The sequence below is a fragment of the Panthera pardus genome, unplaced genomic scaffold (genome assembly GCF_024362965.1).
Source record: "Panthera pardus isolate Hobbes unplaced genomic scaffold, ASM2436296v1 HiC_scaffold_22, whole genome shotgun sequence".
Taxonomy (NCBI): Eukaryota; Metazoa; Chordata; class Mammalia; order Carnivora; family Felidae; genus Panthera; species Panthera pardus.
The window spans coordinates 86,013,183-86,133,057 of NW_026526788.1; the positions used below are offsets into that span (position 1 = coordinate 86,013,183).

The 119,875-nt window shown below is 61.4% G+C and overlaps 2 protein-coding genes and 1 long non-coding RNA gene across 11 annotated transcripts; 2 read left to right on the top strand and 1 right to left on the bottom strand.

Annotated features, from left to right (window-relative positions):
- Positions 1 to 1,545: 1,545 nt before the first annotated feature.
- LRRC27 (leucine rich repeat containing 27) lies at positions 1,546 to 38,470 on the top strand. Of its 9 annotated transcripts, none has more exons than XM_053910085.1 (12): positions 1,549 to 1,673; positions 3,289 to 3,431; positions 3,537 to 3,786; positions 6,264 to 6,394; positions 10,529 to 10,587; positions 16,037 to 16,189; positions 18,130 to 18,436; positions 19,326 to 19,493; positions 22,538 to 22,736; positions 30,339 to 30,457; positions 32,155 to 32,284; positions 37,896 to 38,470. In XM_053910085.1, exons 3-12 carry the CDS (start codon positions 3,586 to 3,588, stop codon positions 38,040 to 38,042), a joined length of 1,614 nt encoding a protein of 537 aa, XP_053766060.1. In that variant the 5' UTR covers positions 1,549 to 1,673; positions 3,289 to 3,431; positions 3,537 to 3,585; the 3' UTR covers positions 38,043 to 38,470. The 9 variants fall into 9 exon arrangements, with proteins under 9 accessions (XP_053766059.1, XP_053766063.1, XP_053766060.1 ...); XM_053910086.1 differs by having other exon boundaries at positions 3,289 to 3,423; XM_053910087.1 differs by having other exon boundaries at positions 3,289 to 3,325.
- A 7,319-nt stretch (positions 38,471 to 45,789) lies between these two features.
- On the top strand, positions 45,790 to 71,012 carry PWWP2B (PWWP domain containing 2B). The gene is given in 6 exon segments (XM_053910092.1): positions 45,790 to 46,345; positions 55,342 to 55,739; positions 55,742 to 55,848; positions 55,851 to 56,032; positions 56,034 to 57,124; positions 70,341 to 71,012. Coding segments are annotated over 5 exon segments (1,704 nt in total). The 5' UTR covers positions 45,790 to 46,220; the 3' UTR covers positions 56,926 to 57,124; positions 70,341 to 71,012.
- A 37,849-nt stretch (positions 71,013 to 108,861) lies between these two features.
- On the bottom strand, positions 108,862 to 114,003 carry LOC128779077 (uncharacterized). Its single transcript, XR_008425009.1, has 3 exons — positions 113,911 to 114,003; positions 110,870 to 111,043; positions 108,862 to 109,367 (listed from the first exon to the last, which is right to left on the bottom strand). It is a non-coding gene; the product is annotated as an uncharacterized LOC128779077 (long non-coding RNA).
- Positions 114,004 to 119,875: the final 5,872 nt, after the last annotated feature.

Consider the following 119,875-nt stretch of genomic DNA (forward strand, 5'->3'; position numbering starts at 1 on the left):
CTGGAAAGGACTGACCTCCACTTCTGGCAGGGAGCCAAAAACACAGCACCCCGGTCACACAGCTGCGGTCTGAGGCTGAGCTTCAGGCCCCATGAGGTTTGGCATTCCTCCAGGTCACTCTTGTCCTAGAGTAAGGCATTACGGAGCCCCAACCCAAAACCCGGGGGTTTACTAGACCCTCTGTCTCTGCAGGGACGTCAGAATAATAACTTAATCCCTTGGGTCTTTGGTCTCTTGGGAGCTTTGCTCAGAAGCTGAGGTTTTTGTTTTTTATAATTTTTGTAATGTTTTATTTTTGACAGGGTGCGAGCGGGGGAGGGGCAGAGGGAGGGACAGAGAATCTGAAGCAGGCTCTGCTGATGCCCCAGTAGCTGAGCTTTCTAATACCTCTTCCAAATAGAAAGATGCTCACTGGGGGAAAAGTTAACCTTTCTGGAATGCTTCACTCCCTTGTTGCGGAAGGGTTGGTCATAACGAGCTAGCCTGCCCTTTCTGTAGCGGAAACCGAGAGTGACCTTTCACAGCAAGGTGGATCTTATCTTAGCATCCGTGTAAAGCTCTTCAGGGGCCTTTGTAGATGATACTTTGGGCAGCCCTTCTAACACTGTCCCCAATTTAGTTTCAGGTACTGTGGTGGCTTTGTGACGACGTGTCAGCCAAGTTAGCCTTAACTACCATCCCTCCTCCCCCTCCCAACCCCTTTCCCACGGGGTTTGCTAACTGGATCACAAGAGGCATCTCGCTGAGGTTTGGCGGACGGAGGGTGAAGCCGCAGCGGTCCGGTTTTCACACGTGGGCGGTCCGGGCGGGGCCCCAGGTGTGGCTGCGGCCCATCCGCTATTGCACACCTGCTAGCTCACCTCGCTGGCGGGAGGCAGGTGTGCGGTCCTGCGACGGACGGTGCCAACTTCTTCTGCAGGACGTCCCCAGGGCCGGTCCGTCCTCCCGGCTTCCTGCTTGCGCCCACGCCCCCTGTCCCCGGCAGCTTCCCCTCGGCGCCGCCTGCTCCAGCACAGCCGTGGACTAACAGCCTTCGGGGGCCGTCCAGCCAGCTACGCGGCGCGGAAGGTCCGCCCCCTCGATCCCCGCAACGGCGCCCCCGGGGGTCCTGCGTCTGCCTGGGCGTCCGCCTGCCGCCGCCCGAGCGCCCGGCCGCAGAGGGAGTCCTGCTTGGCCCCGGCCCACGCGGGGCTCCTTGCTCCCCCGGTGGTCGTGTCCGCGTGACGGCGGCGATCCCGGGACCCTCGGAGGAGCCAGGCGGACGCGGGGCAGAAGCGAGGTCAGGACCCCGGGAGGGTTCGCGGGTCCTGGAGGCCGCTGGGCGGAGTGGAGCGCCCCCCGCCCAGGGTCTGCTCGCTCTCGCGGCCGCAAGGGTCCTCCTCGCGCATCCGACTCTCCGGACTAAGGCACACGTGCCCCCCGGGGACGCCACCGCCTGCCGCGCGGAAGAGACCGCGGGCCGCAGCCCACGCGCGCTGGGACGCGCCTCCGCGGCCGGCGCAGGCGCACCGCCCTCCCCGCGGCTGCGCGTGCTCCGCGGCTTGGCCCCTCCGGGACCCCGTAGGGCGTCTCCATGGCGACCGCGTGGGCCTGGCGGCCTGCGTCGTTGGGCTGCACCGCTCTCGGTTCCCCGCGTGCCAGCGAGCTCCTCCTCGCGGAGAGGGGCGCCGCAGGTGAGGCGGGGTGGGGTGGGGTGGGGGTGGGGGGTCGCTGCAGGTGAGGCAGGGGGCGAGGTGGGGGAGGGCGCCGCAGGTGAGGTGGGGGGAGGCAGGGGAGGTGCCACAGGTGAGAGCGGGGTGGGAGGGAGCCGCGGGTGAGATGGGGGGACAAGGGGAAGTGTCGCAGGTGAGGCGGGGGTGCCTGGTGGGAGGGCGCCATAGGTGAGGCGTGGGGGGGGAGGGGGGGAGGGCACCGCAGGTGAGGTGGGGGTGCGGGGTCGCCGCAGGTGAGGGGGGGGGGAGGAGGGCGCTGCAGGTAAGGTGGGGGGGTGGGGGAGGACTCCGCAGGTGAGATAGGGGGACAGGGGAACTGTCGCAGGTGAGGAGAGGGTGCAGGGGAAGGGCACTGCAGGTGAGGGGGGTGGGGTGGGGGTGGGGGTTCGCTGCAGGTGAGGGGGGGAGGTGCCTGGTGGGAGGGCGCCATAGGTGAGGCTGGGGTGGGAGGGTGCCAGGGGTGAGATGGGGGGCAGGCAGCAGAAGGAAGGTGGTGCCCCCTCGGCCCACTGTGCCCCGTCCGGCTGCCCCGGGAAAGGCTGTGCACCCCAGGCCTGGAACTTGAGGACTAACGGGTCCGCCCAACCAGGTCTGGTGCAGATGGAGAAACTGAGGCAGGCATGGTGGGGACGTGGCGCAGCCTCCGCCCCTCCAGGAGTCCGCTCTACCCATTTTCAGGTCCTGTTGTTTTGCTCTCGTTTTGAGATTTTTTTTCCCCTCAGGAGGATTGTAGGAGGTTGAAGCAGCCTTCCCGGTGCTGATTCCCAGGAGAGGATCCATGAGGGAAGGCCCGGGGTGTCCGCGGGTCGCCCTCTCTCATTCATTGCTCAGCCTTTGGGCAGCTCCTTAACTACCCCAAGCCTCGCACTCCTCAGCACAAGCGCGGGAAGGAAGTATGTGCGTGTGCTCGTGTAGCAGCCAAGTGGAGCGTTAACAGGGATCGCGTGTGAGCCCATTAGCATTCCGATGTGTGTTATTACCGCTGGATCCGTTGTTTAGAAATTACACGTGGAGGGGCACCTGGGTGGCTCAGTCGGTTTAGCGTCTGACTTGCGCTCGCGTCATGATCTCCCGGTTCGTGGGTTTGAACGCCATGTCGGGCTCTGTGCTGACAGCTCAGAGCCTGGAGCCCTCTTCGGAGTCTGTGTGTGTCTCTCTCTCTGCCCCTCCCCTGCTCACGCTCTGTCTCTGTCTCAAAAATAAATAAACATTAAAAAAAAAGTTAGAAATTGCATGTGGAAGTGTGCTTCCCCAGAAGAGCTGCTGGTGAGCAGCAGTTCTTAAACTACTTTGGGAATATTGTGGAACAACTAAAAGTGAAGATTCTTTTTTGACAGATTTTCCCAGCACCTAACTTTGTGTTCCCCAGACCCAGCGCTGCTCCCTGAGCCGAATGGGCAGGATTCCTGGGCTGGGGGAGATTGGTACCCGGTGGAGGGGATGGGGGGCGGGGGAGAGCTCAGAACCTCAGCAGGAGCACGTTTACGGGAGGAACGTATCGGCTTACAGGCCGAAACCTTCTGACGTTTTCATCCCTAATATAGCCATTCTTGTTTTGGGTCATTGTGTTTTCCAGGAGCTTAAAGTGGAATCTTGGAACTCTGTGCGGCGAAGTGAGGCTCATACGTTTAATCAGAACCTTCTTGACTTCCTGCTTTCTTCTTTCCTTAGAACTTGAATGTCAAATTTATGATACCGTTTATGAAAAATGGTGGTTTTGTAAGCAAGTGACACTGTCGCAGATCTGCCCCATAGCCACCCCGTGCCACCTGGGTGAGTGTGGCAGTGACCTAGCTGTGGCCGTGTCTCCCTCTCTGTCTCCAGGTGACTCCAGAGCGCGCAGGATGAGCAGTGGTCCCCCGGCGGCTGGCAGATGGACGGAAGCGGCCCCTCCGAGCTGCCCCCTGGGGCGGCTGATCCAGAGCGCGGTGCCGGCCAAGTTAGCAGCGTGCCTGCCTCCCCCTCCGGAGAGGTTCACCAGGAGGTCAAGGGGGTCGTCCTTTCATCGGTCTTAGACTTGAGTCAACGTGGCCTTCACCATTTAGAAGAGATCTTTAAAATCCCCAACATTAAAGTAAGTGGGGCATTTCTCATTTGTGCCTCTGCCTGGTAGACATGAATGGCTTTTACTTGGAGGCCTCACCTGAGGAGAGAGATTCCAGAATGAGACAGAAGAGGGTTGACTCAGGGGCTCATGTGCGGCTCAGCACAGAGTGAGGAATTGAGGTACGGGGACGAGCCAATGCAAATACCTCGTGGAGTTGGACCGTGATATCCATCCTGTCTCCTCAGAGGGTCTTAAGCACCAAAGAGCTGGTGGTAGAAACCACTGCCCATAACACCCTTGACCTCACGTAAAACACCGCGCCCACAGACCCCCACACATCGAGGCAGTTGACCACCGTTTCTCAGCCCTGCTCTGCTGACATTACCCGTGGACTTTGCCCTGTGCCCAGTGTCTTCGCCAGGCCCGTGCCAGCTGGTAATCCAGGGAGCGCTGTCTCACCCCCCGTGATTTCTAGACTAAGCTTCGGTCAGAGCACAGTTTTGACGTGAGCGGGGTCCTGCTGCCTGATACTCCTGTAATTTCCTTAAATCTCATTCGTCTCCATCTGGAATGCGAGAGTGAGCATATTGCTGTGGGTCATTGCAAGAACTGGACCGCAGTGTCCACAGCATGATACACGCCAGACACGCACCGTTGTGGTGTGGACTGACCTTTGGGAGTGCTTTTGCAAAGCCGCAGGCCCTAATCGTAAGTGGCTGCTCGAGGACTAAATCCTCTGCTGCATGTGACACGCCCTGGTTTTGCTGCCCAGGCCGCCACCGGCCTTGCCGTCCCTCCCTGAGCACCCACCTCTTGGAGTGAATTCCTGGGTCGTCAGGGCTGCTGTGTGCCCTCTGTGCGGGCACACGCTCCCAGCTGGCAGTCCGGACCCTGATGGTGCCATGAGACTGTGTTACCTCTGTGCATAAAGGAAGAAGGAACCTGTTTTTCAAGCTTCATAAAGAAGCATCATAACTGTTTATGCCCTTCGGAAAACAGAGACGCGAATAGAGATGTCATCGCCATGGCAACCAATCACTGAGGGAGGCGGCCGCTCACGCGGCGCCGTGGCCTTCGAGGGGTTATGGGTACACGTGCCGGCGAAGCAGCCATCGCCGGAGTCGCCGGGAGCACGCCCACCGCTTCCACTGCCACATGTGGTCCTGGAGCGCGGGGGGACCCAGCTTCCCCGGGTCTCACCAGCCCGGGAGGGAGGGTGGGCTCCTGGGGCGCAGTCACCTGGCTGTTCCCTCAAGCCACCGCGGTTTTGGAGTCGGGCACTTAGAAGCAGCTCGCCCCGAGACGGCGGGCCTGGGGGGCTTGGAGCCCACGCTGCGGCCTCTCGTCGAGGTGCGCACACCCCTGCCAGAGTGACCGCCAGCCCGTGTCCCCGAGACCGTCCGCGGCCAGCACGGTAGCTGCCCACGCCTTGCCTGGTGGGACAGTTTGCTTTCTGTGTGCTTGTAAAGCTCCTGTCGTGACCCGTGAAGGGGCTCGGAGGACGGCCTCGGAGGCAGAGTTGGGAGTGGGGACAGCGTGGCCCGAGGGGGTGGCTGGTGCTTCCCTAGCACTCCCATGCACCCCGCACCGCTCACTTAGCGTGGTCTGGCAGGTGGGTCCCCCGAGCCACTTCATAGGGGAGGATGCTGGAGCCCAGAGAGGTTTGGGAACTTGCTCAAAGTCCCTCAGCTAATAAGGTTTTGAAATCTAGATTTGAACCCGGGAAGCGTGGCTTCCAGGCCATTCTCGTGACTTTGCGCTCTGCTACCTGGGTAGGGAGGTGTGACCTACGACCTGTAACGGCCGCATCGAGGGGGTTCTTCTCCACCCATGATCGTGCTGTGCCCGACTGTGGGATTATATGTGCCCACGTGACCCGGCCAGAGTCCCCGCGGCACATGCCGTCTTCAGCCTTCCCTTCCTGCTCCTTCTGACGCCTCATGGAGACTTGATGGCGCTGGGCTGGCGCTTGGAGCCCTTGCCGAGGTGGTGGCGGCTGGGGTCGTGTTTGGGCGCCTCAGAGAGCAGCGTGGCGCACCTGTCTTTTAGGTTCCTTTAATTATCTGCTTGGGATGGGTCCCCGACCAGACTCCGCTCCTGCTGCCTGTGCACGGAGCAGAGGCCCGCGGGCTGCTGAGTGCTAGGGCGCGAGGGCGGGGGCAGTGACCGTGGAGCCTGAGAAGCGCTGAGCGTGGGGGCCCACGAAGGGGAAAAGGGGTTTAAAGCTCGGGAAGTACGTTTGGTCTGAGGGGTGTTTGTAGCAAAAGCCCCGTGTGCGCGGTGGTGGTGGAGTCCCTGTCCGGCCCGCGAGGCGTGCAAGGCGTCCTGGTGCTTCTCTTTCCCTCGTCTGCTGTTTAAACTACGTAAGGATCGGTTAGTGTGAGTTTTCTTTCAATTTGGTGTGTGTGGTTGCAAAAGCTAGTGTTTGTTCTGGAACCGCCTTGGCTACGTCACGGCTCAAAACATGCTTAGTTGACAGAACATTCTCTTCTCTTCCCTGGAAGCAACTGCACCTTCAAAGAAATGCCCTCTGCGAGATTCCCGCAGACTTCTTCCAGTCGCTGCCAAACCTCGCGTGGCTGGACTTCCGCTACAACAGCATCAGAGCTCTTCCTTCTGGGATCGGGTCTCACAAGTGAGTTGCGCGTTTCCAGACTTCAAGAAGCAGCACGTTTTCAGATGCCTGAGTGCCTGCCCTTTTGCCGCGTAGCTCCTACTCCTGGTTGAATTTTGGTTTCAGCTAGAAGCTTTTAACGCTATTTTTAAAGCCAGCTAGGAGATGCAACAAAGCACTTGACTGTAGTTATAATTTAGGGTAGGGGATGCTGGCAGCCACAGTGCCTTTGCCGGGCCACCCGTGAGGTTTTGGCAACACCTGGTTCCATCTCTGACTCTCCTCATGGGAAGCTGCCTGAAGGTCAGAAATATGGCTGAGGAGCTACAGCCGGCCTCTGTGCTCCTGAGGCCTCGTGTATATCTTTTAGTTTCCGGTAAATAACAAGAAATGCTTTCCGTTTGGAGAGTTGGAAACCCCACATTCCCGTGGCTATGATTCCAGGGATTTCCTAGCACCCCCGCTTCTAGAACAAATGCCTCGCCTCCCTCCCTCCTCCTCACGTGGACTCTCCCCAGCAGCTAAGGGTCAGCTGGCACCGGCACTCCCCCGGGAGCCACGCTCTCTGGGAGCTCGGCCTACCGTCCTGACCCCGTCGCCTTTAGCACCCACGTCTTTCCAGATCAGTGTTTCTTACCCTTTTGAAAGCCCGGTAACCCTTGTAGGCTGTCCTTTAATGCCAGCGCTTCCTGGGCAGAGGAGAGCACATGCGTAGGCCCTGGGAGCGTGTGCCTGGTGGACGTGAGGGACGGCAGGGAGGCCAGAGAGGAACACAGGAGGCAGAGGGACAAGAAATGCCTTGAAAGAGGGTCAGCCCAGCTAGCAGGCCAGGGATGCAGTGTTGGATTTCATTTTGAAAGAGCTTGGGAATCCCAGTGGGTTGGAATGGAGAGGGCTGCAGTTTGACTTGGCTTTGAGGTCACTCTGTAAGGGGGGGCGAGGGTGGTCGTGGAAGGCCAGTTAGGAGGCCACGCGGCCGTCCCCACCAGAGGCGGCGGCCTGGGCCAGGCTGACAAGGCAGAGTGCCAGGTGGACTTGAGGGCCGGTGGGGTTCAGGTTGGTTCAGGGCATGGGAGGAAGAGAGGTGTCCCAGGGCGACCCCCGGTTCTTACGTGAGTAATCATGTCCGCACACGGCCGTGGTGGCCCCTCCAGGCAGCAGAACGGGAGGCTGTAAAGGCCCTTCACTTGCCTGGAGGGTGGCTCACTGCTTGCTGAAGTGTTTTGTAAGAAGTGAGCGTTTTGTCCGTGTAACAGTAAGAGAACATGTGTGAATCTTTTGTGCCTTTTCAGGCCCCACAAGGAAGCAGCTGACTTCTGATGACAAGCTGGGGTCTCCAGCAGGGGGCAGTCAGAGCCAGGAGCCATCTTCCTGGAGCTCTGGGGTCGTCGGGGTCTGCGGGTGGTGCCGCTGGACGCACAGAACCCTGTCCCTGGCTCCAGCCAGGACGGTGTGACGGTGACTGAGGGCCGCGCCCACCGCCCACCTTGTCCCTTCCAGCTGACGACCTCGTGAGTCTTCTGAGCTGGTGGTTAGGGCAGGTTGGGAAGGAAGGCTTTGTTCCTCCCAGGGTGACTCATCTTTTGTGTTGAGGATAATTTAGTGCTTTCTGTCCCTAGACTGTGGCATTAGCATAGTTGAGGAGAGGGTTTGCTCCTCAGAGTGTAGACAAACGAAAGCCTCTTCCCAAAGCGCTGCTCTTTCTTCTAAAATAAGCACACGGTTCTCCAATTTTGGAATTTGTTGATTTGCCAGTCAAAGCCAGCTGCTTAATATCGTTTAAGATATAATTTTGCATGTGATTTATAGCCCATTATATCATTAAAATTAGATCAGCTTGCCGAAGAGCTGAAACATATTAATCAGAAGTGTTAAGTAATTACGGGCTTATTAAAAACCTTAAACTTTCCAAAAGGCCTAATGAAAGCAATGCCAGTACTAATGTTCTCCCCCCTCGTTGTCCTGGATGTGTAAGCTTTGCTAGCAGAGAGAGAGAGAAATTTGTACGTCAGCATACACGCCTCCCCAGGCAAGCCACTGCGGTGTATGCGTTCCGTGGAGAATCTGTGAAACAGCCCGTGGACTGACAGTGCCTAGGGGTCAACATTTACAAATTTATTATTTAACGTGTGCATGAGAATATTCAAACCTGTCATTGCATAAGGCGGGAAGACGCTTCCTTGGTGAGTGGTTGGTTCCCGCGGTCTGCGCCCCTGTGAGCAGGCAGGTGGCGGGGACGTCCAGGGCACCGGCCGCCTGCTCACGGGGGCGCAGACCGCGGGGTCTGTCCGTCGTGTGGGGGAGCAGGCACTGCCCCGTCCTCGGGCCGTTTCTGTACCCCACGATTGGGGCTAAACCAGCCCCCGGTGGTTGAAGTGATGGCGTTGACATGACTCACTCTGCATACACTGAGAAAAGTTTGATCGATAACGTCTGTTCCTTTCAGACCTCACGTAAGTAAGGAAAACCAAGGGAGTAAATGGAAAGAAAGTCGTCTCACCCCTTGGCGATCTGATTTTCCTTTGGGGTTGCTGGTCCGGAACTTAAACTTCATTGGCCCAGAACGAGAGAACTCTCACTTGTGTGTCTGTGACGTTGCCTTTCCGCTTTCAAATCTTGGGGACCCTGGCCAGTCGTGATGCTGGGTTTTAATGTTTTCACCGTCCAAGGGGAGATAAGGCTTGAGATGGCCTCCCTCCACCCGCCGCACGGATTCACACGCGGGGTCTGTAAGTGCGTTCGGCTGCTGGCCTCCTCTCTGGCGGGAGGGCCGAAGGCGCGGACGCAGGGTGGACGGCTCTCCAGCCCCACGGTCACCCGGCTTCTTTCCTGGGGCCGCTGAGGGCTCGGCGACTCCTGGGCCCGCAATAGAGGAGGAGGCGGGTGGGGGCTTTTCTCCAGGCGGTTGTGAGGGCGACCCCGTCGTGGCCGGCGGCCATCCCCACACGGTCAGCAGCCCCGTGTGCCTGGGACTCCGGACGGCCGGCCGTGTGCTGCAGCGAAGGTGTGGAGATTGAATACTACGGCCGACTTGACAGTTCTCCAGACGTCTCTCGGCGAAGCCCGGGGTGACACAGATACAGGGGGGAGGGGTCCCGCCCTCTTCCCCGGTGCCCGTCCCCCAGCCTGGAAACATGAGCCGGGGTGTTTGTGGTCTTTTTATGCCAGATTTCAGCTGTTGGTCCCTAAAAAGTGAAGGAGAGAAAGAAATTGATCCCTAGTGTATGATGAGTCTTCAGAATTCCACAGGAGGGGCACCGAGGTCAGTCAGCAGAGCACCTGACTCGTGATTTCAGCTCAGGTCATGGTCTCACAGTTCGTGGTTTGGGCCCCACATTGGGCTCTGCGCTGACACATTCTCTCTCTCCCTCTCTTAAAATAAATAAACCTTTAAAAAAAAAAAAAGAATGATGTGTGAAAAACAAAAGAAGCACAGTATGGTAAAAGGGGAAAGATAGAATTTAAGGTGAAATACTCCTTTTTCCCTATCATTCAATCAGTAACTTTTTAGTGTTGCTAAAAAGTGTTACTTTCTCGTGCTCCTTCTGTCCTCTCTCTCCATGGCTGGTTGGTGAGAGATTTTGCAGGGGTGTTAGGTGTTCCACGAAGGAAGGGGTCTGGAGCCCGGTGCAGGGAGAAATGCCCCGATGCCACGCTTCCTCGTCTGAGACTACGGATTCTCCCTCCCCAGCCGGACAGCGTGCCGCGCCGCAGCGGGCCCCTGGCACTTTGAGCGGGGAGGACTTGGTGGCGGAGCGCCTTAGGGTGCGAGGCCTCCTCACAGCAGGCCGCAGGAGACGCGGGCAGGAGTCCCGTCCCCCTGCAGGGCGGCGGTGCCCCTGGGTTCCGCGGCTGTCACAGCTCGGGGAGGGTCCCGCTGGCACTCGTGGGTAGAGACAAGGAGGCAGCTGGACGCCCCGCAGGACGGGCCGCCTGACGGAGAGTCGCCCGTCCCCAAGTGTCAGTTCGCCGACCGGGGGAGCCTGGCCCATGCCGAGACGGGGGCCACACGCGGGGCACGCCGTAAACGAGTGTGCCCACGCTGAAGCCGACTCCAGGGAGAGGAGGTAGAGGAGGAAATTTGACGGTGTCTTTTAGGGACGGTCATTTGATTTTCTGCTTCTTAAACTATGTATTTTTTGTTTTATTTTAAAGGCATTTGAAAACTTTGCTTTTAGAAAGAAATCCTATCAAAATGTTACCTGTGGAGCTGGGTAAGTATTCAAGCATTACCGTAAAAGCTGGCTGTGAAATGCTGCCTTTTTGAGTTAGTGCAACCCGTAGTGGGCGTATCAGGCGAGTCGCGGGGGCCAGCTGGCTACTATTTACAGTTGCTTCCACTGTGTCCCTCGGGGCCCCAGACCCTGCGGCTCCCACGAGCTGTTATGCGGGGACCTGCATTCTTCGCAGAAAGTGTGATGATGTGTCAACAGGGGTGGGGGGTGGGGGGAGAAAGAAGAAGGATGTGGCGCTTTGTAGCCAGCGCACAGCTCAGGAAAGCTGGCGTCACAGCTGCAACTCCCGGGCCCGGTCCGGTCCAGTCCCCGCTGCACCCTGTGCCTCCCGGGGGGCCCGCGGGTCCGGACTCGCCCTCCCCTCGCTTTCCTGGAGGGCTCTGCCACTGACGGCTCTCGGACGATGTCTGTTTCAAGGACCCTCCTTTTGTGTTTTTTGGTTTTAATAGGAACTTTATCGTCACATCGGTTTCCAGGCAACACCCGGTGCCCATCCCGGCAGGTGCCCTCCTCGCTGCCCATCCCCCACCCAGGACCCTCCTTTTGAACTGTCTCTAAGTTGAATCCTCCCGATGGGCTGTCCCGGCGACTTGCAGTTTGGGCTCAGCACTGCGGTCTTGGGGTGGATCTGCAGGGACACGTATGAGGGCGGTGCCGTCACTTTCATTCACTTTCGTTGCTGTGAATGACGAGGAGGAGGAAGCAGAAGACGATGTTCTCCTTTCTGCATCTGTTTCGTTTCGTCTCATACTTCTGCTCTTTACTGTCTCTGTTTCTTTAGGTTTAACTTGCTGTTCTTTCTCTAACCTGTTGAGTTGGAGGCTTAGATCACTGGTTTTCCACCTTGCTTTTCTAACCCATGCCGTGGCAACTGTGATTTCCCCCAAGTGCTGCCGTGGCTGCTCCCACAAGCCCCAAAACGCGGCATCTCCAGGTGTTTTCCGACGTGAACCTTGTCAGGTGCTTACGGGCCCTTCGGGACGGACTAGTGTGGCCGCTGCAACCTTCTTCTGTCTACTCTTTACGTGATGTGTTTTTCCACTCTCTTACTTCGAACCTCTCCGTGGGTACGTTGCATGGCTGGTAGGCAGTATGTCGCGGGGTCTTGCTCTTCCGTCCAGTCAGACTATCTCTGCCTTTTGACGGAAGTGGTTAGACTGGTTAATTTAATATAATCATTGACATGAATGGATTTCGGGCTGTCGTTTCACTCCTTGCTGTTTGTCTCAATGCTTTTTTTCTGTTCCAATGACTGCATGTTGATTGGGTATCACTTAGACTTCTAACTTTTATATTGACTTTTCAGTTATTCTTCTTAACATGCCTCTACCGTCTCACGGTTGCTGTCGGGGTTCCACCACGTATGCCTCGAGCTAGCGCTGTCCTGTGTCACCACCTCACGTCACCACCTGGTAGCCATACCGGCCTGCTCTCTCCGGTCCTCCTTATACTCAGCCTGTCCTACGGATGAGGTCTACCTATGTTATAAACCTGCAACACGGACTTACAGTTTTGGCTTTCAGCAGTCACGTATTTTTAGAGAAACTAAGAGAAAAAAGCATTTTGTGTTTGCTTAACGTGTAGCATTCCACGTAGACATCTCTTCGCTCTTTCCTGAAGATATAGCTGGTGTCCTTTTCCTTGAGCCTGAAGAACTTCCCTTCAGATTTCTTAAAATCAGTCTGTTGGCAGACTTTTAATTGTTACGTTTCCGGAAATGTCTTCATTTTGCCTTAATTCTTTTTTGATGTAAATAATTTTTTTAAGTTTATTTATTTTGAGAGAGAGGGAGCATGGGGGAGGGGCACACAGAGGGAAAGAGAGAGAATCCCAAGCAGGCTCCACGCCGTCAGCACAGAGCCCAACGCGGGGCTCGAACCCACAAACCGTGAGCTCATGAGCCAAAATCGGGAGTCGGACAGTTAACAGACTGAGCCCCCCAGGTACCCCTTGCCTTGATTCTCAAAGGATATTGTTGATTAAAAATAAGGGTTGAATTTGTTTCATCCAGGACTTTAAAGAAGTTCCACTGCCCTCAGGCCTCTGAGGTCACTCACTTTGTCCTCCTTTATGAACTGTGTTCATTGGCCTTGGTTACTTTCAAGATTTCTCTGTATCTTTGCTTTTCAGTGCTTTGACTCTGAGGTCCTTAGCTGTGGTTTTCTTTATATTTTTCCTACTAGGTGTTTGTTGAACTTATCCAGTTTTGAAATTCACATCTTTTTGCCAAATTTGAGAAAGATTTTGGCCATTAACTCTTCAAATATTTTTCTGTTCCTGTCTCTATTTATTTGTCCAACCTTTTGTTATTGTCCTACAGATTACTGACCTTCTGTACGTTTTAAAAAGGTAATTTTTCTGCTCTTCAGAGAAGATAGATAAGTATCTTCAAGTTCATGCATCTTTTTCTGTCATCTCTAATTGGCTGTGAAAACCGTCTAGTAATTTTTTTTCAGATACTGTGTTTTCAGTCCTTGGATTTTCATATTAAAAAAATAGTTTCTATTTTTCTGTGCAGAGTTCTTTTTTTCATTTAGTATAAACAAATTTTTCCTTTAATAATTTTTTGGATTTTATCTTGGACATTGCGGTAGATACACTGTGGAGATTCTGGATTCTGTTATCTTCCTCTTTAGAGTACTGGTTTTTAAAAATAGGTAAGTTGAGGGGCACCTGGGCGGCTCAGTCGGTTAAGTGTCCAACTCTTGGTTTCGGCTCAGGTCGTGATCTCACGGTTTCATGAGTTCGAGCCCCACATCGGGCTCCAAACTGACAGTGCGGAGCCTGCTTGGGATTCTCTGTCTCCCTCTCTCTGCCCCTCCCCCATTTGCACTGTCTCTGCCTCTCTCAAAATAAATAAATAAACTTAAAAAAATTTTTTTTTTTTAAATAGCTAAGTTGAGAGAACCCAGACTCCCAACTGTCTCTCTGGCATCAGGCAGCAGGTGCGGCCGTGCTGTGTGCGGGAAGTTCAGGACCGTGCCAGGGATTTGCACGTGGGCCGTCTGCACGGCGATGTAGGGCCCCCCTTGGCGGTCCTCTTCTGTCCGGAGTGCACCCCTTCGCTTTCTGGCTGGTGCAGTAGCTCTGTGGTCTGTCCTCTGGCACTACAAGGTCACATAGGTTTCTGTCTGTTACAGCTGCCCCGCGTGGGGCCCTCTGGGGCCTTCCGTCAGGCAGAAAGCCATACAGATGGTACACGCGTTTGTGTCTTTCTCTTCTGGAAGCTGTCACTCCCCCTCTAGTTTCTGCCTGCTTTTCACTTCTGGCTTGCCCACGGGTGGTGTATATTCTGCCCAGTTTCTGCAGACTGGTTATCTGCAGGGAGTTGATCAGATTGGAGCTACGCCAACATTGCGGGAAGCAGAGTTGTCCACTGTACTGTTTGTAGCATCATTTAGTGGTTCTCTAGACACTATGCCGTCCATCCTTGACCGATGACCGTCGGCTGAAGTCAGACCTTCACCACTTTTAGTTCCATTGCCTCCTTCCTGCCTTTTGGGCTGTTTTTCATAGATTTTGCTTTTACGTCTTGTTATACATCCCACAAACGCATCTTAAACTGTCAGTATTTATTTATATTTTCTTACATGTTTAACCTTCGTTTCTCAAGTTGCCTGCTTTCACCCGGGATGACCATCGTGGCCTGAAGATCTCCCTTTAGTATTATCGTTTCCTCTTTGGTAATGAATTCTTCAAGTTTGGTTTTCTAAAAAGTCATCTTTATTTTCCATCATATTTGGAGGCTGTCTGGCTGAGTAGAGAACCCAGGTTTCAGAGGTGTGTTCACTACTTTCAAAATGTCTTTATCGTCTTCTGGCTTCTAACTTCTGCTGAAAAGCCAGCTGTCGGTCTTACTGTTTTTCCTTTAAAACCGATGAATCTTTTTTCGTCTGGCTGCTTAAAACCCCTCTCTTTGTGTTTAATTTTCAGCAGTTTACCTGCGGTGTGCCTGGGCGCATCTCTCTTTGCATCTGCTTTACTTGGGGTTCACCGAGCTTCTGGAACCTTTAGCGGGGTCTTTAATCAGAGCTGGACAACCCCTGGCTATTGACATTCTTTCTGCAGACCTTGCTTCCTTCTCATCCTTTCTTCTCTCCCCCTGGGCCACCCTTCGGTGGGTGTCGGCATCTCCACTGTGTCCTGCGGGCCTCGAGTCTGCCCTTCTTTTCCCGTCCCCTCTCGTCTCTGCTCCGGATCCTGCTACTTTGTGTTTGCTGGCCTCGCAGCTCACGGGTTCTGTCCTCTGCTGCTGTACTCTCTCCCTCCGTCCAGGGGCGGTCAGCTGGACTTGAAACTGTGAGAACGGCGGGGGAGACGTGGAGTCCCTGAGCCGGGTCACCGACCGCCGCCGGGCAGCTCGGGCGATCCGACGGCTGCCTCTCGCCCGTGTTCCTGCAGGGCCGTCTGGGTGGGCTCAGGACGCTTGACCCGCAGGTGTCTTCTGTCAGCACGCTAGCGTGCCGTTCACTGGGCTCTGGCCTCCACTGTTTGACCCGGAAGTCACTCCTGTGCCCGTGTGTGTGATGGTTTGTCGCTCCTCTGTGCTTTTCAAGCTCGTTTGTCTGCGTCTTCGGTGACTCTGATGTTTCCAGGCGTGACTGCCTTTGGCGGTCACCTACTTGGGGTGAACTTGTGGACACTGCCCTGGCGTCTGTCAGCGAGCGGGGGACACGTGCGCCGTGGTTTCCCCAGAAGCGTGCCGGGCCCCGCTCGGGTCCTCTGCGGCTCTCGTTCCGGGCGTGTGCACCAGCGTACGTGAGGCTGTCCCGCGGGCCTCCGGAGTTCTCCCCATCTCATGGCGTTTCTCTCCCATCATCAAGCTCACTTGTGTCCTCTGCCGTCGCGTGTCTGCTGCCAGGTCCCTCTAGAGAACTTTCCACCCCGGTCTTTGCAGTTTCAACTCGAGAACTGCTAGCTGGTTCTTTTTTTATAATTTCTGGTTCTGTCGACATTTCATCCCTGTTGAGTCATTTTACCATATTTTTCTGTAATTATTTAAACATGGTTTCCTTCGTGGCTTTGAACATATTTGTGACTGCTTGGAATTTCTTGTTCGCTAAATCCAACATCTGAGCTGCTTGGGGACAGTTTCTAGTGACGCTTGTTTCCTGAGTATGGGTCACGTTGTCCTCCCCGAGGTTTTGTCGCGTTTCAGATGATACAGCAATTTCGTATTCTGGTTTTTGCCTCAGGGCTGTCACCGTCTCTTCTATTCACTCTATTTCATTTATTTCCTTTTGTGACTCGCCTGGTCTTCACCTGTGCGATCTGCCTCCACTGCAGAGTTGTTTGTTTTTTTTTTTTACAGCAAAGCTCAGACATCTGTCGTATCATTTTACCCCAAATTCCCAATAGGATTTTTAATCTTTCCTCCTTGTTTCATTCCGTGGAGGAGTGTGTGAAGGTGTGGTTTCCTCTCTCACAGGGAACGTGACCACACTGAGAGCCTTGAACCTGAGACACTGCCCGCTGGAGTTCCCCGCCCCCCTCATCGTGCAGAAGGGACTGGGTGCCATCCTGGCCTTCCTGCAGGCCTGCGCCATGCAGCGGCCTCCTCCCCGAGGGTCAGCTTCTCCAGGTTGGTGGGACCGTCACTGCACCAAACTGCATTAGAACTGAAGTCACTGCTTGTTAAAACCAGGACCCAGGGAGCCTGTCTCCTCAGTGGCGTCACGGGGAGCACGCTGGGCCTCGCGTGGCCTCTGCTGCACTCACACCGCGGTCGGGGGTCCGTGCTGGCCTGTCAGAGCTGTGTCTTTCCTCGGTTCTGTGTTCATGGGTCTGCGCTCTCCGCGCCCCTTGCAGAGCCCGTCTAGGGTGGGATCTGGTAAAAGTTCACTGGGTAAATCGAATGAAACTCCTCACCAGCAAGCCTCACCAGGCACCTGCTTCAGGAAATTCCCTCGGCCCGTCCGACAACTATTTCACAACAGGAGCAGTGACACGCCCTTACTCGTGGGCAAGGGGCCGTGGTCTTGCCACTTTTTGGGTGCACGCTCACTCAACATTTGATCCTGTGTTTTCAACGTGCGGACCATCCAGCCAGGCATTCTCACGTGCTCACGAGATAATCTAACCGGGAAGGAGCACTGTGGTTCCACTCAGACAAAGTAGACGTAAAAGAGAATTGTAATTGAATGCTCACGAAAAAAGTGAGTGCTCTGAAAATTTACTTCAGAGCATCGAAATCTTTACTGCTTAAACACAGCTCCTAGATTAAGAAAACGCCTGGACTTGAAGCAGCCATGATAGTTACACATGTGATACAGTCAAAGTGTGGGAATTACTAAGTCTGTCTCAGGAAACATAAGGAATGGCCAAAGTAATTAGGAAGTGCTGATCTTTTTCCCAAATCCAAACAAATGACCCCAGAATGTGTCATCGTAAACACCGATTGTATTTGCAAAGTGTCTTAGTTTGTGTCCCCCAACAGCCGTTCCTGAGTCAGGATTCAAGGGCCAGTAACTGATTCGAGAGATGATCCAGGCGGCAGCATGGAGGCTGAAGCGGGGGACGTGGGGAAGGGGAGGAGGCCAACAGAGGTGGGAAGCCCCCACTGGGCCTCAGCAGTCACAGCCCCTCGGGTGCTGCCCCCACGGACCGGGTCAGGACCTGGGTCTCACAAGGCCTCGGCAGTCACAGGGTTCCCGCTTGGACGCAGGCCCAGGGGTTACTGCACAGCAGAGTGGGGGAGGAGGGCACACGGGCTCCAGACCAGCGATGCCTCGCCCAATGGAGGGGCGCACAGTCCCCAGCCCTGCACGCTGGCCCTCGTGGGCTGGAGGAAACACCCAGGCGCAGATGTGCGGGTGCTGGTAGGAGGTGAGTCTGGCAAACCCCGGGATGGCAAGGGCCCAGGGCACGAGGAGGGCGCCCACAGCTCCGTGCCTCTGCCTCGTCTACTGCCTGCCTGCTGCTGCAAACCGCAAACACCCTTGTTTCCCAAAGAATATACTGGCTTCGTCTCTTAAAGACGGATCAGAATCCAGGGTCATTTCTCAGAAAGGATGGCCAGATGCAAAGTGTCTGTATTACGAGTTTGAACCTAAAGCCAAAAAGTAGTCTGTGTCAGCTCGACCTGTGACCTCACTCTGCCTTGGTGGGGGCGGGGGCAGGAGGTGGGGCTGCTCGTCCACGAGGGGACAGTGGAGCGTAATCCTAAAGGCAAGAGTGTTCCTGGCGAGCTTCCTTTCAAGTAACTTACCTGGAGAGGACAGTGTTTAGGGTCGACAGCGATCTTGCCAAGCATACACAGTAGGCACCTGGGCCAAGAATTAATTAGAAATAAAGCTATTAAAAGATCGAGGCTGGGGGAACAGAGAAGTGTGCTTCATCTGTATAAATAGACGTGGAGTGGAAGGGCCGGAGGGTGGAGGGAGCCGGTCACCAGGGTCGTGCGGCTCCGGGGGGCCGTGTAGAGGTGCAGCCGGCCCACAGCACCGTGTCCACCAGTGACTTGACCAGCTGCCGCGACGCACCCAACGGAGCCCCCACCTCCCCCGTTGTGTTTGTCCGCAGAGCGTGTGGCCGACAAAGACGCTGTGAATTCTCAGGATCGAAGGGGGAGGTTAAAAGAAAAAGCAGACTTTCTCCCTCCTGTTGAAAAGCTACACCTGAGTGAGCTGGGCAAGTCCACTGCCTCCCCAGAAGACTGGCCGGGCGAGGAGGAAATCAGGCGCTTTTGGAGGCTGAGGCAGGAGATTGTCGAGAAGGAGCAGGAGGAAGTGCTTGCAAAGCAGCTCTTACCGGCAGAGTTACCTGCAAACCTCAAGGCGGCTCTGAACACGAAGGAGAAAGAACATTCCGGCTCCAGACGCGTTCTCAGGTAAAATTTAAAAGCCAGGCTGTATTGTCTTGATCTGGCCAACATTGTAATACCACTTTTCGTGATCTTTTAAAACGTCAGGTAGATGTCTGTGCCCTGTCGGCATTTGTCATGTGGTGGACGCTTGCCTGGTTTGGGGTTACAGTTACCCAGAAACTCAGACCCTGTGCGTGTGCGTGTGCACGCACGCGTGTGGATGGAGGGACAAAGAAAGAGAACGTTTACTGGTGAATATAGCTCATACACTCACACGAGGGGGCGGTACCATTCCAGGGGGACACGAATCGGCCCCTGGGGAGCACAGAATCCTAGCGGTTACTGTGGTTTGTGGCGCTGCACGGCACAGCCCCCGCGGACGGCAGGGACGCGTGTCCAGTGGTCCGCGGTGTCTGTGGCCCCGCTCCGTGGGGGGGCCGTTAGGAAAAGTAAGTCTGAAAGGCTGGGGTCCGGCCCATGGAAAACTTCCTTCCCCGTGAAAGGTGTTCGGGGGCTCATTGTGCCATTCTTTCTCCCGTCCTGAGGTTTGAAAACTCTCGGGAGAAAACCAAAGTGTTGTCGACGGATTCCAACCTGGGAGGCGCTGGAGGTGGGCAGTGTGGGTGTCCAGCTGCAGCCAGCCCAGCACTGAGTCCCCGGGGCCTGACCCCCACCCCCGCCCTCCCTCAGTTCCCCCGTCTCGTTATGAACAAGGAGGAGGCCTTTCTCTCTGCGACTCCACTTGTCTTTCCGGTTCCCAGCCACCCAGAGCCTTCCGAGGCAGGAGCCCCTGGTTGCCGGGCCCTGGGAGCGGCCAGGCCTCGGGCTTCCGTGGGCGCCCGTGGGCGCCCGTGGGCGTTCACCATCAGCCCCCACGGGCCTCGTTCGGACGTGTCGCGTGTTTGTGTTCTAGCGCATGCCGTCCGCGGGGGAGTGTTCACCGCGGGGTCTGTGACGGTAGAAGGAAGATGTCCTCCCTCAGGAGCGTCCTGCCGGCCCTGGTGCCACGGCAGCGAGCGGGGCTTCCCGCCAGGAGAGCGGAGGACAGCCGGGCCTTGGCCCCCAGGGAGCAGCACGTACGGTGAGTGATCTGGCGCGGGGCCTGCCTCTCTCTGGGGAAGGCTCTGCTCTTGCCTCCTCTGGGGTGCTCTGCTGGCTGGCTCCCTCGGGCGGGCGGCTGTGGGCACAGGCCTCGGGGGGTCGTTGCTCTGCGTCGGCTCCACCCAGCGTCTTCTCAGATGCCTTGTTCTTTCTTGATCCCCTCCTGCCCTCTTCCCGATCACCTGGCTCCCGGGGCTCTTCTAAGGAAGGTTGTGCATTGAAGCCTTGCTCCCCGGAGCCTGGGGGGCTCAGCCAGTTGAGCGTCGACTCTCGGTTTTGGCTCAGGTCATGATACGGGGTCGTGGATCGAGCCCCAGCCCGGTCAGGCTCTGTGCCGAGCCTAGAGCCTGCCTGAGGCCCTCCCCCTCCCCCTGCCCCTCCCCCACTCACACACTGGCCCGCTTTCGCTCGCTCTCTCTAGCTCTAAAGAATAAAGTTGAAAATTAAAAAAAGGATGCAGGCGGGGCGCCCGGGTGGCTCAGTCGGTTGAGCGTCCGACTTCGGCTCAGGTCATGATCTCCCAGTTCATGGGTTCAAGCCCCGCATCAGGCTTTGTGCTACTGCTTGCTCAGAGCCTGGAGCCTGCTTCGGATTCTGTGTCTCCTTCTCTCTCTGCCCCTCCCCCGCTCACGCTTTGTCTCACTCTGTTTCTCAAAAATAAATAAACGTAAAAAAAAAAAAAAGCACCCACCGACACAGTTCCCTCTTGCCCCTGCCTGGGTGGCTGTGCGCTGCCTGCAGCTGCGGTCAGCCTCGCGGGGGGCCGGGCCGGGGCCTGTCCTCACCGGCTCCTCTGTCCTCCAGCTCCACCGGCCGCCCGTCTCTACTGCGCTCTGGGCCCCAGGAGGCCGTCCAGCATGGACTGCGTCCACGGCACCCCAGTGCCCCTCACCTCCTGGCTGGGTTTGGCCAATGGGGGCCCCAGCAGGAGATCAGAGAGGAGGCGGAGAGGGAGGGCAGGGTCCTGCTTCCCCCTGCACCTCCGTGTAAGTGCCGCCTGGGTCCTGGCAGCCTCTCCGTCCCTCCTCCCCGGGGCTTGGGGTCACAGGGCTCTTGCTCTGTCCCCGGGGCCGCCTGCCACACCCCGTGTGAATAGACCCTCCTCAGTCCTGAAATCTCCCCGCACGAGTGCGTTTACTCTGGGGACTCTGATGGGACAGACTGCCCAGGAACAGTGTGGCAGGGGTGCGCCCGTGTCCTCCCCGCGCCGGACGTGCTGACGGGGCCCGACCCTTCCTGTGGAAGGAGGGAGGTGTCCGGCCCTCAGAACTGGTCAGGACTCGCCGCGTTCCACCCCCCGCGCTGTCGTCCTGATGACTGACGTGCGGCTGACGCCTGGAGTCCCGGCTCCAGGGCACGTTCACGCTGGTCGTCAGCCACATGCCAGGCAGGCCCCCGGCTGGAGCTCAGGCCGCCCCCCGGGCCCCCCAGAGAGTCCTTCGGCTGGAGTCCCGGATCTGCTGCTTTACCACCAGCTGCAGGTGTGGGCCAAGCACAGGTGGCTTTGCAGGGCAGTTCTGCCGGCCCTTCTGGAGCAAACGTACTGGCATGACCTTGACCGCTGGGGTGCCTCTCACGGTGCTGCAGGAGGGTCCCCCTCCCCACCTCCCTCCAGGTTCCTTTCTTTATGGTGTTTTGTGAGACCCGCCCAACCCGCCCTTCTGGACCCCCTCATCCCTCGCTCTGCCCTGTGTCAGTGCGAGTCCTACGATCTGGACGGCGTGCAGGGAGGTGGCACTTGGGGTGGCTGTGGTCGCCGTGGCGTGTGGCCGGGAGGACGTGTGCTTCCTGCCACGAGGTTGGGCTCGAGCGGCGCCCAGGATGCTGCACAGCTCTGCGGGAGAAGATTCTTGAATACCAAGGGCAAGCGAGCGCTGTCTTCTTGGTTTCTCTGCCTCGGGCCTGCGCTGGCGTTCTGTGGTCCCTTGGTGACAGCGTGCAGAGTCCCGTCTTGTGGCGTAGACTCAGCACAGCCCCGTGGACTCCCGTCACGCCACCTGGTTATCTGTGCACATGCAAGCCCTCGGAGCGTCCCCCTGTGCCTCTCCAGGAGTGGGTAAGGGGTAGTGGACACTCGGGTGGAGCCCCTGTCCAGGGGCACAGCAGGGGCCAGGTCGTGGAAGGTCACAGCTCCATTTGCGGAGATGAGTGGTGGAGCCTGGCTCAGCTGGGGGAGGGGGCTCAGGAACCTCCTGGGAGCGGGGGAGGCAGGAAGCAGCCTCGCAGGGGCCTGCGTGGGGCTGGGGAGAGAGCTTCCAGACTCCAGAGTGCGAGCTGGGTGGAGCCCAGGGCCAGGTGAGGATTTGCTGGGACCCCACCCCATCCCGGAAGCTGCAACCACAGCCAAACCAGGGGCTGGTCTTTCGGTTTAGTTCAGAAATTCCACACGCATCCGGTGCGGCAGCCCCACCTCCGCGGGGCAGGCAGTGAGTCCAGCGGATACCGTTGGAAGGTCACCGTGCAGGGGCAGCGAGGTCACCGTGCAGGGCCAAGCTGTGCCGGCAGCGTGGAGGCTCCCTGGCGGAGGGGATTGGGGGTGGACCCAAGAAGCTCAGCCATAGAAGTGAAACTTGGGGCGCCTGGGTGGCTCAGGCAGTTGAGCGTCCAACTCTTGGTTTCAGCTCAGGTCATGATCCCAGGGTCATGGGATCCAGCCTCCCCCCCGCCCGTCAGCTTCTGCACCGAGCATGGAGCCTGCTTGCGATTCTCCCTGTCCCCCACCCCCTCTCTAAAAAAAGGAAGAGAGAGAGAGGAAGGAAGGAACTCAGGTGTCATGGGGACCGTGAAGGCCTCTGATTCCTGAGCTCAGCCAGAGCCCACATCTTCCCTGGGGACAGGGTCCTGCTGCTCAGCCCCGGGGGGTCGGGGGGGGGGCCTGTGTTGTCCCCTCGCATGGAGCTGGCGCCGTGGGACAGGAGCAGACGGGCGCCTCCCGTCTGGGTGGAGGGACGGAAAGGGTTTGGGGGGAAACTGTGCCGGGGCTGCTTCTGGTCCCACGGCTAACGTGCCGCGTGTCCTCCCCAGAGACGAAGGAGCACCGCGGGAGTGGCGGGAGCGAGCCCGGACCCGGAGGACAGCGGAGGAGGCCCTGGGCAAGCCCCTGCCTCCCCAGAGGAGTCTGGGACGAGGATGCCAGCGGGAGGGGTCTCATCCGGTCCGGGGGCCACGGTGCCCGCTGCGGAGATGGAGCCTGCGGCCCGCCGACAGACCTATTTCCTCTCATGTGAGGAGCCAGGACTGGGGGTGGGGGACGCGGGGGAGGGGCTGGGGGGGGGGAACCAGACGCTCCACGCCAGGCTGGGCGCCGAGCCGCTCTCCGCCCACGGGAGGCTCGTGTCTGGCCGGCCGGCCGCCAGCGCTGTCCCAATGGGAACGTCTGTGCCCAGTCCTGCTGCCACCTCACGTTCCTTGTGAGGCCTCTGTCCTTTGAAGCAGAGCAACTGTCACCTGAAGAGAAAAGACACACGGAGCCCTTTTATCCAAGTGCGGGGTCTGGTAGGGTGCCCACAGTCCCGATGCCGGTGCCCACGGGGCTGGCCCCTGGGTCCCCGGAGCGCCAGGTGGAGCCGGGACTGTGACCGCGGCCCTTCACACGGGGCGTGTTTGCTCGTGCCTGTACTTCTCACTAAGGAGACCTGGCCGGGGGGACAGGAGAGCGGGTGGCTCTCAGACCTTCTAGGCCCTGAGACGCCTGACTTCCCCGCGGACACTTCCAGTGGTCCTTTACCGTTAGAGCCACATCAGAGCCACAGCAACTTGGGAGGAAGCGGCGCCTCCCGCCTCCTCTCGCCGCGTGGCCTCCCCGGGCGGGCTGCCCTCTGCTCCCTGCCCGGCACGCACGCCTGCCTGCGTCACAGGCGACGTGCTACGTCCTCCCATCCCGTCTTCTCTGTCACCACCCGCATTTTTGCACGGCACGTAAGCATCCAAGATTCGTGTGCCGTCGCTCCAGGAACAGGACGACTTGCACGCTTACACCTTCTCGAGGACGCCGTCCGAGCTCGATTACAGCAGCGCGGTGGAAACAACTGGCATGCCAGGAGATGGGTGGCTGTAAGTCGTATCCCAAGTTCGGGGTCACCCCGTGGCCACGGAAAAGGGTGAGCTAGCAGGATACCCCACTGACACGAGGGTCTCGAAGGCGTTATAGGGCAGCACGAGCTGAGACCCCGTGTGAGACTCACGCCGGCCTGTGAGACCGCGGCCTGACGAGAAATACATTGTGCTTTGCCCCCACAGACCTGCGAAACCCCATGGGGCCGGGGGTGACGGGCGTGTCTTATTACCGTAGGGAGCGCTGGGAGCCTGCCTCAGCTGATGCTGACGGGTGGCTCAGGGTGGGGCCTCGTCACGCGGCTGGTCCCCGGAAAGACCGCCTGAGCGCGGCTTGCAGCTTTCAGCCCCATCCCAACGGCCCCGCAGGTGCGGGAGGGTGGCGCCCAGAGAGGATGTGCGGCTCCTCACGCTTCCCCACACCTGTCCCTTGCGCCCCCACCCTTTCCTGTGAGCCCCCTGCCTGTCCCATGTACCCCCCACCTGTCCTGTGTGCCCCCCCACCTGTCCCGTGCGCCCCCCCTTCCTGTCCTGTGAGGCCCCCCCCACCGCCTGTCCCGGGCGACCCCACCCCCCGCCTGTCCCGGGCACTCCCCCGCCTGTCCCGTGTGCCCCCCCGCCTGTCCCGTGTGCCCCCCCGCCTGTCCCGTGCGCCCCCCCACCGGTCCCATGCAGCCCCCCCTTCCTGTCCCGTGAGGCCCCCCCACCGCCTGTCCCGGGCAATTCCCCCCCCCCCCCCGCCTGTCCCGGGTGCTCCCTCGCCTGTCCCATGTGCCCCCGCCGCTTGTCTCATGCGGCCCCCGCCTGTCCCGTGAACCCCCCCCCCCGCCTGTCCCATGTGGGCCCCTCCCCCCCACCTGTCCCATGTGGCCCCATGAATCTTCCATGCGGCCCCCCCCCCCCGTCTCATCGCGTGTGGCCCCGCGAATCGTCCGTGTGGCAGTTCCCGCAGCTGCTCCCAGGCTGCAGCCTCCGCTGTGCCCTGAGCTCTGTGAGCTGCTCTAGCGCGTGACTGACCCCGAGGGGCTGTGGGAGGCCTGGCTGGGAGCCGGTCAGCTGGCGGTGAGGGGCAGCTTGGACTCAGGCAGGGCGGCCGTGAGGACGTGAGGAGACCCAGTGGTGTCGGCTGCAGGTGGAGGAGAATTGCCACCCTTGTGGGAAACCCCCAGCCATTGACCTTGGGACAGGGTCCTTCCAGGGGCGAACACCCTGCCCAGGGGGCTTGGCGGGAAGCCACGCCGTGCCGGAGGCTGGGAGGGGACGGCAGCCATCCATGCTGCGTCCTGCTTCTTCCTCTCTGTTGCAGAGGACGCCCTCGCCTCTCTGAGGCCTACGAGGTGCGTAAAACATTTCTGGGGCTTTCTGAACATGCAGGAAGGATGTTGTGAGGCTGGGTGTCCCCGCGGGGTCAGGGCTCGGCCTTCTGCAGATGCTTCACCCTCACCACCCCCCCCCGACCCCCCAGCTGAGCGTATGAAAGCAAACCCACACGGCATCCTTGACCTACAGCCAGTTAATGTGCCGTCGAAGGATCAGGACTCTTAGTGGGACCGCGATGCAGGACTGCCGGAAAACAATTAGGAAACCAGTGCTTACAGCCCCATGGCCTCCGTGCCCAGCACTCCTGTGCACGGCCAGACCAGGCTCGGCTTGTCCCCTGCCTCCCGGAGCGCCAGCTCCTGGCCCAGGGCCTGTGCCCCATTGTCACCCAGGCCCCCTGGAAACGCCACCCTGCAAGTGCCCAGCTGTCCCTTCCCGGCCGGCCCCTGGCTTCCCAGCTCTGCTGCGGAGGGGTGCTAGGCTCTGCCGTGGGGTCGGGGCATCCCGGCCCTCCCCTCTCCCGCCCACGCACCCCTTCCCACCCACTCTTGCAAAGCTTGACTACTCCCCTGGCCTCTACCGTTCAGTCAGCAGGTGACCACAGGGAGAAAAGAGAGGCCACCAGGCGGGCGTGCACAGGCTCTGCCGTCTCCTCCCCTGGGCCTCTGCCAGTGCCCCCTCTGTGGCCCCAGTTCTGGGCGCTTTGCTGTGGCGCACGGACCCCTTCCCTTGGCTGGTCCCGGCACCATTGCCCAGGCCTGCCTGTGGTACCACCCCGCTCCTGGACGGCAGGTGCCCTGTTTCCCCTGCAGCTCCTCTCCTCGCGAGTGTCCCCCCTGACCCCGTGAGAAGCTGCTTGTGTCCTGCCACCTTCCTCGGGTCAGGCGTCCCCAAGGCTGGCTCTGTCCCCAGGAGCCGGGCCTCATCATCTCTACCTCCATCCCTGGGTCTCTCCAGCGGATGGTCACGAGCAGTCCTCTGACACTGTGTCCTCACAGCTCACGGGCACCAGCCTCCGTGTCTGTGTCTACTGACCGCCCTCCTCACCCTGTTGTACCTCGCCCCCAGTGCCCTCCAGAACCTCCTTGTCATCCTACCTAGACCCTCTTCTTTGCCACAGGGCCTTTGCACAGGCATCTCCTCCCCTTGCCCGCTGGGCCCCCACTCTTCCGCGGGTCCTCAAAGCGTGTGTGGCCACTCTGGAAGGTTCCCCTTGTTCCTAGACCTGCACAGGCTCCTGGGGTCCCAACCCCCTGCCGGCCAGGAATGTGCCGGTGCCATCCTCCCCCCCCCCAACCAGGCTTCCGACTCGGCCAGGCTCTGGCTTCTCAGGCTGGACGCACAGGATCCGTGGTCGCCTGTGCCAGGTGTCGCCTGTTGCCGTCGGCCAGGCTCCCCCTCAGCCTGCCCTGCAGGATGCCGATCGGGGCGGACCCGGCAGGGGGCTCCCAGTGGCGGGCTCAGGGTTGCTGGGGGGGGGCGGGGGGTGCCCGAGTCAGGCTGGACTCTTCCTGTGTCCGGGCCCTGAGTGCACGTGGCCCCACAGCAGCGCTCCTGTCCCGTTGGTGCCCGGGTCCGGGGTGCACCCGCCCCCTGCCGGCTGCAGGGACCCCCTCCCAGCCTCTCCCCACATCGCAGGGGCGGGTTGTCAAGACCAAGAGACCGCTGAGCCTGCTGGGGCTGCCGGCTCCCGGCCCCGTTGGCGGAGCTGTATCTAAGCGGCACTAACGGTGGAGGCTGGCGACTGGCACTGTGTGGAAGCCTTCCTTCTGTAAGATGGGGGTGAGATCCACACGTCACGTAAAACGTGTGAACTGTTTTCAGGTGTCCAGTTGAGGAGCACCCAGCACGCTCACCCCACGCACAGCCACCCCCCCTCCGTCCCCAGGACTCTCCCGTCCCCCCAAAAGGAAGGTCTGTCCCCATCAGACACCAGGTCCCCGTCCCCTCCCCTGCCCCGTCTGTCTGCCTGCCCTCTGTGAACATGACGGCTCCGGGGACCTCGCGAGAGTGGGGTCACACCGGGCCTGTCCTTTTGCGTCCGGCTTCTGTCACCGGGCATCGTGACCCCGGGGCTCCTCCGCGCGTGGCAGGCGTCTCCCTCCCGCGAGGCTCAGGGACGTCGTGCCGTGTGGACGGACCGCTGCGTTTACCCGCTCGTCCACGGTGGACACTCGGGTCCCTTCCACCTGCGGGCTCCTGTGAATCTGCTGCCGTGGACACGGGGGTGTCTGTCTGAGACCCCGCTTTCAGTTTGGGGGGGCGCCCGCAAGTGGGATCGCTGGAGCTGGCTTCTGTTTGTACACGGTTTACTCTAGTGGGCAATGTGATGTCCACAACCCTCTGCAAGAAGAGGAAGGTTGTCCTGTTCTGCATAATTTGTGAACCACACGGACATACTGTGCATAGTCGCTGTTGTATTTTGTAGCACAGAGACTCAAAAATATTGGTATGATCTGGAGTGGCAAAAAGCCTCACAAATCAAATAGGAAATACAGAATTTTTGGAACTACAAATAGAAAATTTTAACTTCGGGGCGCCTGGATGGCTCAGTCGGTTGAGGTCGTGAGTTTCAGTGACCTCGTGGTTTGTGAGTTCGAGCCCCGTGTCAGGCTCTGCACCAACAGTGCGGATCCCGCTTGGGATCCTCTCTCCCTCTCTCTCTGCCCCTCCCCGCTTGTGCGCCCTCTCAGAAAATGAGTGAACGCAAAAAAAGGAAAAAAAGAAAAATTTAACTTTACGAAACTGAAATTTCTAGACAGCCCAGAGTACCGTAATCAAAGTCAAAAGATACAGGCTAACACTTGTACTTGGGACAAAGGCCGCTGTCTGAGATCTGAAGAACGATCACCAGGCTGTTTTAAGTTAAAGAGCTCAGTAGGAATGTGGGCGGAGGCAGACAGGCTGTCCCCGCAAGGGACCCCCCAGTGGCAGTAGAGACAGGACAGAGGCTCCTTCTGCTCAGTGGCTGCCACACCATCACCCGCTAGGGCCACGCGTTCCCAGCCACCGTGGCCGCTGCTGTTGCTGCAACGTGTTGGAAAATACCTAAGTTAAAAATCCGAGCTTCTCTGAGCTCTTGGTGACCCCGTGCTTTAATACACGCAGTCCGACTCCTGGCATCCGCGTACGGAGACGCGCGTCTGTGGGCGATGTGGCAGAGGGAACGTGGACCCGTGAATGCCGGCACCGCCGGCCTCCCCAGGAAGCGGCTGTGCTGTGTGGGCTCTGTCCCCAGAAGGTGGAGGGCTGGCGGCCTGCAGGGCGTGGGGGCGCCGCTGTGCCTCCTGTCCGTCCCTGCTTGTGGTCCTTGCTTTCAGCAGAGGACTGGGTATGTGGGACGTCTTCCTCCTCGGTGTTTGTACTGATAGCAAACTGTGGCTATATATATATACGTATATATATACATATATATATACGTATATATATATATAAATTCACCTACTGAATTTCTATTTGTCTTCTCTTCCTGTTGGAGAAATGTTTAGGAGTCCTCCTGGGAAAGTGTGGCAGCCCCCTCCCTCCCCCACCCATCCACTGGGATTAAGCCAGCTCTGGCCCCCCCCCCAACCCCCGACTCTGCCCCTCCCTCATCCCTCTCTCACCCCCACCCCCACCCCCTGGGGTTAAGCACCTTCGCAGAGTCAGGCACATGAACCAGGCAGACCAGGTCCTGCCCTGCTAATCCACTTAGAGGTGTTGTGGCACATGAGGTGATTATAGACACAGTCTGGGTAGCAGCACGTGGGCCCCTGCAGACTTCAGCCGGAGGAGCCCCTGGTCAGAGCCCCGCCTCCCCTCCCCTCCCCTCCCCGGGAGTCCCCCTGCCCTCCCTGCCCTCCCTGCCCTCCCTTCCCTCCCTTCCCTCCCTTCCCTCCCTTCCCTCCCTGCCCTTCTCCCCACACCCACACTTGCCATGTCTCTCCCTCTGCCCACCTTGCGATGCCCTAAAGGGCGTGCTCTCCTTTCAGGGGCAGGCACATGTGAACAGAGGCACACACACAGACACAGGCCCAGGTGCACACACACAGGTGCCCTGGGGTACACACACAGAGATGCACAGATGGAGACACACAGGTCCCCTCAGGTACACACACAGGCACATGCACAGGTAGGCACATGAACAGGTACACACACACAGATGCACTCAGCTACACACACAGGCACACACATAGGTGTGTACACACACAGATGCACTCAGGTATACACGGGCACAGGTGCACACACATAGGTGCACACACACACACAAGTCTAAAGCCCCCTGGCATAGGGAGAGATCAGTCTGGTTCTCAGGCTTGCTCCCTGAGAGCTGGGGAGTGTCTGAGGTGCCTCAAGGGCACAGGGCCACACCAAAGGAGACATTTACAAAGCCCACCTGCCATGGGAGCGTATCATAGGTGGGAGTCAGGAAAGTGTGGAGGCAGCAGCTGGTTAGGACACTAGGAGAGCCAGGCAGACACCTGGGTGTGGCCCAAGGAGGGAGGAGGGAAGGAAGGCTCTAGAAAGGCAAACCCAGGTAGGGGTTGGGAAGACAAGGAGGAAGGGGGATCCTGCAGGCGATGAAAGGTGCGACTCCGGAGAGGTGGATGAGGAAATCCAAGAGCCCGGGTGACCAGAAATCCTGGCATCAGGTCCTCAGACCCTTAGACGTAAGGAGTATTCCAGCATTTACGGTGCTGCTTGGACATATTTTATGCAGTGCCATAACTTAGAAAGGAAATTTTTTCCAAAATGAATTCACATGGCCTGCGATTCTCAGAGAGCTTCCAGAAACATGTGAACCTTTGTCGCATCTTGCTCTGCCCTAGCTGTGCCCTCTCTCCGCCATCCATGAACTTGGGGCTGCCGGGGAGGGTCCTGGCGCTACCGGAGGACACGTTTGCGCCCCGCCGGGCATCCCGCGATGGGGGCGGCGCCGCATCCCACCTGGGGCCGGGGACCGGCAGACAGGAACGCTGTTCTCTACCTGCATCCCACGGACCTTGCAGGTCCTCACTTGGAATCGGTGGGCTTTATCAGGAAAAGCCAACCCCGAGTGCTTCTCCTGGGTTTTCAGCATTTATCCGTGCTGATCCGTGACGTCATGGATCCAAGAGCAGTGAGTTTACAAACACAGGCTTCCCAGTGACAGGACGTTTCCTACCTTCTCACGGGTCAGTTGTGCAGGAGCACTTACCTATCAGCTTGAAACTCAGTGATCCAAAATACAGCCGCACCCACTCGAGAGGCGTGGAACCCACTCTAGAGCACGGCCCCTGTCCGCCCTGCGGACAGAATTGCGGGCAGCTCTCCAGGCCCGCTGGCATCCCCCCTCGGACCCTGCCCTCCCACCGACCAGCGTCCAGCCGGCAGCCTCCTCGGAGGAAGGATGAGTCTACTGCCTGCGGGCGGTTGGCTTTGTGTGAACGGCAGCATTTCCTTAGGTTCCTGAAAATGTCTTGCCTTTTCCTAGGTGGTGTCAAAGATTCCCTGTGCCGTGGATTTGGCAGACAATGAGAAAATGCCAGTGAATCCACCCGGAAACACGAGGCAAAGGAAAGAGAAGTCATCGCAAGCAAGTGAAGAAATGAGGTTGGTCCCGGGGTCCGAGTTCAGCCCCGCTGCCCACTGGTGGCCGCGGTCACACCCCAGCACTCACTGGCACCTGCTGGCATCTGGGGCAGGCCAGGGGGAGGGGGAAGGGGAGCGGGGGGCGGGGCAGGGCGGGCACAGCAGCTGCTGGGGGCGTGGCATTTCTGCAGTTTTCCGGTGCAGGTGACCAAGCACACCCCTGATGCTGACCCAGCATCTGCACCCCGGGAATGACCGCTGGGCCCCTCACCCTTCCCCAGCTGCTGCAGACCAGAAGTAGACCTGTGTGCCTGTGCGTGCATGCGCGTGTGTGTGCCTGTGTGCGTGTGCATGCACGCGCATTTTCCTCTCGGCTCTTTCACTCACAACACACTTGATGCTGTGACTGTGCTATTCTGCACCCCTCCCGGGCACGCAGGGAGAGCCATGGGCGGCCGGGGACACTGCTGGACGGGGCTCCTGTGCCCCCTCTTGCCGGCCCCCGCCCCGGGCGCTCCGAAGCCGAGCGGAGGCGAGCTCTGGGCGTGGGTGGGGGGCTCATGTGCTCCGGGGAGGACTGGCCTGGCCTGCACGTCCCGGCTCTGCCCACCGCCGTGTTTCCACATTCTGGGGACCAGGAGGCCCAGAGGAAGGTCGTCCTGGTGTGACGCGTGGACGGCAAAGGGGTGTTCTTTTCTGGGGAGTCATTCGTGTTCGTGCCCAGAACCCCGGGGACAACCCTGCAGGTCCGCAGACAGGACTCACCCCAGCCCGTGGAATGGCTTAGATGGAAATGGACGGCATGCAGCTGTCCCCACAGCACACGAGCGTGTGCCCGCGGACCCCGACTGCCCTGTGGGCAGGGCTTTCCTGAGAACCGGGGTTCAGAGGTGCCGACGCTGGGGTCTGTGCAGGGCAGGACTGGAGGCCACCGTCCTGCCTGTGTCCGTTATGCTGAAAAGCAAACAAAGCCGACACAGAGGCTCCTGCTGGCGGGGGGGGAGGGGTGGTTAGGGTCCTCGGGTCAGCCCCAGGCTAGGGGGGGTTATGGGAGGCAGTTATGTTCCCAGGCAGACACCCCAGACTCCGGGGCCAATGGGGGGTGGGGCTGGGGCCTTGGGAGGCCCCGGGCTGGGGGGGCTGGGGAGGCTGGGGGGGGTGGGGGGTGGGGGTGGGGGTGGTTCTGTTCCTGGGCAGACACTCCAGACTCCAGGGCCTCCTCACACACCAGGCACTGCCGCCCTTCCTGCGCGGCCCAGAATGCTGTGCCACTCTGAACATCCTCGTGTTTAAAGGCAGAGAATTTGAGCCCAAAGCCCTGATGTTGGCAGAGCAAGTATGTCTGAAATCCTAATTTAATAATCCCGTTTAAGGATTTATCACAACTGTGTATTTCCTGTGAAGACAGAGACTGTCCCTTCCGTGTAGTGTCTGTGCACGGCCCTGAATGTGTAATTTCTTACCTGGATGTGAAGTTTTAAAACGTGGCGTGTGTTCTTGCGGCTTCTCACTGCCTGGGCCTGTCTGAGCTGCTGCCCGGAGGGGCAGCGGGTGGCCTAGGTGGCCCCATTCTCGTGGCGACAGCCCCTGAGCCCCAGGACTGCACTTTGGCCTGGAGGAAAAAAGGAAAATTCTCTCTCCCTTGTTGGAGCAGGGATTGCCGACTCGACTCGACTTGATGTGTGAAATCGTGTCCTCATCACCCTCTGTTCCCTCAGGGCCTTCCGAGAGGAGCTCTGGGAAGAAAACCTAAAGCAGCACATTCAGAAAACGCACGAGGGAAGAAAAAGATTTCAAGGCACGGTGCCACTCAAGGAAATGAGCCCGGCTGCCCGGGACTTGGACATTGTAAGTGTGCATTGGCTCTGTGTAAAAACGAATTGTTCTGTTAAGAATCAGAGGGAACCTGCCGCGCCTCTTCAGAGCACGCGTTCTCTCGATCGTGGGGAGCACCCCACGTGCCTCACGTGAGGGACGTGCCCAGAATCGCGCTTCGTGGGAGGATAAGAGGTGTTTTCTTGATGTGTGAGGTGCGTGAGCCCCCTGACACATTGTGCCACCTGCCGGGACCCTAGCACAGCCTCCGCTTTATCACCAGGGACAATGGGGACGTGCCCGTGGGGTCCTTGCCCGACGCCTGGTAACCAGCAGAGCCTGGTGAGACCCTGAAGTGGCCTGGAGCCGGCTGACCCCCTGGAGCCCATGGGCAGGGAGGCAGGCCCCTTTGCACAGACGTGTGCTGTGTGTGCAGAAATGGTCGGGGTTATGGGAGTGATACCGCGCTCAAGAAAGGTGGCTTCCTGCCCCAGACGACACATAGTTACCCACCCAGCGGTAAGGGGACCTGTCACCTCCCCAGAGTGACCGGCCTCAGGCTGTGCAGGCTGAGCCTGATGCCTCTATGCCCTTGCTGCTCACGGACGCAGGAAAACACGCCTGCTCTCCCCGGCCCCCCGAGCCCAGGCTCACCTTGACGCAGCGGCTCGGCACCAAAGCTGCCCACAGAGCCGTCCCCACAGCCCGTCGGAGGGCTCCGTCGCCTCCTCTGTCCACGGGGTCCACGGGGCAGGAGGAGGGGAGGAGGGAGTGCAGGCAGGGCCTGGGCTGCGTCTCAGGGACCCCACCCTGTCAGACTCCACCCTCTGCCGGCTTTGCCTTCCCAGCCCAGAGAATTGCACCTGCCCTCAGGTAACTTTATTGTCTCCAAATCCGTTGTTCATGGCTGTAACCTCCTCCTTAAACACCCCAAGCTCTACCTCCTAAGGCTTCTAAACATCTGTGCCTCGAGCTTCAACTGTGGAGTGAAAGGTCGGTCTGGCATTATGAACAACTGTACTCACAAGTCTGATAACCTAACACGGAATGGACCATGCCTTGGAAGACACCATCTGCCAAAACTCACACAAGAAATAGCCAGTCTGAATATGCTAGCATCTATTAAAGGAATCGAACAGATAATAATTTTCAAGCGAGTTCACTGGAGAATTCTACCAAACGTTTAAGGAAGAAATGATACCATTCTCTATAATCTCTTCCAGAAAATAGAAGTGGAGGGGAAACATCGTAATTCATCCTATGAGGCCAGCATCACCCTGATACCAGAACAAAGACGTCACGTATGAGGAAAACTACAGACCGGTGTCTCTCCTGAACACAGATGCGAAAATCCTCAACAAAATATTAGCAAATCAAACCTAACAATGTATAAAAGGAATTATACACCATGACCAAGTGGGGTTTGTCCCAGGTGTACAAGGCTGGGTCCACATTCAAAACCCATTTTATGTAAACGTATCGTCACCTTGTGGCCGAAGAAGGAAAATCACACGATCGTATCATTTGGTGCGGGAAAAGCATTTAACAGAATCCAGCACCTGTTTGTGATAACTGCTTGTAGCAAACTAGGCACAAGTGGAACTTCCTTGACTTGATAAAGAGCATCTACAGAAACTACAGCGAACATCGTACTTCATGGTAAGAAACTAGAAACTACTTTTCCCCTGAAGGTCGGGAACGAGACCATTTCTTTCCAGCATCACATGGGAAGTCCTAGCTACTGCAACAAGACAAGAAAGGAAAATGAGGTAGATTAAGAAGGAAGAGTTAAGACTACCTTTGTTTCCGGATGACTTAGTTGGCTGTGTAGAAAATCCCAAAAAATTGAGCAAAATCTCCTGGAACTAATAAGTGATTATGGCAAGGTTGCAGGATCCAAGGTTAAGATTGGAAAAGTTAGTCACTTACTATATACCATCAGCAAACAAGTGAGATTTTAAATTAAGAACATTCACATTAGTACCCAAAAACTGGTGCTAGGTACAAATCTAACAAAATATGTACAAGATCTGTGTGAGGAAAACAACAAAACTGATGAGTCAACTCAAACAAGAACTAAAGGGATGGAGAGGAATCCCATGTTCATGGATGGGAAGGCTCAATATCGTCAAGATGGCGGTTCTTCCCAAGTTGATGAAGACATTCAGCAGAATCCCAATCAAAGTCCCAGCAAGTTATTTTGTGGATATCGACAACCTGCTGCTAACGTTTACATGGAGAGGAGACAAAGGCCCAGAATCGCCCACACAATACTGAAGGAGAACAAGGTTGCAGGACTGATACTACCCGACCTGAAGACTCACGGAAAAGTTACAGTAATCAAGATGGCGAGGGGTTGGCGGAACGGTAGACGGATGGGTCGGTGGATCAGAGGGAGACCCACATAAGTGCAGTCGACTGACATCTGACAAAGGAGCGAAGGTAACACGGCGGAGCAGAGATGGTGTTGGAACCGCCGGGCGTCCACGTGCAAAATAGCGAATCTAGACCCAGACCTTACGCCTCCCCGAAAGTGAACCAAAAGTGGGTCACAGAACTAAATGTAAAATGCAAAACTGTAAAACTTGTAGAAAATGACATAGAAAATGTGGGTGACCTTGGGTTGGCGGGGAGTTTTTAAATAGAACATCAAAGGCACCACAAAAAAAATTGATAATGACTTCATTAAGATTTAAAAATTTGTCTCTGCGAAAGATACTGTCAAAAGAATAAGATGCCAGGGGCACCTGGGTGGCTCAGTCAGTTAAGTGTCCAACTTTGGCTCAGGTCATGATCTCATGGCTCATGAATTCAAGCCCCACATAGAGCTCTGTGCTGACAGCTCAGATCCTGGAGCCTGCTTCAGATTCTGTGTCTCCCTCTCTCTCTGCCCCTCCCACCTTGCACTCTGTTTCTGTCTCTCTCAAAGATAAACATTAAAATAGGGGCGCTTGGGTGGCTCAGTCAGTTGAGTGTCCAACTTCAGCTTAGGTCATGATCTCACAGTCTGTGAGTTCAAGCCCCATGTCGGGCTCTGTGCTGACAGTTCAGAGCTCGGAACCTGCTTCAGATTCTGTGTGTCCCTCTCTCTCTGCCCCTCCCCCACTCACGCTCTGTCTCAAAAATAAACATTTTTATAAAAGTTAAAAAAAAAATAAGATGCCAAAGACTGGGAGAAAATAGTTGCAAAAACACATCTACTAAAGGACTGCTTATCCAAAATATAGAGAGAAAACAACCCAATTAAAAAGTAAGCCACAGATCTGACAGACACTTCACCAAAGAAGATATATAGATGTTAAGTAAGCATATGAAAAGATGCTCAGTATTGTATGTCGTTAGGAAATTGCAAATTAGAACAGAGAGGTACCACGCACACCTATTAGAATGGTTATAATCCAGTCGTGGACAACACCAGATGCTGGTGAGGACGTGGGTCAGCGGGAACTCTCGTTCATGCCGTGGGGACGCCAGACGGCACAGCCACTTTGCGAGACAGTTTGGTGATTTACTACAAAATTGAATGTACTCTGAACTTGAGATCCAGCAATCGTGCCCCTAGGCATTTTCCCAAGAGTTCAAAACTTAAGTCCAGACAAAAACTTGCTCACAGATGTTCATAGCAGCTTCACTCATAGTTACCAAAACTTGGGAGCAACCACGATGTCCTTCTGTAGGTGAGCGGATCAATAAACTGTGGTCCCTCCAGACCGTGGAGTACCATTTGGCCCCAAAAAGGAACGAGCTGTCACATCATGACTAGACCTGAGGGAGCCTCACATGCATATCACTAAGTGAAAGAGCCCATCTGAAAAGGCTGCAACGGTATGACGTTCTGGAAGAGAGAAAAGTCTGTGCACAGTAGGAGCCTCTGTGGCTGCAGGGCTGGGGGACAGAGAGATGAGCAGGCGGAGCACGGGGGATGTTCAGGGTGGTGCCAGCTCTGTGACAGCACAGTGACAGACACCTGTCATTATACATCTGTCTGGGCCGGCAGAACGCACACCAGGAGTGAGCCCTGCTGTAAACCACGGCCCCTGGGTGACGATGATGTGTGAGAGGCAGGTCACGGAGTGTAACGCGTCCCGTCTGGTCTAACAGGAAGCTGAAACCTGCAAAGGGCCAGGAGAGAACCGAGTGGCCTCACCACCGGGGGGTGGGGGGGCAGCAAGGAATTCTGTCCTCAGACTGGCAGGCCAGGTGCCCACGGACAGAGGCATTCCCACGCAAGGTCTCACTGTGTTCCTTTCTGCGCGGCCTTTCTCTGGAAGCTACTGCAGAGTGCATCCTTCCAAATCAAGTCAGCAGAACGGGAAAGGAGTGAGTGTTCCAGAAAAAAGGAAGCTGACCCAAAAGAGAGCCCAGGAGCCCCCCCCCCCCCCCCCCCCCCCCCGCAGGCTGTCGGCTGTGCAGGCCGCCAGCCTGGAGCTCAGGGAGGAGCCCCGAGGGTCTCTCCTGGGCAGACAGATCGCTGAGCATTTGACCAAGGAGACAGGATGTCGAGAGGTTCCCGGACAAGTGTGTCGAAAACAAAGCAAATCTTTCTGAAGGAGCGGTTAGGAATTGCACGACGGACGTAGATTTCTGCAGGGAAGAAGACAGGCAGCACGGCCGGGGCAGCACAGGTCCGCTCGTAGGCGGGTCTTTGACGGTACGTGCTGTAACTTGTCCTTGTGGTTTCCTCAGTGACGTCGTCTTCTCTCTAGCTGACTGTCGTAAGATGACGTCTGGAACACACACCACATACAAAATCGGTGTTACTCAACGGTGTGTGTTATCGGCAAGGCTTCTGGTCAACAGAGGCCTAACTTCTGGGCCGCTCGTACAGTTTGGGGGAGTTAGTAGTTACACACGGATTTTCTGCCGTGCAGGGTTGGAGCCCCTAATCCCACGTCGTCCAAGGTAGTGATCGTTACCCAGCCATGATGACGTGGACCTGAACGTTAACCCACGGTTGTGACGGATCCGTACTAGGGGTCTCGGTGCCTGGGCCGGAGGGCGGTCCGGGTTATGCCCTGGGGAGGTCCCAGCACTGCAGACACGAGTACTCGCTGGCCAACTTCTTGCGGGACCGGGACAGGAAAGAGCCTGCCTCCTTGATGCTGGCCGCTTTATCCCACTGAGGGCCACGGAGCCCCGTCCACCACTTTTCCTGGCCCAGCAGACTGGCTGAGAACGTGGGATCTGGAGCAGCACAGGACTCCCTGCTGGGCATCTCCTTCCACTATCAGGGACCCTGGTCCTGCTGCCGTGTCTGTGGGGTGAGGGTGCAGTTGAGGCCCTGCCTCCCCAGGACAGGCACGAAGCTCTGGAGGGGTCATGGTCAGGGATGGTGCCCACGTCGGCCACATGAGGAGCCCCTGCTCCTGTCTTCAACCCTCCACGGACTGGCATTCACTCAGCTGTGGGCAGATGTCACAGGCGGGGCCCGGGTGGGGACTCCGGGAGGCGCAGCCCACGGGCCTACCGGAGAGGTCACTGTCCTCCTTGGGAGGGAGGGTGTTCAGCCGGCTCCCCTGCAGACCCCGGGACAGGACAGAGCGCTGCGCACCTGTACGCGGTCCTTCTGTGTGGACGGGGCTGTGCCCCCACCCCGGGACCTGCCAGCTGGGCTAACGTCCACCCCCTCCCTTTCTCCCGAAAGGCCAGGAAGCTACAGGATCAAGTGATGGAGCCGGGACCGGGGCCGACCTTAACCAGAAGCCACCGGTTCGCGGCTCTCGCTGGGCACCGTCCACGCCACCCACCTGCGTCCCAGCCCCAGAAGATATTGTTCCACATGAAATACTGAGTCTGAGGACGGTCGCGAGTGCTAATGAGTGAGGATCCCTGGCACTGACAAAGACTCTTCAGACCGAGGAGTGGGTGCAGCGGCTCGTGGGCCCTTTCCGAGTGTCCTTCCCTGCGAGCGCGCCCGGGGCGTCCGCTCCAACGCCACCCCCTCCCCCCCGGGTCTGCGCGGCTTTTTCAGAGGCTGTAAAAGGGTTTAGCCAGATTAAAGGAGAGAACACCAAGGACGAGCCACCGGGTGTGCACTCCCGTGCCCGTGTCTCTGCCCGTCTCACCGACGGCACGTCCGCGGGTCAGCACCCGGCCCTCCCCTCTGCCCCCGTCAGCCCCTCCTAGCTAGCCCTCACCCAGGCTGCTCAGACCCTCCTGCAGGAGCCTCCGACTGAGTGTTCAATAAATTCAAGGGCTTGACCTTGAAACTATCTTTGATTTGGCTTCTCAGCTCCTTGACCTCTCGGTGGGAGGGAGGCAGGGTTAGACCAGGCCCACCATGGGGTCCAGTGACCAACCCCCCAACAGACCCTGGCTTGGTTTTGCACGGCTACTGCCCTCGAGGGGTACCACCTGATCTCTCGTGGGGGACCCAAGCCGCCCCCAGCTTAGCACCCACTTGACTCGGAAGACAGGCAGATTGGAGGGGAGAGAGCCTGGGGCAGTGACCAGGGACACTCCCCACCCCAAGTTCTTTCCCTTTCCTTAGGTCAACCAGTGGTTTATTTATTGCTTCTCCTAAGTACTCATTCTACCATTCTATGATTTGTTCATTTCGGTGTTTCCTTCGTTGATTCTGAGCCTACACAGAGGTCACTGATCCTGCTAGCACTGGTGGGGGGCAATTTTAGAGTCCTATCCTAGCTTGGCTGCTGATTGGGCCTTGTGGTTGGTTCCCTTGTAGATTTAGGGTGTCTGGGGTGGGGGTGCCCTCCTCCCGGTGGAATTGGGGTGTCTGGGGGTGGGGTGCCTTCCCCCCTGGTGGAATTGGGGTGTCTGGGTGGGGTGCCCTCTCCCCAGTTTAATCGGGGTGTCTTGGGTGGAGGGTACCCTCCCTCCAGTGGAATCGGGGTGTCTGGGATGGGGGTACTCTCCCCGCTGGCACTTGACCGACCCACTCCTGCTCCTCTCCTGTTTGGTCATCTGACCTCCATCCTTAATCTCTGAGTGAGCACATCTGTGCTAACTGCCTGGATGGTGCATCCTGGGACCTCGAGGCCTTTTCTGCCCAACAACCCTGGGAAGGGGGAGGGAGGAAGAGCCAGAGGAAGGGCCGGGAACCCCTGGGGGGCAGGGATTGTGCTAGGAAATGGGATGGCGTGGGCTGCAGGGCCATGGCCGCTGTCCAGAGCAGTTGGTGCAATCCGGGGGCCTCTGCACGCGGCGTCCCCCACCAAGGACCTGCTCTCTGGAGCCACCAGGGCTGACACCCAGGCCTTGGCGCAGTAACCCAAGTTTCCCTGCAGGTGGTGCCTCAAGTTAGCCAGGACAAGGCACACAGCCGCCACAGAGCTGCAGGGTAGGGGCTGTGCCCTCTCGTGCACACGCCTGCCGCCTGGGCCCATGTAGGGCCCCCCAGGGGCTGACATCTGCGGTGTCTGTTCTCCCACCGTGACCAGGCACCTGCATCATGACAGGGGAGCCCTGGCTCACGTCTCACATCCTTGGATTCCTCAGTGGTCCTGGGCTAAAATGAGGGTCAGGCCCGGCCAGCGCGGCCCCTTCTCTTCCCGCCAGCCACCTGCGCACAGTCAGGTGCAGGTGCCATTTGGAGCCCCCCTGCGCTGGCCACTGTCTAGCCCAGGAAATACCGGCATCCAGGTCTCAGAAGGGACTCACAGTGTGGAGGTGTGGCCAGGACGTGGGCCCTGGGCCTTGTGGGCAGAGGTGGAGCCCCAAGTAACCACAGGTGGTCGTCAGGTGGGGGAGGCCGTGCCTGGAGAGGGCAAGAGAGACCTGCGCTGAGGTGGGCAGTGCAGGGTGGAGTCCTCGTGCCGGGTCTGGCGGGACGCGGACTCTGCAGGCCACCGCGGCTCCTGGCATCCGGACAGAGACTGTTTGCGCCAACCCCCCGGGCAGGACGCCTGAAGAATCTCCCTGGCCGGGTTTGCATGCTTCCCAGTGCACAGAAACACACAGTATTGGGCTGGAAACAGCTGACAGTAGCCTTGGGGAGCCAGAGCCCGTGGGGAGTAGGGCTCACTGGGAAAACAGCACCCCCGGCATGACACCATTAGCTTCCATTTCTTCCTGGTGGGACAGAGCAGGGAGGAAGCAACTGTGGGCCTTTTCAACCCTGGGGGTGGAGAGCGGCCCTGCCCCATCTCCGGGCTCCCCCATCTCCGTCTCCCCATCTCTGTGCTCCCTGTGCTTCCGCATCTCCGTGCTCCCCCTCTGTACTCCCAATCTCCATGCTCCCCCCCGTGCTCCCCATCTCCGTGCTCCCCCATCTCTATGCTCCCTGTGCTCTCCATCTCTGTGCTCCCCCATCTCCGGGCTCCCCATCTCTGTGCTCCCCCATCCTCGTGCTCCCTGTGCTTCCCCATTTCCGTGCTCCACCCTCAGTGTTCCCTATATCCGTGCTCCCCCATCTCTATGCTCTCTGTGCTCCCCATCTCTGTGCTCCCCCATCTCTGTGTGCCCCCATCTCTGTGCTCCCCGTTCCTGTGCTCCCCATCTCTGTGTTCCATCTCCGTGCTCCCCCCCCGTGCTCTCTATCTCTGTGCTCCCCCATCTCTGTGCTCCCCATCTCTGTGCTCCCCCATCTCCGTGCTCCCCATCTCCGTGCTCCCCATCTCTGTGCTCTCCATGCTCACTGTGTTGGTCTGTGGAGCAGGAGAAAAGCCGTGTACACCCAGGGACGTGGGGGTCAGCACAATAGGAAAGAACCGCCCGCCCTTGCCGGAAGTTTCTTCAGCTACCACAGCAAGGTTTGGTGTGTGCACTGGAGTGCTGTCCCCTGGGCTTGGCCCCGAAGGACCAGCACAGGCCTCTCCCTAAGTGACAACTGCCCACCCGCCCCTCTGGGCCTGGGCGGGGGGGGGGGGGGGGGGGGGGGGGAGTGCCTGTCCTGGGGTTGGGCTCCGGAGGCCCGGGGGCTGAGCGCAGCAGGCAGAACAGAGCCTTCGGGTGTGAGAACATGGTCTGTGAGCTCTGAGTGGCTTTCTCCAAATAATCACCAGGTTGGGTAACTTGCAACTAGTTCAGCCGCGAAATATCGATGCTGTTTTAGCAAATAGAAGCCGCTTTCTAGTGCCAGGTTGAAGTAATGACACAAAAGATGTCTAATGAGGTTAACGAGGTGTCAGGAGAAGGAAAACCCAGGAGGCCACCTGGGACCGAGGCTGGTTTCCATCCAGGGTGTGGTGGTCCTCAGGGAGAAGATGTGGGTCTGCGGGAGAGCCCGGCGAGGAGGGTGGCCCAGCCGTCAGGACGCCCCTGGGAGACGCCCTCGGACCCCGCCCGCTGTCCTCCTCCTCCTCCTCCTCCTGGGGCCCCCCCTGCTGCACCTCCCGGGCCGTCAGCTGGCGTGGCGAGTGCCGGCGGCCCAGCCACCCCCGTGCGTGGGGGCCCTGCTTCTGCTTCCCCTGGGGGCACAGTCCCACCTGGCGGGACCCCGGGGCAGTGGCCCCAGCTCGTCACTCTGCCCGCCACCCCCACGCGTGGGCCTGCAGCTCGTTGGGGAGACTGTTTTTACGTGGTCCACCCTCTGCGGTCTGTTGCTCTGGCCGCCCGCCGGAGTTCTTGGGGAGCACCAGGCAGGCAGGCTCTGGGAATATCCTGCTGCGGGCCGTGTTCCGCTGCGCCTCGTCACGCGGAGCCTCCCCGGGAGCGCTGCTGGTCTTGGACTCTGGGAGAGAGGCTGGGTCACTTCCGCCTGGGCGGTTGGGGTCAGCGGAGGGGGCATTTCTCCTGCGGGAAGTCATGGGGACACCAGAGGCGAACGGCAAACCAGGTGAAATGAAGAACTGGGCAGGTGCCCTCGAGCCCTGGGGAGCCCTTGGAGGTGAGTGTGACAGGTGTGCAGGGGTAAACGAGGGACTGCGCTGTCGCCTGCCGTGGTCTCCCCGACCACGGAAGAGCCAGCGAGCTGGATCAGAAAAAGAAGGGCCACGGATCAACTGTTTTGAAATGAAAGCAATTACCTTGGGAAACGATTCCCCGCCCGAAAACTGTTCTTGTTCAGATGCCTGCTACTGCGGGCCCCCTCGGATCCGGGCCTGGCTGCCTCAGCTCCCCTGACAAGGCCCCGGAGTGGAGTGGGGGGCGCAGGCCATGGGGCGAGTGGGGCGACGACAGCTCCCCGGGAGGCACCCGGGCCCTTCCACACCTCCACTGCCACCACCGGGCAGGCGCTGCTCAGGGGATGTGCCCCGCTCAGCCCTGACCTCCCCCTGTGGTTCCACTGATGGCCCAGTGACAGGGGTGATGGCAGGTGGTTGTGATGACAGAGGTGGTGGTGATGGCGATGACAGAGGGGACAACTGATGGTGACAGGCCACGGTGGCGGTGGTGTGATGGCCGTGATGAGCACTAACTCCTGCAGAGTCCTTACTGCGGCCAGTGCCATGCGAAATCCTTCCCACGTTAGACGGTTCACTCCACCGGGAGGCTGTGTGTGTCACTGCCGTGATTCCCACTCTATGGAGGACGATGCTGAGGCACAGGGGAGGCAGCGGGACTCCAGCAACGAACGTGGCCTGAGTCCGTCCTCTTAACTGCTCTCTGTGGGACCTCCAGGAGTCCCAGCGGGTTCCGTTCCCAGCCAGGCCTGTGAGATGCTTCGTCCCGAGACGTGACAGTCCTCATAATCCCTGGGGTGGGGACAGGGCTCCAGACCTGACCCCTCAGGGCGGTCAGACAGAACCACGCCGGTCTCGCGGATGCAGGGTGTCCAGAGGGGAACAGAACCAAACAAATGTTTCCAATGGGATCTGTGACCCGCAGGGGAAGTTTCAGGTCCCCTGGGTTCAGCATTTGCAAAGCAGACTCCCTGGAACCCCTGCCTTTGGGGACAGCACAGGGGCCATGTGCCAGTGCTGGCCTCAGGGAGGCCTGGTCCGCTGGCGCACCCCGCTCTGCCCCAGACGCGGGATGGGTGCTAGCACGTGGGTGCTTAGTGAGATCCAACGTCCCCACCCAAGGCCCTGGTTCTCAGGGTCCCGGCCCGTCCTCGAGGAGGGACGCTGGTGCTGGGCTGGCAGGGGGGCGGCAGGGAGCGGGGGTGTGGGGGCAGATCCTGGAGGACCTCTGAGGCCCAGCACAGAAACCACACCCAGGGGAGCCGGACACAGCGGCTAGCGCCTGCCCAGAGCGCCCCGCCGCCCCTCCTGCCAGCTCGTGGGCACTCAGCTCGGCCCAGCGAGGGTGCGGGATGGTCTCCCGTCCCCCTTCGCGCCACCACCCTGCCTACCCGGCCGGGTTTGCCAGCCCTGCTCACTCTGCGGGGCAGGCCAGGCCACGGGCTGGGCGCTGGGTAGGCCCGGTGCCTGTGGCAGAGAGCAGAAGCTTTGGGGGCAGAGTCCGGAGACCCAGGGGGGAGGCTCCCAGCTGGCTCTCCCTGAGCCTGGGGGTCACTCCACAGCCTGAGGGCAGCTCTCCCACTGCCTGGGGCTCTTCTGTCTAGAACCTGCTGGCCGGGCTGGGCTGGTCAGCGTGTGTAGGGTGGGCCTTTGAAGGGGACACTCAGAGGACACAACACTGGGTCAGGAAGGAGTCGGCAAGTGGGGTCAGCATCCAGGCCCCCTGGGCTGGTCGGCCCCTCCCTAAGGGTATCCGCCTTTTAATCAGAGCTCTGTGGAGGGGAAGCCTGTGGGGGAGCAGGCGAGCCGGCTTGGGGTGCTCCTCCCAGGAGAGTGATGGTCTGGGGGGGGGACCTTAAACCGCCACCCTTTAAGTTGCAGATCGAACAACCGTCGCCAATGCCTTTAGGTTCTGCTTCCCGGAGAAGCGATTTTGAAAATGGCTTCCGACTTCACTTAAAAAGTGCACAGCGCACAGCCCAGCGGGGCAGAGGCTGAGAGAAAGTCCCCAGGGCAGGCAGCTCGGCAGAAGAGCTGCAGGGTGGGCCTGCGGGCCCCTCCCATCCAGCTGGCACTCACAGTCCCCTGGAGGAGAGCTCCTCGGGTGTCTCTGGCGCCCAGCCCCTCCCTGCCCCTCCCGCTAATGCCTGGGAGAGACCCCAGAAGCCCCCTACATTGGGCCCCTAGGCAACCAGCAGCCTTTTGCTGCCCAAGCTGCCCTGTGGGGCCCTTCTCCCCTGGGTGGTCGCCGGCTCACTCAAGCACCCCCTCCAGGGCACCTCTCCCAGGCACCTCCCACCCACACCCAGCACCCCCCCCACTCCCCCGGGGGAAACGCATTGACGTGCCCACCTCTGTAATGTCCCCACCGGTCTGGGATCTGACTCTGACCCCAGCAGCCTGGTCCGTGGTATGGTCCCAGTGCCCACGAGGCATCTGGGACATGCTTGCACCTGTGCTGAGCAGGTAGGCAGCCTCTGGCCCCTGTTGCCTGGCATTTCTGCCCCAAAGTCCCCCCTCCCCACCCCCCCTCCCCCCCCTCCCCCCGTGGGGAGGGAGGCTGCAAAGGCCTGTGGGGGAAGAAGCAGACAGGCTCCCCCTGGGGGCCCAACAGTCACAGGGTGGGAGGCGGCGGACCCTGAAGAGGTGGCCAGGTGGAGGTGCCTCCTGGTGAAACCCCTCACTCTGCAGAGGAGCCCCAAGCCTTGCAGAGAACACGTGCTCGCTGGGCTCCCAGGCCTCCCCTAGGGCTCCTTGGGCCTCGATCCTCAGCCCCGTAAAACTGGCGGCGGTGAGGCGCCGCCAGCTCCCCGCGGGCTCCCTGGCTCCGCCCGGCTCCCCTCGGCCTGCTCCCCGCGCCGCGCGGCCCGCCGCCGGAGGGCGAGGAGGAGCGGCGCCACTGCGGCCCCGACTGTCCCCGGCGGCGCCAGGGGTGGCGGCCACGGCGCAGGTCCGAGCCGGGCGGGGCAGGGCCTGGGCTCTGGAGGGGGCGGGGGGGTGGGCGGGGCCTGGCGGCGTCCGGGTCGTCAGGACAACCCAAAGGCCCGCCAATCCCCGGTGCCCAGCCAGGCGCTCGCTGCAAGCTTGGCTCAGGGGACCAGCCGGGCCGGGGCAAGGTCACTGCAACAGGCCGGCCCTAAGGGCTGCCTCTTACGGGGTCCCGAGCAAGGTGCGAAAGGCGCAAAGGCTCGGGACAGTGGAGAAATCTGGCTGGGCTGGAGGCGCGCGGGAGCAGGGTTCCGGAAGGGGTCCCGGCGGGGCCCGCGCCCGCTCGGCGCCTGCACCTCCAATTAGCCCAGCCCTCCAGCTGCGCGCGTGGGGGAGCCCCGCTGTCACTCGGGGAAGGCGGTCCTTTCCGCTGTGGACGCCGCACGGGGTCCCGGGCCCTCTGGGCGCAGCGGGGTCGCACGCACCCCGCAGATTCCCCGGCGACCCGGGGGCGCGCGGCCGAGACCTGCGGACGGCCCACCCTCCCCAACGCCGTTGCGGGCCACCCCCAGGCGCACAGGCAGCCCCGAGCCGAGCGCGCGCCCTCCGGTCACCCGCGGAGGCGCCGAGCGCACGAGGCTCGCCAAGTGCCCCCTCCGCGGCGAGGACTCGAGTGGGCCGCAGCTGGGCGCCCGCGTCTCCTCGGCCCGGCCCGACCGGCTTCCTGCTCGCGTCGCCCGGACTTCCTCCCCGCAGTGCCGGGTGGCCACCCGGTGCCAGACCGGAGGCGGGGGGAGGGCGGGGGAAGGCGGGGGCCGGGCCGGGCCGGCGCGGGGGCGGGGGGCGGGGAGCGGCCCCGGGGCAGGGGTCCTGAGCTCCGGCCCGCACGTCCTCTGCGCGGGCGCTCGCGGCCGCGGGCCCCAGCGGAGGGCGCAGCCGGCCCTGCCCCGTCCCGGGGGTCCCGCAATGCGCTTCCTCGCCGGCTCCCAGGCGCCCGGCCCCGGCTCCCCCCCACCCACCCCCCGCGCCCCGTCGGCGGGCGGGGGGTGCCCCGCGCGCCCCACCCCCCGCCGCCCCGGCCCGCTCGCGGTGGCCGCCCCGAGCGGAGCTTTGTGACGTCAGGCGGCCGGCGGGCGGCGTCACGCGCGGGCTGACCCGGCGGCGGCGGCGGCGGCGGCGGCGGCGGCGGCGGCGGCGGGGCGGGGGCGGGGGCCGGGGCCGGGACGCGGCGCGGGAGCATGGAGCCTCGGGCCGGCTGCCGGCTGCCGGTGCGGGTGGAGCAGGTCGTCAACGGCGCGCTGCTGGTCACCGTGAGCTGCGGCGAGCGCAGCTTCGCCGGGATCCTGCTGGACTGCACGAAAAAGTGAGCGGGGGCGGGGGCGCCCCCCTCCCCCCACCCCCGGCGGCCGGCGCGGGGCGGGGTGGGGGTGGGGGCCCGGACCGGCTCCGGGGCGGGGCAGGCTCGGCGCCGGCGCCCGCTTTCGGTTTCCATCCCCCCACCCCCCACCCCCGGCCCGGGGCTTCGGGGCGCGCGAGCGCGGCCGCCCCTCGGGGGGCCCAGAGCGCCTCTCAAAGTCGTCGCGACTTGCGGGGCGGGAGCGGCGGTGGGCGCCCGGTGGGGGGGTGGGGGGGGGGGTGGCGGGGAGTCCCCGCGCCGCCGCCGCGTGCCGCCGGCTCCCGAACTCCGCACGTCTGCCATAATTAACGCACTTTTCTTTGTTCAGACGCACTGTTGAATTCGGCTGTTTTCAGAATTGTCGGTTGGGGGGCGGCGGGGGAGCGGGTTCAGATGCGCGCCTGCCCTGACCTGCCCTGCCCTGCCCTGCCAGTCGCTCACAAGTGGGGGCGTCCTGTCTATCTCCCTGGGTCCCCCCAGACTCCTAGGAGCGACTCGGGGCTGAGGCTTGGACTGATGGCAAGCAGTTGCGTCCAGCGGTGGGATTTAACCCACGCAGCGCGGCCTGGGGCGCAGGGGCCCCGGGCAGTGTGGGAGCGAGAAGGCGCCCGTGGAGGTGCTGAGCGGGGGCGGGGGGCGGGGGACGGTGGCCGCAGGAGCCCTGCTTTCCGGGGTGGAAGGGGGTCCCCGGGCAGGCCTGGGGGCACCTGAGACGCACCTGTGCGCCCGCTGCAGGGACTCGGAGGCAGGAAGAGTCTCCTGGATACAGTGTCACATGGCAGTGAGCTGTCGCGCAGATAAATGATTAGGCATTAATCAGGCACTAATGTCTTGGCGCTCCTGCTGGGCCTTATCTCCAAGCTGAGAGCAGTAAATGGCTCCCCTTGCGGAGGCCCAACTTTTTCCCTCCGTGGAGCCCAGACCTTGCAGTAGCGGGGACGTGGCAGGAAGACCATCACTCTTCAACAGTTACCCTGCTGGCATCATCTCTTTATTAGACGTGCCAGAAGCCATTTATGCACCGGTCATGTGATTTAACATATGGCCTCCCGGGTGACTGTCGCCCCGCTCCGCCCTGGCTACCACAGAGAGTGCTTGGCGGGACCCGGTGGGGGTGGGGGGCGAGGGCTGCAACATAGCCACCTGGAGGCTGCCAAGCCTGTACCTCCCTCCCCCCCCCCCCCCCCCCCCCCCGGGTGGCCAAGGTCTCCTGCCCCTGATGGCCATCACTTCCTCTCTCGGGCAGGACTGCCAGCTCTGTCCGTCCCTGCTCCCCTGTCTGTGCGGGGGCTGTACTCAGGCTTTGTCTGCACAGCCCTGCCTGGCCTTTCCTCCCTGGAGAGGGGCACTCGCAACAGAGGCGTCCCCCCCTCGTTTTCTGGGCTCCCCAGCTCAGCACAAGGGAGGCTGTGGGCCCCTCGGCTTGTGGGTGGCAATGTTTGCGAGATGGCAGCCTCACCCCCCTTCCTCTCTGCCTCCAACTGGGCTCCCCTCCCCGAGGCTGTGGCTAACCTGGTGTGGAGATCAACACCCCCGTCACTCCCCTCCCTACCCCCCTCCCCCGTAGAAGCCAGCAGGCCGTGCTGGGATCCCCAGTGTGGGAACTGGCAGCAGCACGCTGGTGGGCGTCAGCCCTGCCACGGCCACGTTCAGCTGTAACCAGAGTGGCCCAGAACCGAGGCCTCAGTGGGTGCAGCTCTTCTCAGCGCTGGCTCTTTCCGATCGGCATTGATCCCTCCTCCTTGTGGGGAATCCCGAGACCCCCTGCGGCCCCCCAGCGCCTCCAGCCCTCCGGGGCGTGGTCCCGAAACTGCCACCCTCGTCTCCCCTCCTCTTGCCACTTCTGGTTTCACCCTGCCTTCCGCTCTCTGCCCGTGATGTTGAGGACTCAGCGCTCCTGTTTGCAGCCTGGTCATCAGGTGGGGTCTCTTGGCAGCCCCGGGCGGGGTGTTGTGGGCCGCGGTGTCTGGCCTTGGGCTGCCGTGTCCGTGGCACCGATCCGCCTTCCCTGGGGCCGGTTTCTCCTCCTCGGTGCCTGCTGCCCCTCCCCGACGTGTGACAGTGGCAGGGCCGGTCAGTGGAGGCCCCACCCTGGGTGGTGGCGCTGGCCGGCCGGGAACAACAGCTGGGACCTCCCTCCGATTGCACACAGCCGCCCACCTCTGGGAACCCGCGGGTCCCAGAGCAGTGGGGTCGTCCTAGGTCTGTTGAGGGCAGCGAGGCCGCAGCTGTCGGTGTGCCCGTGGTGCGCGGCCAGGCACGTGCCAGTGACTGTCATCGTCAGCAGCCTCCAGCGTCTGTGTGCGGGCCTGGGGTGGGAGGTGGGGGGCCGGGGGCCTGAGTCTCTTGCAGGGGTGGAGCAGTCCCAGAGGAGGGGTCCCTCGTGCAGCCCCCATTTCCCGTCCCAGAGCGGGGCCCATGAGCAGTGTCACTCTCCGGGCATTTGGGAGGCGGCATCCCCTCCCTTGGCCCTCTGAGAGGCAGATTCCCGTCCCCAAATGTGCACAGGAGGACGAGAGCTCACAGAGGCCCTCGAGATCTCAGCAGGTGTGTGGAGCTGCCGGGGCCGGTGCCCAGCTTCCTCCCACCCGAGCCTTGAACCTGCTGCCAGGTTGCTTTGTGCTCTGAAGGAAGGTCCTCCACTGCTGAGGGCCTGCCTTCTCGTGCCTTCACCTGCATTCATTGACTACCTACTGTGTGCCTGGGCTGAGTCCCAGGAAGACTGTGCGTGGACCCTCCAGCTTCCCTGTGAGGCTGTGCTTTCTCCTGGTGTAGTGAGGGTGCAGATGGCCCAGGCCTGCCCCAAGTCTTTGGGCTGGGGTGCCGGGCGGGTGTGGGCATTGTTTTGTGGGTGGTTTGGGGGTACCCCTGGGGTTGAGGTCCCCCAACCTGGGTGGCCCTGGCTGAGGCATGGCCCCAGGACAGCAGAGACCCGAGTGGTAAAGGAGAGGTCTCGAGAGTAACAGGAGCCCCGACGACCAGCTGCCCCATCGGGCCTGATGGCAAACCCCAGGTCCCCAGCCCTCATCCCCGAACTGGTGTTTTTCAAACTTCCCCAGTTGTGAGTCACCCAGGGCGCCATTACCGTGCAAGATTCCTGGGCCTTTGTGACCCACACCCCACCCTGGGAGGTTGGGACTCCAGCCAGTCAGGAATCCCAGCAGGCCTGTCCCCGGGCAGGAGAGCACCCCTGTTCCATCCCAGGCATAGCCCCTGGTCCAGGAGGGAGGCTTGACCACTGGCGACCGGTCCTGGGATGGTTCACCGGGCAAACAACGATGGACACCTGGTCCGGGCCCTGCTGAGCACGTCCTCCTTGCCTTCAGGGGCCAGAAGGGCCAGGAGCAAGGTGCCCTGTGTGTCATGGGGTGGCAGGGTCTGCGGCTGGCAGGCAGCTGCACCCAGGGGACCTGGCCAGCGTGGAGGTGATGAGGGGGTGTGGACTGCGGGAGCCCTCAGATGGCTTAGACGAGGGTGTGGTCAGCTGAGCTCTACTGGGATGATGCTGGTGGTCTGGGACTCAGGGGGCCAGATGTGACAGCCTTGCCCCATGGCTTGTCCCCAAGACCCTGGGTCTACCCACGGGGGCAGGGCGGCCTCCCATGTAGACAAGGGGTCACTCTGGTGTCCAGGCTGTGACTTCCCCTGCCAACCTGTTTTTCACAAGTCCCTGAGCAGAAGTGGACCCGGAGGCCTCCACACCCTAGAGGCCTGGCAAGGCCACCCTACCTTCCCTGTGCCAGCCTGCTCCTGACCCTCCCTCGGGGCTAGGCCCTGCAACTCCCTGTGTGCAGGGCTGCAGAGGAGACAGACGGACTGCTGCACGTGTCCTAAACCAACGTGTAGAGTCGTGGGGGGAGGGGGGAGGGAGGTGGGGGGCAGGAGCCTGGCCGCAGGGTGGGCCTCACCATCGGGACTCAGGCCTGTCCTGGGGCTGCAGGCTCCTCGGATGGACCCCTGGGGTGTTTCTGTTCCAGAAGCCACGTTTTCTCACCTCTCTACTGGACACCAGGGTAGCCTCTCCCTGTGCGAGGTTGAGGAAGGAAAGGCCAGGGCAAACGTGGACCTGGCTGGGGTCGGAGGCCACTGTCAGGTTCCACAGATGCTTGGATCCCGAGTCGGTAGAGCGGAGAGGCCGCAGGGGAGGCCAGGAGCTCTGGCAGGCGGCCGGGCCGTCTCCTCCTGGCCACGGGCCAGCTCGGGCCCGGCTGCTCTGGGGGTTTGCTGAGCTGGTTGCATGGGTGAGACCTCAGGGAGGGCGGGTGAGCCGAGGCCCGGCCGCTGGTGTTTTGCCAAGGACTGCAGGCTAGGCTGCTTCTCTCTGGGCCCGGTGTCCATGCCAGATGGCCATGCCTTCGTCTCGGCAGAGTGGGGACACTCGGGGGAAAAACTGCTTTGCTTTTGGGTCTCACCCCCATCAGAGTCTCCTGGGCTCCTCACCTCGGTGTCCCCCACCTTTCCTTTGCCCTTCCCCCAACTCCCCGAGGACGCTGTGCTGAGGTTTCGTTTGGGGGTCCCCAGTTTCCTGCATGGAGACCTTGGTCAGTCCGGCCCTCCAGGCCCCAGCTCTGCACTGTGAGTCACCCCAGTCCCAGGGCCCCTCCTCACACACATCTACCCCATCCTTGGGTAGGCAACCGGTGGGTCCAGCAAGGACAGTAAAGGGCGGGACAGCGGGGCTCCCAGGCCTCTCGCCTGCTGAGGCCCTGAGGTGCCACCTGGGGGGGCACTGCCAGGCTGGCCGGGGCCACCAACCCTGGGCACGTGCCAGTGTCAGCACAGCCTGGCCTCACCGAGGGGCTGGGCCCCGTAGGCAAACCACAGGCTGTGGTGTTGCCACGCCTCGTGCCCTCTGGTCCAGTTGAGGTCACCCCGCTGGAGACAGGGTGCTGAGATCCTTCGAGAACGGCTTGTGTCTCTGTACTTGGAGGCAGTGGAGCTGAGACGTGAGCCCAGACCGCTACTGTCACCAGACCCGCCGGGTGCCCTGGCCTCCCTCAGCTGCCTCGCCATCGGCGAATCGGGCAGGGGGACGCTGTGTACCTCGCGGGGCTTGGTGCCCAGGCTCCTGCTGCCCAGGGAGCGAGCCCCTCACTGGCTGCTGTTTACCCTCCGGCAGCTGTGGGTGTGGCCGAGGCTGGAAGGAAGCAGCCGCCTGCGGAGTCACGGGGCCGCGGGGTCAGCCGGCCCGAGTGCCGATCCACAAGGCCGCAGCTGACATCTGGGAGCCCGCCGCACCCCCGAGGCTGTGGCCCCCACGCAGGGCAGGTGCAGGCGTGTTGCCTGGGCTCTGGGTCCTCTGTGAAGCTGTGTCTGACCTCCCAGGGCAGGGAGGGGTCACTCAGGAGCCATAGAGCACGTGCACCGGTCTCTGTGACTGTCGTAAACACGCAGGGACTTCTGAGGGGTGTGTCATAAACGGTGAGGGGGGGAAACCTCCCTGGAGCACAGCTTCGGGGCCTCGGGGGTAGGGCGACAACCCCCTCTCCGCCCCAGCTGTCCCCAGCCTGCCCCCCTGGCGGGGGGAGGTGGCCAAAGGCGCTGTCAGCCCACAGGGTCCCGCAGAGGAGGCTTCTAGAGGGAAGACGGGTTCCGGGTGAGGGAAAGGACCTGCCCCGGGGGGTTGCTCTTGGGGTGCCCCGGACCCCGGCTGGCAGGAGGGGTTCTGCACCCCCACAGGCAGGCTGGTAGGGGCACAGGCATGGGACAGGGTGGGGCAGAGGGAAGGAGAGCCTGGGGGGGTATGGGCTGGTTCCGAGTGGGGTGAAGGCAGAGAAGCTTGGGAGGGGAGTGGGGAATGTGGATGAATCCCCATGGTCTGGTCACAGTCTGAGTGCCTGTAAAGGGGGGCAGGAAGTGGGCTTTGGGGGGGCCTTGGGAACAACACTCCAGGTCCCAGGGGTGTGGATCCTGTCTGCTGTGTGGCCTCTCCTGGTCTGTGGGACCCCTTGGTCTGTAGATGTGCCTACAGGTTTCCCTCTCAGGTTCTGGAACCTTCACTGTGGCCCTTATTTCGTGCCCACAGGTGGCAGTTGGGTGCCCACTCAGCATAGGGGCTGGTCTCCCCGGTGACCTCCTGGCCATCCTGGAGTTCCCACTGGGGCTAAGGCTGTCCCTTGAGGGGCCCCTGGGGACTTTTTGCGTGTCTTGATGTCATCGTCTGTCAGGTCACCACGGCTGCGGGGGGTGGGGACCTCCTGCCTTCCCCGTTCTCCTTGCCAACACCCCCTTCGTTTGAGGCCTCTACATGGGCGCCATGGGTTCCATGGAGGGGATCCCAGCACCCCTAACAGCAAGAGGCTGGGCACGCTGGCCCAGAAGCTCAGGGTGAATGTGTGTGCACGTGTGTGTGTGTGTGCGTGTGTGTGTGTGTGTGTGTGTGTGTGTGTCTTGGTGTGAGTACATGTGTTTAGCGCTCAGAGTTTCTGCTTTGTTCTGAATGTTCTATGTTCTGAGGCTTATTGAAAGGAAAGAACCAGGTGCTGATTCCGGTGTGGGGTCCAGTCCCCACTCCGATGCCTGAGGACTCAGGGTGAGGTTTGGCCTGCTGGCCACGACTGCGGGTGGGGTGGGGGCAGCTTTGGGCCGGGCCTTGTCTCCCACACCTGGACCCCAGCAGACTTCCCCGAGAGGGCTGCACAGTAGCTATTCTGGGCCTGGCGCCTGTCCTCTGTCCTGGCTACTCAGCAGTGGGGGGGTGGGGAGCGGGGAGCAGGAAGGCAGCCAAGGGTAGTCCGAGCACCAGCACGAGCACGCGTGGCTGGGCGTCAGTAAACCCTGACTTACAGAAACCGGAGGTGGCTCTTGGGGCTGTGAGGTCCGTGTGCCCGGTGCCGGGGTGCGGAACCCTTTTTCCCGGTGGGGGACACGACCCCGGGGCCCCCCGTTCCCCAGGAGTCCCGGCCCATCCTAGCGTGCGAGTCCTCTAGTGCAGGAGACCAGCACTGGGGAGCAGACTCTGGTATCGCTGTTGGTCAGCAGGGATGCGTGGCCTGTGGCTGCAGGGGCCGCAGCACATGTGGTCCAGGGGGATGGCCTGGCCGTCCCGGGCCACTGGGCACACGAAGAGCCACACGCCCAGCAGAGGACGGAGATGGGTGGCGGGGCTCACCGTGGCCGCTCCCCCCTCCCCCAGGGCAGAATCCCACCTCGGAGGGAGCCGGGTGCCCCCGTGCGGCCCGTGGCTGGCTGCTCCCTCCCAGGCTGGCCTTACGGCCCCCCCACGGCTCTCCCTGGCTCACAGTTACAGGTTACGGCTCGGCTGTCTGGCCACACAGAGGGCAGGAGCAGTCTCCCTGGGGCCCGTGGCCACGGTCCTGTGTCTATGGACTCTCTGGTCATGGGGAGACGAATGTGAACCCCCTGCCCCCACACGCGAAGACTTTAGTGTCAGGGGATGGCCGCACGTAGACAGGAGCTTGATAAGAAAGGAAAACCGTGGTTTCCGGGCTTTTACCACGACCTTGCACGAAAACGGGGCAGTGTTCACACGGTGGGTGTGCCGCCATATTGTTAACTCATCGACCTCGAGACCGAGGACCTTGGGGAGGCGATGTCCCCGCGGGCCACTGCGCCTGGGCCAGTCCCGCAGCCCTCTGCGGCCGGCTCCCGTGTGGCCTGTGCCCGCTCCCGGCCGGTCCGCGGCACTCGGGGGCCAAGCTGGAGGCGGTGATGTCCTGCGCGGTGGGCCCTCTTAGCTGGCCTCGATTCTTCTGGAGAACAGCAAGTGGAGAAACCATTTGGAAATAGAAAAGGCAGACCGTTCATTTGTCGCTTCTACTTCGGTTAGGTTCGTAGTGGACGGTGAGCACAGAAGTGCCGTGTTTCCCTTAACTTGGCGGAAGAAGTCTGCTTTTGTGCGTAAAAAGTAACAGGTTTTGGCCAAAGGGCCTCGCAGGTGACATCACATTTGTTTAGAAGTTACGCATACCTACGCGGCCTTGTTTTTCACTGTTTGGAACAGTGAGTGTTTTCTTGCTACCACCGGGCGTCGCTGGTGAGTTAGTACGGCCTCCCAACATCCCCGGCACGGGGGTCCGGGGGGACGGAGCACTGACCACTGACTTCAACAACGAAACGCCCCAAGGTGCCCAGACGTCTGAATGGAGGCTGCCTGGCCCGACGCTTCCCGGGGAGAGGGCAGGACTGTGGCTGCGGAGCCCTGTGGGTGCCGCTGTGCCATTGGCCTTGGCCGTGCGTCCTCGTGGGAGGGGTCCTCCTGCCCTCTCGTGTTCCCTTCCCATGGGTCTCGTGGCCCTGTCGACACTGCCTGGCCCACTCTCCTTGCTGGAGCTGGAGGGCCTGTGGGAGGGCCTGGGGGTGCCCGGCAGGAGGGGTGGTCCTTCCAGGCTACGGTGGCCAGGGGTGGTGTGGGTGTCACCCTCACCCGAGGGCCGTGGAGACAGCTGAGACCGACTCAGCATTTGGGAGGGAGCCATCTCACTCCCAGACCCAAAGCTCTGGTTCGGTGGCTGACTTCTGTCCCCTCTGGGCCGTGGAGGCCATTGCTGCCCCCACACACGGCCGGCGCCTGGGACCCGGCTCCTATGGGCTGCCCTGAGCCCTGTAGGGAGCATGCTTGGGGTCTTCCCTTGGGAGGAGGGAGAAGGTGGACAAGGCCCGTGAAGAGCAGCCGGCCTGCTCAGGCCATGTCACAGAGCCAGAGACCCTGTTCTCAGGCTCCCAGGGCCCCCATGCCTACACCGGGGCCCTGGGAAGTCTCCATCTGCCCGAATTCCCCTTGTTACCGTGAACCAAGGTGTGGACGTCGGGCCCTGAGGACCCGAGAGCTGGCCGCCGTGCTGGTCATGAGACTTGGTGGAGCACGTGCCTCCCCTGAAATGTCCCACGTGGTGGACACGTGGGGGCGTGTGCCTCCCCAGGTGCTCCGGGCCCCACGGGCCGGGGCCAGGTGCAGCGGTGTCCTCCCGTCCTGACTCTCCCCTCTGTCTCCCCTCTGCCAGGTCCGGCCTGTTTGGCCTGCCCCTGTCGGCCCCGCTGCCTCAGCCCGAGGACCCCCCAGTCAACGGCTGCCACGGCCCGGCCCCCGCGGAGCAGGACGGAGAGGCAATGCAGCTGGGGACAGTCCCTCCACCGCCTCCCGACGGGGACCAGCCCCCCGAGACCGCAGACCCCAAGCCACCGCTCGTGCCCCCGTTCCCACCGTATTTCGAAGGCGCCCCCTTCCCTCCCCCGCTCTGGCTAAGAAGCACCTACCGGCAGTGGGTGCCGCAGCCACCCCCCCGGACCATCAAGAGGACACGCCGGCGTCTGTCCCGCAACCGTGACCCGGGTCGGCTGGCCCTGAGCCCCATCCGCCTGCGGCCGCGCCAAGTACTCTGTGAGAAGTGCAAGAGCACGCTGAGCCCCCCGAGGCCAGCCCCGGCCCCCCGGGTGCCCCGAGGCCGCGCAGGAGGGTGGGCAGCGGCCCTGGCTTTGACAGCGAGCCCCGCAAGCCGGAGGACCCGGCCGGCTAGGTGGCGACCCCGCGGCCGCCACGAGGAGGAGCAAGAGGGAGAAGCGAGAGGAGGACAAGGCCCGGGTGCCACGGAGCCCGGCCATCAAGATCTCCTACAGCACGCCCCAGGGCACGGGCGAGGTCGTGGAGATCCCCTCCCGCGTGCACGGGTCCCTCGAGCCCTTCTGCCCCTCCCAGGCCCTGCACTGGTGGCGGCCAGGACCCCAGCGGGCCCAGCGCCTCCATCCCCAAGCTGAAGCTGACGCGCCCCGGGCCCCCTGGCGCCGGCCTGCCGCCCCCCAAGATCCGCCTGAAGCCCCACCGCCCGGGGGCCGGGGAGCGGGAGCCCGTCTACAGAGCCGAGCTGGTGGAGGCGCTCAACGGCCACGGGCGAGGCCCCCGGGCCAGCTCACCCTCTCTCCTGGGCCACGGCTCCACGGGCCGTGGGCCGGCGGACTCGTCTTCCGGAAGTTCTGGCGAGGATGATGACTTCAAGCGGTGTCCCCAGGGTAAACCCCAGCAGGACGGCCTGGCGTTCCTCGCCGCCTGCCCTAGGAGGGGGACGGACTGTGCCGGTGAATCTGTGTGGAGCAGCGACAGCCTGGACGAGTCCAAATCGTGCAGCTCAGAAGTGCCGTCACCAGACACGTGTGACCTGTCCGGCGACGGTACGTCTGTGAGGTCCTCGTCCGGGGCCGCGAGGCAGACGGTCCCGCCCCTGACAGTCAGGCTGCACACACAGAGCGTCTCCAAGTGCGTGACTGAGGACGGAAGGACCGTGGCCGTAGGGGACATCGTGTGGGGTAAGATTCATGGTTTTCCTTGGTGGCCAGCGCGTGTCCTTGACATCAGTCTTAGCCAGAAGGAGGACGGGGAGCCTTCCTGGCAAGAAGCCAAAGTCTCGTGGTTTGGTTCTCCGACTACGTCATTCTTGTCTACTTCAAAACTCTCCCCTTTCTCTGAGTTTTTCAAACTGAGATTTAACCGTAAGAAGAAGGGGATGTACCGGAAAGCCATAACGGAGGCCGCCAATGCCGCGCAGCATGTGGCCCCGGAAATAAGGGAGGTCTTAACCCAGTTTGAGACGTAAGCCGCTCCGACCAGGTGAGCGCGCAGGGCTGCTCCTGTGCCCCTCCCGCTGCTCTGCTGGGAAGCCTCCACCCTCTGGCTGGCAGTTGGCAGAGAGGCCTGCTTAATGGCAGCGGCACCCTGCTTTGCGGTTCGCGGAAGAGAGGCTTTCCGAGTCGAGTCGTGGGGGATCGTCAGCCACCGTGCGGAGAACAGGGCTGGTTGGTGTTTTGCGGCCAGTTTTCCAAGGGCCGCGAAAGATCTCCGTCCCCTTTTATCTGCGTCCTGGAGAAGGCGCAGGTGTTGGGGGGGGGAGCTTCCTCTTGGCCACTCACTCTGAGGGGTCCCTCCCTCTTCTCTCCCCACGCTGGGGCCGCAGCCCCTCCCTCCTGTCCCCAGTGGGTCCTGACTTGGCTGGCTGCCCTCAGATGCCATTCGCGTGGCCTTAGCCCCCACCCCCCATTCCCGCGGGCGCGTGGTTCCCGGACCTGTGTCGGTCAGGTGCTCCGGGGTCTGTCCCTGGGCCGGTGTCCTACCCTCTGTCTCCCCTCTGGGAGAACTCTATAGGGCCTCCCACCCCAGGTCTTAGAAGGAGACCCCATGGGCCTGGGGTGTCACCAGGCAGCTTGTGGGGTGGTCACCATGTGGGGTGTCAGGAAACGGCCGAGGGGCAGAGGCTGCCCGCCGTGAACTTCCCGGGGGGCCCAGGATGCAGGGAGGGGCTGGGTGTGTTCCCATCAGAGGGCGTCGGCTCTGGGGCCTGAGCAGCGGGGTGTGTCCAGCGGTCACTGGCCCCCGTGGTGGCCCCCCAGGGCCCACTCCCCTCCCTGTCCTTCCCCACGGCAGGAGGTGGGTCCCGTGCAGGCTGCCTGCATTGGACCCGAGGGGCGTGTGGTGGGGCCCCCCTGTGGAGGTCAGGCCATGGCCCTCTTCGGGCCCCTTAGCCTAAGGCCCAGGCCCACAGAAGCAGAGAGAGGGGAGGCGGGTTGTCAGAGGGGCACTCCTCCACCCCAGGGGGGCCTCTGCCTCAGTTTCTGTGACCTCTAGCTGACCTTGTCCGGTCTGGTCCACCTGCCTGTCTGCCTGTCTGGTGCCAGTTTCCCAGCTTGGGCCTTCGGGCCTCAGCTGGGCCGGCCGACGTGTGGTTGGGAAGGGGTTTGTGGGGCACCCGGCTTGGTCCCTCACTGCTGCGCCACGTGTCTGGGGGGGGTCCTAGGATTGAGGAAGCAATGGTGAGGGGTGCACCTGGGCGGGGTCACAGCCGGGACTCCCGAAGCCTTGTCCCCACCCTTTCCTCCACCTGCTTCCTGCATCGAGCCTGGTCACCGCCTCTGAAAGACTCCCAGGGGTCCGGACACAAACCTGTCCTCCCCCGAAGCGGGCACAGCCCTGTGACCTCTGGGTCTTTGTGATGGGGTGTGGGTGCCCTGTGTGTCGGGGGGAGTCTGGAGAAAGGCCAGGTGCTCTGGGCTTCTCCCCGCTCTGGGTGTGTCCTGTGGGCCCCGGGACCGTCTGCGCCCTCTGCTGCCCCCTTACCCGACCTCTCTGCTCACCAGGCCCCTCCTGCCCTTGGCCTGGTCTGGGGCCAGGGTGGAAGCTGGGCACCTCCCCCACTCGCCGTGGGCCCGTGCTGTCAGCGAGGATGTGGTGAGCAGTCAGTCCTCGAAACCGACCTTCAGATCCTCGGTCACAGTGGGCAGTTCCTAGGGCCGTGAGCCTACCACGGGGGGGGGGGGGGGGGGGGGGGGTATGGGGGGGTGGCAGTGTGGCCTGGCGGGCAGGGAGCCCTGGCTGGGGTGGTTCAGGGCTGGCTCTGTTTACCAGGAAGCAGAGGGAAGAATCTTGCCAGACAGGTTTGCCTGCTGTAGGGGCCCCGTGCCCACAGCCCGGCCTCCTCCCCGCCCCCTTCCCCCTCCCTCCCGGCCTCCCTCTCCTCTCTGTGTTTCTGTCCCTGAGCATCTCTCTGTCTCTGTCCCTCTGGCTTCGGGGACTGTGCCCATGCTGTCCCCAGCGGTGCGTGGGGCTCTGGGAGCGAGGGATGCTGGATCTTGTCGGCACCAAAGCACAAAGTGGTCTTGCCCAAGTGACTCTTTAGTTTTGTTGGATGAGGATGGAAGGCTGCCGTGAGGTCCACGCCAGGCAGGAGGCTAATGGTGCTGGTGAGCGGGAGTCTCCCGTCCACAAGATTGCTTTCGAGTGTCAGTGGTGCTGTTTGGGCACCAGGCCCTCTGGCCTGCTCCTCCAGGGGGAAGCCGGGAACTGCCTTCGCCTCGCACGGGAGCGGCATGGTCGCTGGCACCTGGGCACGCCTGGGAGGAGGCCGGCGCGGTCCTGCCGCTGGGGCAGGGGTTGCTGGGGATGGTTGTCCTTCGGGCCACGTCCACCGGCTGCCGGGGCCCAGCCCGACTGGCCCTGCTACCACCCCCTGAGGCACTTGCCGAGAGCCCCTCGGCCCCGGGGGAGAATCTGTGCTGCTGACCAGTGCTCGTCAGGAGGAAAGCAGCACACAGTGGGGGCAGCTCCCTCCCGGGGCCACCTGGTCCCGAGACTCCTCCGTCCCACTTTGCAGGGCGGCAGGAGGCTCGGCTGAGAGGGGGGTGTCCACAGGGACATTCTGGAGAAGCCCCGAGCCATCCTGGGACTCGGCGGCCAGGGCACCGGTGAGAGCCCAGCCCGGGGCGGGCTCCAGCGACAGGGCACAGTGGTCCTCAGCAGGCACCGACCTCCAGGGACAGACATGGGGCCACCTCGCAGGGCCCTGGCTGCTCGCTTGCTGCTCTGGCCCCGAAGGCTGGCATCTCTGAGCTTCATTTTCCTCATCTGTCTCGGAGTGACCGTAGCACCTGCCACGTGGGCCGGGGTGGTGAGGGAAGGGTGCCCGGGGGGTCTGGTAATGACCTGTTGGCAGTCGCCTTTCTGGCCCCTCCCACGCCCCCTCCCCCAGGTTGCCACAGGCTGCATCCCTGGGGTGGGGACGGCCTTGTGCTCCTGGCTGGATGGGGCGGGTGTCCCCCTCCTGACTGTGAGGCTCCAGGGGCTCCACGGGTCACAGGGCGAGGCCTTTTGGGAGCTAACTGGTCAGGCCTGGCCTGCAGGCGGGCAGCGGTGCCTGACAGGTGAGGGTAACTGCTCCCGAGGGTGGCATCCCGCCCACGGAGGGCTGAGTGCCCCTCCAGATGGGGGTCAGAGGGTGCACAGCGTCAAGGAGGGCCTCCCTTGCGAGTCATGTTCCCCAGACTTGTGCGTAATCACGTGCAGGAAGGTGCTGAGAAGGGCGCGGGCCCCACAGCAGAGCGTCTGGTGAGGAAGCTGACCTGGACTAGGTATCCGGGGAGGCTGCCTGGAAGAGGCGACATTATGACTGAGAACGAACGGTGAGCTAATCGTGAGCTACTAGGGCGAGTGCCTGTGGTGGTAGGAATCTTGCACTTTCCAGGGTGGGGCAGGAGGCACACAGCTTGGGGAGGCCAGCGCTGCAGCCTTGTCCTGAGAGCAGAGGGTGCCTTGGGGGCATGTTAGGCAGAGGGGTGAATGGCCCCATTCTGACTGGAAAGACCCCTGGCTGTGGGGTCAGGGGTGGGGAGGTGGACAGGAGGGGAGGGGACAGAGCAGGGAGCGGGGATCTGAGGCCGGAAGAGACCAGCCAGGGATGCTGGTTGTCGGCTCCCGGAACTCGGGGGGGACGGTGGCCAGTGTCTGAGTGCCCGAGTCTCGGCTGGCAGGCCAGCACTCAGGGCAATGTTGGACCTGGGGTCGTGGATCCGTGGAATGATCTAGGCCCCACGGGACGGCTGCTGGAGGGGAGGAAGCTTTGGTGCAGCGGAGAGGCAGAGCAAGGTTACGGGGTGTGAGGCCTGGCGGGGACCCAGAGATGGGGGACTGGGCAGGGAGGTGGATGGCACAGATGGGACGGGGCCTCGTCCAGCCTGCTGGCCCCACACGGGGAGAGGGTCGACGGTCATTAGGAGCGTGCCCCGCGGGGCCCAGAGCTATGGGGACAGGAGACCTGGGTCCGGGGGGCCTGAGAGCACCCTCTGTGCAGCACTCGGAGCCCAGGGACCCTACTGGGCAGAGCCGGGTGGGGGACGGGCTGTTGGCAGTGTTCCGCCGAGGCGTGGGCCAGGCTCTGCGGTACCTGCAGGGGTTGGGGGGGGGGGGGGCAGAAGGCCGCGGCGGGTCCCTCCCTGCCTCTAGGGCCAGTGGGACACTCCCAGGCTGCATGTGAGCTGGAGGGGCCCCAGCGCGCCCCTTTCTGCCTGAGCCGCCAGAGTGTTGGAAGGCAGGGAGCTTTCCAAGGTCACAGAGCAGCCCCCTCGAGGGGCCAGGAACTGGGTTTCTGCTTCACTGAGCGAACAGCGTCCGGAGGGTTAGCTGCAGCCACGGTCCTGAACGACCACATGCGGGGCCACCGGAAAGAACCAGAAATTTATTCTCCTGGCTCTGGAGGCCAGAACCCCAAACTGCAGGCGTCTGCAAGGCCCTGCTCCCTCCGGAGGCCCCAGGGGAGGATCCTTCCAGCTCCTGGGGGCTCCCAGAGTCCCTGGGCTTGTGACCGCACCGGTCACGTGGCCTCTCCCGCTCCTCAGTGTCGAGTCTCCCTCTGCCCCCCTCCTGCAAGGACCCCAGGGCGGCCGCGCGAGAAAGCCAGCGTTTCCTCATCAGAGCCCTTAATGTGGTCACACCGCAGCGCCTTCCCTGCAGAGGGTGACAGTCCCCTTCCAGGGGTGGGGCCTGAAGTCCTCGGGGCCCCAGTTGCCCAGTGTCCCCTCTCATCTGGTCAGCAGATGTTAGGGGCCTGTGTGTCCACTCAGCTTGGTTCCCCCAGCCTCGTCCTTGACAGGCCAGCTGGGCTCAGGGACGGGTCAGCGGGTGGTGAAGGGGACTGGAGCCTGACGGGGTTGTGTGGTGCTGTTCCGGAAGGATCCACCGCCCCCCCCCCCCCCCCCGGGAGGCTGTGCCTGTGGGCGGTTGGTCCTTCAGGCTGGAAGTCTGCGTACATGTGCTGTGTGCTGGGCCGGCTGGGGCAGAAGCATCCGGACCCCGTGTCCAGGGTTTCACTTTCCTTGTCTGTCGTGCCTTCGAGAGCAGGGTGCTTGAGCTGCGAGCCCCAAACCGACTTTTCTCTTTTCCCAGCTGTAAATAAAAAGGTGCTTCCGCGTCTGGAGATGGGCTTTCAGCTGACTTCCTGCACTGCTTTCAGGGAACTCAGGTTCTCCGCGAAGGTTATAATTATTTTGTTCCCGGAGGAAACTAAGGCCTGTAATTCTGAGAATTCTGAGCTTGCTGTGGGCGCGCAGGCCCTGTCCGACCTCCCCCCTGCCGGGGCTGTCCTCTCCGCTTCTTCCGGGCAGTGCCCTGAGTGCAGGGTGGCCAGGCAGGGTGCAGGTAGGCGGGGCGGGAGCAGGGGCAAGGCTGTGCTGGGAGACTCGTGTTTGCAGCAGGTACCTGGAGCAAAGGGGCTTCTCCTGACTTCGGGGAGGGGCTGCCTGTACCCCCAGGGAGAGCACGCATCGCCCTGGATGTCATTGCTTCCGTGCCCCTGCCCCCCCCCCCACACCTGCTCTGAATATTCACCCCTGGCTCCACGCAGCTTCAGCACCCCTGGACCCGGCACCTGCCCTGGGGTCAGAGGTCCAGGGGTGCACGGGGAAGGGCCCACATTCTGCACACGTGTGCCGTGGGACTCGAGCAGCACCACCTCCACCAGGGCCCCATCTTCTTCAGAATCACTGTTCAGGTCTTTCCTTAGCAACCTTCAGTGACGCCCTGGGCATCCCGTAACCTTTGGATGCAGTCTTGCAGGACAGGTCGGCTCCCAGCACTCTGCAGAGTGCCCAGGGAACTGTCACAGCACACAACCTCGTGGGACATACTCACTCCCGTCAATCTGTGCAATGATTGCCCTTTTGGGGCTGCTGTCACTCCGTCCCCAAGGGCTATCCCGGCAGGTTAGCTCAGCGGCTCCCAAGCCGTGGCCATGCTTTGTACACAACCCAGGATTCCGGCTCGTTTCCCGCCCACACCTGGGGCTGGCCGTTCCCCAAGGGGTCCTGTGTCCTCTCGAGGGAGGGGCAGCTGGTGATCCCTCCCCCGTGGTTTCCAAGCAGACCTAGGAATTTCTTTAGAAGAGAAATCGACTTTGAAACTGATTTTTCTTTTCTTTTTCTTAAATTTTAATGTTTATTTATTTTTGAGAGAGAGAGAGACAGACAGACCATGAGTGGGGAAGGGACAGAGAGAGAGGGAGACACAGAGTCCACAGCAGGCTCCAGGCTCTGAGCTGTCAGCACAGAGCCCGACGCAGGGCTCGAACTCATGAACCGTGAGGTCGTGACCTGAGCTGAAGTTGGACACTTCGCCGACTGAGCCCCCCAGGCGCCCCACCACTGATTTTGCTAATCCAGAATTTTTACTTCTTGGTTGTTTGGTTTGCATTTCTGTTCTCTTATGCAGAAAATCTTGCTTGTTAATGAAATTCACATGGAGTTGACTTTTGAACAACGCGGGCTTGACCTGCACAGGTCCACTTGTACACGGACTTTTTTCCGATTAACACACAGCAGTGTGTGAATGTTTGTAAATGTAAAATTTTCTCTTCCTTCGGTTTTCTTAATATAACGTTTGCTTTCCTCTGGCCGGCTTTGTTGTAAGAATACAGCATATAATACATACAAAATATGTGTTAACTATGTTGCTGGCGAGGCTTCCAATTAACAATAGTTTTGGGGGGAGTCAAAGTTTCACATGGATTTTTGACTGTGCCGGGGTGCTCCCAATCCCTATTGAGGGGTCAACGGTATTAATTTTCTATGTAAAAGTTAATGTGTATGTACAATTAGTCAAATATTAAATATATGTAAAGCATATATTTGGCATGTAATTACCAGCTGTGTAATATATGTGGAATACTGCTACTGGGTGATCAGTGGGGATACTCCAAGGTTTCCTTAAGGATCTTAGTGTCCTTGGGGTGGGGGCTGTGTGTCAAGTTCCTCTTTCCAAGTCATCGAGACAGTTTCTTTCTCTGTGGTTGTTATGACCTACAGTTAGGGTTATTTATTTTATTTTACGTTCCATTTGTAGTTATTCCTGTGTGTTTTGTAATTACGTGCTCATGGACGTGACAAGGGTCCCACGTCAAATCGGTGCAACCAGTCCCATCTGGAGAGATCTGGCTCCGCCCTGGCGCCCCCAGTGTTGGCTGATCTTCCTGAGTTTGCGACATAAGCGGGCACAGATATGGAGCCCCCTCTCCCCGCTTGGGCGTAAGCAGCGTCCACACCCCCCAGGTGCCCCACTGCGCCTGCGACCCGCAGCAACCAGATGCTGGTGGCCGTGTGCAGAGACCATGTCCCCATCCTGGCAGAGTCCCTGGGCCCACCAGCACCCTTGCACCTTTCTAAGCCACGTCAAGATGGGGTGTGGGCGGGGGGTGTGAGCACGTAACCAGGCAGGAAGGTCCTTCAGGTCTCGGGGGATCCGAGACTATGACTGGACCCAGTAGTGGGGCTGCAGGTGTAGGGCAGACAGGCCCCCTGAGAACCCCTAGGTTCTCCCCATGCCCTGCCCCTGGCACCGTGTGGCAAAGCCACAGCGGCTGCCTCGCGCCGTGCCTGCTGGTCGTTCCCTCTTTCTCAAGGCTGTTGGTCCGCGTCCCCCTCTTGGAGAAGCTCTCCCAGAGCCCCCTGTGCACAGCTGTGCCTGACAGGCCCCCAGCTCAGCATGGTCACCCTGCACCCTTATTTCCATCAGGGCCCCTTTGACAAGCCACCCCTCCATTCTGTGCTTCCCTGTGTGGGCTCCCCCTCAGGTAAGTAAGTTCTTGTGAGTTCAGACCCTCGCAGCAGGGGCCCGTGGCACCGGGGAACGGGGCTGTGGCACCCCATCCCACACCTGGGGACGCTGGCTCGCGGGAGGCAGCTGGGGTTCACCCCCAGCCGGGCCCTCCACTGCACAACCAGCACCCTTGGCCCCGCCTAGGCCTTGGGGAGAACTGGTTGCCTGATGTGCCCACCAGCCCACAGCACCCCGGGCAAGAGAAGGTGCTTCCCAGCTGGAGGGGTAGCTGGAGTGGGGGAAGCCTCCCGGGAAGAGGATCTGGGGCAGGTGGGCAGGTTGGCATTTGCCCCGGGGCATCTCTGGAATAAGAACCCTGAGCTGGAGGCTCCCACGTCCACGTGGACAGATCACTTGTAGCCCGGGCTCTCCTGGGGATTCTGGACACCTCGACCTCAGCCCCGGGCCCCCCCCCCCCCCCCCGGACAGAGGGGGAGCACTGGGAGCGGGGCGCCTGGGCCTCCGGACCAGAGGGTTTGGGCCACGCATCAACTTCCAAATATCCTGGGGAAACGCCTTCAAACCACAGTCGTGCAGCCCTCCATCCTGGAGGAGCCGGCATTTCTGATACCCGCATTCCTGGGGGGAGTCCACTTCCGGTGGGCGTGACTGACCCTGATTCTGAAGGCCTCCTGCCAGCGCGTCTGAATTTCCCAGAGGAAATAGCACTTCAGTGGCCTTGGGATCCCCACACCTGGGCCGGGGTCTCTGTGGTGCTGCAGGAACCATGGGGACCAAGCAGGTGGCTTCGGGCCCAGTTCTGTAGAGAAGGGTGCACGGGGGCCACAGCCAAGGCCACACAGGTCTCCGCAGGGTTGAGGGGGTGGCCGCGCTTGGCCAAGAGCCAAAGTCAAGTGGCAGAGCTCTGTGTGTGTGTGTGTGTGTGTGTGTGTGGCCCATGGAAGGCCGTGTGCTGTGGGGCTCTTGGGGCTGGAGCGGGGTCACAGACCCAGGATGTGAGCTTAGGTGGCCACTGTGTGGCAGGCACTTCTGAGGGACTGGGCCGTGGGGGGGGGCGGGGGGGGAGGGGTTGGTGGGGGTCTGCATGGGGGCGTTCTGCACACACCATCAGGACGGTGGACGTCCGCGATGCCCGGCCAGTGGCTGCCTCTCTTGCTTTGTTTTGTGACGCCTGGTGGTTCCCCCTTCTGCGTGTGGCTGCTGGCTGATGTCACTGTGTTCAGAAGGCTTGTGGTTTGGGGAGACGGGCCTTCTTAGTTCTGGTCTTACGTGTTGGGAGCAGCAGCTCTGGTCGCCGTCACGGGACATGGGATGCTGCCCAGCACCCGCCACGCTGCCCACCCTCCGCCCACACAGCCCAGGCCCTGTAGGGGGAGGGGAGCCCTCCTGGTCACCGCCATCTTCTCGACAAGCCCCAGCTGTGGACCCAGTCACTAGGGCACCAGCGACTTGGGCGGGCAGAGCGGCCTCGGCTGACCTTAACCATGGGGCCCGTAGTGGTGACCTCGGGGCCCCATGGGGGACACTCCTGATGGGGGACAAGCTCTTGGGAGGTCAGCCCGGACCAGTGAGGGGCAGACAGGGGGGAAGGGGGGAGGGGATGTCCGGGCACTTGCATGGTGGAGGTGGAGGCAGGGCCCCGCCCAGAGACCCCGGAGCCTGGGGTGGGGGTGAGGGGAGGCGGGGCAGCCGTGCTGGGCATTTGGGTGTCTTCCTGCCTAGGAAGCCCCTGGAAGAACAAACTTTTCTGTGCAGCTGTGGCCGCCAGCAGCAGCCAGTGTAGTGATCTCGCCTTTCCCATTGTTTCCCGCATTTTCCAGGGGGGCGGGTGAGAGGTACAGCAGGAGCTGGGGTGCTCTGGGGGGGTCCCCCGGAACATCCCTGCATGACAAGGGACGGGTTCTGGGCCTGTTGGGCTGGGAGGAAGGAAGTGACCCGGCAGGGGTCCCACGCATTCTGAGGGGGGTTTCCTGGCTGCTGGGTACGAGGAGGGTGCAGGGGGCTCCTCCTTCTTCCCCAGATTTCTCAAAACACCTGCTCTTCCCATGGAGCCCGGCCAAGCCGGAGCGGCGGTGGGTGAGGGCACTAGGACAGACCCGTGACCACCCTGCTTGTCTTGTCGGGAGGGGGCCTCCTTGAAGGCCCCGTGTGGTGCACGAGACAGAAAGGGGCGAAAGGGGCGGGCTGGCCGCCGCCTCTGGAGACTGTGGTGCATTTTTCTAACGAGGATCAGGGCTGATGGATGTTTAACGACATCTCCAAAGGTCGTGCTGCTGACGGAGAGGGGCTTGGGCAGGTTTAATGATCTCCCGGGGTGGTGTGGTTCTCGCAGCGAAGCGTGCTTGCCTTTGATGTGAGCCCCCAAAGCATTCAACGGAAAGGGGCGGCCCGTGCGCCGATTCCCGGGTGGTGCTGACCCCTCGGCCCCCAGCAGCTCCCGCTGTGACCGGCCGTGACCTCCCCGGAGCCCCCATGCCCCTCCTCACCGTGTCTGCTGGGCCACTCAGCAACCTGATCATGGAGGTGTGGCTGCCCAAACCCCTGTCCAGGGTGGGCTCTTGGTCCCCTGTGCGGACGCCTGCAGAGGAGCTCAGCCTGGGTGGTCACAGCTGCTTCCCGGGCAGGGACAGATGAAAAGGCAGAAAGAAAACGGTTCTGGGGGGAATGGGTTTGTGCAACAGGCCGAGATCTGGCCAGTGTTTCTCCCTAAGGGACTGTTCATCTCATTTGGGATCTGCGTGCTCAGCGGTGCAGGAGCTGGGACCCCACCTCGTCTGCCCAGAGCGCGCAGCGGCTGTGGGGGGGCGGGCAGAGCCCCATCCAGCTCCTGCATCCATGGAGAGTAGCTGTCACCCTCGTCCAGCTTCCCTGAGACACCCCCCAGGCAGAGCTCACTGGGATCAGCACGCTTCCCGTGACACAGTGACTTTGAGTCATGTTCTTCTGAGAGACATTTTCTTGGGGACCCTGAGTCAGGGCCTCTCCCTGGCCAGGGAAGGGACTGCCACCCCAGGTCAGAAACCCCTGCCCCTTGAGTGTGTGTTGCTCAGGCCTCCTCCCTGACGGGCCAGGGAACTGTGGAGCCCTCTGGAGCAGCCTTCCCTGCAGGGAGTGTGGTCGGGGCCGGGGTTGGGTGTTCAGGCCTGGACTTGGGGGGAGACTGTTTCCAGCAGAGGGCCTGGCATCTCGGGGCACCTCGCTCCTGGGGCTCAGCCTGACGTCCGTCCAGCTGCATGTGGTGGAGTGTACGACCAGGGAAGCCTAGGGCCCCATGGGGTCCCCTTCTCAGGCCTTTTAGAGTCAGGGCTCCCCCTTGGGGACACCTCGATTCCAAGGGTCTGTCCTCCAGGACAGAGAGGGGGTAACTGTGGTTTGGAGTCACCCGGTCTGGGGTGCTTTGTTCTGGTCACCCTGGGATGTGGGTTTGCGTCCTGGCCTCGAGGCTTAGGTGAGTGACCTTGGACAGGGTCGGGAGCCTGAGCCCCTGTCTACAAGGCAGGGGTGGTGATGGTCCCTCAGCCCTAAGCACCAGGGCCGTGGTCATCTCCACCCTCACACCCCCCATCCCCTCTCTGCACCCACCGCCCCTCCTGCCCCCCGGGGGGCTGCTGGCCACCCCCGGAGCCCTGTGTCAGGGCCAACACGGGTCTGGTTTGCTGCAGCCACTGAGAGAGCTTCTCTGCCGGTCACCGGAATCCGGCCATTTTGGACAGAGGAGGAAGGGCCGTCCCCTGCCCCCCGCCCAGCCGGGCCACTCACGGGGGGGATTGTTGCTGTCAGCCCTTCTGCCCCAGGGTCTTTCCTGGGCCCCTCGGGAACCTGACGCCGGGTTGGGACCTGGATGGTCAGTGCGCCTGAGCCTCGGTGATGTCGCAGGGAGGGGCCACCAACCACGGACACCTGTCACAAGGGCAGCAGCCTTGTGTTGGAAGGTCTGGGAGGTCAGTGTCTTGTCCCCTCCACCCAGCCCCCGACCTGGGGCCAGCCGCGTCCTCCGGGGGGGTGGGGGGGTTTGCTTTGGGCTTAAGCTCCTCCCAGCCACCTGCTTGCACCACCTCTGTGCCCCTCGAGGGCACGGGTGGGTCCTGGGGCCTCCAGGCCAGCCCCCCAGGGCCGGTGTGGTGTGGACGGGGCTGACCTGGGCACACGTGTCCACACGCGCGTGCGCACACACACACACACACAGTTATTTGGCTGAGTCCAGATTCGGTGCTGGTGTTAGACGTCGCAGCCCATCCGTGCAGATACCCGTGAGTAAATTTCATTTTTGTTCAGCTCTATTCTCTGCAGAGTTGAATTTGCCTCATTCTTTGGCTGCTTAGTTTTTATGTTCTTCTCACTTATTTGTCCCCAGCTAAGAGAGATCAAACCCGTCAGGGCCTTCAGATGGCGACGATCACTGTGTGATGTGTGAACAGGCTTTGCCACCACACACGGGCCTAACGTGTCGCGGCTTTGGTGTTTCTTAGGATTGTGTGTGCTCCTGGGCCGTGGCGCCCCTCCCCTGCCACGATACGTCGGGTGCCCTGAGCTGTGTGTCTGTCTCTGTTTCTCTGTCTGTCTTTCTCCCCCCACCCCTTTCTTTCTCTGTCTCTGTCTCTGTCTCTCTCTCTCCCCCTCCCCCCCCATCGTTCTCACACACACGCAGGGCCTCTCCGCGTGGCAGCCGAGCCTTCTCCCAGCGTGGCGGTCTCAGGGCAATCTGGGCCTTGTCGCGGCATCTCCATCTGGGGGTCTGAGGCAGGACCCCGGCAGCATCGCTTCCGCTTGTTTGGTCCGAGCGCATCGAGGGGGGGCGGGTGGGGGAGCCCGGCCCCTCCTGGTGGGAGAGCAGCCGTCTGCGCCCTGTGGGCTCTCCTGGCCGGGCCGGACTGTCTCCTGTCTGCTGGACGCCAGCTCCCCTCGCCCTCCAGGACCTCCTGTGACCGTGTGGCCCTGCAGACCTGCCACGTGTCCCTCCACCCCCTGACTAAAGTGCAGAGAACACGTTGCCCCCGGTCACCAGACTCGGGCCAGCTCCCTTCTGGCAGGCGTGGCTGCTGTCCCCGTGCGGGGCCGGGAGCCGGGGCTGAGGTGCCCGTCCGTCCCTGCGGCTGGGCCTGCTCAGGGAGACCTGGGAAAGGTTTTCTTATTCAAGGGTCTGTCCCCTCAGCCCCAGGGGGCTCCCCCACACCAAGAGGGCGTGTCCCTCCAGAGGGTGTAGGTCACACATTCTGACGGTGACACACTGGGGTCCGTCTGAGCTGTGAGCCCCAAGCCATGTGCACAACCATTTTAGCTCCCCAGTCCCCCTGGCCATGAGGGGCCAGAAGGATCTAGTGTCTCATGGGGAGCCCCGTGGTCTGGGCTCTTGAGCCGTCAAGTGTCCTGCACCTTTTTCTGGGAAATCCTGGGGCCCTGGGAGGTGAGATGGACACGAGTGGGACAGGGGCCACCCAGGAGGTTCAGCGGGCACAATGTGGCACCAGGGAGGCGTGATTCCTGGGGTGGTGAGGGCCAGTGGGAGCTGGGGGGTCCTTGCGGGTCCCTGGCGAGACAGAGCATGAGCGGGTGCTCTGGACTGGTGGTCGGACCCCCAAGGGGCCTGTCCCCCAGCACTTGACCCCGAGGTAACCTCTTTCCCTCTCTGCTTCCCTCAAGGTCACCGACGGTGAGGGCGCGGCTGTTCTCCTGGAGCTTCTGACTTTGGGGGTGCCCTCCGCATCACCTGTTCCGTCTGAGGGGCCCCGTGTGCCTTCTGGCCAGCTGCCTGCAGAAATGCGCCAGGCCCACGGTGGCCAGCCTGCTGGGGGGTCCCCAGAGGGGAGCAGGTGTGTGTGGGGAGGAGGACAGCCCCCAGGAGCACCGCGGCTCCTCCCCGCTGAACGTCTTTATTCCCCCGACTCAGGCTTTAGCTCCTGTGGTTTGTGAAGTTCCAGGAGCCCACGACGCCCTTCCTGCTGCTGCCTCGCCCACTGGGGCACCTAGCAGAGGCGAGGCCTGCCACCCCGCGTCCAGGTCCTGGGCCAGGCCCCCTCAGGCCCGCAGGCTTCCAGAAACCAGCTTGCACGTGTGGGGCGCTTCCTCCCCAAGCCCTCGGCGCGGGGTCTCTGTGCACTTGAGAACCCGGAACCTGCCCGGCCTCCCCCATGATCCTCCCAAAGCTGGGGGCCCGCGGGCGCCCTGGCGGTGAGGGCCTGGGGAGGGGAGCCACTCTGGGAATGCGGGAGACTTCCAAAGGAAAACAGCTTGGCCTGTTGTTTGTAGGAGCTGCTCCTGTCTCCTTTCTGTCACTTTAAAGACCAAAAAGAAAAAGAAAGAAACAGAAAACGAGTTCTGCTCCTTCTTTATTTAAGCACGAAAGAGAATGAAGGGAGGTCTGTGTCGAAGCCGCACCGGGCGCAGCGTTTCCGTGTGGTCCTGTGTGTCGCGTGCGGGTGGCCCCTGGAGGGACGCCCACCGTGTGTGAAGGTGGCAGCTTTGAGAAGCAGGTGGCCCGTGCCACATTCCCTCCCCGCCTGCCCTGGGCGTGTGGCTCGACCGGGCCTCCCTGCGGCTCCCCCAGGTGGGGCAGACAGGGTGGTTTTGTTCTCACTCCCTGCTGCCTCCTGGTTTCCCGGCTGGCTCTCCGGAGCCGAGGGACATCCCAGAAGGGACGGTGACTGCTCCGCCTGGTCCTGGTTTTACTGGGGAACGTTTTGAGGGCCCCACCAGGACTCTCGGGGCCAGGCTGGGGCGTGTGTGTGTGTGGGGGGCACTTCAAGAGCCCCCCAGGACAGAAGAGCATGAGACTCCCCTCCCCCCTGGTTCCTGTGGTTCTGGGCTTGACTCTGGGGGGCAGAGGGTGCAGGACACAGCAGAGCCAGAACCTCACCAGAATAAACCCTCAGGAGGAGCTGTGCTGGCCCCCAGGGTCCACAGCTGGAAGACTCGCCAGTCCGCCAGGGCAGGGCGAGCTTTGGAGGAAGGAGGGACCGTGCTCTCTTCCCCTCCCCTCCTGTCCTGCTCCGCGGGCCCTGCGCTCACAGCTGCCCTAAGACCATCCCCCCAGTCTGGTGCCAGGGGCTGCCATGCCCACTCTGAGGGGAGAAGCGGCTTCTGTACGGTGCCACCTGGATTTGGGGACAGCACCAAGGCAGAGAGAGGGCGTTCTTGGAAAGCTAGGCATGGCTCCTTGGAGAAGCACATCACAAACGGAGACGGGGACTCAGGGCCCCGGAGCCGGACAGCCACTAAGCACCCGGCCAGGGCTCCCAGCCCCATGCTCCCAGGTCACAGCAGCATGAGGATGGCCACCGGGGTGTGGGGGTTTGCGTCCAGGCGTCCCATCCCGACCACCATCGCAGGAGACAGAGACCGGCCCTGCCCCAGAGCTGTCCCTGGGCTGTCCTGGGTCAGTGCCCTCCTCCCAGCTGGGATGCCTGGCCCCAAGATAGCTCTCAGACTGTGGCTCCCCGGTCCCTTAGCGGCCCTGTCTCCGGGCGGATGCTACCTAGTCCTGCTCAGGGCCCTCTCCTGCCATTGGCTTGGGGTCCCCTCACATGACCAGCAGCCCGCTGGCTCAGCGCCCCTCAGGCAGCCCTTGCTGAAGCCCCCAGGCCCATCCGGCAGGAGGGCCTGGATGAGAGCCAGCCTCAGCTCCCCCTCCGCACCCCCACCCAGCGGGGGTGCACCGGCCCCTGGGCATGCAGGGACAGACAGCGCATCTAATTAAAAGGGAAGGCAGCTTTTTTTTTTTTAAGTCTTTGTGACTGTTTCTTTAAGCAGCAAATTAATCGTGTTTTCTTGTCAGTTTGATTTCATGGTACCCACGGCAAGCCCGTCCATGATAGTCCGTCATTCTTCCCAAGAACTGGGAGGCAGGGCCCACACCCAGCGCTGGCCCCGAACCTGGGTAGGTGGCTGGTCCCTGACGACATCTGGGTGCCCTGGTGACTCAGGTGCTCTGCTCCTTCCCTCCACCCGCCCCCACCGTGCCCCTGATGGATGGGGCCAGCACAAGGGCAGCAGGAAGTAGTGGGCTTGGGGTGGGGGGTGGGGGTGGGGAGAGGTGCTGGGTGCTGGTTGGGAAAATGGAGGAGGAAGGCTCATGCCAGCTTGGAAGGGGCTGGGGAGGAGGTTGTCTCCACAGAGGGACACCCCCCCCCCCCCACCTCGAGCATGGCCCTGGCAGGAGGGGCCAGCTTGCTCAGTGTGATGAGGTCCTGGGTGTAAATGGGGTGTGGAGTATGCGAGGCCGGGCTGGAGGGACATCCGGGAGCCCAGAGGGAGCAGTCCTGGGCCCTTCCAGCTCTGGGCCCTGCCTCCCATGGACCCCCTGCAGGAGCTGCTCTGCTCTGAGAACAGGGCTGTCTGGGCATGCCCCCCATGGACAGAGCCTATCCCTTTAGCTTTCAAAGAGACTGGGGGCAGGGTACAGGGGGAATGTGGCCCCAGGAGCCAGCCAGGCCCAGCCTGGTGCGTCCTGGGCCTGGATGCCCCCCGGGGGAGGCTCATTCAGCCTCCAGCCCCACAGGCCCCTTCCCGCACCCAGCCTGGACTCGGGAGAAGGAGCCAGCCCACCCCCCACCCCACCCCAGTCACCAGGGTCCTTGCTTCCCCCAGGGCTGGTCGATGGTCATTGACCCCTGGCCAGCTGGCATTGCTTTTGATGTCCGAGGCCTGGGGAGGACAGGAGGGTGACAGGTGGCGAACTTCCGGGTCTGTTTTCTGTCACGTGCCCCATCCCAGCCTATGCCCTGCTCCTCCAAGGGATGGGGTCTCAGTGCCCCCCACCAGGCTGCAGCATGAGGGCAGGGGCTGACAGAGGTGGGGACGGGCGGGGGCGGGGGAGGCTGGCAGGGGGCGGGGCTTACAGGGATGGGGCGGGGACAGGGCGGGGAGCGGGCGGGCTGACAGGGATGAAGCCCAGGCAGGGGGCAGGGACGGGAGAAGGGAGGGTGAGGGGGTGGGAGGGGGGCGGGCGGGGGATTGGCAGGGGGCGGGGCTGACAGGGGCGGGGTTGACAGGGGCGGGGCTGACAGGGATGGGGACGGGGCAGGGAGGCGGGCAGGGGGCGGGGTTGACGGGCGGGGCGGGGGCGGGCGGGGGATTGACAGGGGGCGGGGCTGACAGGGATGGGTTCCAGGCAGGGACAGGGGGGCGGGGTTGACGGGCGGGGACGGTCGGGGGCGGGGACGGGGGCGGGAGGGGGGGGGCTCCGAGGACGCGGTGGAGGTGGGCCTAGGGGCTGGAGGGGCGTCCTCGGGGATGGAAGGGTCCCCGGATGGAGGAGGGAGAGCAGAGTTCCTGACCTGCTTCCACTTGGCCTCCTATTCGGGTCCCCTGCAACAGAACCCCCTCTGCATTCCCATAGCAACCTGGGGTGCCACCCCATTGTTCAGTTGGGGGACCCAGGCCTGGAGAGGGCACGGCTTGGCCAGGGTGTTACCGGAGGCGCTTGGAACCCGAGGTTTATGCCCATCCTGCCGCCTGCCAGGGGGGCCGACCACTCTCCGGCCCTCAGACCCCACGGGCTCTGTGAACTGGCCGTTGCGGGCGCACCGGGGCCTGGGCCTGGAGAGGCCTGGGCTTCATGATGGGGGCAGGGCGCTGTGCCACACACGTGGTGGGTGTTGGGCTGGGGCCCTAGGCCCCACAACTGCGCTTCTGCTCCCCAGGAAAGCACAGGAACCCACCACGTGCCTCCTGCTCTTGGGGGCAGTGGGGGTGGGGGCAGAGCAAACACCGGGTCCTCACTGGCGCTGAGGGGCTTTGCCACGCGGGTCGGGTCACCGCAGGCGCCCACATCTTCCAGCTGATTTCCGATCCCGTCAGCCGGATTTAAGGGTCCCAAAGCCCTGGACACTCGGGGTCCTGCAGAAGTGGCTCCCCCACCCCCCACCCCACCATGCCTTCCCTTTGCTGCAAGAGTTCTTTTTCTCTAATTATGAAATAACCACTGTTGGTGGTAGAAAATCAGTAAAATTAAAGCAGAAAATAAGAACCTGCCGTCTCCCCCACCTTCCCTGCCCGGTGGGCCTTCTGCACATTTGTCCCCAGGTGGTCCTTCTGGGCCCCGGGTCCGCTCAGGAACACAGTCCCGGGGCCTGCCTCCCTTCCTGCCCCACCTGTAAGGACAGCAGTCCTTCCTGATGCCAGACTTGGCTTCCTTACCTTAGAGATCAGACATCAGTTCGTAAGGCCCTTGGGCCTCTGGCAGGGCAGCCAGCACCCTTGACCCTGTGTCCCAGACCCTTTTACAGACTGGCTGGACATCACTGACCACATGAGGGAGGCAGGGCTGTGGGGCTCCCCTCCACCCCCAGTGTGGCTTAGGGCAGAGGCCCAGGGCCCCAAATCTGGGAGCACAGCTTAGGGAACCTGAAGAAGGGTCTGGGATCAGTGTCCCCATTTGAAGACAAGGATTCGGAGGCTGAGGCCTCCTGGGGGGAGGGGGCCGTCAGTTGGCTTGGGCTGTTACGACAACGTACCATGGACCTGTGTTTCTCACGGACTGGAGGCTGGCGGTCCAAGGTCAAGGTGCCTCACGGTGTTCGGTAAGCGTCCCCTGTTGGTTCACAGACGGCCACCTTCTTCTGTGTGGTTGAGAGAGAGGAGAGAATGAGCCTGGTGTCTTTTCTTACACTCTTCTTACGCTGACCCTACTGGGGGGCCACCCTCACAGACGCATCTAAATGTAACCGCCTCCCAGGCTCCTCTCCAAAAAAACAAAAACAAAAACAAAAACAAAAAACCCAGCCCGCTGGGGGTTAAGCTTCAACATAGGGATTTTGGGGGCCCAAACATCCAGTCCTTATCAGGGCAGGGGTGTCCACATGCAGAGTGCATCCTGGACCAGTGGGTGTGAGTTGGGCCTCGGGACAGCTAGGAAAGCTGACAGGAGCAGAGGTGGGGAGGCAAACACGGGCCCACCCAAGGGGGACTGGGCGGGGCGAAGGTGGGCCCAGGAGGGAGGCCTGCAGAAAGGGGAAGGGCCATAGATAGGTGTGGGCAGCACGGGGGGTTCGGGGAACATGTGGGGAGAGCCCGAGCCCCTCGCGGTGGGAGTGGCACTCCGTGGGCTGCAGATCCCACGGGGAGGAGGCCCACGGCTGGGCTGCCTGGTCCTGCACCGGGTCTGTGTGGGAGGAGACTGTCCCTCCCCCACAAAGAGGAGGGCTGGGGGCGCACAGCTGAGGCCTGCTTCGGCATGGTCACTGAGGCCCTGCCCAAACCGCCGGCTCCCACCTGCTCCCTCCCACCACCCGTGGGTCCCGCTGGGGACAGTGCCCAGGGTCGGCACCCACGGGGCAGCCGGAAGGGGAGATTTTAGGGCCAGCTGCTGTGATGCTGTCCCAGCCCTCAGGTCCCTGATCTGGATGCAGTCTGAAGCCTGGAGCTCCTAATGGCTATTGTCGCAGAGACAACGGTCTCGATGATTCGTTTGAGCAATTGGCTGCGTATTATCAGCGTAGGTAGGGTCTGCGACAGAGACAAGCACGTGGGTCCTGGAAGCGCCTCAGACCACCTGCCCCCGCCCTCTGGGGAGACGGGAAACCAGCACGAGCTGCATCGGCCGCCCCCCGCGCCGCCTACGACTCAGCGGTGTTGAGAACATTCAGAGTCGGGGGGTGCAGAGCACAGCGGTCGCCCCCTGACGCGGTCCCCAGCCCCTGGCGCCCTGTCTGTAGGCGTGGCCTGTTCTGGACTTTTGGTGCAAACGGAATGCTACAGTACGTGGACTTTGCCCTGGCTTCTCTCGCCCGAGCGTGGTCTCTCCGGCGCCCTTCCGCGTCCTCGAGCTTCTCCCCCTCCTCCGAGGATCACACTCCATCCGCGCGTGGGCCACGTGTCCTTCCTGTGCCTTCTTCTTGATGGACCTTGGGTGGTGTCTATCTCTTGGCCACCATAAATAGCGCTGCCAAGGACGCTCACGCACGGGTCCTGTGTCGGTGTACGTCGGGGTCCCGTGGGTGATGGACACGTACGTCCTTTTTGTGAAGGTGTCGTGATGGGGGTTTGCAGTCTCAGGTGCTCTGATGTGACCCCAGCTCCCAGCTGTAGTCCGGGGAGCAGGCACTGAGACCCTCTGGCTTGCGGCCCTGCTGCCTGAGCTGGCCCTCCCCTACCCCGTGGATGTGGACTTCCCACGCGACCCACGGCAGCAGCTACTGAGGGCAGTGGTGGGGCTGGGACTCCAGACACGGGTGCGGAGACACACCCAAGCCTGCCGGTGCCCACCGTTCAAGCTGCCTTTCTCACACGCGTCTGGCTGCGGCACGTCAGCCCTTTGGGACCGTCCCTAACCAGGGGCTGCCCACACGATGCGTTAAGATCTGCTGGCCCATCGCGCTGGCCCACGGAGGCTGGAGAGGATGGTGACAAGGTGGTGAGGTCACCACCTGCAGCCTGTCCCCAGCCCCACCAGCCTGGTCATTCAGCGTCTGGCCCCAGAAGCCCCAAGCCCCCGCGGGATGCTCCTTCGGGCGAGAGCTGCGTCCACCCCACAGGCGCCTCTTCCCTGGACGGGGCACTCGTGTCACCAGCCTCTATGGTCGAGCCCCCAGCGTTTCGGAGCCCGTCCGTGTCCCCAGAGCGGTCTCGCGGTGGGCATCAAACACTCAGGGACCTAGCGTGTGGTGCTGGCGAGGCGTGGAGTGCACACCCAGCCGGCCGTGTGCTCCCTGGCCTGTGACACAGGGCCGCGTTCTCCTGGCAGCCAAATGGAGCGTCCGTGTTCCTTCAGGCGGATGCCGCACGCAGGCGAGCCTCCCACCGGCTGACCGCGCTCCCTCCAAACAAGCATCACTTCTGGGCTTAGCTCTATAGGAATCCTGACTTTCTGATTCACACAGTGAGCCTTTTTTCCTTGAAATATTTAATGTGTTACATTCCAACTTTAAACACATTCGCTCTGAAGTAGGCTAATTGTTTAGGTTGTTAAACTGAATTTGGCTCTGAGATCTTAAAACGGGAACGAGATCCTGCCAGATCTGGGCACCTAAACAGACAGTTTGGTGGGTCGGTTCGCGGAAAAGCCACCTCTTTCTGCAGGATCTGGGGCCGGGCTTGTGTTTACTGGGACTGAGGTGGTTTTACCCGCCGGCACAGTATCCACGGTCGGAGTCAGGTGTCCAACATCGATGCAGAAGCTCAGGAAAACCTCCGAAATGAGGTTTTTGGTTTAATTACTCTGAACGTTAATGCTGAGATTAAATCACACGTGCAGTCAGAATGGAAAACGTCAGAGAAGAATTTCAGATCTGCACAGCTGGGAATGGAATGTTCTGGCATGTCCTGGAGCGGGGCCATTTGCTGATGCCGTGCACGCGTGCGCCTGTGCGTGTGCGTGCGCGTGTGTGGGACGCGTCAACACGGATTGTCCTTTCATCACCGTCGCTTCCTACAGGCCACCCTGGAGATGCCCATGCCCACTGTCCTGTGGCTCACGGGCCGTGGAACCCAGGGCTGCGTGGCCCTGGGACCGGCCGCCCCGCTCGCGCCTGGTGAGGGGCTGGGCTGTCCTGAGTCCCGCCATGCTCCGGTGGGGGTGTGGGGGTAAGGCCTGATGACAATTTTTCCCCATAATTCATAGACGGCAAAAAATTAATGAGCCTTATACTTCAGAGCAGTTTTGGGGTTACAGAAACATGGGCAGACAGTTCAGAGTTCCCGTTTCCCCTCCCCACGCCCCACCCCTGCTGTTCACAACTGCTCTAGTGAGTGCCTTTGTTGCAGTCACCCACCGAGTCCCAGTACATTACTATGAATTAACGTCCATAGTTTGCACTAGGGTCTCTCTCTGTGCAAACCCATACCTTCCGTGGGTTCTGACAAACGCGCGGTGACAATGTCACACGAAATAGTGCCACTGCCCTGAAAATCCCCTGCACTCCACCTGCTCATTTAGGTTTTCAATGAATAAAGACACATAGGCTCACACACGAAGGCAGTTATTTTGAGATAATTATCAAAAGGCTAGACGCAGGCATGCAAAGCGGTGGTGCGTGTGTCCCCCGCATGGAAGAGGCCCCGTGGTTTGGCGGTTGTGGGAAGCGTGGACGTTTGAAGCGTCTGCCACGAGAGGACGGGGACACAGGCGCATCAGTGGGTTACGGAGAAAATTCCCGGCACCGGGGACATTCCCAGTGGAGGGCAGTGCTAACTTTCAGGTGGAGGTTTGTGCAAAGACAGGTGTCGTTTTCTCCTGCCCGAGTTCACAGATCCCCTGAATTCAGGATCCCTGATCTGGGGGAAACACCAAACGCTTGTGGAGTCAGAACACACGCCAGTGGGAATAGAAAGCCCAGTATGTGGCTTTGAAATCCACACCATCACAAGCAGCCAAGTGGGCTGGGCCCCGGGATCTCACACAGACAGAAAACGGGTTCATTGGGAGAGGCTGGGAGAAGCTGCAAGAGGGAGGGTAGTTATCGTTCACCCCCGAGCAGGCGTGAAGTCTGCGTCTCCGTGTCTCCCCGTGGCGGCGGGAGCCTCGCCCCAGCGCCGGGGGAAGCCGGGCGTCTGGCTCCCGAGGGCCCACAGCAGGCTGGACGCCCAGCCCCCGCACCGCCATCGTCTCCACGCGATTCCTCACGCGCCCGGTGGTAAGTGCCCTGGAAAGGACGGCGCAGTGCAAACTCTCCAGTGCTGTGTCCAGGACGAGCCCCGCAGAGCAGGTGGGGGCAGGCTTGCCCCAGGCCTTGGGACACAGGGGCTGCGCGGAGGGCCGTGCAGGTGCAGAGAGGGGAGAGCATCACCCTGGGGGCTGTAGGGAAAGGCCTCTGCAGGAGGGGTCCGTGAGCACAGAGACCCTCGAAGTGTGGCCTTGTGTGCACAGCACCTCCATGGTCGGCGCCAGCCCGGGGCCAGAGCAGCCGCTCAGGGTCCCCACCTGTTGCCCCGTGCGAGGCCCTCTGGCTTGTCTCCCGCAGGCGCTGTGCCCAGGTCTCCTGCGGTCCCCCTGCCCATGCCCACACAGGCCATTTTCTGCCCCACTTGTTTTGACCTCCTTCCTCGGGACCAGGGACCCTTCTCACCCCCTGGGTTCCAGAGACAGCCTGTCCACCACCACCGTCCCCCCTCCCCTCGAGGTCTGGCTGCTGGGTCTGGCTCAGGTAGGGTCTTTCCTAAGTCACTGCTCCAACTGGGCACCCGGTGAGGCAGTGGGAATGATGGGCAGCCTGTTCAGGGCTTGAGGGACTTGAATGTCAACCTGCAGCCCGGGGGCTCAGCCACTGACTGTCCCTGTCTCTTCTGTGGTGTCTGCCACGCCCTCCATGTGGGTCCTGGCTCTGAGCCAACGAGCGAGTGGGGCAGGTGTGCTGGAGACCTCCCAGCAGGAAGGACAGGCGTCTGCTCCCCCTGCCCCAGCTTTGCATACTTGTCATTCTGAACACCCATCTGCCCCCCATGTCCCTGCGGGGATCCCTATGCCCCATCAAGAGCCCAAAAGGCAGGTCCTGGTGCACTCAGCCCTACCTGTCGGCGAGCAGGTAGCCTGGATCTTGGCAGTGGTCCCTCATCTGGCTCAGCAGAGGCGCAGGACCAAGCCCTGCCCCCTATCCTGAACCCGCCCCCCGCTTAGAGATGTCCCTCCCTACTGCCTACTGCCCAGCTCGCTGTCCTTGTCCTGCCCCTTCTCCTGGGGAGGCAGGACCTCGGGCTGCTTTCTTCCTGGCTCCGTTCCTTCTCTCCGAGACGGCTTTTGTCTGAGGAAGTGATCCCGCCTAGTGGGCACTGCCGATGGGTCTGTGGGCACCATGGCTGGACGAGGGCAGGGCCCATTTCAGGATCTGGGGCATCAGAGTTGTGGCCCCTGGGGGCCCCGGGGGGGGGGGCTCTCGCCTGCCCCTGCCATCTCTCAGGCCTGTTCCTCGCCCAGTGGGGCCCGCTCTGCCCACCGGCCATCTTCTCTACATCCAGACCGTGCCTACCTACAGCCTGAGTCCCAGGCAGGTTCCGGGGGTTTGCCCAGCACCTGCTGGGGGCCCCTGAGACTCTGCGATGCCACGATGGTGACACCGTTTCCTAGGTAACTGCAGCCAGCTGCCAGGCCTGCCTACCTGCTGTGGGGTGCAGGCCGGGGACGCCAGGTGGGAGGGTGTGTCCCCGCGTGTGTGTGAGAGTGGGGGTGAGGGTCGTGTGTGTCCGTGAGGGCATCTGTCTGGGGACTGTCTGCGGTTGTGGGTCTTTGTGGGGTGTGCCTGCCTGTCCCAGGTCTGTGTGCCGGCATGTGTGACTGTGTCTCTTTGTGCCTGGAGGCTCAGGGAGGGCAACCTGGCCTAACCAAGCGCTAAGGTAGCCGTGGTAAGGACTTCTGGCCACTCCCCACCTGCCCTGGGCCTTCTGGCAAATTCGCACCAGCAAACAACAGCGGGCCTGCCTGTGTGGTTGGCGGGACTGAGCCCTGGCCTGGCCCAAGGAGCTGGCCTGACCTGGCCCAAGGAGCTGGGCAGACCCAGGGTTGGGGGGGGGGGGGCATGGGGAGGGGAGGGGTCGTGGCTAGCTCTCAGCAGGAAGCAGTTGGTTCCTCCAGTTCCTGGGGTGGTCCTCAAAGCCTACCACCCCCAGCTTCCTGTTGGCTCCTCCCTTTCCCTGCCCAGCCTCTCTGTGGGGACTGGTGGCCTCCCGTCCCCTCCCGTCCCCTCCCGGGGACGATGGGTGGGGTCCCCGAGTCCCCCTGGCCCATGGGTTCTGAGGAGTGGCTTTGGAGCTGTGGGGGTCATGGGGCTAAGCCGCGGGCGGGTGGGTGTGCAGGTCACTCTGGAGGGCAGGGTGCCCTCACGTCACGTCCTTCAGGCGCTGCCTCCCCTAGATCTGCGTGTCAGTGATGGGGCCGCACCAGGTAAACAGTCCGGGCCATCAGGAAAGAAGACCATCCCCCGGGGGCCACAGGCCTATTCTGTGGGCTGTGGGGGTGTGGACCTTGGCGAGGAGAGCCAACAGCTTTGGTGGCCCCTCGCCTGGGGCCTGGGGACCTGGGGGGAGGTCCCAGGCAGGTCTGAAGTGTGGACTGGGGCAGGCCCTGTGGAGGCTCCTCGGGAGCAATGTGGGGACAGGCTTGGAGGCCACCGGGCAGTGCCGGGGGCGGGGGCTGACCGGAGGTGCCTGGAGCCCACGTGCCCCGTCCTTGCCCCATGCTGGGGCCTGCCTGCGTGAGTCCGTGTTGAGGAGTGGACCAGAGATGAAACGAAAGCTCTGAGGTCACTCGCACACGGGAGCTTCGTGGCCACTCTGTGACTGGGGCCTCCGCTCCCTGGAGAAGCAGCCACATGGACGGGCACAGAGCAGGGAGGCCACACGGGGAGGCTCTTGGGACTCTCCAGGCCCAGCCCCAGCCAGCAGAGCCCCCAAAGGGCCTGGACCCGCCCAAGGGCTGAGAGGGAGCAGGTCCCGGGGCGGGGGGCAGGACTGGGGTGTGCTCAGGGGGTCAGTGGCCCCAGGGCGCCCTTTGTTCAGCAGCAGATGTGACCACCCCCACGCCCACGCCCCCAGGCGCGGGCTGGATGTGGACCCCGTCCCTGGAGGGATGCACATTGGAGCCGATATATAGATTTTCCTCTCTGCTGACCGGACTGCGCCTGCGCTGGCGGCAAATGAAGGAATAAAAACACGCACAGTTTACGGTTCACACTTGAAACAAAAACGTTTCCCCCTCTGAGCTAACGTTGGATCAAGACAAACGAGATGTCAACCCGACGCTGAGGAATGAATCACCGCCGTGGCCGACATCCCGTGGCGGAGCCCCGGGGCCCCCTGGCCGGCCGTGCAGGGCCGGCCCGAGCAGCGGGTGCCCGTGCGCGGGGTCCGCCCAAGGATATAAATGACCCGGGCGGGAAATCAATGCTCCTGCTGAAAGCCTTTCTGCGGTAATGGAGGCTGTCAGGCTTGGTTCAACGTGAGCCCCGTCTGGAGGAGGAGAGAGAGAGGGAGGAGCGTTTCATTATGTAATTGTTATTGAGTCTAATTTAGCACAGATTCTCCCAGTTCCAGAAGCAATGGCAGAACCATGGCTTTGGTGGCGGGACTGGTCTGTGTTCAAACTAACTGAGAGACCTTGGGCACCAGGTTGGACAGAACAGACCCACAGCATCAGGTGGCCGCTGGCCTTCGACGTCTGGCCCAGGGAGGCCGGGAGAGGGGAGGGGCTTCTCCCCCCGACGGGTGCCTGCTGGTGCCCAGGGGGGCGGGGGCGGGGCCCAGGTGCCCTGAGCAAAGGGGGGATGGGGGAGGGGTGGGGAGGAAAGTTCTTAGCTTCTAACCGCAGCCTTCTGTTTCTGGTGATTGGCCCCCATCCAGGAGCCCACTCAGAGTCACCTCTTAGACCCAGAGACACTCCTGTCACCGGGAAATTCTGAGGGATTTAGGACCTCTCTCTAAGGGGACAGAGGCCAATATATAATTTTTCCACCATTTTATACCCTTCATTATGTGGTGGGTCTCATACAATCAGTTGAAGACCTCAAGAGAAGAAGACTGTGGTCCCCTGAGAAGGAGGGAGTTCTGTCTCCGAGGAATTCTGGACCCCAACTCTCCCCTGGGTGTGCAGCCTGCGGCCTGCCCTGGAGATTTAGGGCTCTCCAGTCCCCCACAGTCGTGTGAGCCAGCTCCTTAAAATCTCTCTCTGTCCCAACCTCCTTCCCTGTCTCTCCCTTTGTCTCCCTCTGTCTCTCTTGCTCCCCAGTGTCTCCCCTCTTCCTACAGTCACCAGGAAATCGAGATGCGGGAAGGGGCCGCTCCCCCACACGCCAGAGCCTCAGGGAGGCCTTCCTGCCCCTCTGAGGGGGTTCTCTGGGGTTTGGGTCCCACCGGACGCCTCTGCAAAGTACAAAGGCTGTTGTCACCTCTGGTGCACCACGAATCCAGGCCGTGTGTCCGGAGCACCACAGGGGACAGAGAAAACCAGCAGGAATGTGACCCGAAATTAGCCCACCCAGGCTCCTGGGCTCTCAGACTCCTGGATGACATGGCCTCGCCCCTGGGGCTGGGGCCTGCCGGCTTCCGGTCCTGCCCGGCTCAGCCTGGACGCCAGCCTCAACGTGGCTCTGGCTTTGCGCAAATGTGGGGATTTCCTCCTCAACGCAGGAGCGGCCTCTCCACAAACTCGGGCAAGAAAGCGGCCTCAGCTCCTGCAAGCAGAGGCCGCCCTCAGAGCCCCCCGCTACCCCCCCCCCCCAGTCCTCAGAGCCCCTCTCCACCCTCAGACCCCCTGCCCCCCAGGGCCAGCCTTTCTGTGGATACTGTTGTTCTGTTCTGCTCCGGTTACAAAAACTGTAGCTGTTTATCGTGTCTCGCTAAGAAAGTGGAAACGAATACGTAAAGAAGAAAATCAGAGTTCCCGCGATCCAGGGCGCCCACAGTTGCCTCCGGCATATTCTCCTGGAGAACCACGCACATCCGGGCACGCTCGCAGGGACACAGGTGCGCGCGTGGACAGTGCTGTGGAAATCAGCATCACTTCTCACACAGTTTCTCATGTGTGAACATGTGTTCAAAACCAAAAGAACCTTAATGGCCCCCCGGTGCCCCCCACCCAGCGTCCCCCAAGGAATCCACTGCTCCTGACATGCTATCTGCTGCCGAGTTTCCGTGTTTGTGAACAGCCCTCGATGAGCGTGTCTGTCCTGGTCTGAGAGGCCGTGCCCCCCAGCGGTGTGCTAGTGGACAGATTGCTAGATCCGACCAGGAGGGCCCCGGGCGTTCGGGCCCCTCGGGGACGGCAGCCCTGAATTCCGCCGCGTGGGCCAAGCCCGCAGGGCACCGGCAGTGTGGCCCCCGAGGAGCAGGACCCGTGGGCGCCGTGGGCACCGTGAGTGGTCCCTGGAGGCCCCTGGTCAGGAGCAGACTCCCGCCCTGCAGCGCACGGTGGTGACCTCTCCTGTCTCTTTAAGCACTCTGGTGCATTTTCTAGAAACTTGGAGGGGTCCTGTCCTTAACCGTTTGCAAAATGGCTTTATCGAGCTCTAACGTCTGTGCCCTTCACCTCACCACCTCAGGCAACTCTGGAAGAGCTCGTCACCTCCAGGCCAAGCGCCTCCCCCTTGCCCGGTACGGGCAGCCCCCCTCCCCCAGCGCCTGGCCCCCACAAATCCGCTCTCTGGATCCTTCCCTTTACCTTTCCTGGACTGTTCACGTGAATGCAGCCGGACGGTACGTGGACTTTGCACCTGGCCCCCTCGAGCGCCTCACTCGCCATGTTGCTCGGCGGCTCGCGCGTGTCCGTGATTCCCTCCTTTCTGCAGCTGAGAAACGGTCCCCGCGCCTGTGCCGCACTTCAGCCACCCGTGGGCACTCAGCTCACTTCCAGCCTCTGCCTGCCGGGCCCCGGCCGCTGAGAACACGCGTGCACACGCCTCGCGCGGACGCGTGTCCTCATGTCTCGGGCACATGTCTAGGAGTGGGCTGCCGGGTCGTGGGGTGACTCACGTTCGGGGAGCCGCCAGGCTGTCCTCCGTGGCGGCGCCACTGTGCATTCCCGCCGGCCGTGAGCCAGGGCTCTGCTGTCACTGCACCCTCCCCGGCACTCTTTATTATCTGTCCTTTTAATTCCATCTGCTGGGCGTGGAGCCGATGCCATACCTGTCCCGCGAGAGGGGACAGATGGACGAGCCACAGCAGGCCGCAGGTGGCACCCGCCAAAGCAATGAGTTCTAGAAAACGTGAGCTGGTGATTGGAGATATTCGTGCCTACAACTTGACGCAGAAACAGAATTAAAAATAAAACTGGTCGGGGGCGACTGGGTGGCTCAGTCGGTTAAGTGGCTGACTTCGGCTCAGGTCATGATCTCGCGGTCCATGAGTTCGAGCCCCACGTTGGGCTGTGTGCTGACAGCTTAGAGCCTGGAGCCTGTTTCAGATTCTGTGTCCCCCTCTCTCTGACCCTCCCCCGTTCATGCTCTGTCTCTCTCTGTCTCAAAAATAAATAAATGTTAAAAAAAATTTTAAAAAGATAAAACTGGTTGGAGGCGTTTGGGGGCTCAGTCGGTTGAGTGTCTGAGTTCTGACTTTGGCTCTGGTCATGATCTCACGGTTTGTGAGTTCGAGCCCCGCGTCAGGCTCTCTGCTGGCAATGTGACCTGTGCTCCCTCTCTCTCTCTCTCTCTCTTTCAAAATAATTAAACTTAAAAAAAAAAATGTTCATCTATTTAAAAAAATGAAGCTGGCTAAAATCCCCAATTCTCCTGATTTGTATCTTGATTTCAATTTTATTTTTTTGTTTTTAGATGTTCATTTAAACATTGAAGCTCCCGCTGGCCCTGCTCTGTCTCCTCCGAGCTGACCGTGGGAGCAGGTGGGTGCCCATGCGTGTGGGCAGGGGTGCGTCATTGACCAAAGCGAGTTCTTAGCACACCGCTGTATCGTGACAAGCGAAGTCACCAGCCCCGAAGGCTGACGGGTCAGGTCCCCTCGGCACCAGCAGGAGCAGGAGGGGGAGGAACGACGGGGAACAGCAGGGAACAGGGCATCTCGTGGAAGCATCCGGAAGCATCCACGCCCCAGATGACCCGGCACCACAGGAAGGGGCGGGCGCGACGGGCCTTGTCTCTACTTCATGTGCTTGGACACGTCCGTGCACTGTGGTTGCCAGGTAGAGGGAGGGCTGGGAACATTCCGAAGAGCCAGACCCCAAAGGTTGCTCTGCGGGCCCAGTGGACGGGGCGAGGTGTTCCTCCCTGAGGTCACCAGAGCCGACTACGGGTCCACATGGCAGAGAGGAGGGGGACCCAGACCCCGCTGGAGATCTGGGCAGGGGCTGTGTCCCCGGGGAGGGGCTGTGTCCCCGGGCAGGGACTGTGTCCCCAGGCGGAAGCTGTGTCCAAGGGCCTGGTCCCGAGGTGCCCACCCGGGGGGCTTGGCTGTTTGACTTCCGTGGGTCATGGCAGGGCAGGGCATGGGAGAGTCCTGGGGGCGGGTCGGCGTCTGGGTGCTTGTGACAGATGTCCTGCCGATCCCATAAGGACCTTGTGGACGTGCCACTCCAGGGCCACAATCTGCTGTCAACCCTGGGGTCCTGCCAAGGGTCCCTGTGGGTGGAGCCAGCCTCCCCTCTGGAGGAGCTGCCCCAGCTGTGGCTCCCAGCGCCCCTGGTACGGGCAGTGCTAGCTTGCTGAGGACAACAGGATGACACCCCTCGATCTGCTTGGCGCCCCCAAAGCTGGGCATGAGGAGGCACCCCCATGAGTGTGGGAGCCATCAGACCATCCCACATTCTGCCCGGGGGCTTGGTCTCCCCTTGGAGAAGGCCTGTGCTCACCCCTTTCTTCCCTGAAGTCCCTGGGGCTGGAATGGGGGGCGGGTGCCCAGCAGGGCCTAGACAGCCTCCCTGTCACAGGCCACCTGCCCCTGAGGCCGTGCTCTGCCTGGGTGGGCTCCCTGGCTCTGCCCGCCTCCTGGAGCCCCTGGGCAGCTGCACTGCCCCTCTCCCCACAGGATCTGGGCGCTGGGACCCCCAGGGCTGCACCCCCAGTCGTGAGGCCCCAGCCAGAGTCACAGTGTCTGGCGACTCCCAGCCGCTCCTGACTCCACCCTCTGGCCCCTGCCCCTCTCCCAGGGCACCGGGAGGACACTTTCAGGGGGAGGGAAAGGCTAGGCCCTGGTCAGCTCTCGAGCTCAGCAGTGGAGTTAGTCAGAAGGAGGGAGGAGGTGGGACCCCAGGGTCAGCTCTCTGTCTTCTGGTCCTGCCTCCTCCGGGGCAGGAGCCTGGCTGACTCAGGGGTGGGGGTGGGGTGGGGCTGGTGGGGTAGGATGGGGTGAGATGGGCAGGGCCCCATATTTGGTCAAATGCTGAGGAAGCCTCAGGTGTGGAGCATTCCAGAAGCTTGGACTCCCGGGGAGGGCCCTAGGCAGACCTCAGAGATGGCCTCTCAGCTCCCTGCTGACTCACTGGGAGAGGCAGAGGAAGTGCAGGGGAGCTGGGGGTGGGGAGGGGAGGGCGGGGAGGGCGCCAGGGCCTCCCTGAGCCTCCCGCAAGGCCCTTCCTGGCGGCTCCCCAGGGCCCTGGGCTCCAGCCACATGGTCAGCTGGCCGGGAGGCCCTCTGGGGAGGAGAGAGGGGCCTGGGGAGCTGCTGGATCCCATGGGAGGGGTGGGGGGGGGGGCTGGGGAGAGTCCCACCCGAGCCCGACGTGGGTGTGGGGTCCCTCGAGGCTGGGACGTGGTGTCTGTAGAGACCTTCGAGCCTCAGGCTTTGAATCAGCAGCTCAGGAAGGGCCTGAAGGGCCTGTGAGATTGCCAGCTGGGCCACACTCCCCGGGCCTCTCCCTCCTCTGCTGGGGTGAGGGGCCCTCAGGGCAGCCAAGGTGGCCCACATGGTGGCCAGGACCAGCAGGCGGAGGCAACATGGGGTGCTGAGGGAGCCCTCCCCCCCCTCCCCGCCGCCATGGGCTCCTGGCACCTTGGGCAGGACTGGGTGGGCCGCACCACGCGGGGCAGGGGGTTAACGAAAGGCCACGGGTGCGAGGCGTGTGTGTGTGTGTGTGTGTGTGTGTCCGTGCGCGTGCAGATAGTGAGTGCAAGCATGAGACACAGTGGGGGTCTCGCTGGTATCCCTCCCTCCCCCCACATCTGCTCCCCTCCCTTCCCCTTCCCCCCTCCCCACTGGGATCCAGTGGGCATGGGAGTCACTGGGCACACAAGAACCTATTTCTTTCTCTTCAAGGCCCAGGCCACCAGGAGAGCCGTCTTCTCTTCTCCCTGGCAGCCCCCCACCCACCCCCAGCCTGCACCCCCAGGGGCCCAGGGCCTGGGAGAGGCGGGTGATGCGGGGTGGCTGGAAAAGCCAGTTCTGTGGGGCCCCTCGCTGGCCTGTGCTGACAGGTGGATGGCAGAGTTTCCGGCGGCCTGCTGTGTGGGGAGGCCTAGGGCCTTCAGCGGGGGCTGCCTCGAGCCTAGAAGAGGCTGGCCTCACCCCAGGGAGAGAGAGGAGGCCTCCTAGACCCTTGCACCGTCCTCGGGGACGCCAGGGCACCAAGAGCACTGGGCCCCACAACGCTTCTGGCAGGATGGGCTGCCAGGGACACCTCAGACCCTGGAGCAAGGAAGGGCAGGGCCGGCAGGGGAGGGGAGGCCTGGGGTCCTGGGGGCCCGTGGGGAGGCCGGAGCCAAGGAGCTGTCCCCTGTCTCTGGGAGAAAGCTAATGGTGCGCCTGGCAGAGGCAGGAAACAAATTGCTTGTCCGGATTCCTCATTAAAATACAGCCTAAGTGATGGCACCCTGGGGACGCCACAGGCCCCTGGGACAAGGCTGCTCATCGCTGTGTTGGGCAACAGTTTTCCTTAAGCACAAAGAGGGAGAACCCCGCCCCCCAGACAGAAATAGCATCCTTGGCTCTCATTTCCTGCCTCCAGGGGTACCCCTTGCTCCCCTCCAGCGGGCGACCACGCCCCTCCGGGCCCTGTGCCCCCTGTGCCCACGGGCTCCCCAAGCTCCCCCAGGAACCTACTGCTTTGTCTTGCACTTTGTGCTTTTAAAATAAAAATTTTGAATTTTAATGAAATAAGTTTTCTAAAAGCTGCCCATTATAGAAAAGGTGAAAATACAAAAAGAAGTTTCCTTTTGGGGGGAAAGGAAGAGGAGATCACGGGTGGGCCAGCGGGGTGAGGGGCCAGGAGCCACCTGTCTGTCCTCCGGAGCTTGAAGCCACGAACCGTGAGAGCATGACCTGAGACCCTGCCATAGGGCCACGTGGGCACCGGTTGAGGACAGGGAGGGGGGCGGCCCGGGTGCGGTGGTGGGAGGGGCTGGTGGAGGTGCCTGAAGGGCGTGGCCTGCACCGTGGGGCGCCTCCCAACGAAGAAGCTTCGCGTGACCCTGGGATGGAGGGCGGGCCGCATTCCTCACAGCGAGGGTCCCCTCTTTAAAGTTTTATTTTTATTTTTTATTTTAGAGAGAGACAGAGAGACAGAGCGTGAGCAGGGGAGGGGCAGAGAGAGAGGGAGACACGGAATCCGAAGCGGGCTCCGGGCTCCGAGCGGTCAGCACAGAGCCCGATGGGGGGCTCGAACCCACGGACCGTGAGATCATGACCTGAGCCGAAGTCACAGATGCTCAACCGCCTGAGCCACCCAGGGGCCCCGCGGATCCTGTCTTTAAATGTGGCTGTGCTTTCGTCTATGAAAGATTCACACTGCCTTTGTGCGTTGTGTTATTCTGGCGCCTCCCGTCAGACGTCCGTGTTCCGAGTTGTACTGACCCGGCCAGCAGGGAAGGCCAGGCTGGCCTTCCCCAGGTGCCAGGAGGGTGCTGGGGCTGGAACAGAGGTGCTGGGGGGCGGGGCAGGGAGGTGAGTCCCAACCCATTGGACGTCGCCCTCAGCACTGGGAGGCCCAGACGGTGGGTTGGAGACACACGCCCCACCCCGCCCGGGGACCTGGCTGGCCAGGCCCCTCCCTGTGCCCAGAAGCACCCCCACCCGACCCCCAGGACTTCCTGCTGGTCCAGCTTGTTCTTATGACCCCTGGACAGAGGGAAGGCTGTGGCGCTTAGGAGCAGGGCAAGGGCAGGAGGGGGTCTCAGCCGGGAGAGAGGCAGCTTGGCCCTTCCCGTGGATTTCCAGGCAAGGCCTTTGGTGAAGGGAGAGAGAGGGGAGAGGGGCCGGGGCGGGTCACCCTGGGGGTACGGAGAGAGTCCCTCCCCCCACGACACCCTGGACCTGGAGTTCCGACCCACCCTCTCCCCGACCCCCAGCCCCTCCCCAGACAGCGGCCGAGAGGCAGACGCGTCTCAGGAGGCAGAGCTGGGGAGGCAGGAGTGTGTCCAGCTGAGCGCTGACCGGGGCCTGTGGGCTGCTGCTCTGGGACCTGCACCAGCGCGGGGAGGGCAGACCTGGTGCCTCTGCCTTCTCCTCTGTCCGCCCCCCACCTGCCGTATGGCGGTCTCTGCGCCCTGGGGACTCCTCGGAGGGGCTTGCTCCAAAGCGATGAAAGGATGCCCCCGGCTGGGGGAGAGGAGCCTGCCAGGGGGTCAGAGCCCCAGGGGCCCTCTGGCTCCACATATGGGTAAACAGAGTCCTGCACACAGGAAGGGTGGGGGTGGGCACCTCTCCCGCCCTCTCAGACCTCGGAGGCTGGCGTGGTCAGCTCTGGGCAGGCGAGGGACCCTAGGTGTGGGGACCTGGATGGAGCTCAGGTCCAAGGACGCCGCCTCCTGCATGTGGCCTACGGCGGTGGCCCGGGCATCTTCCCCAGCCTCCATGAGGCCTTCTGAGCTGGGACCTTGTGTCTGATAGATGAGGCACCAAGGCCTGGCTCAAGGTAAGGTCTGCCTTTGTGGGACGGACGTTGGCCCCCACACCAGGGCACACTCTAGGGGCCTCCTGGGGCTGGACGAGGGTCAGACATGTTCACAATGAGGCCTCAGGGGTCCAGGCAGCATGGCATGCTGGTCCTGTCTGGTCTCCGCAGGGCACAGAACGGGCCCAGGCACTAGGGACAAGCCCCCAGCGTGGGGACAGTCACGACTGCCACCACCACCTGAGGTCTCCGGGCGGCCTCGGCAGGTAAGGGGGTCTCTCTGCAGGGGTGATGTGTGCTGCCCCTGCGGGGAGACCCCAGGGCAGCGGCCAGAGGGCGGCCTGCTGAGGGCCCAGGTGCCAGCCCGGCACCATCCCGGCCCAAGCGTGGCCTGCACAGGGGAGCGCGTGCCCATGACCGGTTGGAGGTTTGGGAGAAGTGAGAGGAGGAGGGTAGCGGAGGGTGCCGGCCTCGCCCCAGATGTGCGTGGGCTGTTGGGACCCCAGGGACTGTGGTGTCACAGGGTGGGCGGCACGGTGAGCTGCAGCCCCTGGCCGAAAACCGTGAGCCCAATAGGGTGGCAGTGGGGAGGATGACCCTGCAAGCCCCCGGGGTTCCTCCTGGCACAGCCACGTGTTGTACCTGGGGAGTGGCTTAGAGTGGCCGCCCAGTCCCGGGAGCAGGAGGGAGTTGCCATCAGGGCCCAGCCCAAAGTGCCAACAGGGCTCCAGCCGGAAGGAGGCCGTACCCTGAGCCAGCCCAGCCCTGGGGCCCTCTGCCGCCCAATGAACACCCAGCAACCTGGCCCTGCAGCCTCTGGGTGGTCCATGCAGCCTTGCAGGGCCTGGGGGCCCTCTTCTGGCCACACTGCAGAAGGCAGAGCCACCACCACGCATGTGGCCTCCTTATGCACCCGGGCCACACCGCCCCCAGGCTCATGCCGCCCCCAGGCCCACGCCACCCCCAGGCCCGTGCCGCCCCCAGGCCCACACCCCTCATGCTCACCTGTGAGTGTATCTGTACCAGTTCCTTGGCCCCAGGAAGCCTGGCCACAGGAATGGAGGGCCGACCCCTCCATCTACGGGGAGTTGGCTCAGGTCTTGTTGAGGCCTCTACTCTCCAGGCCCAGGCCCACCGGGCACCGCAGCATTTCCAGCACCTCCAAGACTGGACCCCCAAGGCCCAGGTGCCCCTTCTGGGTTGGGCCACCCACAGCTCAGGGGCAGAGTCCTGGAAAGAGGAGTGGGCTCCACTTGGCCACGTCCAAGCAGCTGGACCTAAGCCAGGAGGCGACAAACAGCTCCGTGCCTCAGTTTCCACTTCTGAACCCCAGAAACGTTACCCCCTCCTAAGGTGTGCAGAAGATTCCAGATGTGTGAGGCTCCTGCAAATAGCAGGCCCCACACGCGTCTCTGGGACTGGGGAGTCCCTGCTGTTCCATTGAGCCCCTCTGGGGACAATCCTGACGTGGCCTAGAGCCCCACCAGGGACTGCTGAGGGCGCGGCTGTAGGTCCCAGCCGTGGAAAGACCCTCACTCCCTGGTGTCGGCCTGCGAAGCTGCAGGCGAGGGGTCGCCACGGTGCGGCGGTGCCCCCTGCTGACGTTTCTTGGCATCGCGGCCCCCGAATGGCCACGGAAGCAGTGCCAGGGCCCCAGGGGGGCAGCAATGGTCCCAGGCAGTGTTCCCACGGGTCCGGGGCCTCCAGAGACCCAGACACAATCACTTCTTCCCAAAGCAAGGGTTTGGAAGCATTCGTTCACCTGCGCAGACGTTCTCCAGGGACGTGCACGGCAGGCAGAGCAGCCGGGGCTGAGGTGGGAGGCGCCGCGGGCGGAGGACCGAGGGGGGTTGGCACAGGACAAGTGACAGCAGACACTGGCAGGCGGGACAGGAGGCAGGGGCCTCCCGCCTCCCCTTCCCTGTCGGGGCTTAGCCCCTCGAGGGGCACCTAGAGGAGGTGTTCTGGCCTGGGCGCAGGCCAGGGGGACACAGGGAAACAGGCAGCCTCGGAGGGGACCCACCGCCCGTATACGCTGCATTGTCGGCTTTCACGGCGAGTCCTCTGACCAGGACCCAAGGCCAGGGAGGGGGGACGGAGGGAGGGGCTAAATGTCCCTTTCGGACGGTAGAGCGCTGCGGCGGCACCACCCAGGGCGGGGGGCAGGGGGGACAGGGACAGCGTGGAAGAAGCAAGGTGGGGTGAGGACAGCACCGAGCACCCCGTGCTGGGTCTCCGGGAGCCGCCAGACAGAGCACTGCTGTCCCCGTGAGGTGACATTTCCATAGCAACCACGATGCTCTCTAAGGACAGCAATGTTCTCTAAGAGCTGCTGGATGCTCAGACATGAGTCTGCGGTGGACGAGCTGCCCCAGGGTCTGGAATCTTCCAGCTCGCCTCGGGCTCTGGCTCCTGGGGGTTTCCAGACCTGCTTTCCTGGGGTCTATGGATCACAGAGCCCAGAGCCCCCCGCAAGCGTCCCCTGAGTGGGTCGTGCCGGCCCCGGCACCCAGCGCCTCTTCTCTGGTCGTGCCCATGCCTGGGAGGTGCCTGCCCCAGCCACGTACCTTTCCACGTCCTCACAAAGTGCCAGCAGGGCAGGCGAATGGGCACGCAGGACAGCGGCAGGGGCCTGGGGCGGTGAGGACGTGGGTGGGCTTCAGGGGTGCCTCCGTGTTTACAGACGCATCGCGTGGTGGCGTCTCAGGACAGCCACGAAGCGACGCCTCACGGGGCAGGCCGCGTCCTGCCTGCGCTTGGCTGAGAGCCAAGGGGAAGGGGCGCGGTTTCTCCGGCCCCTTCCGAAGGTGGCCGCCAGAAACGCTGCCAGGTTGGCGGTGCCGGCTGTCAGCCCTGCACTGGAGCCTGGGGAGCCGCCCAGGGCAGGGCCCAGAGGGAGGCGCTCTCAGACGTCAGGAGGGAGACGGGACACCACGTCTGCGGTTCTAGCGCCACAGGGGTCTCAGAGAGGCCTTTCCGGCCCCAGGCGTGCGCCCCACACGGCGCAAAGACGGGCTCCATGCACCCAAAGTTCAGTGCAGGGGACCCGCACCCAGTGCCGACCCCACCTGGAGCCATCAGTGGCCTCAGTGCTTGGTGGTGGAGGCCACGTGGCTCCCATCCTGCCATTTCCGGCGCCCTGGTGTGGGCAGGTGTGGGGCGGGGCCGCGGGCAGGGGAAGAAGGAACCACAGGAGCACACTGTCAAGAGACAAGCTGACTCGGCCATCAAGGCCAAGAGACTCCCGGGAGAGAGGGCCTCCTGTGACACTCAGAGCAAGTCCCCAGGAGCCAGCTGGGTGAGCGGTGCCCGGGGAGCGAGAGAAGGTGAGCCCGAGCAGGCGTAGGCAGAGCGCCGCCCCGCCCCCGGGGTGCCCTGGTGGGTCACAGGTGCAGCCACGCCAGGAGGTGGCCCCATGCTGCAGGACCCACGGCCGCGCCACATCTGCCAACAGAGGGCGCCCTCCGGGCACAAGCACGTGCCTTGCTCCCACGCCGACCCCGCTGCCCCCTGCCCTCTTCCTGCTGCCCACAAACTCCCAGAGCCCACAGCACGAAAGGTGCACCGAAGACCCTCTGGCTACAATCACGTGGAGCCGCCACAGGAGACCTGGAAGAAAAGGAGTCCCTCCCCCCTCGCCCCTAACCGGACAGCCCCCACGCCCGGGCTTTCCTCCCCGGCAGTCTCACCAGAGGGCGTCTTGTTTCCCACATCCCTAAGTTTCTTACCTGCCCTTGGGGTTCACTAGGGCCCGTCATGAGCGCCTGGCCGCCGCCGGACTCTCCACGAGAACGTGGCAGGGACATCCCTCTGGCCACGCACGTGAGCTGCCATGTCACCAGCAGCAGCAGCAGCAGCATCACCGCCACCATCGTCATCACCTTCGTCGTCATCTCCATGAGGACCCCTGGTCCCAAGAAGGAGGGTGCGGGAATCTCCTGTGGCCACTGTAACAAATTACCACAGTTTAGGGGCTTGAGAAGCCACAGATTTACCATTTCAGGTCTGGAGGTCACGAGTGTGGAGTGGGTGAGTCCAGGTGTGGGCAGGGGGTTTCATACAAAGTCTCCGGGGAAGACTCCGTTTCCTGGCCCTTTCCACCTTCCAGAGGCACCTGCCTTCCTTGGCTCCCGGCCCCTCTCTGCACCTTCAAGCCGGTAGGTGCCTCTCTCTGATCTCTTGAACTCTCCTGCCCCCCACTCCCCTGCCAGGACCCTTGCCTGGATCATCCTGGATGACCCTCCCCCCCAACCCCATCTTCACGTTGGCTGTCTATCAACCTTCATTCCACTGGCAACCTGAATCCCCTTTGCCGTGCATGGTGACACAGTCACGGGTCCAGGGTTTAGGACACTGGGGACCTTTATTTTCCCAGCACGTGGGACCTCCTCCCAGGCAGCCAGGCCTCATGCCTGGAGGTGAGGTGGGCACCCCACGCAGCCCCCGGGGCAATCGGCACCTGCCAGAGGTGGCCGGGCAGCCAGGAACCAGGTGCCCGAAGCACAGGCTCGGGGCCAAACCTGCTTGTCAGGTGAGAACAAGCTTCTCGGTGCTATGTGGTGGCCTCCTGCCCAGGGCCACCCCCTCCCTCAGCCCCAAGTCCTGTCACTGCCGGTGGCCCACGATGGAGCCGGGGTGTCTGTAGGCCCTTCTGTCCACAGGGGCAGGAGTCCCCTGAGGAGCGGGGACTGCACGGAATGGACAGAAGTCCCAGCTCAGCGGTTTTGGCCCGAGTAGGTTTGGAGCCTGTTCAAACCCTTCAGCAGATGCCCTGTGAGTTACAGGGGAGAACAGCTCCTGCTTGCTTTGTGGTTCATGCAAACCATCACGATCAAGCTTTGCCCAACCATGGGCTGTCTGTGATGCTGTCCACGTCTGCCTGGCAGCCTCAGGAAGCAGGATGCAGGGTGACGGCAGTCTGCATGCCCCTATTGCAGGACCCAAGTGGGGAGGGGTCTGTCCTGGGCCTGAGCCAGCCTCGCTGGGGAGGGCGGAGCAAGCACCCTCATCCCCTGCTACCCTGTCCCTCCTGACCTGGGGGGCGGCCGCAGCCAGGCGGCCATCAGGTGACCGTCACACTGTCTATACGGGCTTCCCTTTCTGCGGCGTCAGTGACGGACGCTCCTGTCTTCTGTCTTACTCTTCAGCCTGTGCCTGACCAGAGTTCCAGCCGTTAAGTCCCAGAGGGGGTGGGGGTCTGCCTGGGGACAGGGGTCCCGGGGGCCCTCCCAGAGTGCACTCTGCCCTCACCTGCCAGCCCAGCCAGGGCCTTGCCCGTCCCTCTCCTTTCCTGAGACCCTGCGTGTCTCCTCCCCACCCCAAGCTCTCCAGCTCAGGCCTCATCTCCTCCCTAGAACCCTCCCAACCTCCCCGTCTCCTTCCCATCAGGTCCCCAGGCCTCTCTCCCCGCCTGCGCAGGGCCCGTCTGTTCCCAGGGCTGTGAACTGCTTCTCGTCCCCCAGCACTAATTTGGCCGCTCACGTGGGGGCGCTCAAGAACACTAGACACACGGCTGAGCAAATGAATGAATGAACCAACAGGCATCATGTGCCTGGGTAGGACCTCCCTGGCTACCGGGCCCTGCCCTGGCATTGTGGATGGGCACTCGGGTCCCAGAGAGGATGGCACCGTGCAGGGGACGGGCTGGGGAGAGGGGTTGCCTTCGGGCAGCTGATGACGTCCAAGGGGAGCATCTCCAGGCTGGCGGTGACCTTTCTGCCGGAGACTTCTCAGAATGGCTGTCTCTTGCTGTAGAAGGGAGTCCGTATGTGTCCCTGCCTCCCTGGTGGGGGTCGTGGGAGCAGAGACCTGGGGTTCTCCCAGGAATGGGAGTCTGCACTGCCCAGAGGCGGAGGGCCGGCCTGCCTCCTCAAGGGGCCCCGGGCTCCCCTGGGACGAGGTGTGCAGCTGGGGGGCCCAGCCTGCCTGCCCCGTCACCAGATCCCGCTGCTGGCTGCCGCCTGCCTTTGTGGGCACCTCCTCCTCTGACTGTGGGTAAATCAGGTCACCTGCAGCTCTTTGCAGGATCAGGAGGAGCCTCGAAAACCAGGACAGATGGCAGTGCTTCCCTGGGGGGGGGGGGGAGTGGACTCATTAGTCGTTTCTAAATTAGACAGAGCGATGGGGGACCTCATGGGGTCCTGGGAACCCACGGAGTCACATTCCAGCCCACACAGGGATGCCTGCAGCTTCTTCTGAGGCCCAGCCACCTTGGAAAACGATGGTGGGGGTGCTTGGGGACAGGGCTGATGGGGGAGGCAAGTGGGCCTTCAGCCAAGGAAGATAGGGCTAGGGGGCGGGCCGGGCCGGGGAGGCCGTCGTGGGGGCCCGGCTCCCTGGTGACACGGCCTGCCGCCCTGGAAAGCTTCTCCGGCCAGCGGCGAAGGCCGAGGGAGCCCACACATCCACTCTGCTCTCTTTCCCATCAGGATGGCCATCAGAATCCATGGGCAAAGCCCGGCCCTTCATCTGGAAGAATGTTTACTGGAAGGAAGCCAGCAGGAAGCAGAATGTATCTGCGGGCCTCTCCCAGTCCCCTCCGGGAACCGTGGCTCAGGAAGCCTGCTGCTGCTGGGCCGTCCTGGGCCACGGTGTGAAAACAGGGGCAAGATGTCTCTCCTTGATTCCACAGAACAAGCCAGAACACTGCATCCACAATGGTGGGGACCTAGGGGCCCCTACACCTTGGTCTCCAGCTTCCTCAGAACATCTCCACAGCTGCTAGAAATGTCTGGGAGAGGAGAGCCTGCCTGTGAGAGGCTCTGGGAAAGGGCAGTGGGCTAGTGCAGTGAGGTGGGCATCAGGCTGGTCCAAGGCTGCCCTGGCATGCCCTGGCAGGGACCCGGGGGGCACAGCAACCCAAACCTCCATTCTAATGCTTGGGGCCCCTCCAAGCCTCCTCTTAACAGGGGAGGGGTGAGTGGGGCTGGGCAGAGCTGCAGCTGGACCAGGCTGGGGTGGCAAAGGGGCCAGGAGGCGGGCGAGACTAGGGCCAGTGGGGCGCCTGGAGCTCACGTAGACACTTAGACCTCGGGAGGCCAGACCCAGGCACCCGGCACAGGTGGTGGAGGCCTGGGTCTGGGTCCAGGGCCAGGGACAAGGTCCAGGATGTGGAAGCAGAGAGCGGGTTGTGTGTTCTGGGCTTCGGGATTGTGATGTCATGTCACCCGGCATCAGCGTGAGCACCAGGGAACAGGATAGTCCCCTGAGAACCGCCTCCCCCAATCTTGGGGACAGGGCTGATGGGGAGGCAGGTGGGCCTTCAGCCAAGGAAGATAGGGCTAGGGGGCAGGCCAGGCTGGGGAGGCTGTCCTGGGGGCCGCAGGACAAAGCCTCGGGTCCAGGCCCCAGCTCTTCATTCAGTCTTGGCAGAGGCCTCGTCCCTTGGGCCTCAGCGTCCTTGCCTGTAAACGGAACCCAAGAAGGACCCTTTCGGCCCCGTGCACCACGAGGTCGATGTGGCAGCCAACAATGCCCAGGGGCCCGCGCAAAGACCCAGGAGGACATCTGTGCTCCGGACGCCCTTCCCTGTACCCCCAACTGAGGCCAGTTTCCCAACCTCCTTATTTGTCTCCTCTGAGCCTCTCCCGTCCGATGGCCTCTGTGCTCCCTGAGGGCAGGGTTGTCCTTGGCTCCCAGCACGGCCCGGACACAAGGCAGGTGGTCAGCGCGAAGCTATGGAGATGACCGGCGGTCAGGGGGTCGGCTGCGGGCCTGGCAGGAAACGGGCCCTATCCATATCCGCACACCCAGCCATCTCCCTGAGAAGCCAGCAGGGGCATGGGGCTGGGGCTGAGGAAGGGGCACTGGGTCCCCATAGAAGGTCACCAGCACCCCCTGTCACCAGCTTGCACCAAATCTCTAGGGATATCTATTGTGTCCATATCCCAGACAGGGAACTGAGGCCAAGGTCACCCTGCCTTAAACAGCAGTGCTGGATTCAAACCCAGTCTGGGGCCTTGACCTGAGGCTGCCTGAGCCCCGTAGCTGAGCTCCTGCCCCCCCGCAGGCCCTCCTGGCCGGCCCGATGGCTCCCGAGGCCAGCATCCCCGGTGCGCCTGTCCACCCCCAACAGCCTAACCAGGAGCCCTGCCCACACTCCCTGGAAGGGCCGCCTGTCTCACTGTGCCAGAGCCTCATGTTTTCTGGCTGCGGTGAAACCAGCTTATGTCCAAGCCTGGCCGCGGCGTCCAGAGGGGGCCAGGCCAAGCCTGAGGGAAGGCCTTCTTCTCCAACATTCCAGGGATCCTGTGTGCTGTCTGTTCTGCCCGTGGGTGTGCAGGCCCAGCCGCCAGGCAGACACGGCTCTTGGCGAAGGCCGACCCCTGGGCGGGGTGCCAGTGCCAGGCTGAGGTGACGGGAAACTGAGGCCCCGAGGGGGTTATCTGCCCTGGTGGTCCCGCTGGACCCCGGGTCTCTGCTTCGGACAAGGTCACTCTTGTCCCGGGGCCTGGAGTTTATGGGGACACCTCCTCCAGGGAGCAGAGGGGCCGGCATGCCGGGGGTGTCCCCACCAGGACCTGCCAGGGCCCCGGGCCTCTCAGGGGCAGGACGGTGGCACTTCTTCCCCCCAGAGCAGTGCCCGGCCGCCCGAAGCTGGGCCAGCTCCTAACAAGCCCATCTGGTTTTCTTCTCTGGCTGGACTCCACAGAGTCAGGCCTGTCCCAACCCAACCCGGAAGCTTCCAGGCCGCCCTGCAGGCCAAGCCGGGCCCCACCCACCGGCCCCCGAGCGGGGAGGAGCTGAGCCGCCGCTGGCCAGGAGCACCGGGCACCGTCCTGACCGTGACGTGGTGCCAGGCCGGCCCAGGAGCACGCGGGCAGTGGCCCCGGCAGACATGCCCACACGAGCCACCCACAGACGTCGCTGGGTCAGGGGCCACCAGCCAGGTCGGGGGTCATGGTCTGCTGGGCTGCCTCGCTGCCGGGCCTACCCCGACGTGGAGCTGCCTGACTTGGGCGCTCAGCAGCCCCTGCCTGGGGCCTGGGTCTCCAAGTCCCTCCTGGGCTCCATGCAGGGCTGTGACCAAGGCCCGGGGAGGATTGGGGTGCCCCCACCCCCGCCGCTGTGTAATTCAAAATAAGAACAGCGCTAAGCCTTAAAGTACACGGAAGGAGGCCAAGGTGCTGCTCTTTCCCGCAGAGACCACTTGGATGCCTTTTTGGAAATAACAAATACCAAATCCTTTCTAAAAATGTCACTGGTGGCCTGGCCCGGTGACGGGCCACCCCCAAAGCCTGCCCTTCACCTACTCCTGGCTGCCAGCTGCCTCAGTCCCGCCCAGAAGAGAGGCCAGTGCCGTGAGCTGAGCATAAGCAGAGGCAGCAGGCGCTTCTAGGGTCGGCGGGGCTGGGGGCTCAGCCTGCTTCCGGGACAGGATCTGCCTCGGGCGGTAGAGAGTCCTGGAAGGCCCCGCCCCATCCTGGCTCGGGATCCGGGAGGAAGCCGCCTTCCGAGGGCCCTGCTGGGGCTCATCCCTCCCCGAGCCGGGCCCCAGCTACCTGCCCACACTGCACCGGGACAGCCGAGTGTCCGGTCCACTTGGAGGTGCCCCCAGGAAAGAGGGCCCCCCTCCCGGCCGGGAGGGCCAGCAGGGGCAGCACTTGATTTGCGGTCAGCCTGTAGGTCAAGGCCACAAGTCCCCCTACCAGCTCCGCCCAGGGGTGGATGCAGGGTCCACTGTGAGCCCCGTGTGGTGGGTTGGTCCCTGGTCCTCGGAGCGCACCCACACGGGTAGGGCCGGGCCCTGGGCGGTCCCTCTTGTTGTACTTGGGGACACTGAGGCCAGGAGAGGTCAGCCCTGCCCGAGGACACATGGCTGCTGTGAAAGGCCGGGATGTGGGAGGGATGAGCCACCGCTGGCCAGGTTCCTGTGGCATCTACGGCTGGGCTGGGGGCCACCGGCAGGCAGGGACAGGGCGAGCACACAGCAGGTGACACCCTGGAGATCCAGGCCATGGGCGGTCACCACAGCACCCAGCCCCGATCACTTTCTAGTGAAGGAAGGTTCTGGAAGAAGGAGGGTTGGCCCAGAGGGCAGGAGGGTCTGCAGGCTAGCTGCCTCTCAGGTTTGCACCCAGATGTGTTCTGCAGGAGGCAGGCTTTCAGTGTCCCCCCACACCGAGCACCCCGCCAGCCAGAGTTTGGAGGAGCTTGGGGACAACTGTGGAGGGAGAGACCCCTGGCCTTGGTCCCTCCCCTCAGATCCGCTCGCGTCACCGTGGCCCAGATTCCGCTGCTGGAAATACACTCGCAATTAAATCGAAAAGCCCGGAGAGGAAGGGGAGGTTACACAACACCTCATTCCCGGCGGCTCCTAGCGGCCTGGTGGACACACCTGCCTTGCCATGGCTGTCCCTGGCCTGGTCCCAGCCCCCCGGGTCCCAAGTCTCGGGCGGTGACGTGGCCACCGGGGCCCGGCCCGCTCCGCCTTGGGAGGGTGACCTGGGGCAGCCGGCAGGCCCCTTGTCTTCACATGGGGTCATCGCCCCTTCCGGGGCTGGGTAAACAGAGGTGTGTGGGCACAGGTGATGTGACAGTGGCCCGCTCTGGCTTCCCGGTGACTCAGGCCGAGGGAGGGAGCCAGGAGCTCCATCTGACAAGAGCGGCTCCGGCCGGAGGGGCGGCCTGGCCGAGGGTTGGGTTCCCAGGTTCCCACGGCGGCAGCAGCCCTGGGGAGTCTCCCTGGGCCCGCTGACCCTCACGCTGCCCTGCGCGGCGCCTCCTCCTGACCCCTGGGCGAGGGCTGGGCGTGTCCGGGGCAGGCAGGGCTGTGCCCGGGCAGCGTCACAGCCCGGAAGCTCTGGCAGAACTGGGCACTGGCCTGCGCTCTGGGCACCTGGACACTTCTGGACCAGCGGGTGTTTATGGCCCCTTGGCCAGGAGGAGCCCGGCCAGGTCCTGTTCTGTGGCTCAAGCCCCGCGTCAGGTCCCCTCCCTGCCCCACACAGGGGCCCCTCGGCCGCCGCTCTGGCTGGGTGTCTGCTCAGTGGGCTCAGTGGGCACTGTCTCTTACCAGCGTGTGCTGCCTACCTCAACAACACCTGTGTCACTGCTGTAGAACGGCTGTAAAACAGAAGGAAGCCAGTCACCCACACGTCCAGAGCCAGAGGGAACCGGGGTGGCCTTGTAGCCGCATCCTTTCGTCCTGGCCCCAGGTTCGTTCGTGCCCCGCCCCGGGGTCATACAGAGTCCCTGTCCCCTTGATGCTCACACCCTGAGGAGGAGTCCTGAGGCAAAACAGGACCCCTGCAGTTGCACATGGGGTGGAGGGGGCGGTTGGGGGAGGCGGGCTGGGTCAGGGACTTCCCACCCAGGGCGGGGAGAGGGGGATGGGGAGGGTGTCTACGCAGGGTGTAAGCCCCGCCTCCTGCTTCCTGCGGTTCCCTTTCAGCCCCCCTGCCCGTGGGCTGCAGGCTTTGTCTCCAGGGGAAACTATCTATTTGTTTAGGAAAATATGTTAATGGGCCTTTCAGGTCTGAAGGGAAAATCCCAGGGTGCAGGTGGGGCCAAGAATCAAAACCAGGTCTGAGGGGCGCCCCCTGGAAGGAGATGGCTCACCTGGGGCTGGGACGGGGGTGGGCAGCTGGGTGCCGGATAAATCCCACCTGCCTTTCGTTTCATCTCTGATGTCTAGAGGCACCTGGCTCACGGAGACATGGGATTTATTTTATTGAAACGGTTGCGTCCTAGTCCCCCACTCTCCATTTTTTTTACATCAGTTTTGGAGATCTCCCTCTGTTGCCAAAGTGTTTTCCTGCTTGTCACTTGGCTTTTAAGTTATTGAAGACACTTACACATACGTAGATGTGGAAACGGCACGCACTGAAAGCTAGTCGTGTTTTCCTTCTTCGGGTGTGTGCCTAGAAAGTTCTTATCAAATTCCATTCGGCGCAATACTTACATATGCCTCTTATATTTACAGCGTGATTTTTCCCTCTTCTTTTCATACTACTCTAATCCATCTGGAATTAATTTATATGGAAGCTTGGCCAGGGATTTAACTTTATTTTCTTCTCCAAATAATTAACCAATTATCCCCGCGGTGCTGGTCAAACGCTCAGAATGCACAGCGAGTTCTCTCCTGGCCTGGTACTAGGGTTACTCCTCTGTGGGCAGGGTTCAAAGCAAACCCCAGGAGGCCTGCAGCTGTGACCCTCTGGGCCCCGAGGGACCCCGCGGGGAGCTGTCTGCAGGGAGACACAGCCTGCCCCAGCACTGGCAGGCAGGCTCAGAACTCAGCTCCCCAGCCTCCTTCTCCTCCCACCTGTCTGACCTCCTGCCCTTCTACCGCCCTGGCAAACGTGCTCTGGAGAGCTCGGGGCCGGCGGCCCTGAGACCTGGACGGTGCGGGCCTGTGACGGGATGACGTGAAACTCCTAGTCATTCACCAGATGGGAGCCGGGAAAGGAGAGGCTGGGGAGTCAGGCTGCACCGGAAAGGCCATCAGGCCTCTCACAGCCTCGGGGTGGCTCGGCCTGCAGGCCGCGAGGGGGGGCTCACACTGTGGGTCAGCCCACCCAGCCTCAGCCCGGCCGGGCCTGACACCTAGAAGACAGGATGGGCGGAACAGAGTCTTACCTGGGCCTCGCCGGCTCGGTCGTGCGCGGTGTTAAGCATATAGCAAACACTAACCGAACATCGAAGAGGCAAGAAAATATGGCCCACAGTTAAGAGGGAAACCAGACCATGCAGTAGACCCAGAGATGATCTGGGTATTAGAGTTAGCAGGCAAGGACTCCCAAATAACTATGATGAATATATCATAGAAAATTGAAGGAAAGATGGAAAGTTTCACCAGAGAATTGCAATATTTGTTAAAAAAACCATGAACTAAATTAGAAAAAGATCAAATGGATATTTTGCAGCCGTACGTTCAATGTCAGAAACTAGTAACTCTATCAACACCCTTCGCAGATACAGGATCGAGGAACCAGAAGCCAGGTTGATAGAAAAGACCCAAACTGCAGCACAGAGAGAAAAGACAGATAAGGAAAGAACAGAGAAACATATGTGAGGCATGTGGAGCTTGCTCAAAAGTTCTTTTTTTTGTTTTTAACGTTTATTTATTTTGGGAGGGAGAGACACCGTGTGTGAGCGGGGGAGGGGCAGAGAGACAGAGAGATGGGGACAGAGAGAATCTCAAGCAGGCACCTCACCGCCGACGCAGAGCCCAATGCTGGGCTCAGACTCGTGAACCGTGACGACCTGAGCCAAAATCAAGAGCCGGATGCTTGGCCGACAGAGCCACCCAGGCGCCCAGAACATGCTCAAGTTCTAACGTACTAATAATTAAAGTTTAAGAAAGAGAGGAGAGAAAATGGGGCAGAAGCAATGTGCAAAAAGATGATGACTAGAATTTCCCAGAACAAATGAAAGACATCAGCCCATGGATTCAAGAAGTTCTGTAAACCTTAGGCAGAAAAATCAAGCTAATGACTAGTAAGGCAATTATTAACTCTAGGAAACTATAAAGTTACATAACAAAGGAAATACAATCAAATTACATTTCATCCAGATCTGAATGACGTTAACCTGATCTAATAACACAAACAATAATTTTGATTTAATAAAAATTGTGATATAGCCCATAAAAAATAAGAAAGGGGAGAGAAGTCCATGGGACTGTATAATGATGGAGGCAATGTAAGAGAGTTTCAAACTTCCAAAGGAAGCCAGTAGATAATATCTAAAACTGAAAAATCAAGCAATGATAGAAGTATGTTACTTAGAATTGTATGAAGTATGGAGAATTTTTTAAAAAGAGCTGAAAGTTGGGGCTTCTGGGAAGCAGGAAATTGCTACAAGTTAAGAGGAATTAAGGGACTAGAGCATTATGTTATAAACCCTGGCAAATAATTCTGACTCTTAAAATTAAGCATGTATTTACTTTGATTAAAATTAAGGTTGGGGCACCCAGGTGGCTCAGTCGGTTGGGTGTCCAACTTTAGCTCAGGTCATGATCTCGGGGTTCATGGGTTCAAGCCCCGTGTCGGGCTCTGTGCCGACAGCTCAGAGCCCGGAGCCTCCTTCGGATTCTGTGTCTCCTTCTCTCTCTCTGCCCCGCTCATGCCCTGTCTGTCTTTGTCTCTCAACAATAAATAAACATTAATTTTTTTTAAATTAAGATTAATGGAGGGGTGCCTGGGTGGCTCAGTTGGTTAAGCATCTAACTCTTGATTTCAACTCCTGTCATGATCCCAGGGTCATGAGATGGAACCCTGCGTTGGGCTCTGAGCTGAGTGTGGAGCCTGCTTGGGATTCTCTCTCTCTCTCTCTCTCTCTCTCTGCCCCTCCCCCACTGTTGCTCTCTCTTTCTCTCTACAAAAAAAAATAATTAAGGTTAATGGATATTAAGTATTATCAAATGCCTTTTGTGGTATTTATTAATGAGTCATATTTCTCATTTAACCTGTAGATATGATTAAATTATTGATACAGCTTAGATTTTATAATTTTAGCTTATCCTTGTCTTCGAGGGATAAATCCAATGTACTAAATGTATTGTTAATTAAGACAGTGACTGAATTTAACTTGCTATAAATTTATTTGGAATTCTTAGGTCTGAATTCATAATTGAGACTGTTCCATAAATCTTCTTTTAATGCTGTCTTTGCCAAGTTTTAGTGTCAGGGTTAAACTAGATTCATAAAGTTAAGTGGGAGGATTTTCATATATTTTCTTAAGTAGGCTCAACGCCCAACATGGGGCTCGAACTCATGACCCTGAGATCAAGAGTCACACGCTCCACCGACTGAGCCAGCCAGGTGTCCCGGAGAACATGTTCATATTTTTTAAATCAGTTATCAATTTATATGACATTGGAAATATCTGTTGCTTAAAATTTTGAAATATCCATAAATACCCTGAAATTGTATGGATCTGACACCACTTCTCGTGCGACGCTTCGAATTCATTCCAGGGTTATTGACCTATTGGACTTCTTAATTTTCCTCTTGAGACAATTTTGGAAAAGCCCATTTTCTTAGAAAATCATCCCTTTCTTTTAGATGTACAGATTTATTTCAATAGTGTTATATGTTATTTCACTTATAGTTTTTATGCTATGGGATTTTTAAAAATTTTAATGTTTATTTATTATTTTGAGAGAGAGAGAGGGAGACAGACAGACAGAGCATAAGGAGGGGGAGGGTCAGAGAGAGAGGGAGACACAGATTCCGAAACAGGCTCCAGGCTCCGAGCTGTCAGCACAGAGCCCGACGCGGGGCTTGAACCCACGAACCCTGAGATCATGACCCGATCCGAAGTCAGACGCCTAACCCACTGAGCCCCCCGGGTGCCCGTCTGCTATGTGATTTTTGAAGAATTGTTTTTGACGTTTAGTTCTGACTTGTAACCAAATGCAATGTTTTAGACTCATTTCTACATGTAATTGATCTCAAAACTCACTGAAAGCTTTTTCCACTTTCCAGATGTCGCTCATCACTGTGTCCCTGGTTGGGATCCTCTCAGCGTGTGTTCCTCACGGCTTCTAGAGCAGATCGCTTTCCTCCGGTTGACTTCCGGTTTCTCCGTGACCTTTCCCGTGTTTGCTTTCTGCCGAGCGATCTTTTCATTTCTGACACTCAGGCAGAAGTTCCACTGAAGGCCTCTGATTGGTCCTCTCGTTTCTTCAGTGCCTTTAGTCTTGATTTGTAACAAAAGCTCAAAGCAGATACTTCAAAATACATACTTCTCCATTTGGAAATTTTTGTAAAATATACTTCTTATCCTCAACTTGCTTGTTATCTTCTCTACTTTTAGAGTGAAGGATTTGGGGCGCCTGGGTGGCTCAGTCGGTTGAGCATCTGACTTCGGCTCGGGTCATGGTCTCGCGGTTCGCGGGTTCGAGCCCCGCGTCGGGCTCCGTGCTGACAGCTGGGAGCCTGGAACCTGCTTCAGGCTCTGTGTCTCCCTGTCTCCCCACCTCCCCCGCTCGCACTCTGTCTCTCTCTGTCTCTCTGTCTCTCTCTCTCAAAAATAAATAAAAACATTTTAAAAAAAAGAAGGAAGGATTTATTTTTACAGGTTGCAAGTGGGTTCTATTTTGGGTCTGTGCGTGTGCGTATGCGTATATGTGTACTCACACGGGAATGGGTTGTGCATGCACGTGTGCACATGGGTGTGAACCTGTGTGTGTGTGTGTGCGCACGTGTGCACAGGTGTGTTTGCTGCCTGTCGTCCTGGAGTGGTAGGAGGCCTCGCGGCCCTGGGGAGGGCAGACACCTGTGAGCAGAAGATTCTTGACCTCCCTGACGCCCGTTTGCCTCCCGACACAAACGAAGGTGCCGGGGCCCCGGCCGCCCCTGATGGGTGCCCGTCCTCATCCCCCTTGAGGACCCAGTACTGGTCTCTCCCTCGCAGGGGGTGACTGGGCGCCACGGCTCCGGGGTGACCTGGCTCTGGCTGTCATGAGGCCCCTGTCGCAGCCCCGGGGGCTGGGCGTGAACCGCCACACTTCGTGTCTGTCTCCAGCTGTGCGTGTGCCGGGCAGCAGAGGCCCAGAGCGGACACGGACCAGGCGGAGCTCCTCGGGCTCACCCTCAGGTCTGTCTGGGACACGGGGACACGGGGACGCCCCGCTCAGCCGTCTGCCGGCCGGTGGGCTGACCTTCCGGGGGGAGCTTCGCTCTGTGCTCTCCAGGCTCCCGGGAGCTCCCGCTGCCGATCCCTAAGCCATTAGCAGCTGCGAGCCGGGGCGCTCCCGTGTCTGGCGGCCCATGGCATTTGGTAGCTCGGTATTAATCAGCAGCGACCTTTGCGTCTGTCAGCCACCCGGCTCGCCAGCCTGCTCCGAACGCCGGGGCCTTGACATTCGTCAGTGCGGCCTGTGGGTCCCCATCGACCGGGGCGGGGTGGGGGGGCTCGGGGGCTGCTGTTGGAGCCCCGCCATCACCCAGACAGGCCCCGCTGCCCACTCCCACACGGCTTGGGGCCACAGATGGCCCACTGCCCGGGACCTCCCTCCGGCAGACTCCAGCCACTGGCCACTCCTCGGCCGAAACCCCATAAACCACCTGGAACTGTACCCAGCCTCAGGCAGACGGGCCCGGGCAGGGGCCAGGGGGGCTCTGAGTCCACGAGGAGGCATAGCCGAGCCCGTGGCGGCCCCGGGGGGCGTCCTGAGGGCGTTACGGGAGGGGGGGGTGGGCACTTGAACCCAGGCCGTGCGGTCCAAGCCCACGCCCGCCGCCTCTGGGCCCGTTGCCCCGCACGTGCGGGGGCCCCACAGGGTGGTCACAGAGCCCACGCTTGTGCCTGCACGCCAGTCCGCCAGGGGTCTGTGACGGCTTCCGGGGGCAAAGTACCACAAGCAGGGACTTAACGCCCTCCCGGCCCTGATGCAGGGGACCCAGGGGACGGGCCTTCCTGCCTCCTCCAGGCCCCGGGCCTGGTCTCCTTCCGCCTCGCGCCCATCTCTGAGAGGCCCGATTTCCGGGTCAGGCCACGTTCTGTGGAGGACCCGAGTTTGGGCTGACCAGCCTGATGAGGGTGCTGCTCCCAGGGTCCCGGGAAGGGGTCTTGGAACCCTGCCGGCCGGCTCTGGAGGGGCCTCCCAGGCTGGGCCCTAAATGCAGGAGGGGACCCCACCTTGCCGCCGAGCAGAGGCCAGCTCCCCACTCTGTTCCCTCCCGGGGCAGAGGTCCCAGCAGGTGTCTGCTGTCCCTGCCTTGGTGCCTGACCAGTCTGAGTGGTTCCTGTCCGCACTTGTGCCCCTCGGCCCCCGGGCGTGGAGGCCGGCCTCGTCCAATCTTACATAGGCACCCGCTCCTGAGTCCCGGGCCCCCGGGAGCCGCCACCCCTCGTGAGACATGGAATTTGGGTCACAGGTGGACGCACGGAAACGTCCACTCGCAGGGGCTCCCCGACACACAGCGTGCCGACTGTGGCCACTGGATGCGGGCCACCAACAGTGGGGATGGGACGGCCATCCTTCTCCTCATCCATCCGTACGTCTACTCCCCCCTTCCTCGTCCATCCGTCCATCCGTCCACTCACTCATGAATGAGACCAGACAGCTTTGTGCCTTGGACACAGTTTCACAGGACTTCACTTTTTTCCTCCGTGAACCTGAGACCCCAAGCTCCACATTCCAGTCTCCCCACATCATTGACTTGCCTTTTGAACCCTTCGCTGGCTAGTGAAGAGGGAGAGTGTGACCCTGTGAGGGGGCCAGATGTATCGGAGACCCCCCCAAGTGCTTTCCTGAGTCTCATCGTAACCTGTACTTGTGCTGGAGGGGTCCCCTAGGCTCACATGTGCGTCCGAGCCACGTGGCTGGAGCCTCAACGAGGCCGATGGACAAAGAGGGGCTCCTCGGGGCCGGTCCATTCCGAGCCTCCTCTGCCCCATGGAGTCTGCCAGGGCCGCCTGGTCCCTGGGGTCACTGAGCGTCTTCTCGTGCTGCACAGAGGCACTGAAGGAGAACTCTGTGCTGTAATGTCACACGTCTGAGGAAAGTCCTCCTTGGAGTCAACCTGCAAGCCCAGAAGGTTCTGGAAACCCCGTTTAGAGCACAGCGAGGAATTATCCCCAGATGCTTTAGGAAACAGCTTTGTCTACAAGGGAGGGGTGTGGGGCCAGAGACCGGCCCGGCCTCTGGGGCGGACGGCCAGGCGCCCGGACACGGCAGGCAGACGTTCCCACACCTGACCTGCACCCTCACGGCACGGAGCCTGAGGATGCCACCCACCAGACCCCACCAGCAGCGATGAGGGGCAGCCTGGCCCCCGCATGCCTCCAGGGGCCCCTGAGGATAAGGACTCTGGCCCGTTGGCTGTGGAATCCCGGGGCCTGGCCCGGGTCAACGCCCAAGCCCCACACCGCCTGACCCGTGTCTGTCCCCCGTCCCCGTCCCTCCGCTGGCCCAGTGCTGGAGAGCAAAATCAGACACGGGAGCTGCCGAGCTGGCACGTTCGGAGCCCGGACCTCGTGAGCACACCCCGCGTGCTGGGCAGTGAGCCCACCCTGCTGGCCGCGAGGAGGCAGGGAAGCAAGGTGTGACAGCGAGGGCAGGAGGCCCACTCAGCCTCCCCTGAAAACCACTCCTCAGGCAAAAAGCGAAGCAAGATAAGCCGCTAGACCGCCGGGCAGCCGTGGGGCCCCAGGGCCTTGTGAGCACAGGGCTTCACCCCACGAGTAAGGGTCCCCAGTCACCCGCTGCATGACCCCGAGGCTGCACAGGAAGGCTCACTACCCAGCCCAAGGGGGGAGCCGGCTCCTGCCGGTGCGGTGGGGGCAGGGGCAGAGCCTCTGCGGATGGGGTGGGAGTCGCCTCCCGCACAATTGCGCTGACAGGAGGCACAGCCGTCCCGAGCGAGCACAGGTGCAGGGAACAAGGAGAAACCCCCCATGAGGGACCCCGAGAGAGGGGCAAGGCCGAAGACGAGTCTGGATCAGACCAGAGCTGAGACAGGGCCCGGCCCCAGGCCACCCACGGGGAGCTGTCCTCCGTCGAGAGCGCTGTGCAGCGGCCGCCGGGCAGCTGAAAGTCGAGTCCGTGATTTTGTAGCTGTATTGACAAAAGGGAGGGAACATCCGTCCTGCTCTCTGGCCACCGAGGCACTCCGAGGGACGTTCCCGTTCTGTCTTTAATGTTTATTTATTTCTTTTGAGAGCTGGGGAGGGGCAGAGAGAGGGAGAGAACCCAAGCAGGCTCCGCACTGGCAGCACAGAGCCTGAGGAGGGGCTTGATCTCACGAACCTCGAGATCGTGGCCTGAGCCGAAATCGAGAGTCAGACCCTCAGCCCACTGAGCCCCCCGGGCGCCCCTTTCCTGTTATTCTCGAATGTACACGGAAGGCTTATGAAAAATAATGCACGTCAGGACACGAAAGAAACCAACCAATGTCGGTGAATCGATACCATACAAACTATGTTTTCTGTCCTTAATGCAATTAGTGGAAAGTCGAAACAAGATCTAAAAATTAATCTTAGTAATTTAAAATAATAAAAATAATCCTTTAAAATCTCAATTTACCTGGGAAGTAAAATGTGAACTTGCGAAGGATGCATGGGTCACAGAATAGTGTCTGATGGGAACCGGAACCACTGGGAATGGACTGCAGTGAGCACCCTGCCGTCGTGTCTGCAGCGGGTGGAACAGCATGCACGCAGGGCCCTGCAAAGTGGTGCTCAGAGGACACCGTGCTGCCTTACAAGGGGAAAAGAATGAAGGCTAAGGACGCAGGTGTCCCACTTAGTCAGAAAGAGAGTGAGAGGCTCAAACCAATAAAAATCAGAGAAAATTGAGGGAGGCCAAGGACACGACACAAGAGGGTTGGGCCGGGGCACGCTGTGCACCCCAGCCTCTGTGAGGTTGTGAGCAGCACAGGGCTCCTGGTCCAAACAGGCTTCTTCCTGAAGGAAGCCACAAAGCCAGGCGGTGACACCTGTCAGCCCTCACCCCGCCCCCCCACCCCAGGCCCCAAGGTAGGGAGCACACCGGGGTCCCATGAGGGACTGGACAAGGGCCCCCCTGCAGGATGGGGGTGGAAAACCAGGAGCTGCCCGACCCCAGGCCTTGGTCCCCCTGAGCGACAGGCAGGCCTCGCCGCACCCGATCGCCTGTGTCTGCCTGGCTAAGCGGGGGGCTGGCATGCGGGGCGGGGGTCTCTCCACGGGAGTCTCTGGGCTCTGCCCTCCACCTTCGGGCTCCCGGGCCCCTGACGTCGGCCTCCAAGAAGGGCAGAAGCTGCAGTCCCGGATGTGCCCCAAGACCTGCTCCACCCGCTAATCTCCCCCCCACTTCCTCTCCGTCCCCCCTTCCCCCACCCCCATCTGTCTGTCCGTCTGTCTGCAGAACCCTCGTCAGTGGGGAGCGGGACTTGGAGCCCGGAGGGTCCGAGGGTTCCCGAGTCGGCTCCTGCGGTTCCGGGGCACCCGCAGAAGATTCTCTGTGCCCACCCCCCGCTAGCCAGGCCCGTGGAGGTTTGGGAATCCACGGAAGCCCCCTTCCCTCCCCCCTCGCCAGCTCCCAGCTCCAGGCTGGCTTAAGCGGGTCGGGTCCACTGCTCAGGCCCTGCCCTTTGGACACAGGTGCGTGATCCACCGGTGGTTCTGGGGCTCTTGCTGGGGACGCAGGGCAGAAGCCCTTCACTCCTTGGCCGTGGACGTGGCAGCTGTAGCCGCCATCTCCCCGGCCGAGGGAGAAGCCAGCCCTGCAGCCGGCCAGGAGAGGTGGGGGAAGGGCTGAGGGCTGGGTCCCCCCCCACCCCCGCCCCAGTGGACCACACTGGCCGTGGGCGCACCCGGGGGAGGGGACGGAGGGAAGGACCTCAGCAGGCGTGGTGAGCCTTCGGGGTCTCCTGCCCCTTCTTCCTTGGCTGGTGTGAGCTACCCCGGGAGGTCGCAGTGAGGACTTGGGTGGGCGCTGGGGAGCCCCAGGACGGGGCCCCGGGGGGGCCGCGGGGGCCGGTTTTCCCAGGGACTGTTGATGTCCTGACGGGAGCCCTGGCCTGGCCTCGGCCGTGCCGAGTCATGTCCAACGTCAGCTTCCCTCACCCAAGGCCCTTTACTGGGGGTCCCAGCCCAGGGACCCTCCGAGCCCTCACTGCCTTCCAAGGAAGGTCTTTATGGCCGTTCGACAGCCCTCCGGGCGGCACGTCCCTGCCCCGTCTTTCCCCGATCCTCGGTTTCTCCGCCCTCGGCCCCGCGGTGCCTCCTCCAACAGGCCACCTGGGCGCTGGAGCTCACAGGGGAAGCCTTGGTCCGGCCGTGTGGGGTCCCGGATGAGGGTGGGAGCGCGGGCTGCAGGCCCCCTGGGCCCTTGCCCTGAGCCCGCGTGCACCCCCACACGTTCCCGGAGCCCTGCCGTGGGCGCGGCCCGGCATCCGGTGCGGGGGGCACGGAGCATGTGTCCTGGCCTGCCTCTCCAGGCTCGCTGGCCCCAGGGCTGCTTTCCTCTGTCCCAGGGCCGCGGTGTCCCCGAGGCTCTGAAGGGGCTGGCGGCGCCCCGACGTCTCCGCTCACGCCACAGTGCCCCCCACGCGGGCACCCGCTGTCCTGGCCTCCTGCTAGAGGGCCGCGGTGGCTCCCCACGCTCGCAGCCTCACCCCTTGTTTGCAGAGGCTCCTCTCTGTGTGTGCGGTCAACCGGCCCCGGGGGACGCTCCCACCGTGGGGCCGAGCTGTCTCCCCTCGAGATTCCACCCCTGCAGGTGCCCCGGGAGCCACTTCGCCTGTTGGCTTCCCGGTCACTGCGTCCTTAAGTGGGGCCTTCCTCCCACCCGCCTTTACTTGTTTTTGGCTTTTAAGTTGGAATGATTTCTGGGGCGCTGGGCGGCTCGGTTGGCTAAGCCTCCAACTCCTGATTTCGGCTCAGGTTATGATCTCACAGTTCATGGGTTCAAGCCCTGAGTCTGGCTCTGTGCTGACAGTGCGGAGCCTGCTTGAGATTCTCAATCTCTCTCTCTCTCTCTCTCTCTGCCCCTCCCCCACTCATCCTCCCCCCTCTCAAAATAAATAAATAAACATTTAACGTTTTATTTATTTATTTATTTTTTATTTATTTATTTTTTTTTTATTTTTGGGACAGAGAGAGACAGAGCATGAACGGGGGAGGGGCAGAGAGAGAGGGAGACACAGAATCGGAAACAGGCTCCAGGCTCCGAGCCATCAGCCCAGAGCCTGACGCGGGGCTCGAACTCACGGACCGCGATATCGTGACCTGGCTGAAGTCGGACGCTTAACCGACTGCGCCACCCAGGCGCCCCAATAAACATTTAAAAATAATAAAAAATATACTTGAATGATTTTTGCTTTTTTATTTTTAAAAAAGATTTTGGCAGGTTTTTAAAAAAAATGTTTATGTTTGAGAGAGAGACAGAGACAGAGCGTGAGCAGGGGAGGGGCAGAGAGAGAGGAAGACACAGAATCCGAAGCAGGCTCCAGGCTCTGAGCTGTCAGCACAGAGCCCGACGCGGGGCTCGAACTCACAAACCGTGAGCCGAAGTCGGACGATCAGCCGACTGAGCCACCCAGGCGCCACCACGATTTCTGCTTTAAAAGTAATACCACTTACTATAGGAACTTTGGAAAACACACAAAACAGAAGGAAGGAATCTGCCCACGTCCGAAGCGCCTGCCGGGATTTCAGGCAAATGTGTGCTGCTGCCCGGGGGTGTGGGTTCCACAGATGCGTGGAATCCACAGATGCAGGTTTCCTTTCAGAGATGACACACGCACGCGGCCGGGCCCCTGAAAAAGCACAAAGGAGACAAAGCGCATCCAGAATGGTTTCCCTGGGCTTCCCTCCGGGGCCCCAGCCTTGACATCACCCCTTGTGTGCTGGTGACAGCCAGGTCGGTTCCGGCGGGGATGAGATCGCGAGGACCTGGGTGCCCGCTCATCTCACGGTCACGGCCTCTTTCTCTGAGTCGACAGACCTACGTGCTACCTCGAGACTTCCCCACGCAGGGCAGGGCGGTGTGCTCACGGTCCTCCGCCAGGAGCACGGACTCTGCCTCGTGCACCTGCGCTTCTGAGCCGCGAGGGCCAGGGTGCCCGCTGCCTCCGCCACGCGGGGTCTCGACCGCCCGGAAGGTTTCGCTGCTGCTGGAACGGACGAGCCGGGCGCTGAGGCTGCGGTGGTCCTGACGGCGGGAGGTGTGCGGGACTCTGCAGAGGACGGGCCGCAGGGGCTCCTCCCCGAGCTGGGGGCGCCCAGGGGCCGCGGAGCCAGGCGGGGGGCAGGGGGCTCTTCCAGGGCTGCTTGGCGCTCGGTTCTCATTGGGCCAAAGCAGGTGTTCGAGCGCGCCCGGCTGGGGTTTTGTGCACAGAATTATTACGAGCGCGACCGTCCTCCACAGGCTACTGCACCGTGACTGCATCATGTCACCCGACTTCGGTGACAATTCGACCCTCTCACCGCGTACAGAACCGTGTTTGTGAGTCTGACGGGCCAGGGAGCCGGAGTCGGGCTCCAGCCGTGTGGTCCGTTGTCTCTCGAGTGGACACAACGCGCAGACGTCCTTTTTCGGCAGGAAGCCTGCGCTGGCCGGATTTCTGGTTCCCGAAAACAGTGTGTTGCATTTACTCGGATACTTCCATGTTTTTCCTCGGGTGTCGTTCCCGCCTCCGCCCCACCTCCTCCCGCGAGGCCGCGGCTCCTCGGCTCCCTCCGCACCGACAGCCCTGCCGGCAAAGCCCCCCGTGCCCGGAGTCTGCAGATTCCTGCCCTCCTCCCCGGATCCCAGTCCTGTGGCGTCCTGCAGGGCCCCCCCACCCCACACCCATCTGTCTGTCTTGAATGCCCTCCTCCCGTGTGTGGGGCCGTGTCTCCCGCGTCCCGTCGTAAATGTGAAAGAGTTAGCTTCTTTCTTGGAAAGATCGTCTTTGGAAATGATTGTTCTTCGGAGTCTTCTGATGGACGCTGGTTTCCTTGTTTTGTGCTCGTTCTCCGTCATCCCCAAGTCTGTCCTTCTGCAGGGGTCCTTCTCCCCGGGGCCCACCGGGGAGGGGCAGGTGCTTCCCCCTCCCCGGTGGGGACTGACCTACTGCGCCTCCTTCTTGTTTGGGGCTCGGTAGTCTGTCCCCCGCGGTCACACACCGGTTGCCCAGGGTCTGCTGAGCCAGTGCACACCTGTCCCAGCCCATCAGCTGCACCGCCTCCGGAGGCCAGGCCGGTTTCGGGAGGGCTCGGCCTCCTTGTCTGCCGGGTGAGTTGATGTTTTGATGAACCCTGCGTCCCTCCCTGTCGCCCCGCAGAAGCACCCCGACCCCCAGCTGAGGGGCGCCTGTGTCTCTGCAGAGACCGAAGGTTTTGGGCTTCAAGGGGCTTCCCCCCGCCAAGGATTGACCGTTTCCGCACAGGGGCGCAGAGGGGTGATGCCCCGCACGATGTGGCCCCTACTCTCGAAGCCTTTCTATTGTACAATAAAGCTGGGAAGCGGAAACCACACCAAGAAAATATGCGCTTTATTAAGGCAGTGTGAGGAGGTCATCCGTAAGGCAGCGTGCGGACCCGAACAGACTCGTTCCGCGACCTCAGAACCCCCTGCGCCCGCTGCCTGTCGCCGGACCATGGCCCCCAGGGTCACCGCTGTCCGTCACCACGCTGATTCACCACGTGAGTCCTGAGACAGCAAGGTGAGCTTCGCTCAGTTGTCAAGTTCGGCGTGCGTAAGTCTCCTGTAGTCCACGGGTCCTCCCCCTTTGGGCTTCCCTGCGGTCTGCTCGGGGTCGCCGGCGGGACTCACAGGCCGGTGCACGAACGACTGGCTGGCCAGGGTCTGCCTGGGCCCGGAGGCCCCGTCGGATGCGGGCCGGTCCCCTGGGCAGGTCTCGAGGTGCGGTGACGGTCCCTCGGGAGACGCATGGCCCTGCTGTCTGAGCAGCCACGGAAGCCCCAGACCACGCGTCCGCGGGGGCCGCGAAACGGTGACAAGCGGGGTCTGTCATCTTTCAGTTGCTAGTCGGCAAGTTTTCATAAAGCATCACCGTCCCCCACCTGCACGCGGTGGCCTGGCGGTCAGTTCGTGGACAAACGGGGGGTAAGTGCTTGATTTGTTCCCCTGATTTCCAGCTTTCAAGACAATGCGTCAGCTTCCAAGATGACCCACCGGCTTCCGCATCGCTGGGCGCTATGTACCCGCTGTGGAGCGAGGTGGCGGGTGGGGCCCATTGGCTGCGGTCCTATCGGAGGTCAGATCGCCCTTCTTGGGTCAGCGGGAGCCTCAGCACGTTCACTCCCGAGTCCTTCCCACACGACACAGGTAATCCTGGTGGCGTCCTCACTCTGGCAGGACCAGACAGCCGAGGCTCATCTTTGTGTTTCCTCTCCCGCACCTGGGTCTCCAAGGTCCCCGGTTCCTCCGTGGCTGGGTTGATCATCGTTTCTAGACTGCTTTGGAGGACAGAGCTCAGAACTGCTTTGTGTTTTTTGTTTGTTTTTTCCCTCTCAAGAATTGAGATTGAGGTTGATTATAAGGAATCATCTCACACGATGAGGCAGGCGGGCAAGTCCCAAGACTTGGGGTGAGTTGGCAAGCTGAGGCCAGGAGAGCTGATGGCGTCGTCCCCAACTGAGAGCCAGGAGGCTTGAGACCCAGAAGGAGCCAATGCCCCAGCTCAAAGGTGGTCAGGCAAAAACCTTCTCCCTTACTCGGGGGACTATCTGCCTTTTTGTTCTATGCAGGCCTTCAACTGATTAGATGAGGCCCACCACATTAGGGAAGGCAATCTGCTTTATTCAGTCTGCTGGTTTAAATGTTAATCTCCCCCAGAAGCACTCTCAGTGACACACAGAATGATGTTTGACCAAATATCTGGGTGTCCATAGCAGGGTCAAGTTGACATAAATTAACCATCACAGGAAGAGCATTTCCAAGAAAGTCACAGCCAGGTCAAGGGGGAGTCTTCCAGCCCATCCCCCGTCTCATCCGCGGTGCTCATTATTGGTTAAGAATAGTCCAGCCAGACAGTGGCCCCAGAGTCACAGCACGTGGGCCATCAGTCATGCTCCTGGAGCACATGTTCTGAGCCACGAGCTTCCCTGGGCAGCAGACCTCCCAGTGGGGTCTCAGGACCGAGTCATATGCCAGCCCCAGATCTGTCAGGGCTTTCTGGGATCCAGCTGAGAGTCCCAAGCCACGTCAGCCACAGGAGAATGTCCTCTCTCAGGTCTATGGGAAGCTCGTTCTTGGAGGACGTGGCTGTCTGTGCGCTGGGGCTCCCGGCCGGGGTGCTGTCCCAGGACCTTCTTCCTCCCCTGTCTTCCCCTTCCCTCCTGAGGGCCCCGCCTCTCCCACCGGGGGGAGCTTCCCCGTGAAGGCAGAGAACCAGGACACAAGCAGCGCCCGTCGATGTGGCCCCACATCTCCTGAGCCCCAAGGGAAGCAGGGGTCCTGGGGTCCCTTCTCCCAGAGGGTCGGGGGGCTTGTCGCCTTGGACCGGCACGGGGCAAAAGCACTGGACAGACCTTGGCGTCCAGGCCCCTGGTGCCACGAGGGGTGCGGGGCCAACCCGTAGGAGCCCTCCCCTGTCTCCAGCCTTTCCCCAAAATAGACAGAAGCCCTTCCTTCCTTTCCAGTGTGGCCGCTGCCATAGTTCAGTCCTGAACGGGACAGAATTTCCGGTTGCTGAGAAAGCATGGACTTTGAAGACAGGTCGACCTTGGAGAGGATGTGGCTGCAACTTTAGGCAGATTCTCAACCTCTCTGAGCCCCGGGCTCTCCAGCCGCCCGGAGACTCCCATCAGAAGACACTCCATCCACAGCCCCGTAGCGCCCAGCAGTGCCACTGGCCACGGGGTTACAGGCCGCGTCTTGCCACGGGCCACGTTACAGCCAGGGCCCCGTGCGTACCCAGTGCACCCTGTGCGTACCCAGTGCACCCTGCCTTCGCCCTGTGGGGAGCCTCGTGGAGGCAGGCGCCTCCCCCGGGAGCTCACCTGTCTCTGCCCTCCTGTGAGACGCGCCCCCGCTGGAGATGCTGCAGCTCGGGGTCCCAGCCGGTGTTTGGGGCTGACAGAGGAGTCACAATCGGGCAGGCACAAGGGGCCAGAGCTGCTCAGGGCCACCTGCAGATTGGTCTACCAGAAAGTTCTATGAACCTGCTCACTGTGTGTGCCTGCGCACACACACACACACACACACGCACACACGCACACACACACGCACACACACGCACACACACACGGCATGGTCACACGGCCACAGATAAACACACAGCTGTACACAGCTGGTCGAATTTATCCCCCAGCTGGGGCCAAGTTTGCATTTCATCCCAGTGACATGGGCCTGCTTCGCTCAGGGCACAGACACAGGGACATGCACATGGCCACAGGGACACAGAGTCACAGGGACACACGGCCACAGGGACAAACAGTCACAGAGAAACATGGCCACAGGGACACATGGCCACAAGGAAACATGGCCACAGGGACACACAGTCCCAAAGACACACAGCCACAGGGACACACAGCCACAGGGACATGCACACTTTCGGACAAGCTGAACAACTGATGTGTTACTTCCCTCGCCCCAAGGGGACACTAAGTGGGATCTACTCCTGGGGTGGGGGGGGGTCTGTGGGCCAGGAGACCAGCCACAGCCGTTGGAGGCCAGGAGAGGGGGATGGGGCCAATGTGGACTCTTGACCCCTCAGGTTCCTCCCCAAATGTCACTTCTTCAAAAAGGCTTTACAGAACCCCATCCAGGCCCTCTCCTTTGTCACTGCTGTAATTCCTCGTCTGTCCCGTCTCTGTCCCATCTCGGTCCCTTCTCTGTCCCTCTAGACCACGAGTGACAGGGGGCAGGGACATGTCTGTGGACTCCAGCCCGCTGGCCCATCCTGGCTCCCCGTGGGGCTCCTCCCCCAGGACGTGGCGCCCAGAGTGGGCGGGAGGCAGGTGCCCAACAGGGCTTCCTGCCCAGCGGCTGTTGGGGAACCACTCGGAGTCTCGCATCTGGAGCATGACGGGGACCCCGGACCGCCAGGCACTGGGGCCAAGCGGATGTTGCATGACCATTCGAGACAGTGGGAGGAGGGAGCAAACCCTAGAAACTTCTGGAACCAAGCTTGCAAACTCTGCAGCCAGGTGGCCAGCAGGCCCACGAGCCACATCAGGACCGAGCTCCCGGGTCCCCGCCATGAGAGCCACGTGGATCCGTGGAGATGGAATGTCGTCGAACGAGGTTCAGAAACACCGGGGGTGCAGGTGGGCGCCTGGCCAGGGGCGCCTGTGCTCCCCTCACGGGTCACGGCTCACTGTGGCTCTGGGTCAGCCAGTTCTAGATGCTTCCTTGTAGAAATTCCGAGACAGTTTTCACAGACAAGAACCAGGACGTTGAGATGAGCTTTAGATACGAAATAAAAACCCCCAGCTACACCAAAGGTCTCCACAAAGTGACATTCTCTGTTTAAAGCCAAAGAAAGGGGGGCACCTGGGCGGCTGAGTCAGCTGAGTGTCCAACTTCTGGTTTCACCTCAGGTCATGATCTCACGGTTTGTGGGTTCGAGCCCCGTGTCTGGCTCTGTGCTGATAG

Coding starts and splice junctions, on each gene's coding strand:
- LRRC27 (XM_053910084.1), top strand. CDS start 3,586: ATGGACGGAAGCGGCCCCTCCGAGCTGCCCCCTGGGGCGGCTGATCCA. Junction 6,395..10,528: donor TCTGGGATCGGGTCTCACAA/GTGAGTTGCGCG, acceptor TTTATTTTAAAG/GCATTTGAAAACTTTGCTTT. Junction 32,285..37,895: donor CTGCCCGGGACTTGGACATT/GTAAGTGTGCAT, acceptor TTCTCCCGAAAG/GCCAGGAAGCTACAGGATCA.